The following is a 144179-nucleotide window of genomic DNA, read 5'->3' as shown; positions in this document are numbered from 1 at the left end:
AGGTAGATGGCTCCACCACCTGAGTTTATTCTTGCCTTATTTGTCATGATCTCCAGCTCAGAAAATCATTAGAGAGAGTTTCTTCTGCTCATCAAGGCTTTAGTTGATTAAAAATACAATAATATTGCGAAATATTATTACGGAGGCCCTAGAGGGACATGGTGGTGGAAAAAAATATTTAAATGCTTTTTCGTTATTCCGAGAAACTTTGCGTTCGCTCGAAAAAATTTTGCGTTCCCCCGAGAAACTTTGCACAAAGAACTCAAAACTTTTGTGAGAGAACACTACAGCATTAACATATTTTTAATCCTATCTCATATTTTTCCATCACCATATCCCTTTAGGGTCTTTGTAATATTACTGCATTTTAAAATAACGTATTTTTAACGTATTTAAAATATATTTTAGAATATATTTTCAAATGTGATGTATTCCTGTGTTGTCAAATTTTCAGCATCATTACTCCATTTGCTGCTCAAGAAATATTTGTTATTATTATGAATATTAAAAACAGTTGTGCTGCTTAATATTTTGGGGGAAACCAAGCTACATTTTATTTCAGGATTCTTTCAGGTCTGTCATTTTTGATCAATTTAAATCATCATTGCTGAATGAAAGTATTAATTTCTTTAAAAAAAAAAAAAAAAAAAAAACATAGCGCCCCATGTGGCTAAGAATGCAACATGTTCTAGTGTTGCATTATAAATTGCACGTTAACTTGTTTTCACACTTCATTAAAACATACTTGTATTGAGTCTGTTTTAGGCCCAACATTACCGCAAGATGCCCCCTACCAGATCACACCCTCCTTCCTTCTGCTTTTGTTTTTTCCATCCTGCACCCTTTCATTTTCCCCCATCAGTATCTTTCTCTCCCTCCCTCTCTTTCTCTCTCTAAGATAAAAGGTTGAGAGATGTGCTCCCCGCTGACTCTGAAATGGCCAAAACCTCATTTGAGTGTTTCATGGAATTTAGCTCCAGATGTTTCCCAAGAAACCCTCTTTACACACTAAACCCACAGCATCCCTCATGGATGAACCCCTGCCATAGATTTATTGACAGGCATTGTTCCAGTTTGTTCCTGAAAAGCAGCTGCTCTCTGAAAATAAGTTGGCAGTATTTTGTGTTACGCAAATGTCCAAACTTTAAAAGACTTTATAACGTTGTATTATCATGAATTACATTGAATTCTAGTAACAAAGTAGATTTGTAGGTCTACTTTTGGTCTCAAAATGTGTCTTATCTCTCTCCTTCATTATACATTTATTTTTTACATTTTATTTTGAAATTTAATTTATTTATTTATTTTTGGCATTTTATTGTCCACAACTGTTAACAATAAAAAGTAATAGTACACCACATGATTTGACAAATCATTCATGTCCGTAGAACAAGAATTTAGTTACAAGGCAAAGTTTAGTATGTAGGTTTAGGGGTTTTGAAAAAGCCATAACAAGAACCACTAATGACACTAGAGCACACAAATGGCCAAATTCACATTGCGTAAACTCAGATTTTTGGTTTTACAGTAGAGAGCGGTGATACACACTCATGGTGTGACTTTAACCATAAATGGGAAACCCTGGGAAAGGGTGAATGCCCTCCAAAGTGAAACACAATCATTCTTCTTCCAAGAAAACAGCAACAAAAATACCAGGCTCGGATGGTGACTTGGAAAAATATGTTTTATGGAGTGGCAAGAAGGAAAAATAAAATAAAAGCAAACAAAAGCTGGCGAGTAAAGGAGCAGAACGACCTGGTTCCCATTTATAGAGCTGCTGCAAAAAAGACAATCAAGGCTTTAAGAAATTAAGATGCCGGATTACCTCATATATAGGGCCTAGTAGAAAACCTGAAGAGCATCTCTCCCATATGTATATACTGTATCATAGACATACAATATTTCTTACTGTCAATCCAGCATGTCACTCCACCTTGATCCAATTGTAATCGTACTATTAGCACAGTCGGGATAAAAAAGTCATGCAGTTAAGAATTAAATGGCCAAATGAAATTTCATTTGGATTGTAAGGGTTCACTTAAACCTTTTCTACTCCATTCTATAGGACATATAACTCTTGATCGTACTGAAAACCGAAACTGGAACATTCTTTGCAAAGATGTAAACATGGCATAATGGCATGTAATGCACAGAACAAGCTGTTGTTGTTGTTGAATGCAAGCTGTGTCCCAACTCAGTGGCTGCATCTTCACAAAGCTTTGTGTGCTGGTCATCTCCTAATTAAGATGGCAAACACACAAAGGAGAAATGATGGAGAAAAAGTATTTTCTCCAATAATCTTCAATTATAAATAATAATAAATAAACTTCAAAAAATAATGGTCCTCTCTCATCCTTCACTGTCGTCACTCCTCCTTTTATCCTCCCGGAGCTGCTCCGTGGGAAACTTGTTCATTAGCACTCGCGTCACCGGCCTCGCTCCGTTCCCGCGGCTCTCAGCCCCACCCTGCTTGCCATATACCCACATCGCCCCTCGCAGGTTGGGGGTACCCTCGAGACTACCTTCTTCTCCCGGCCCGTCACGGCATCGGCAGCACCTGGAGGTAAGGACAGATGAGGCAAGAGAGAAGGAGAGGAAAGGATGAGGAGACATTGAGACAAGAAAAGTAAAGAAAAAAATTCTTAGTCCGGACTCGGTCCTCAATCAGTCGAGAGGCCCTCACTCGCGGTGCCATGCGATGGTACTGGATGCTCTTTGGTGGATGGCTCCTCCGGTTAGCAATGGCTCCTCCAGATTTGGGCAGCCGGCAGCAAGTCCCCCGTTCCCTGCACCTCCCCCATCATGGCAGACGGCAGCAGGCTCCAGCCTCAGCAAACGGCGGCCCCTCGACCCAGGAGCATGGCAGAGAGCTCTCCGTCCCACCTGTTGCTAAATCGCTCCAGCACCAGAGCCTCCTCAGCACCGCGACTCCCTTCAGCAGTGTGTTCCTCCTTCCTCCCGGGTTTCGGCACCAATGTAACAAGTTTTAATGTGAATGTTCAACAAACTTTAATCATAAGTAAACAAACAACCAAAACAGAAGTAAAGTGTCAGCCCCTCACGAACAACTGCCATATTAAAACATAATAGAACACAAATCACAAATCAACAAAATCCAGGCCTGGTCCTCTCTTGTCCTACACTGTCGTCGCTCCTCTGTGAGAAACTCACTCACTAACACTCGCGTCACTGGCCTCGCTCCGTTCCCATGGCTCTACCGGACGCTCTTCTCCCCCCCCCCCCCACCCCATTACGGACGGCAGCGGGCTCCGGCCTCCGCAAACAGTGGCAACTCCTCCATCCCCTTACGGAAGGCAGCCACCCCTCCTCAACCCAGGAGCATGGCTGGCAGCAAGCTCTCCGTCCCAACTGTTGCTCAATTATTCCAGCATCACCACCTCTGGCAGCCACTGCCGGGCACCGCTCCTTTGTGCGGTTACCTCAGCACCATGATTCCCCTCAGCAGCAAGGGCTCTCCGGCAGCTTGCCCCTCCTTCCTCCTGGGTTTCAGCACCAATGTAACAAGGTTTAACGTTGAGGGAAGGAGGCAGGAAACAGCAAACATTTAACAAACTTATAAAATATAAAAAAACACAACATAAAATCCAGGCCTGGTCCTCTCTAGTCCTTCACTGTCATTGCTCCACCTTTCATCCTCCCGGAGCTCCTCCATGAGAAACCCAAGGCTCATTAGCACTCATGTCACCGACCTCGCTCCGTTCTCACGGCTCTTGGCCTCGCCCTGCTTGCCACAGTATTATTTAATGGAATTTCTGACCTTGGTGAATATATCCTTCATCCCAGCCAGCAATGACATGTGGGGCCCAGATGAGGGCTTCATGGGCAGCAAATGTGGGCCCCATTATGGGCTTGCACCCGGGATCCACATTGGGGCAAGCCGTGGAAGCCAAGATGTACTAAAAGTGGGACCTGTAAGGGTACTGCATGGGTCTTAATTGGGCAATTCATGTCAGACCCATTTGGGCCCCACCTGCCCAAAGGGGTCCAAAGTGGGCTTTGCAACATGGCTACACAGATGGGCTTTAAATGGGATCTGTAAGAGTCTTATGTGGGTCCTAACTGGGCAATTTATGCCAAACCCATTTGGGCCCCACCTGCCCAAAGGGGTTTAAAGTGGGTTTGCAACCGGGATCCACATGGGGGCCAGCCGTGGATGCCCAGATGGGTTTTAAGTGGGATCTGTAAGGGTCTTATGTGGGTCCTAACTGGGCAATTCATGCCAAACCCATTTGGGGCCCACCAGTCTGAAGGGGTTTAAAGTGGGCTTGCACCCGGGATCCACATGGGGGCCAGCCGTGGATGCCCAGGTGGGTTTTAAGTGGGATCTGTAAGGGTCTTATGTGGGTCTTAACTGGGCAATTCATGACAGACCCATTTGGGTCCCACCTGCCCAAAGGGGTTTAAAGTGGGTTTGCACCCGGGATCCACATGGGGGCCAGCCATGGATGCCCAGGTGGGTTTTAAGTGGGATCTGTAAGGGTCTTATGTGGGTCTTAACCGGGCAATTTGTGTCAGACCCATTTGGGCCCCACCTGCCTAAAGGGGTTTAAAGTGGGCTTGCACCATGATTCAACCGTGAATGCCCATATGGGGTTAAAGTGGGCTCTGTAAGGATCTTATGTTGGTCCTAACTGGGCAATTCATGCAAGGTAAGCCCAACCATTTATTTAATGAAACAATCTAAGAAAAATTAAAAACGAAGAATGAATGTAAGTACAAGATAAATACAAGACACTTGATGCTTTGAACTGCAAGAAATATATTAAATTGAACAACAAAAATTATCTTTAAAAAACAATGTCACAACATACGGTAAACTAAAAAATATATTTTAAAAAAATCTCTGAAAAAAACCCTCCAAAAATACAATACAAAATACACTCATTATATAATACATTGAACAACAAACATCATCTTTAACAATTTAAATTTTACAACGTACCGGTAAATAAATAAAAAATACATATTTTTTAAAAATGTCTGAAAAAAAAGAAAACAAAACATTTCTCCAAAAAATACATTCAAAACAGTCATAGCGTTTATGTTGTCGATGTTCTTTTTTTACCCATAGATATATGTGCAATAACAAACGCTGTGATTCGTCCGTAGGCACAAGGCCGCAGGCCGAGTGCCGTAGGTAATTACAGCGTGCTGATATACAGCCATATCGCACGGCTACGAGTGTGATATTGCGTTTATACAACAGTTCGACGGCACGAGTGTGTAAATAAATAAGAACAACAACGGAGTGTCTTTAAAACCCTCTTTTGTGCAGCACTACTTCCTTCCGCCACGGATTCAAATCTCAAGTTGTCAGTTGGACAAAGCCTCCGTTACTAATTCTAAAACGTCACTTTAGAACTAGTAACGAAGGAACGTTTAAAATCTCAAGTTGACAGTTGGTCCAAGCCTCCGTTACTAACTCTAAAACGTCACTTCAGAACTAGTAACGAAGGAACGTCGAGTCGCTTCATTGAAACACATTGAATTTTATACAGTATTAGAGAGAGAGAGAGTAGGCTATTACCTGTGTCTGATATATTGCATTACATTCATTCTTCAAGTCGATGTCCATAATATTATATCCATTATAAAAGTCCGTTTGAATGTCTTCTGAGGAAAGTGATCTTTGTATTAACACCACAGCGCTAAAAACAACTTCCTTTGCAAAAGTTCCTTTCAATTTAAAAGTCTCTTGTGCATCACTGACTCATTCTCCTGTAAAGTGTTGCTGTCATCTAATGGCGTATTAATGTAACTTTCACTCAATCCATATTACTTACTAATGGACATATTTATATAAAATAATATTTATTGAACAACAAATAAGCACAATTGTACAGTTCAGTCAAACAAAGCACTAGTTATTTACAAAAAACAAAAACAAAAAAAAAACATTTACGCTTGTATGTGGGTTTTACAAATATTTAACAAATGAAAAGGATTTTAAAGAGCTTGTGACAAAACCTCTCAACTCCATTGGATCCTCAAACTGTCAATCAAACCTCATTACATTAATCCGCCTCCCCTCGTGAATGAAGTGCGCACGCAGTTTGGACATCTCCTCTATGCAATGCCAAGGTAAATAAAGATCTGATGTTTGAAAAAAAAAAATTGTAAAGCGTTTTCTTTACTCAAAAAACCCTATGTTTATAAAGTTTAATGTTTTACGTATTTGAAAAGCGGAGAAGAGTCTTCGTCTGATATGTCCCGTCTAGTTGAAGCCAATATGCTATATATAATGATGTAACATAACGTTGTTTATTATTATCAAATTTAACATAGCACAATTCGACTTGCTCTGGAACAAATAATAGATTAATAAAGACCAAAGATTGCCTGTTCTATGTACTCAAATTGAATAATGTCTCATGTTTAACCACTATAAGAGCCAGCGGCAAATCCACGAAGCACTGGCCGAGATTAAGCTGTTCTCGGCGGTTACAGAAGCACTGAACGGCCGCTGACGCCCTGGAGCTCACATCTCCGAAAACGTCAAAACAAGTTGTAAAATAGGCGCTGTTATTAAATATGAGTCACATATTTCAGGTCTAAACAACAACATTCTCGCCTAAAAAAACTATTAAAACTACAGTTTGTGGTACAACAAGTAGTATTTGTAAAAATTACGGTTGATTTGGTCGGCCGCCATGACGGTCACTTCAAGCGGAGTGAACGGTGAAAAGGTAGGAGGAGTGCTGTTATCGCTGAAATATCGCATGGCTATCAGCCAATCAGATTCGAGAACCAGACAGAACTGTTGTATAAATATATATAAGACCCATATATGTGTTCCCAGTTCAAACCCATGCCAACTTGGCCCATAAATATATCATGCAAGACCCATATATGTTTTCCCAGTTCAAACCCATGCCCACTTGAACCATAAAAATTCTATGCAGGACCCATATGTGCATTCCCAGTTCAAACCCATGTCCACTTGGCCCATAAATATGCCATTCAAAAACCCATATATGTGTTCCCAGATCAAACCCATGCCCACTTGGCCCATAAATATGCCATTCAAGACCCATATATGTATTCCCAGTTCAAACCCATGCCCACTTGGCCCATAAAAATTCTATGCAGGACCCATATGTGCATTCCCAGTTCAAACCCATGCCCACTTGGCCCATAAATATGCCATTCAAGACCCATATATGTGTTCCCAGATCAAACCCATGCCCACTTGGCCCATAAAAATTCTATGCAGGACCCATATGTGCATTCCCAGTTCAAACCCATGCCCACTTGGCCCATAAATATGCCATTCAAGACCCATATATGTGTTCCCAGTTCAAACCCATGCCCACTTGGCCCATAAATATGCCATGCAAGACCCATATATGTGTTCCCAGATCAAACCCATGCCCACTTGGCCCATGCCTGTCCCTTATGGGGCCCATGTAATCAGCTCATATGGGCTTCCTATGTGGGACTCGTACTACAAAACCTACATGGGACCCGCTGATTTCACCCAGCCAAAGCCCATGCCCACACAGTACCCATGGAACCCGTAGTTAACCCATCTGGGTCCTACGTGTCATTGCTGGCTGGGATGTTCATCATAAGTTTTCGTGTTCACATCCGTCAACTGTCATTCTGACTGTCATCAGACAAATGGAGTTCCGGTCCGGTGACATTTGTACATAGATACTTTTTTGGGGATTTCTAGGCAATGTATTTCAGTTTTTGTTAATCTTGATTTCTGACACCTTGTCTGCTTTTTCTGGGCGACACGGACCTAATAGAGTCTCACGAACAGTCATGTGGCCATGCAGAGAAGACCAACGGCCAAGGTCAGGAATTCCGTTAAATAATAAATTAAATTTCAGTTTGTTTTTCACCAAACCCTATCATATACTCCCAGAACACTTGGTATATACGGCATGTGTTGCATGGAATCATTCTGTGATACTTTTGCATCTTTTTAAAAAGCTTGATGCTGGTTGCTATTCACTACCATCATACGGACAAGCGCGAGCGCGACATTTTTAAAAAATGCTCCTTTTGCGGTCCATAAATGAAAGACGGGCATACTACATTAGAACAATACCAGGGTGAGTAAATGATAACTTAATTTTTATTTTAGTATGAACTATCCCTTTAAGCAGTTCATATTCCTCTTATGCTCCCACTGCGTGCATCTACAAGCGAAATATGGGGAAGAATTTGCAGTTCTTGCTGAGGTAGCTTTTTTTGCTCACCACCCCAGCATCCTGGAGACTGCATTGGCACGCTTATTCTCAAGTGCATTTGCAGATTCCAGTGTCCCATAGCTAATGTGCGACCCCAAACCCATCCCTTCCCGTCCTCCCTTCACATTCCTGTCATGATTTGCTGGCTGTCAGCCTGTAAGTGATAGAGACTGTCGGTTCTGTCATCGCGGACAGTGAGTTAGGGGATAAAAGTGACTGGCGTAGGAGTGTTATTTACACTGTTCCAGCATAACAACACTGCCAAACAATACTTAAACACACACACTCACAAATTTACAGATACCCTCCACACCAGCCACGTCATTGGGGAAAACCAGGACATGTTCTGAGAATAAACATTTCAGAAGGCAAGAGGTATCATCACATGTAACTTCTGTGAAAAGGCAATCCCAGAAGACCGTTTCGGTAAACATCAATCTTAGATGGCTGAAGAAAAGAGAGAAATGGTGACTATAGGAAATGCTTCATGCCTAATATTTGAGTGTGCTATCTGTTTTATGCTTGCAACATGCTAAGGTCAAACTAGTCTCCTGTGCACTTTGTGTTGCTGCCCATGTACAGTGTTCCAAATTGCTTCTGTGATCGTGTGAATAAATGAAAAAAGAATGGTGCATAGGGTGAGGCATATCATATATTTGTTCTGCCCTCTAAATAGCCCGAAGTTGGGTAAGATGCGTAATTTCCTGACTTTTTTCCCCCTGACTTCCGGTGTTATGACCCTGAAGAGCCATTCTGAGGGACGTAACTCCTTGGTCCAAGAGTGCGAGTGTCTGAGCTGTTGTGGTTAATTTCGGGGTTGAGGATGTCGTGTTCACCCCTTGGTGTGTGCTCTTTTGTGGTCCAGTGACTCTTTGCTTCTTTCTCTTCCCACAGGCCAGATATAACCTGTACTATTTTAAGTGGTGGGTTGTGATTTTAATATTTTGGCATACGGATCCAGATCTCCAAAATGGGATTCTAACATTTAAATTAAAGTTAAATTGTCTATTCATCACAATCTATTATTGATGGTTGGTTTTTTTAATAAAAGTATTTGTACTTGAAGTTCACATCATGTTCTCTTTTGCTACTGGCTGTTGAACTTGTGTTGCTGCAAGGTGTGAAACAAAATTATTTTTGTGGGCATAAGTCCCCAGTGGCTTAGTCGGGAGTTAAGTGTGACCTTTTGATACAGATCGGTTACAGTTCCATGACCTTTCTTAGAAGGGAACAGCCTATGTAGGCAGTAGGTAGCAATCATCTAGGTTTTGGAGCTGAGCTATAGTGATCTTATAGTGAAAGGTGTGTGTGAGCAAGTGGTGAATGTAGACAGCATTGGGCTAAACCTTTACTGGGTTTCAGTGGAAAAAAATAAATCCACAAGGCAAGAAAGATAGTATTTGTTGTTCACAATGTTGAGGGTAACCCATAACAAGTAACCTGAGTTATGTAATCAGATTACTTTTTTCAAGTAACTAGTAAAGTAATGCATTACTTTTAAATTTACAACAAAATATCTGAGTTACTGTTTCAAATATGTAATGCAAGTTACTTTGATTTCCCATTTATTGACTGACAGCTCTCCTGACCCCATGTTGAGAGAAATCAAGAGTAATGTGCAGAGGTGTTGTGTGCGCCTGTGTAAATATGATGGTTTTGTAGTTCTAGACTAAATGTGAGCAGGCGTTTACTCATTTCACTTGAAGAAAAACAGAGTCAGTATTCCTCAAAATTAATAAAAACAGTGAAATGCAATCTTTCTCTCTCTGCAGTCTCCCTGCAATGATTAAATATGTTAAATTAAAGCAGAACTCAGTAAGATTGGCGAAGCTCCCCCTACAGGTTCCTTCAGAGAATCACACTGTCGTAAATACTCCAAGCGCAGCTCTGGTCTACAACGACTACGACGCTCACCAGCGCAGTAGTTGTGCAAATACAGTACAAGAAATCTCGATGGAGGTGGGTAATTTTCTAAATTGTCTTATAAAGTCATAATATATACATTGTTTTTGAATTACTGTAAAGCATTTTGTCACTCTCGCGTGAACGTGAACATGAGGCGAGATTGTGTCGGGTCGGCGCAGGTCAACTTGCAAGTGCTGTTTTCTGGCGTAGACGTGCCAGAGGGGGTTAGTGCTCGCCTCAAACACACCACAAGTCAATTAACCATCGTAAGGACTTAGAAAACTATTTATGAAGGTAAAAAAGTTACTTCGTTCTGCTTTAAACAAATAGACTTTATGTATTTAATCTCACTTCATTAACCAATGTCTTTTACTGCTGACCTTCATTGATTCAATTTAACTATTCTAATAAGACTTTCAGATAAACATCACATTTGTGTTTTATTTTAAAAAAAAAAATGTATTGCTTAAAGCTGCTGTCCGCAACTTTTCCTCTTTGTCGCCATCTCTTGTTTGAAACATGCGATTGCAGTCATATGCGGAACAGTTATCTGTACGTGCGTTGTGCATCGGCACAGCTCGTCAGCGCGGATTAATCTAATGCTTGCTGTCAGTCACCGCACCGTTGTGGATACTGAACTTCAGAATCACAGATTCTACGTCTTGAAAGTATGACCAATATAAGAATTTTCACTGGAAAATATCATCTGAACAAGTAAGTAACATGTCTGCCACTTTTGTTCTGACCAACTGAGGGAAAAAAGCATTAGGCCTACAATAAATCACGCTGCCAATGATGATTAAATCTAACGATCTCTTAGCTCGGATCATGCCAAACCGTGCAAATTATTATTACTGTTATATTGTCCTCAAATTGTTATTGTTAACAACATCAGCATTGCGTGACTGTGTATTTAGTGTGTATTAGCGTTACCTGTAGATTTCAATTTCTGTATCCACTCCACAGTCCAAGTCTTTTGCTTTTTGACTACGAGTGAATCTCCTGCTGTCACTGATTGTCATTTGGATCTTTCTGGATTACAATCCGCCATCACAATTATTAGTTTAATTATTTCAGCTGCTGTGAGAAAAGGCTATAAATGTGCCGCTACCGGCAGCTTCCTCCCGATATAACTGACTCGACGGGACTCCTTCCTTTGTTTACGGCTGTGACTTAATGACGCACAGACGAACTGCTGCATGCTTGAATTTCCCGCGGAAATCCGCCATGTCGCTCTTATTATAAAACATTATTACAAGCTTACTGTTGTGAATCTAGACAAGATAATGAGATAGTTTTGAACACTGGCTGGTTATGTACTTGTTCAAAAGTTGATTTTGGATAATTTTTAACCAAAAAAAGTTGCGGACTGCAGCTTTAAGTAAAGGTTTGTTTTAGCTGCGCCCTCTACTGTACAGGCGTGAATATGCATTTCCGCTTTAGGCTTATTCATTTCACTTTTGGTGTGAAAGGGCCTTTACATTTGCCAAAAATATTAATCTTTTTGTTGTTATTAAAAAACAAATAAGCAAGACCAGCCCAGGTGAAAAAAAGTAACGCAAAAGTAATGTAACATTACTTTTCATAAAAAATAAGTAACGCAATTAGTTAATTTTTAGAGAGTAACGTAATATTGTAAAGCATTACTTTTAAAAGGAACTTTCAACACTGGAAAAATCAAGAAAAAATTATTGGCGCAAGTAAAATGTATTATTTTACACAATATTTGTGAGTGCTATGCATCTGTATGCATGAGTAGTGCCCTGTTAACTGGTCCCATGGCCTTTTTGATGCTGCCTAAAGTCACAATGAAACGCAAGTAGTGACAGATGTTTTTTTTTTTCATATTATGAAGTAAATCCGAGTGTACCGGAAATGTAGGGTGTGGACTTGGATCTATTCATTGGTTGTGATGCGAATAAATGCAAATTGTGGAGGGGCGCGTTTAAGCGGACTAATGATTGGAGAAATTCGGCATACATCACCAGACAGAAGTCAAACATCATTAGATCAAAAAAAAAATTAAAATAATGTGAAACGTATGGATGAATCATTCACAATAATGTATAATCTATACCATGTATTTACAAAATACATGGGGTGAATTTTCATTTCATGCTGGCTTTAAATAAATCCAAATGAATCGAAGATCGATCAGGTGAGGGAAATGTTGATTATTTAAAAAAAATAGTTAATAGTTGACGTTCAGGTAAAAATGTATTGTTTACCCAATATTTGTTTGTAAAGTTTATTCCAAGGGACACCATACTTGACTACACGTCACGTCAATTTTTTTATTACGGTAGTATCACGGTAGTGTGTCGTTAGCTTAGTAACATGCTAATGTCAAGCTCTCAAATTAATTGTGAGTCTCCTGTGCCCTTTTTGTGATGCACTGCCCAGGTAGAGTAGTCCAAATCTGTTCCCTGAAAAAGGTCATTATGTAAAATCCAGCATAAACCAGTATGAATTTCATGCTGTTCCAGACTGATTTATGCTGGTTAGACGTAGTATAGTGCTAGCTGGTTCATCAGCACTCCTGCTTCCCATGCTGGGGACCAGCAAACCAGCATCCTATGCTGGTCACAGCATGCAAAATATACTGTACCATATGCTGGTGACCAGCAAAGCTGGATTTTGAAGCAGGGTTCGTAACATACTAGATCGAATCTCTTGTGTGAAGCGTAATTTATGTGCCGCTGCCTTGGTAGAGAGTTCCAAATCGGTCACTTATGTGGTTCCGTGATTGTTTAGAAGCTGCCTTAGAAGGCAACTGCCTATGTAGGCAGTAGGCAACAAGGCCGCTGGAGCTATAGCGAACTTAGTACTTGCAAGGTGTGTGTGTGCGAGAGCATGTGGTGAATGGGGACAGTGTTGGACTCTAAACCTTTATTGGGTTTGTTCCATCTGTTTTGGCTCATACTCAAACCATGCAGTGCGAAGTCATGCTCGGATCTCACACATTCCTTCAGCTTTATACGCTCTACTGTGCGCTCACTATTTCCATCTTCAGAATTGCTCTCACAGAAAAGCTTTTCCAAAAATAGAGCGAAACACAGAGAGCTTATCGCAAAAACACAAAATGATTATGTTCAGCCTGCTTCACTTCTAGGATATTTCTCACAGTGACAAACCACCTGTGCGTCACGCCTGCTTTCTCTAAATCGGTCTGAGCTCCCTCGATTTCCATTCTGATCTTGCTCTGTAACCTAGCAAAAGCAAATCTTTTCTACTGCCCCCCCCCACCACCCATTAGCTTCACTCTCTTTTTTGCTGCTGCAATAGCCGAACAGCAAGTGATTATAACACGGTGGAATTTGATCTCTGCGCTGTTAAATCACATGCTGTGACTGTAATTATTCGTTCCTGAAGAGAGAGAGAGAGAGAGAGAGAGAGTTGGGCACAACAGAAGAACAGGGCACAGAAACATTCAGGACATATTCAGCTCTGGCCTTTGAGCGCAGTGCGCATTTGGTTTCCTTCCTGGTTGAAATACAGTTGCTATCGAATTCTGGAGAGGCTTTGGGAAATGTGCCATGGAAAGATGATGTTGTTCTTCACAGGCAATGAGTTTGTTTGAGTCACATCTGAAAAATAATGTCTTCGTGAGTTTAGATTCAATGAGGCCATTTATCTGATAATGTTGTTTACATTTTTTTAGCCTGCAAATGGGCACAGAGACCTCACATTCAACGGTTTCTTGGCTCAGAGTGTGTGAGAGGCATGGTCATAGATTTGGCCATGTTTAATGTAAAACAACTATTCAATGTACAGTATAAGTATTGTGTGTTTCTATGCGGTATTTATGTTTTATATCCCTTTCAGTTTCTTTGACGCTGACTAGAACGAGTTGTTTATTCTTGGCACATTGGATCTGGCTTGAACAACTGCAGATCTAGACCAGCAGTGTCACTGGCTCTAAGCTGTGTTTTTACGGTTTACATTTTAAAGCCACATGATGTTTCATTTTGCATTTAAAATCATCTTATAAAATAAAATTTTAGAAACATTTTTTTTTTTTTTTACTGTACTCTGTGTATACTTTTTACTGTTTAAATGAAATCATGTAACTCTGTGGACAGTTTAAACACTTTCATTCATGTAAAATAAAATATTTTATATCAATAAAAATGTCTAAACAGCACACCTAAAAGTTGTAAAAAGTATTTAAATCTATAAATAAAATGTATTTTATAGAAAATATGTGTATAATAATTTCTACTGAGATTTTTCAGAATATTTAACCCAATTTTACCCCCCAATTCTCATTACTGTAACATGATAAAAAAATTAATGTAGTTAAAATATAAATTATTTACTAAACATATTTATATATTTATAAATAATTTGTAGTACTGCCATTTATTTATTTAAAATATAAGTAATTTACTAAATATATTTATGTATTTATACATCATTTGTAGTATTTAGATTTAAAAATGATTTTAAATTTAGAAAAATCACTTCAAAACAATATTTAAAGAATCGATAAGAACCAATAAAACAAAATGAGAAAGAATGTGCTTAATTGTCCGGAAAAAAATGATACAATAGCAAATTACATTTTCCTTATGCAAAATATACATTTTCTATCTTTTTTCTTTCGGTTTTGGGTTTAAATAACAGAAGCATTTTGTGAGATTATACTCAAATACTCTTCCTAAATAAGAACAATCGCTCACTTGCAGACACATTTTGTTCGGCTGTTCAATGAGAGAGTGTTGTGCATGTGTTTTAGGCAATTTTTTTGTAATTTCATTGTGTCACAATATCTTTTCACCAAATCAAAATCTTATTAGAATCACATGGTATCCTAAAATAAGTGAAATTCAGATACTTTCAGAAAAATTGTGTCCCAGCTGTTATACACAGTGAAAACATATGTCGAACAGAAACAGGCAAAGAAAATATGTGACCCTGGACCACAAAACCAGTCACGGGTATGTTTGTAGAAACAGCCACTAATACATCGTATGGGTCAAAATTATCGAAAATGCCAAAATTCATTACATATTAAGTAAAGATCATGTTCCAAGAAGATATTTAGTAAATTTCCTACCGATATTTCCTTCCTACCAAATATTGTCCTATCCTAACAAACCATACATCAATGGAAAGCTTATTTATTTGTTTATTTTTTTTAATTGACCCTTAAGATTGGTTTTGTGGTCCTGGTTCACATATATACATTTATGTGCATATGTTCCTATGTTAAAGGGATAGTTCACCCAAAATGAAAATTGCTATTACTTACCCACCCTCATGTGTTTCTTTGTTCTGTTGAACACAAAAGAAGATAGTATACAGAATGTTTTAAGGCAGACAGTCGATGGCACCCATTGACTTCCATAGTAGGAGAAAAATACTATGAAATTCAATATGTGCCGTCAACTGTCTGCTTAAAATCACTCTTAAAAAAATCTTCTTTTGTGTTCAACAGAACGAAGAAACTCACACAGGTTTGAAACAACATGAGGATGAGTAAATGATGACAGAATTTAAATTTTTGGGTGAACTATCCCTTTAAGAACAAATCTAATCTTGAGATGCACATGTGCTTGCAAGACACAGCCTGACACACAAACATGCGAGCCAATATGTTTAATGGGACAGAAAGCCTCCATACCAGTGATAAATCATGCTATGTGTGTGTGTTCAGTGCAGTAATGCATATTTGTGTGTGACCAGACAGATCCATAATATGGAATGGCTGTGCCATCAGGGATGTGCTGTTTTCTATAAAATTCCCTTGGAGGAACGAAACAAATAAATCAATTTCACCACCCCCTTCTCTCATTCCCTTCCGTCCCCCTCCAGAAACCACAGATGAAACCGGTATTAAATGAGAGTCACACTGACAGCTGTCATACGTAACACACAGCAGAGCAGGAAGGACAATTAATGATTTACCATCCAACTCCGAGATCAGCCAGAGGAATGTGAATGAGAGACAGTGTGTAGGAGACGTGCTGACACTCAAATAAAGAGTGTGAGATTCAGATAGATTATAGAGGATATTAAGACTAAGAGACGCTTAAAATGTAGGCCCGCAATTTGGCGTCCGTCCTTTTCAATAAACATTCAGCCAGCTGCAATAATATTCACAGAAATAAACACTCAGACTCACACACACACACACACACACACACACACACACACAGGCAAACAGGCGCTTCTAAATGCAATCGAATGAGTTTGTTACATGAGTTTACTTGCTTGCACTGATAAGGAATCAGCGATACGATCTAGGTCAATAACTCATTGTCATGGATGACACAATCAATCGCTATCTTATCAGATCGTACATTCAGGGCGCAGTTTGATTTTCCGTCTCTCTCCCATGCACACGCTGGGCAAGCGCTTTGTCCCTCTTGTGCAGGCGCTGTGCATTCCATTCCCAGAATGCTCCTGGAGACCAGAGGAGAGGCCTCACGTGCAGAATCCCAAAACGGGAGGAATTCCTGAGGTATACAGGCAGACAGACAATAAGAAATCAAGAGTGGGAGAGCGAGGGAGAAATATGCAGAGTCATAAGAAACTAATCTTAGTAGCAGAGGGTGCTGTTGGTGGGGTTGTGTGTGCTGGGGGGTATTTCCTTACTCCCTCTGCTTGTTTTCAGTGGGCCAGTCTCAACACCGGGTCTGCAGGCAGGCCTGTAGGCCTTTATTTTCCCAAAGCTGGAGCCACCGAGCTGTACAGCCTGTTCAGACTTTGTGTTATTACAGAGCAGAGGCAGGAGGGGTGTTCAGCGCTGAAGCAGCACAATCCAACATCCAACCCACACTCTAATCATCTCTTACCACCCAGTGAGAAGGAGAGATAGACAGAAAGAGAGAAAGAGGGATGGACGGATGCAGGCCCGTCGCGAAAATTCACAGGTCATCATTTTTCTCCCCCAGGCCCGATGACTAGGGACGGGGGTCGAGGTTCCTAGTTGTCCCCCCAGTGGCGGTCCTGAATGGATGGATGGATGGTGAAAAGTTGCAAATGATCAGTGAAGATTCTGTATGGATGAATGGACTGATCTGGGTACAGCAGGTGTCATGAGACCGCTAATTCCCGACCACCCAAAGTGCATTTTCCACATTATTCTGCAGTGTTCAGAAATATTCAGAGGTGAAAACTGGTCTAGACTGCTTTTAAAGGGTCAGTTCACCCAAAAATGAAAATTATCCCATGATTTTCTCACCCTCAAGCCTTCCGAGGTGTATATGACTATCTTCTTTCAGATGAACACAATCAGAGTTATATTAAAGAATATCCGGGCTCTTCCAAGCTTTATAATTGTAGTGAATGGCGCTCCTGATTTTGAAGCCCAGAAAAGTGCATCCGTCCATCATAAAAGTAATCCATACGGCTCCAGGGGGTTAATAAAGGCCTTCTGAAGCGAAGCGATGGGTTTTGTAAGAAAAATATCTATATTTACAACATTATAAACTATAATAACCAGCTTCCGACAAACATCCGTATTCAAGTCAACTTACAGCGGAAGCGTGACGTTTTGACGAACACGGAAACACAGAGGATAGAGCTAAAGAAGAAACACCGGTCATAAATTAGAAGTCTAAATCGAGAATTTTTAAATAGAAATGTCAGAGGATTTCGAGGTAAGAGTAGAGGAGCTTGAGTTTGTTGAACCGCGAGACGCGTCTACTCTCAACTACTCCTACATCCAAGTCATGCATCGCGTCAGAGGATACGCTTTTACCGTAAGTCGACTTGCTTACAGATGTTTGTTGGAAGCTGATTGGTCAATAGCTGTGTTTTATTCACAATAAAATACAGCTATGACCACTTCACCAAACGGTTCTGTGTATCATTACACAACACCCTTAGCAACCACTCTTAGCAACTGTTTGTTCTCAATTGATATTGTTTACTGAAGCTTACTGTATTATGTAGAAGAGTGTGAGAAAAAGATCGAGTGAGCGAATTTATTACCTGCATTCAGATTTAGCATTTTCCTTCAGGTCAGTCCTATGTTCATAATAAAAAATCTTTTTAAATGTCTGATGTATTATCTTGTCTTTTTAACAGTTAAGGGGTTTTCCCGTGACTGACAGCGCTAATCAAAGCATTTGTCAGTTGCGTCTTGTTCCATGTTCACAACAATTCAGTCTTTTCAATGTAGAAGTCTTCACTACTGACTCACACACTCATAAAGACAGTCTTTGCCGCCATCTAATGGTGTAATAATGTAACTTCTGTTGCTGTTCACGGTCAGGGACTAATTTTTTTTTTACGGTGGAAGGAAGGCTTTTAGTGACAGTTTACTTCATTAAAGTTGCATTGTTACATATTTTTGGCTTTAATATTGTATTGTGTGGTAACCATTTTATAAAAGCAATAAGGTACTCGAGGCTAGTGCTGTATCGTGAATAAGTCACGGCTGAAGGGGTTACTCCACTTTGCGTCGTGTCTAACAACACCCTTCCGCCGTGACTTATTCACGATACAGCACTAGCCTCGAGTACCTTATTGCTTACTTATAAAGTTATAAATATGGATATTTTTCTTACAAAAACCCATCACTTCACTTCAGAAGGCCTTTATTAAACCCCTGGAGTTGTCTGGATTACTTTTATGATGTACGGATGGACTTTTTTTGGGCTTCAAAATCAGGAGCGCCATTCACGCCCATTATAAAGCTTGGAAGAGCCAGGATATTTTTTAATATAACTCTCATTGTATTCATCTGAAAGAAGATAGTCATATACTCCTAGGACGGCTTGAGGGTGAGTAGAGCTTGGGATAATTTTCATTTTTGGATGAACTATCCCTTTAAGTGTTTTGGATTTGTAGTTGGGAACAAACATTACTATATGTCACTAACACTGTTTAAATATGTTTCTATGGTAATTTGTTTTAGTATCTCCCAGGCCATTTAATCCGCTTATTTTTTGAGGCAGGTCCAAAATTTACCAAGTATTTCTCAGAGCATAATTTTAAAATATGTTTTTAGTAATTTTGAACATATATTGTGTAATTAAGTGTTCATTTAAATTTAGATATTTTGCAAACATCTCATTTGCCTTCTTTTTTTTTTTTTTTAAATATTGAGTAGATATTTCTATTATTAACAATTTTCTCTTTGTCTGTAAAGAATATCCTAGCTGTGGCTCTACAGAGGACAAGTGGTTTGGAGAATGGATGGATGTTTCTAATGTCGTTTTCCCGAATTCACACTTCTAATATATCATAATATATTGAATTTTGTTACTTTATGTGTGCGATTTTAGACACTGTATTTTCACCAGATACAACCGGCCAGGAATAAAACGCACACATCATACCTTCCTACTTAACTTTTTTTTTCTTTATTATTATTATTATTATTATTGGGGCATTTAAGCAGTAGAATGTTCTCATTTGTAGCTGGTAAAAATGATTAAATAAGTTAATTGTCTTTTTGATGTATGATAGTTTAGTCTTATATTTAAGCTCTTTTTGAGCTTTCCAAATGCCCGTGAATCGCGAATGACAACAATAACGGGTCTAAACGCGCGCGCAAGATTCCCTGTAGCCTGTTTCACCAATGTCTCTTGTGTTAAAGGATTTCATTAAGGATGCGCGCGCGCGGTCCCTTAAGACCGAGACCGGTGACTACATAATTCATACCAGGGGGAGTGACTTAGTGCCCGTGCTTTTCCTGCCTGTATAAAACCTGAAGTTCCACTTAAACTCACTTACAGATGGAGAGACCCAGCCGCGTAGTTCACAGTCTAATCAAACCGACGTGACAGCAGCATTAACCCAAAGCGTCGCTACTTTCCTAAGGCATATGCTGAGAGCTCAGGCTTTAGCGTAATAATATATCCAGGTGAGGTGATCTGACGCACCGTTTTTCCCACACATCTACCCCCGTGCGCGTTCAGCCCTTCGGATCCATGACGGGACTGTGTGCGCTCTGCCTGACCGCGCTGCTCGCAGCATTCGCCCGGCTGGCTGAAAGCGTCAGCCCAGTGGTCCGCTGCGAGCCGTGTGACGACGGGGCGATGGTGCTGTGCAAACCGTTGCCTCGGGACTGCGCCGAGCCGGTAAAGGAGCCGGGCTGCGGGTGCTGCATGACTTGCCCGCTCACCGAGGGCCAGGCGTGCGGAGTGTACACGGGGCGCTGCGGTACCGGGCTGAGCTGTCAACATCGCCCCGGGGAGAGCAAACCTCTGCAGGCTCTGCTGGAGGGACGGGGCGTGTGTGCGAAGGCACCGGACAAAAAGCAAAGCGGCAGTCCAGCGCATGGACAGGGTAAGCGCACGGTTGGTCTGTGAATAATGTACAGCACTTACTCTCAGTGTGACACTGTAGTGTGAACTGTAGTGTGTGCGCAGAATGCTATTTATTCAACGATTTTAAGGGGGTTGGAATTTCTGTCAGTATAATTTGCTAAACAAAAACTTTTTATGATACTCTTACCATCTTATACGTTTAATAAGATGATAAATAATGACAGGACGCATGTTTCGTCTGTGTAGCGTCCGATAAGTGCTCGAGCAGCCTACTGTTGCTATGGTTACCTCTTCAGGGCAAGGCGATTTCTTAGCGAACATCTATATAAGTGCATTCTCACTTCTAACTTTTTTTGGTTTTTGGTTACGGAAATGTTGTCTATACACAAGTAAACACACACATATATATGTACTTGAAATATATATAAATATATATATGTATATATATACTTTGGCGGAGCGGCTTAAAGGGATAGTTCACCCAAAAATGAAAATTCTGTCATAATTTACTCACCCTCAAGTTGTTCCAAACCTGCATGAGTTTCTTTCTTCTGTTGGACACAAAAGAAGATATTTTAAAGAATGATGGTCATCATACAGTTGACAGTAGCCATTGATTTCCATGGTGTTTTTTTTTTTTTTTTTTTTTTTTCCTACTATGGAAATCAATGGCTACTGTCAACTGTTTGATTACCAAAATATCTTCTTTTGTGTCCAACAGAAGAAAGAAACTCATACAGGCTTGGAACAATGTGAGGGTGAGTAAATGATGACAGAATTTTCATTTTTGGGTGAACTATCCCTTTAAACCAGCCGCTCATCAATGTTAGTTCCAAAACAGTGGACCAATCAGAACAACTTGGAGGCGGAGCAAACGTTGCTAACTTCTGTTTACAGTAGCAAGTTGGCATGGCAACTGTTTTCTTTGACAGCAACATGGCAGAGGAGGCCACAGCCAGTGTGATTATTTTATTTTTTTCCCATGTCAAAAATAGCATTGATCTATTCTGCTGTTTGCCCATTTCTCATATTTCCGTTATTGTCGTTATTTCAACGGTTGGCGCTCATGTGCGAGGCGCTGCAAAAGACGTGAGCGTAACGGTCATACACGTCCGTCTAGTATAGAAAAACAATCTAAAAGTAGCACATTGGAATAGAAAAATGCATTCTGTGTGAATGGCCCCTAAGATAATTTTGGATAAACCCATGCCTAGCCAGACTGGGAGACCAGGTAAGACTAGCAAACCATCTTAAGATATTTTGTTTTCAGAAAGACACCCAAATCCCCATAATTCACAGCCTGTGTATGTGTGGTGTCTTATACATCCCAACAAGCATTGTCTGCACTTTGGAGGCAAATGGCTTCTGTGCTCAGTGTGAGTTTACTCTGCTGTGCGTAACATGGTTAATATGTTCACAGGTCGGGACTGCTGCACTGTAGGGGGTGGGGAACTTTCTCCTTTGACAGCCCATAAGATGTAGCACAGCTTCACTGCACTCATGCCACTATATGCCCATTCTTTAGACATTTGCATCTAAAAATCCAAGGTACCTCTCAGAAAACAATAAGGGTTAATGGTTGTGGGTTACTCCAGACAAACAAGATAAGCTATACCCTTGTTGACAATCCCGATATGTGTTTTCTGCGATGTTTTTAACACATTACGCCGGTACTACATCCCAACAGGTTATTTTCTGCCTGACGAGATATTGTAATTTTAAACATGACAGTTTTAACTACTGCTAGGTCATCCCGAGAAGATAGGTCAGAGTTTCAGAACACCGGCATGACGCAGCGACCTCCTGCAACAGGCAGTCGTCGTGAAGTCCAGCCACCGTGAGCCGGCCCCACACTACCGCCGTTGTTCTCGAGGTTCAGCGCTACAGCAGCTTCTCTATGCCGTTTTATGTGTGTGGTGTGTATGTGTGTGTGTGAGAGAGAGAGAGCCAGAGATGGAGAGAGAAACAGCTCTGTGTATCTTTGTGTGTGCACTAAAATTTGGCTTCGCCAACCCAATCGTTAAGAATGCCACATTGGTTTATATATAGTTCCTGCAGAAGAGCGGAGATCACCGTTTTGTGAATGATGCTCTCTAGCTGTTTACTGGCTCAGGGACTCCTGAGCTCTCCATTGAGAGCTTCGAGTCAAATGATTGGCATATTTCTAGCAAATTCATTTCTTAGCGAGCGAGATGACTAGCTCGAGAGATGTCGAAGCTTTTATTGTGCATTTCTTAGAATGCATTTTTCAGCTTACGCCTAGCCTAGTTCATCCAAGTGAATTCCTTGAGAGAGGGACAACCAAAATAAGTGGCGTTCTTGGTCATAACTGACGTCAAGCTACCCGACTGAATTTGTTTTTACCCTCTCTAGTTATTTGTCAGAGCCGCAGTGGTGTGTTGAAGCAATCAGCCATGACATTGTCACACACACAAAGGCTATTGTTAGGACCCAGAGTCACTTTTAAAAAGCAGTTTGGGGGCGCCAACTGTTTTACAGTAGTGCCTTACCTCATGTTTTCTCCCTCCACTGCCCTTTCATTTGAGCCCATGCTGCTTTTCAGTGCTCTTTTCCCATCATACCACACTTTATGGTAATTACACACTTTGGCCAACCAGAGAGCAGGGCTCCATTGCCATGGTGTGCGTGGCTCCACCCCATGGCTCTGCCACACATGAATTATGATATTTTTGCAGGGCTTGATTGGTCTGGTAGCAGTGTGGCCCAGCGTGATTCTGGGTGGGAACAGTCAGTGGCGGAGCAAGAGGAATGACAGATTATGAGGTTATGAGTTATGACGTTGTTTGTGCGTGTGCACTTATATACTTAACATGCAGATTTCTCAGAAGAGGCGGATTCGTTTTCGTCTCGAGCCTCGGCGGTGAAATGTACCTGCCGCGTGCCTGTCTTTTTTACTCTCTCTAATTCGCGCTCTGCTCATTTCGCCAGAATGATAAATTGTTTGCTCGTTTGGGATTGAACAAATAGATGAGGTTGAGTGACTCAAAATGGGCCACTAGGTGCTGGGAAAAGTCATAAAAAGTTCTAAAAGTTTACATTGGGGTTAAATATTGATGTTTTCCCAAGTTCCTGAATTAGATGGCCCTCCATTCTCTTCATCTGTCCTGGATTTGTTTATGTGAGAGGTATGGTGGGTCATGCAAGGGAAGCAGGCTGCAACTTGTTGCACATGCTGTCATTATATGTGGTCATTACAATTACTTACCTTGTTCGAGTTATGCTGCAGAAGTTGTTGTTGTTGTTGTTGTTGTTGTTGTGTCATCGTCAATGAAGGCATAGCTCAATTCTGGTTTGGAGCGCAGCTTCCATGGCTACAGAGGAGTGTTTGGTGTGCCACAAGTGCGCACTTACTCACATACACCCAGAGAAAATCTGTTTTCACTTAACTCTTCCTCTCTGCTGAACTATCTCTACAGTTCTTCACGACATTCAGATCTTTCTGGCTTGTGCAGTGTACCCGATGCCAGTCCTGTCCCACCACCCTCTCTCCCACTTTCCACATTTAATGGTCCATTTTGTCTCTCTTTCTCTTCTGCTCCAGCTGTTTATTAGTCTCTCGTTCCTGCGAGAGCTCTGCTTTGTTTTGTACGGCCAGAGACTGAATATTTATTCAACAGACAAGAGCTGTAAAACCCCAAGAGGACAGCATGTTTAAACATTGCCATAATTCATCTTCGCCCAGCACTCTCGCCAGGCATTTGTTGAAGCTGACCAATGCACTCCTCGCTGGACCCTTTACTGGTCACCCTTTACTTTTGCTCGCATTTGCGAAATGACCATGCAGTTAGTGAAAACAGAGATTAGAGTGCAATTTGGGACATCGTGTCTCAAGTGCTCGCATTTTGTCCACTATAAATGGCTGCTCAAAGGCACATATGAAAGAATGATGAAGTTGTCCTGCAAAGTCAGTTTGCAGCGCTAGCTTTGTACATTTAACTTATTGGCAGATGTTTTCTTATCAAAGTGACATACAAGTGCAAATATTTTGTCTGGGAGAATTCAAGTCATGCTTTAAAAAGGCACAATAAAAGTAGTCTATATGACTTGTGTACATAAAAAGACATACAAAAGTTTTCTGGGAGGAGCAGAACCACATTTAAAGGGACAGTTCACCAAAAAATGAAAATTATCCCATGATTTACTCACCCTCAAGCCATGCTAGGTGTGTATTTTCTTTCAGATGAACACAATCAGAATTATACTAAAAATATCCTGGCTCTTCCAAGCTTTATAATGGGAGTGAATGGCGCTCATGATTTTGAAGTCCAAAAAAGTGCATCCATCCATCCATCATAAATGTAATCCACACAGCTCCAGGCCTTCTGAAGCGTAGCAATGCATTTTTGTAGGAAAAATATCCATATTTATAACTTTATAAATGAAAATAACTAGCTTCCGGCAGACGTCCTACACATTTCGACTGTGCTTTGCTCTATTCTCTGCGCTTCTGCGTTTGTCAATACATCATGCGTTGGGTCAGAGATTACTCTTTTGGCATAGGTCGACTTGCGTAGGCCATCTGCTGGAAGCTGGTTATTATAGTTTATAAATATTTAAATATGGATATTTTTCTTACAAAAACCCATCACTTCACCCCAGAAGGCCTTTATTTTAAGGCCCTAGAGCCGTGTGGATATCTTTTATGATGGATGGATGCAGTTTATTTGGACTTTAAAATCAGGAGTGCCATTCACTAACATTATAAAGCTTGGAAGAGCCTGGAAATTTTATAATATAACTCTGATTGTCTTCATCTGAAAGAAGATAGGATGGCATTTTTAGTTTGACAGTCACTGGTCACCGTCCACTTTCATTGTATGGAAAAGAGAAGCCTGAACATTATCCTCAATATTTCCTTTTGTGTTGCATGGAAAAAAAACACACACTTGTTTTAAATGACATGAGGATGAGTAGATGATGACAGAGCTTGAGTGAACTTTTCTTGTAATGGATCTTGTAGTTAAGAGTAAATAATAATTAAGTGAAATTGGGATGTTTATACAAATGCACTAATAATACATCTCTAATGTTATTTAGTAGGTTAAGTATAGGGTTCACATATTGTGGAATGGTGTGGGATTAGAGAAAAGGACATTTAAACCACAATGAAACCATGTTTGCATTGAATAGATTTTGTGAGCACCCACAGTAAAGCTTCAGCTGGGCACAGAGAGGAAAGCATGTGATGTTTGTTGGTTAGACCATCCTACCAGACCATGTTAGTGAAGGCAGGCAATCGTTCCGTCCTGTAGCCGTATTTGGTTTCTGGGTTTCGGGTCAGGTGGTCTGTCCTCCGCCTATAACGATTGTAACTTAGGGCACTATAAATACTCTCACTCCTTTGCTTCCCCATCCCCCCTTTCTATCTCTTTCTCTTCTGCTGCTTTTTTTTCTCTGGCTCTCTGTTCTCTGTGTATATGAGCTTTTACACTTTTAGTTGGTGAGGCGTCATCTTATATCTCATGTTTGCTTGTAAAAGCAAAAGTTGAAAGTCTATTCTGAAAGGAAGAACCTTAGAATAGAGCTGTTCAGTCTGTAGGCCTAAAACCTGGAAGAGAATTGGTGTTTTCTGGCCATGGGTTCCCTCTGGAATTTCCACTGGATTTTTAGAATAGCGGTTTTTCGATTTATGACTGAAATAAGGTCTGTGGTAAACGCACTTGAAGAAACGTTCAAAAAAATTATAGCTCAAATATGAATTTTGAAGCTTCTGTGCTTTTTTTTTTTTTTTTTTTTTAAATAAGGACTACATTTGACAAATCAGATAATTGATGTAGCCTATGTGTCACAAAAAAACACAACAGCTTCACAATTCTAGTTTTAGGTATGACTCAAGAAGTTTCGTCAAGTAGTATTAGTCACATTAAATCAAAAACCACTATACTAAAAACCCAACCTATAGGAAATTCCGAATTAGCCATCTGGTCTGGCCTACAAATTGACATCTTGTTTGAACGACTCTATATGGATGTTTAGGTTCATGCTATTCCAAGATAGGGCTGGGACAATAAATCGACGCATCACAAATTGAGAAACGATTCTGGATCGATTCTGAGATTTCCCGAATGCATCACGATTCTCTCTTGAATTGATTTTGAGCTTAGTTTTTAACAGCAGATGGCACTGCGTGCTTTAGAAACAGCCGTACTCTGCTTGCTTCCAATTCCTTACTCACACCACTTGAACCTTCTATAAAATAATCATTCATAAAGTTCGAAAAGGTTAGAAGTGAATTACAAGGGTGTTTGCATTGGCTGTTTACATTAATCTAGCATCATAAAAGCATCCTGGGGTGCAAGTACATTCTCAGACTCAGCCGAACGCACGAGTGCTCTTCAGCACTCTTCTGAGAGAATTTGAGAGTGCGGTTAAAAACTAGCCTAGAGTACCATCTGCTGTTAAAAACTAAGCTCAGAACCGATTCGAGAGAGAATCGTGAATTCGAGTGATGCATCGATTTATTGTCCCAGCCCTATTCCAAAGGTGTCAAATCCTGTTCTGGAGGGCAGAGTTTAGAGCCAATCCTATTTAAAAACACCTCTGAATCAGCTAATCTTCAGGATTACTAGAGACTTCCAGGTAAGTGTGTTGGGGCAGGTTGGAGCTAAACTAGTAGCGGGATTGGACCCCCCTGTGCTATTCCGTTTCATGTGAAAAGATGCAGTTGTATGAATGCTTCTTTTGATAATGGTCAGATCTTACGTGCATATTAATACACTTCTCTTTTGATTCAGATAACCCTGAGGAGGAAGGAGAGGAACAAATCTCCAATGGTACCGGGGCAACAGGCGTCAGGGGGGCTGAGACGATCCAGCTCACAACAGTTGTTTCCGGGGACACGCAGGGAGGTCTAAGGACGCCGTTAGAGCCCAAAGATCCTATGCTACAGTCCAATAAACTGGAGGTGCTCCAAAAAGGTCAAACCAAGAAAACCCAGAGCTATAAAGTACCAGTTTCCAGCGGGGTCCATACAGATAATCACAACTTCAGTCAGGAGTTGAAGAGAGAATCTGAATATGTAAGCACTGGCTGTACTTCCATCCAGACAACGCATGTGTTGGAGTAGAGTACATTCTATTTCCATTCTCCTTGTTTGTATCTCCAGTCTCCTGACGTGTTTGTAAGTAGGATATTTCCTGTAATTCCGTGTTCTCTGTGTGTGTTTGTACAGGGTCCGTGTCGTCGGGAAATGGAGAGTATTATAAAGATTTTTAAGATCTCAAGTGTGCTGAACGCAAGAGGCTTCCGCATTCCAAACTGTGACCAAAAGGGTTTCTACAAGAAAAAACAGGTAATTACCTTTTACCCAAGTGCCCTGACTTCTCTTTTGCAGATGCTTTTTATTTAAAGTCACTTACAATTACAGGGCCTATCCCAGATGTAGCTAAGTACCTTGCTCAAAGGGGAAGTAGGGATCCTATTTTATTTTTAGGCCATCCTTACCTGGGAACAAACATGCAACCTTTGTGTAATCAGCCCAGATTCTCAAACTATTATTCTACCACCATCCATGTACGCGACGATAAGTAACTGTCATGGCAACTGTCACAACAGTATTGGAAAAGTCTGAGAACTTGGGTGGGGGCCTATTTGTATGTGCATGCTGGTTCTTGAAAGTGTGTGTTGTTTTCTCAATTGACGGGGTGCACCAGTGAGTCTGAACAAGAGAAGGTAGTCGGTGGGGGCAAATGAAATTCTCGGAAATTTGTGAGTCACCCGCAACTCCCCTATTAAGAGCATGAGTCAAAGGGCCTTGTCTGAATGGCCCTAATGAGTTTGGGTGAAATTGGGGCAAACAGATTATTTGTTGGTTTTTCAAAATGGAAAACCACTCTGACGGATACCACAGTGACCATGACGGTCTAGTGACAACACTGTGGGCACTGTGAAAAGTATAGATAAATGAAGGAAAGGTTTTGAAAAGAGGATGAGATTTAGAATCAATGTAAAACACATGTTGCTAAGGAGCTGCTTCATGCTGAAACTGCAGCGTATGGAGTCTACCTCTGTAGGAGTGCAATGATACGCACACATACAGCAGCACATACTGTATGCTCAGTGGCAGGGGGTTCAATTGAACATGTGACCCATTGAAAGGACCCTGTTTTTTCGGGGTGGGAAAATAGCTGTGCTCTAGGGTTGGAATCTCAGAAGGGAGAGAAATTGATAACAGGTTCGGGTTGGATTTTTCAAGAAACATGCTCAGCAAACCCTCCAGGTGAGAGTCAAGGGTCTTGCAGATGGTTTGCATGAGTATCTAAGAGAGATTCATAGTGGCACCTGTAACAAATAAAGTTTTGGAGACCGTGTAAGTGCAAATCTGGCTTGTGACATTCCTGCCCCTGTACGTAGTCTTGCGTAGCCAGATCTTCAGACTGACGGCAGAAGGTCTGGACTCTATCGCAGCTTTCGTTGGCCAAGGACCACCCAAGAGGACGTTTGACTGACATGTAACGCAACCAATCACAGTTCATTTTGTTCTGCGTCATGTTTAGGGGCATGAAAATGTAAAGTCAACGTCCCTACAATAATAGACCGGCATGCATTGAATACATTTATTCATTCAAGAATGTTGGAGCCATATGTGGAGCCACGAACTTAACATACTTTTGAAAATCCAGCATTTAGATGATCCTGGTAAGCGCTCATTCTCACAGTAATAAACATAACAGCATTCTTCTTTCATGAGGGGGTTTGGCGACACAGCATTAGTTTCCAGGTGGACCGTTGAAGAACGCGACACACACGACTCCTGGGCATCCTGTAGAATTCAACCAACCAGATGACGTGTTTCCAGTTAAGTGTGCCATACGCATCAGACGTTCAGCCAATGGTCCGTGGGCGTGACGTCTGAGGCTGAGACTACCCTGTACGTGACTATCACTGACAGGTTAACAAAACAAATAATTGATGTCTATCAGTTGGTTTTCCAGGAGACATAACAAACCAGCTAAAGACAAACCGTATACTTGAGCACAAACAACATAAATCGAAACCATGCCACATCCTCTCCTGTATCTAGCATGCACAAATATATCCTAGTTTATTTCGTAAGATCAAACCCTTTCGCTTGGATCTCTGGTAATAATAGAGGAACATCTGCATGACAGGCTGTGTCCACACATGAGATCAAGCTGATCAGATTGCCCTCCTATTGACTCCAACTAAAACTGCTTTGGTTTGAGCCGAAGCCTGAGTCTCGGTCGACCCTGAGATCTCGGTCATTAATTTTTATTTCAGCATCAAAAGCAAACATGCACATACCCCTGTGCATACATACTCACACAAGTGAACTGTAGATGTCCTGGGTGCCTAGGGGTCCCTACACTCCCCGGAATAAGATCTGTAATGGGAGCGTTTGTGTGTGTATGTGGGGGTATGTGTGTCTGAAGGCCGTTCCCGTGGAGGGCAGAGTCCGATCCGTGCTAATTTTAGCCTTGATTATATGAATTGGCTCAGTGTGTTAGCGGAGGCCAGGCATGCCGGACCCAGTGCCGCCAACCTCACCCCCCTCCACCATTCCCAATCCAGACGCATCTCTCACCCATTTTACTGTACTGAAGCTTTGCTCGGCCCCCTGATCTGCTGGCTCTCCTGGCTCTCCCAGGGCCACGCAGTCCACTTAAGCTCTCACGCTGAATAGGATCTCAGTGATGCGGGGTGAGAGACTAGAAGAGAATGCCAGGCATGCTGGGAATGATCCAGAGCGCACACTCTCTCTCTGAAAAACCAGTACACAGATACGGTCACCCATACAACAAATACAAACACATATATTTATATTTCGCAAAGACATAGGCTTTTCCAAGATAGGCCTTCCCGGACTATCGATTCCCTCTCATTCTGACTTGAGGCTATGTCGATATATATTCATACTTGTTATTTGTCTAGTCTCTAAGCTTGTTGTTGCACCAAAATGACTATATAATGATCATGTACTGCAGGGGCAGCGTCTATACCAAACAGCATTCTACCTAACAGACACAAACACACATGCACATACTGCTCGTAGTCTGGCAAAGAAAACAACCACTGTTCTTATTCACATGCAGTTGTTGCATTCACATATTGTGTATGTGTGTGTGTGTGTTTGTGTGTGTTTTATGAGTCTGTGTTTACCCTGTGGCTGCTTTTAATGCCCTTCCGCCTTCCTGCTGCCCATAAGGGCATCATTATGGGCCAGCGCTGACTGAGGCTTGCTTTGTGACACACACACACACACACACACACACACACACACTTGCACATATATATATGCATACGCAGTCAGACAAACACACATACACATGCTCTCTTTCTCCCTCTCTCACTTACACATACACACTCACACAGGTCCGTTGTGTTGCAACCTCCAGAATTCGCCACGCTGACAGGGGTGTGCTCCACACCCTAAATATACCTCTGTCTTTCTCTGATACAAACACACACACAGTAATCAATCATAAGTAAAGCCACTGCGTGTTTTGAGGTCTATTGTAATGACTCTTGGGTCTTATGAGATGCCGGTTAGAGTATTACTTTATTAGGCGTTACGTTTCCATAATTAGTAAGTTCACATTGAAAGTGAAAATGTGACATGACGCAATCACAGCCAATCAGAATATATTTCGTTATTAATTATGTTTATGTAGAGTGAGATTTGGGACTAATGAGATTTCACTCGGCGTGGGGCTTGCAAATAAGTGTCCAACAAATTGTCTTGTTGCTCACTGCTTCTGGTTTGAACAAAACCTTTGATTTACATTGAAGATATCACTTGTATTGCCTGCTTCGGACACTGCGGTACAATGAAATACCTTGTCTGAGTCATTATTAGTCCCCCTTACATCAGACAGAAAGCATCTCATGTGCCTGTACAGTCTGAATGGAACATTCCCATAATACATAGCAGCTCGGCACCGAGTAGTTTCCTGCAGGGCTTAATTTGCGCCGGAACAAGCAGGATCCGGATCCACCTCCTCTGGAATTGGATCCAGCACCTATTTTAGTGAATCCCCCATCACATATGCCCCTGCAAAAAATTGATGTAATGACCATATGTTTAATGAATAATTAGGTAAAAAAAAAAAAAAGTAATACATTGGTTATCAGGAAATGTACTTTTATACCCAAAATACATTTATAAGCAAGCGTTATGATGCACTTTTTTAATTTGTATTCCGTGAGCACAGGCCCTCAAACTTGACAGATCCATCACCGGCCCTTGTTCCGGGACTTCATAATTTACACATTAAGCACTGGTTTCCTGTACACTCATTCTTCCTCTTTTGCTCAGACGCAGACATAAACTCATAACCAAACAATTAAAAAGTCTTTTGAAAGTGATATGTTACTTATTTAGGAATATACAAATATTTGTTATTGCAAAACCGTGGAGTGGGTGCAGAGACAATTGAAACTGAAAGGATGAGTGTAACATTTGAAACAGCCCCTTGTAGAGGCCAGGTTTCATTCCCAGACTGCTCTTGTTCTGCTTGAGGTATTTTAATTTGGTACTCTTTCAATAAAACCGCTTTTGATCTCTCTTTTACTCTCTTTCTCTCTCTCTGACTCATCCACTCCTTTCTTGCACAATGTCTTTTTATCTGTTTTTCCATAGTTCTTTCTTTCTTTCTTTCTTTCTTTCTTTCCTCATGTCCGAAAGAATAGATTTTTACTAATGAATGTACCACCCGAGGATGTGTGTGTGTGTGTGTGTATGCGCGTGTTTGTTTGTGTGTGTGTATTTGTTTTGCCTGTGTAGTATAATAAGCTCCAGATGACTTTGAGTCGATGCCAGTTTCCTAAAATAGTCCTAGCAGCTCTTTAACGGTCCTTGGCAAATATTTTAGCTCGGTCAAATTTACCTTCGCACTTTCAACTGTTTTTATGAACACAAAATCACAATTCCATCAGCAGCAGGCTTACAGAGGCATTTAAGCCTCCCATAAAAGCAAAACTGGGTCGTGTGTGTATGTGTATGTGTATGTTTATGAATTTCGATATTCACAAGTTGTCAAAACTTGCATGTAAATAATCAGCAAATGCAAACAAGGGAAGTTCAGTACATACTGCAGATCATTTTTCATTACCGTGTGTGTGTGTGTGTGTGTGTGTGTGTGTGTATACACCTCTCTGTATCAATTTAAATACCCCTGAACCACAGAAGACATTTTTTTATGCATTGATTTTTCTCTTTCTCATAAACACATAAACACACACTGTGAATGGCAGGCGTGCATTCTTCCAACTTAGATGTGATGTTTGACTTGCACATGTCTCCAACTCACTGCCAAAGGAGAGAAAGACAGCAAGAGAGAAACGGACAGAGACTTAACTATACTCTCTCATAGGATAAGCATGTTTTGATTTTCAACGCAATAAGCATTGTTAGTTATTGTAATGGTAAAACTTTCAGTGGTTATACCCTATTCATTTTATAATGACGTTACATTTAGTTAAATATTTTATTACATTTAGATTGATTACATTTACAAATTCTGTCATTAATTTTTCACCCTCATGTCGTTTCAAACCCGTAAGACTTTTGTCCATCTTCGGAGCACAAATAAAATTAATTTTTGATGAAATCTGAGAGCTTTCTGTCCAGAAAAGCTACGTGACTAGTTTGACTCTTCAAAAAGTTCTAAAAGCGATCTTAAAACTAATCCATATAAATTGAGCGGTTTAGTCCAAATTTTCTGAAGAGACTCGATCACTTTATATGATGAACAGATTTAATTTAGGCCTTTATTTACATATAAGCTCAACCGAACCTGCTTGACGAATGAACCTCATTGGTTCTTGCTGAAGCTCAAACGTGATGCGTAACACGACAATGAACCTCATTGGTTCTCGCACATCAAGCAAACGTGCTTGAGCTTCCGTTTACCACAACTGATGTCTGAGTTGATGAATGTTTATACGTGAATAAAAGCCTAAATTCAATCTGTTCATCATATAAAGCGATTATGTTTCTTCAGAAACTTTGGACTAAACCGCCCAGTTCATATGGATTAGTTTTACGGTCTCTTTTTGAAGTGTCAAAGTGGTAGTTACATAAATGTATGAGTCGTATACCTCTCGGATTTCATCAAAAAGATCTTAATTTGTGTTCCAAAGATGAACAAAAGACTTGCCGGTTTGGAACGACATGAGGGTGATTAATTAATGACAGAATTTTCATTTTTGGGTGAACTAAGCCTTGACGTAATTCGCAATACAAATTTAATGGGATTCATTGGTGCTGGATAAATGGCAACAAATAATAATCAGTGCACCTGATTATTACAGTAAATTACAAAAGAGAATGAAATATTTCAAAAAAAAAATTCACTTGCTCTCTCGCTCTACTCCTTATATATTTCCCCTCGAATCCCCTCTAGCATTCTTCTACCACAATCTCTCTCCCTCTTTCTCTCTCTGGCTCTAGTATTCGTGTTACTCTCTCTCACCTAAGTGCGATGCGATGAGAAATGTGTGTTTATGCCACTGTCTCTTCCATTTGGAGCATGTTGTCTGTTTTGCATATACCCGTCCAAATATCATATGGTTATGCATTTCTCTTCCTGTCTCACCCACTCTCTCCGCAGTGCCGTCCATCCAAAGGGCGCAAAAGAGGTCACTGCTGGTGCGTGGACAAGTACGGACAGTCTATACCCGGCTATGAAGAAAAGGAGAAAGTCCACTGCTATAACATGGAGACGAAGTGAAGGGGAGAGAGAGAGGCAGAGCGGTGGAAACAGGGAGACAAAGAGGGATATCTCCCCTTAAGAACTACATGAATACAGATTCAAAAGTGCTGTCCCAAAGCTGACCTCCCACTTGTATGCTGAGGCATGGACTCACGTGACCAGCAACTCACTTTACACTTCAGGAGAGTGGGGAGAACGAGAGGAGGAGACAGAGAGAGAGTGTCACATCTTCTTGTTTTGGACTGTATCCCTAGAGGGAAGTGTGAACATAATCAAAAGTACAAGCAAATTTCAGTAGCGCACGCTAAGTCTGAGCATATGTACTCTTGTGTATGCGAGGGACGTTGCGTACTTGTTCCGTGTGCATTGGTAGTCTCTCTCTTCCGCCGTAGCGTGTGTTGATCTCTGCCGTGACTATCGGCGACTCTCTCTTAGTCCCACTTCCTGTTTCTGCCCTCCTGGTGTAGGGTCGTTTAAACTGGGCACGCTCAGTGGCACTAGGCGGCTCTAGCCATAGACTCCATCTGAAGCACAAGCACTTCATGCACTTTGGCCCCTCCTGAACACATACTCCAGCCTGTTAGTGTTTGATTATACGATTCGACCAATTGTAAACGATTCTATACCAGGACATACTTAGATGAATGCCCTTTTGAAAAGTATATATTATCTTACATGGGACGCAGAGCTGTTAGCTCGTGTCGTCAGGACAGCATTGAAATGCCCCTCAAATATATCCACACGGGCATTATCTCACTTTCGAAACATCATGAAGCACTTTGAAAATACGATTGTTGCTCCAAACGCCGACTATCATTGTCCTTCACATTTATAGGCATTCGCTAAAAGCATGTATCTTGCGCGACGTCTTTTTTTTATGGGTTTGAATGTAACCGTAACGCTACAGTTCCCTGAATTACCGAATTCGGTGTAGCTATGGCAGTTTTCGAAATCGATGCCTTAACGAAACCCGTGCGTGGAAATGTGTTGCTTAATGGTTTCGCTCTCTGTCTCTCTAAATATATCGATATTCAACCCCAGTAGGGAAGCTACAGGCTAACATGGCGGCCTTGTGTTGTTGTCTCAAAACTGACCTCCTGAGAAAAGACTTGAAAGGTGGAGGGTGCCAGAGAGGTAGCCCACACGTTAGCTTATTAGCATAGCGTCGGAAGAAAGCTCACCCCACCCCTCCCAAACAGCTAAACAAAAGACAAACAAAAATGTTTGGTGCTACACCTCATCTGACTTGATTACGGGGAAAGAGCATACGAGTATGCTAAGCTATTAGCCCTTCCTTAACTTGTAATTGTGTCTTGTAATTTTTTTTATATGAATATATATTTTGTTTCAGGCCAGCTAAATGTCTAAAAAGGCATGTGAACTTTATGCTAAAAAGATTATTTATCCAAGAAAGAAATATAAGCTGATCCAAACTATGTCTTTGAGAACAATTCAGTGACCCGTTGATTGCACAGTAGTGAAAACATAGAACTCAGCATATTTTTGGGAATATAATCACTAAAGTCTTTTATTAGGTTTGTTGTTTATCTACAGTTCGGAGTACTAGGTGTCTTTTGTTAGCTAAGCAAAGATGCTGTCCTTCTGTAAAACTCGTTAGTTTAAATCTTCAGGTTATGTGTAGGCCTTCTATGGTATGAATTAAGCTAAATCTAAGCTTAACTTTAGCTAACCTAAGCTAAACTAAGCTAAAGTAAAGTGAACGCTAAGTAAAAAGCTGAGGCCAAGCTTGTTTCAAAGAACATCGAGGTCAATGTTCAAGCTATAGTTGATCTTCAAGAAAGCTTGCCACCCTCATTCTGTGCAATGCCAGGGTCATTCACCCGCAAGTCACTTTTAAAGATCCCTCCGTTCACGGGTATTTGCCTTTTGTTTGTTGTTTTTGTTTTTTTTTCCATTTAAAATAATTTTGATTCTTTAAAAAGCTTTTTATGTTACTAACTAGAAATTATACAGCTATCACTTTCTTTAAGAAAGGAAATGTTTTTTGTTCAAATATAATTTGTATTTAATGCCTTCTTTTTTGAATAAAAAAATGTAAACACCATTTTTATTTACACAATGATAGACTGTAATTTCACAGCTTCTACAAAATTAAAGGGATTGTTCACCCTAAAATGAAAATTCTGTCATATTCTTTCATTTCAGGTCCAAAGTTGTTCCTGGTATTTCATTCTATGGACAAAAGCAGTCCTTCAAAATATCTTCTTTTGCGTTCCACAGAATAAACAGATTTTGACCACGGACAGAATTTTCATTTTTAGTGTGAACTAAACCTTTTAAGGGGTCCTTGATTATGATTTCACTTTTTTTAGCTTTAGTTAGTGTGTAATGTTGCTGTTTAGGCATAAACAACATCTGCAAAGTTCTTTTACAGAAATCGCTTTTTAAGGACTACAACAAATGGCTGGTAGGGACTACAACAAGCTTCTTCCTGGGTTGGTGACATCACAAACCCCAAAATGTACACCCCCTTAAGGGGGCGAGGCCATGTTGGGCTGCTTTAGAGAAGAGGAAGAGTTGTTGTAGTAGAGTGTTGTTGCCATGCTGTCATTTTACACCGGACTGCTTCACAAACGAGGGTCAATTCAATGCTGGATTTGCAAAAAAGATGAACAAGACGACACATGCTAGTGGATGAGTTGAATCAACTCCACAGCAACTACATAAATTTATCCACTAACCATTCTAACTTCTTCCTGAGTCTCTCCATCAGTGTCGACTCCGGTTTGAACAATGTAAGACTTTACAACCGTCATTTTGGCTGTCTGAGATTCTCCAGCTTTGTTGTTGTTGAGCAAACAAAACACGAACTGTTAAAGCTCCGCCCACTTCTGGAAAGGGGGCCGGGATTAGCAGCTCATTTGCATTTAAAGGGACACACACAAAAACGGCGCGTTTTTACTCACACCCAAACGGGGGCAAATTTGACAAGCTATAATAAATGATCTGTTGAGCTGAAACTTCACAGACACATTCTTGTGAAAAGTTGCCCTTTAAGATTCCAACCAGGACAGAGCATATGTGGTTTATTATACTATTATTCATTCATTTAGATAAGGTGGCTAGTGTCACTGTTAAGAGTTTCAAAACAATGGTTCATTCACATCAGCTACAGCAATTTTGTCATTAGTATAACAGAGCGCCGGGGGCCATGGAGATTTAAAATCTCTTGTGTGTAACAGGGTCAACATCTTTGAAGCGCTTCATTTCATACTCTAGCTTGAGCCCCGCACAGGTCATTACTCCTCAAATCTACACACAGAGACCCCATTCACATTAGCATAGTTATTCGCTTGTCCGAGCCGTGTCAGCGCAGCCAATTCTCAAAAAAGAAGCTGCGATGCCACAATTCATGAAATGAAATTGCTCATATGGATGAGGTCAAATACTCTTTTTCCTAATTTAATTTTCGGTGTCCATAATGATTTCTAGAACATTCCGGATGCCGTGAAAATACTAACGAGCAAGGTGTTACAATGCAACATTGTGTTTGTTTGGTGCCAGTTGCACCCATAATGTCAAATGGGGTTGGGTATTTCCAATGAAGCAACTAAATTTTGTCTCCTGCGGTTTACAAAACTGAGATAAAGGTGTGAAGGGTGGTGCCGCAGAGGCTGGTCATCAGGCAAAAGGGGAGGGCGTACCGCTGGCCATCCAGCACAAACACAGCACAGGTCAAAGGCACCGTAGAGAGTGGAGCCCGGTTCCCCAAAATACCGAGCTAAAGTTAGTCCGCTTCATTTGAGATTACCACGATAAGGACACACATATGTGCACTGCCTCCAGGCAGTTTTAAATATAGACAAAACTGAACATAATCAAGCCTGGCAGGAGAAATCGAGAGAGAGAAATGCAATTTTTTGCACTTCGTGGTTTGTCTTAACAGGTTTCCCATTATGTTGAGGTGTTGTTGTTTTGTCCTGACATTACTAATTGAGTTTGACTGAGTCTTGCTTCCTTAGTTCACCGCAGCTCCTCATATGACCGAGGGAGAGTTTAAATGACTGACACTGTGTTGCTTGTAAAGATGATTTATTAAATAATTATTTTTTTTTACCCACAATGACATACAATTACAAACCATGAAAAATATGTTATACACACACGAACAAATGCTTTGGAGTGAAGCAACGTCTGAATCTCTTTTCCTCAGTGTAGACATTGCATCGCAAAAAAAAAAAAAATGGACCACAGTATGTAGACAACACAAATAGGATTGACAAATACAATAAGACTGCAATATCACTTTTGATCATACAGGAAAGTATTTTACAAACATAAAAATAGCCCATTTGATAAACTTAAAAGACAGAGGTAGGAACAGGCAGTTACCCGTTTCAAAAGCTGTAAAGATCAATACTTTTGAATGTAAAAAATAAACACAGAATCCTGGGAAAAAAGCTTCCCACTTTTATGTCCATCTAATCTCAATCATTATAAACAAAAACAATGAAATTCATTAGTAAAATATAATAAAAAAAACACATACAGTATAAAAATATGGCAAAGTACGGACAGTGACAAAGAGGTTTGGTCATGCAGTGCTTTTTTCCATTTCATTCCTTTCCAACAAAGCAAGCCTGGAGGAAGTTTAAGACAAAAGACACAGTAATCTATATACATCAAATATACAGATTTACACCATACAAAAATATGTATAAGGCATGAGGAATAAATATTCTTATCCAGATATCGAAATGAATACATTCAGTTTAAATAAATAAGTATGGGTACTTCATGTAAAATACATATTTTCTATACAGAAAAATAGATTTTCTTTTTTTTTTCTTTCTTTTTTTTTTGGAGAGTTCAGGGAATTTACCAATCAAAAACAGTGTACCTGAATTAAATATCACCACTAACAATAAATAAATACTAAGATATTTTTAAAAAATATAATGATAAAATTCAGTGGTATTACATGTGTGTGTGTGGCTCTTTAGGTCCCCCTATATGTGTGTGTGTGTGTGTGTGTGTGTGTGTGTGTGTGTGTGTGTGTGTGTGTGTGTATGTGTGTGAGACAGATCAGTGGTTGAGTTCCTCGGGACACTCGGCATCTGCTGGCAGGTCACTTGATCCAGGAATCTTCTTCCCATTCCAGGATGACACACACCAACACTTCCCCCTCTGACCATCCAGAGACGATTCACACTGCGGGGAAAACGAGACAGAGAGTGAGACGGGTTATTTCATTCTCTAGAAACACAAGCTTGCATGCACAGCCTAGTTCTCAGTGGAGTGTGGTTCTAACACTCGGCCATCACACGTATATCATCGTGTTGTTGAATATCACACATTAAGCTTCATATACCAACACACAAACTCTCAGTGTGAAATCAGGACTTGTTGGTTGGTTTCTGTAATACTTGCACACAAGACTCTGCTCACCTGTTTGACTTTGTATAGACCGTGTTTGTCGCAATTGGGAAGGTAGAATCTGGTCATTTTGTCTCCCAGTTTCTGCTGTGATTTAGTGATCTTGTCAAGGGCCGTCTGCAGTTCCATATGACAAGGACCCTAGAGAGAAAAAATATAGTTATTTAGAGACTTTTTCAAAAAAAACAAAAACAAATAAAAGTTTAGAAATATAAAATATATATATTATTTGGTGGTTATTAATATTTTACAACATTGTTTCACATATTTAAGAAATTATTATTACAACAACAGCAACTACTACTAGTATATTATTATTATTATATAAATTATTATATAATAATTATACAACAAAATATAATTTCAGCATTTTAATTATTTTTATTAGCTCTCATTATTTTAATTATTAGCTCTAAAAAATAGTTATTTAGAGACATTTTTAAATAAATAAATTATTATTTAGAGACATTTCAAATATGTATATATATATATATATATATATATATATATATATATATATATATATATATTCCTAAGGTTTTATTTGGTGGTTATTAATATTTTACTATTTAACAAAATTGTTTCACATATTTAAGAAATTATTATTATTATTATTATTATTATTATTATTATTATTAAAACAACTACTACTAATAATAATAATATATTGAACTTTTTTAATTAAATAATTTCAGCATTTTAATTATTTTTATTAGCTCTAAAAATGGTTATTTAGAGACATTTAAAAAAAAAAAAAAAAAAAAAAAAAAAAATATATATATATATATATATATATATATATATATATATATATATAATATGATTATTTATAGACATTTTAAATAAATTATATTTTATTATAATTTATTTTATTATAACACATATATAAAATATATTTTATTATAACACATTATAAGCTTTTATTTGGTGGTTATTAATATTTTACAACAACATTGTTTCATATATTTAAGAAATTATTATTACAACAACAACTACTACTACTATTACTAATAATAATAATATATTAAACTTTTTTAATTAAATAATTTCAGCATTTTAATTGTTTTTATTAGGTATTTTATTATTTTAATTATTAGCTCTAAAAAAATGCGCCATGCATACCAAATATACAGACTCGTTCTTGCCTTGTACTGCCCTCTTGTGGCCGCACATGGTACCGGAGTCTCTTTTTAAATCTAGCTAACTAAACCTTTACGGATTTCTTTGGGACATGTATAAAAGTGAGGTGCCAGAAGCTCACCTGCTCCACCAGTTTCTTGCGTATAGCGTTGACTTTGGCCTTCATGCTCTCTTTAGCAGTGATGACCCGCGGGTCGAAGGGCTTGCCGTGCCCGGGCACGAAGACCGCTGAGCTGCCTTCATTCACGGACATTGCCCCGTTGTTGGACTCAGGATGATCTGGAAGAAGAAGCATGGTGAGGATTATTGGTGACGGATTGCGTAATGAAAGTTATTCCTTCAGTTACGTTCAGGTTTTAACTGATGCAATCAGAGCGCATATTTTCACCTGTCGCCAAAATAGGCGTTAAAACAACAGAGGGGGGTAACCATAACAACGGAACGTCGCTCACGCGCTTTAGTCAGATTCGGGTGCCAAGTCTTGTCATTTGCAGCCCTATCATATTCTTTATAGATTTGCATTTCATAACAACTTTTTTTATAAAAAGTTTTTATAAGATAATTGAGGTTTTGCTCGACAGACCTTTAGGCTACATTTATTAGTCAGACATTTAAATTTGATTTTTTTTTTTTAAAGGTAAAATTCCTTTATAAGAGTCGACCTCTTATTTATTCGCTAAAATAATATTTAATGCATATCTAAATAGTGGTTTGTTAACGCTGATGAAATCTCGTCAGCGGTTGAATCATCGAGATGGCATGATGTGATCTACTATCTGCACTGACGGCTATTGTAGTCTTATGAGACGCTGCTGGTACCTGGCGTTGTGTCGCTTTGGCTCTGATCAGGCTCGGGGGTCTCAGTGCACACCGCCTGTCCTCGGGTGAGAGCGTGCAGGGGTCGGGCTTCTCCAGGTTTCGGCAAGCAGCGGAGCCCCGAGCCGCAGGGCGCAGTGTAGATCCCGCACGGGTCACCTCTCTTCAACGCGCAGGCGAGGCAGCAGCCGCAGCCCGGCTCTCGAAGCACCTCCTCACAGCCGGCATCCACCGCAGGACACTCGGCCAGCCGCTCCGGGGAGCACGGGGCGCAGCGGATAGGTTCCTGCCCAACCACTGGGGAAGCCCGGAGCCCCGGCGCTGAAAGGAGTGCGCTGAATGCTGCCACCCAGAAAAAGTTCAGAAGCAGTCTGTTCATCCCAAAGCAAGGCTCAGAATAAATAGATAAATAAATAAATATCAGCTGAAGTGAAATGAGGAGTTCCTCGCTGTCTTTGCGCTCTTCAAAATGACTAGCTCTCTCCGGGTCGCCTCGCGGTATTTATACGCGCACCGGGTCCCGCTGACACGCTCGTGTTTGACGCATTGGCAATATCAATGATTTCTTAAATGATCCCCCTGTGCTCCGATTGGCTGATGGAGATCCAGTCCGAGGTGTTTCCTTGAACACAGCGCGTAAAATGCGTCACTGTTTGTATCAGAACATAATGTTTATAAATATGTGGGGGAAAAAAAAAACAAAAAAACGTGTGCTTACTATCCCAGAAGAATCATATCCGATTTAACAATAATAAGGTGTGTTTCCCATAGATTCAGCAGGAATGCACAAATAGGCTAAATAAACTATATATGGAAACTGTGGGAAACTGGGAAAATGTTACTTCTTCTTGGCGTCACAAATTAGGCTCTCAAAAATGAAAAACAAAACAATAAGACTTATATATATATATATATATATATATATATATATATATATATATATATATATATATAGTAAAACAGCAATATAGTTCAAATGAGTTCAAAAGCTGGCCTACAAATTAATTTGAACTCATTTGAACTATATTCCGCAATTTCATTCTGGATCATGTGTCATTTATTCACTACAACAAAAAAGTGAAAGTAGGTCTATTTGTAGTTCTCTCTTCCAATCTAATTTTCCTTGCAGCTTCTTCAGTTTTTAATAGACTGAAGAACAAGCTATTCAGCTTCATGTTATGGGGTTGCAATTTGTGATTTATTTTAGGACAGGGCGAACAAAAGCTCCACATTCATTAAGTTCCCCCATGAAAACTCTTATACAACCAATTTAGGATGCCAAATTGTCGCGTCCCAGTCCTTTGACGCGTTTATTTGGCGCCCGTAATGAGGTGAGAGAGCGCGCGCCCCTCCAGCTCTTTGGCACCGCGTGCACTCGCACTGTGGTACGTGACCTCACTCAGGTCAGGACGGGACCCCGTTTTGGAAAGCTCGAGACTGCCGCTATTGTCACTGTCCTGAACAGCCGCGCGGGAAAACGACATGATCATCTACACGTCTCCTCCTCTCCTTGACGCGCGTCGCGAGCCCTTTTGTCGTGGCCTCGCCGCGGAGTTTATGAATGGGCTACAGGAAGTGACACTCAGCTGGGGAAGGGTGCTTAATAATGTGTCAACCGCTGAGCTCTCGAATGTCTCTGAGGGGAGTTTTGTGAGATCACATGATCCGCGCAATTGTCTTACGGTGTTGCATCATTTTTTTTTCTTCAGCACATGGAGAGGTTCTCTGCGTATCACGTGATAGTGTTGTCCGTTCACGCGCGTGTGGAAGCTCGAGTATCTGCTGACCGAGATAAAGCGGCACGCGCGTCATGCCGGTACCAGTACTCTGCTCCTCTATCAAAAAAAAAAAAAAAACTCAGACATGAATGCCAAGAGTGCATTGCATTTTAGGATTAATAATCATAAAGTCTAAATGTTGTCAGACTAAAAAGTAACACACAAACTACTTTTGTTATGTCAAGGTTAACAAAAAGATAACATTTGTTGAGCAAATTTTAATGCAACACCTCTTATACTTCCATTTAAGTTTAAACTATTGTTAAAGGATTAGTTCACATTCAAATTAAAATTTTCCTGATAATTTCCTCACCCCCATGTCATCCAAGATGTTCATGTCTTTCTTTCTTAAGTCGAAAAGAAATGAAGGTTTTTGATGAAAACATTCCAGGATTATTCTCCTTATAGTGGACTTCAATGGACTCCAAGTGGTTGAAGGTCAAAATTACAGTTTCAGTGCAGCTTCAAAGGGCTTTAAATGATCCCAGATGAGGAAGGAGGGTCTTATCTAGCGAAACGATTGGTCATTTTCTAAAAAAAAGTTTAAATTGTATACTTTTTAACCACAAACGCTCATCTCGAACGAGCTCTCTTCTTCTTCTTCTTCTCTCTTGTCATATACAATATTACAATCATGGGGTGTTCACACCAGACGCGACTTGCGCAAATGAATCGCGCAATTCGCGCGTAGTTGGATGCTTGAACATTTTGAGTTTACTTGCTTCATTAGCGCGTGACATTCGCTTTATTTGCGCGTGAAATTCACTTCGCATCATGAGAGAGGCTCTCCCGCTCCTTTATGTGTCCCAGACTCTTCCACTGCTTTCTGCATACTTCCTCTGAATAAACACAACTCGTCAGTGGGAAAGTATTTGTAAATTACAGCAAATAAGATCAATTTGCCGGCTTTAGCTAGCTTGTAGCCTCGATCAATATGTATATATATATATATATATATATATATATATATATATATATAGCTCAAATTGAGTGAGACCGTTTTTTTACAACTTACCAGATTGTCCGACCTCCTCACTCACTTCCTTTCAAGCAAGATCATTTTAATTCCTGTTTCTATAAAAGTATGACGATGTACAGCGTCGATGATTTTGTCCTCCATTGTTTTGGATTTCTGCCTCCGCTCGCTACATCACGTCACTACTAGAGCAAGCTACTGATTGGTTAACGCGGCAGAAACGCTCAATTCGTGCCGCGTCATACGCGCCGCAGGATGTTTATTCGCGTCTTTGCATTGGCCTAACATGTAAATCACTCGCACTTAGCGCTTCATTCGCGTCTGGTGTGAACACACCATTAGTTTAAACTTTGCCCTCTGGAGGGCAGTAATACACTTAGCAGCGTCTTGTCAAGACGAGTGTTTATAGTTAAAACGTATATAATTTAAAAAAAATTTTTTCGAAAATGAACGATCTTTTCGCTAGATAAGACCCTTATTCCTCGTCTGGTACCGTTTAAAGCCCTTTGAAGCTTCACTGAAACTGTAATTTTGACCTTCAACCGTCTGGAGTCCATTGAAGTCCACTATAAGGAGAATAATCCTGGAATGTTTTTATTAAAAACCTTCATTTCTTTTCGACTGAAGAAAGAAAGACATAAATATCTTGGATGACATGAGGGTGAGTAAATTATCAGGAAATTTTAATTTGAAAGTGAACTAATCCTTTAACCCACACAGTAAAACTCCCTATACCTATTTGATTTTTGTTTCTAAATTTCTAAGAAAAACACATTTCTAGCTATTGGATAGAGCTGGGGTTATGTTTACACTGCATGTGACTTAGACAAGCGTGCACTTGTGCATGTCACTAAATAACAAGTGCTGTTTCTGCTGTAGTATGACAGGTGGTAGTTTTATTGTCCAGCAGAAGCCATGTGCATCTATGTGTCCATTCACAGAGGGGCTTCTGCGTTTGTGATTTCAGCTCAACTTAGATGAAAACAAACCAGTTGGACATTTAACTTAAAAAAATGTAGCCCCCTTGAGGCAATAAAATGATGAAAACATCAAGCCCATGACCTTAAATAACATCTACTTGGAGTATCCCCACTCCACCCCCAACAAGCCCACCTTTATTAACAGCCTTACCAAATGACCTTGCTTTTCTGAATAAAGGAATGTGGAAGTGTGCTAAGCCTTGTGGGATTCAGCACTGGCTGGATGTCCTCAGACTCTTGAATATGTTTTCCCATACAAGCTTAATGAAGTAAATCCGATGTTAAGGAGAACCATTTAGACATCTTGTCTCGAGGATCTCAGGAGGCTGATATTACTGTCACATTCTCAACTTTGACATCAAAGAGACTGGAAAAAAAACAGAAAGAGAGTCATCGTAACAGTGTCATTTAGGGTCAGGGCCAGACCCACTTTGAGAGAAGCAGAAACAACATGCACACTCACAATGACATCAGCAGAACCAACATCAACAGCAGGACATAAAAGGTCATGTGCATTGCAAAACCTCTTATGTTAAACTCCAAAAAAGCCATCAAAGAAGAGGAAAAGTCACAGAAGACTTTCAGATTTAATAACAGAAGTGTGGATCACTCACATAGGCTAAACAAAAATAGACTAGCATCTGCGTTTAAGCATCTGTCTTTAATATTAATCCGGGTGCACACTGTGCGATTTATAATAGTCCTTTACGATGGTTGCTTGTCAGACTACATTCATGATCCTCATGTCACACTGTGGGATCTCAGCTGTCATTTATGTCAGACTGTACGACAGTCAAGACACGCTAAAAACGGATGCGCGCATGAAAACTTGTCCGGAGTTTTACATCACATTACATGCGGGACTGAAATGGTGGCTAACAAAGAAATCTCTCGTTAATTTTGATCACGTCTTGTCTTAAAAAACGAAGACAATTTGACATTCGTCGTAGGAGAAGTCACACTGCAGGACTGTGCGCCAAATCTTCTGACACTGCCAGAATTTCGTCGGAGGTACAATTTGTTCGCAACGGTCATTAATCGGCTGTCGGTGAACATGTCAAACTAGCGATCAAAGACTACAGATTTTAGGCTAGGATTATAAGAATCTTTTAGAATTTGCAAAATTTGTCTCAGACGACCAAATCGTGGCCAAAATCGCACAGTGTGAACCAGCCTTTACTCAGTATTTAAATGTATAATTACACTATAACAAGGACACCTTGAAATAAGGTGGAACCCTTCTTCTATTGGTTGCACGTCTTCATGTTGCTTCACAATTTGCTGGTCAGAATTCACCAAAACTAAACTCAGAGAAATTCGACTGAGTTTCAGTTTCCGGTCTACCTACGTTTCATGAGTTCACAGTTACAAATAATCGGATAGAGTGAAAGAGCGTGTGGCATAAGATATCATCAGAGTCTTCCAGGTGTGTTTCTGCATAGCGTAAACGAGACTGAGTGTGACACTTTTTCAGGAAAGGTTTCTTTCTTGTCACCCTGTCATACAGGCCAGCTTTGTGTTAAGCTTGTGAGATAGTTGTCACATGCACAGACCGACCAGTCCCAGCAATAAAGCCTTGCAAGTCATTCAATGTTGTCATTGGCCTCTTGGTAGCTTCTCTGATCAATGTCCTCCTGGCTCAGTTATGCAGTTTGGACGGACGGCCTGATCGAGGCATAGCGTTGGTGATGCCATACTTTTTAATGATGCTCTGAAGAGTACTCAGAGGGATAGCTAAAGTAGCCTTTTTGTAACCTTCTCCTAACAACTTTATCCCGGAGGCCTTTTGAAAGCACTTTCCCAACCATGGTGAATTCTTTTCACCAGTCACTACTAACAGTGAAATCTATGGAAGCCTGTTTCCGCCACTAAATAAAAAGAGAAAAACAGTTAAATTGCGACTTTTTCATGCAATTGCGAGTTTATATTTCAGAATTCTGACTTTTTATCTTGCAATTGCGAGTTTATATCTCACAATTCTTACTTTTTTTTCTCACAATTCGGACTATTTTTTCTCACAATTGCAAGTTATAAAGTCAGAATTCTGAGATATAAACTCGCAATTGTGTGATATAAAGTCAGAACTACAAGATATAAACTCGATATAAACTTGCAATTGAATGATATGAAGTCAGAATTGCGAGATATAAACTCGAAATTGCATGATATAAAGTCAGAATTGCGAGATATAAACTCGCAATTGCATGATATAAAGTCAGAATTGCGAGATATAAACTCGCAATTTATTGCGAGATATAAACTTGCGAGATATAAACTCAATTGTGTGATATAAAATCAGAATTGCGAGATATAAACTCGCAATTGCATGATATAAAGTCAGAATTGCGAGATATAAACTCGCAATTGCATGATATAAAGTCAGAATTGTGAGATGTAAACTCGCAATTGCATGATATAAAGTCAGAATTGCGAGATATAAACTCGCAATTGCATGATATAAAGTCAGAATTGCGAGATATAAACTCGCAATTGCATGATATAAAGTCAGAATTGCGAGATATAAACTCGCAATTGCATGATATAAAGTCAGAATTGCGAGATGTAAACTCGCAATTGCATGACATAAAGTCAGAATTGTGAGATGTAAACTCGCAATTGCATGATATAAAGTCAGAATTGCGAGATATAAACTCGCAATTGCATGATATAAAGTCAGAATTGCAAGATGTAAACTCGCAATTGCATGATATAAAGTCAGAATTGCGAGATATAAACTCGCAATTTATTGCGAGATATAAACTTGCGAGATATAAACTCAATTGCATGATATAAAGTCAGAATTGCGAGATATAAACTCGCAATTTATTGCGAGATATAAACTTGTGAGATATAAACTCAATTGTGTGATATAAAATCAGAATTGCGAGATATAAAGTCGCAATTGCGTGATATAAAGTCAGAATTGCGAGATATAAACTCGCAATTGCATGATATAAAGTCAGAATTGCGAGATGTAAACTCGCAATTGCATGATATAAAGTCAGAATTGCGAGATATAAACTCGCAATTGCATGATATAAAGTCAGAATTGCAAGATGTAAACTCGCAATTGCATGATATAAAGTCAGAATGGCGAGATATGAACTCGCAATTTATTGCGAGATATAAACTTGCGAGATATAAACTCAATTGTGTGATATAAAATCAGAATTGCGAGATATAGTCGCAATTGCGTGATATAAAGTCAGAATTGCTAGATGTAAACTCGCAATTGCATGATATAAAGTCAGAATTGCGAGATATAAACTCACAATTGCATGATATAAAGTCAGAATTGCAAGATATAAACTCGCAATTGCATGATATAAAATCAGAATTGCGAGATGTAAACTCGCAATTGCATGATATAAAGTCAGAATTGCGAGATATAAACTCGCAATTGCATGATATAAAGTCAGAATTGCAAGATGTAAACTCGCAATTGCATGATATAAAGTCAGAATTGCGAGATATAAACTTGCGAGATATAAACTCAATTGTGTGATATATAATCAGAATTGCGAGATATAAAGTCGCAATTGCGTGATATAAAGTCAGAATTGCGAGATATAAACTCGCAATTGCATTATATAAAGTCAGAATTGCGAGATATAAAGTCGCAATTGCGTGATATAAAGTCAGAATTGCGAGATATAAAGTCGCAATTGCGTGATATAAAGTCAGAATTGCGAGATGTAAACTCGCAATTGCGTTATATAAAGTCACAATTCTGAGATATAAACTCGCAATTGCGAGAAAAAAGTCAGAATTGCGAGAAAAAAAATAGAATTGTGAGAAAAAATGTCAGAATTGTGACTTTACATTACACAATTGCGAGTTTATATCTAGAATTCGGACTTAATAACTCGCAATTGTGAGGAAAAAAAAGTCTGAATTCTGAGATAAAAAGTCACAATTACTGTTTTTATTTTTTCATTTAGTGGCGGAAACGGGCTTCCATAGAAATCTTTAAGAATCAGCTGGCTTTATTCTGAAGTAATCAAAACCATTACAATTGATGTCAGGTGGGGCAATTAGCCTGGTGTTTGATCTGGAAGTTGATTGGTTGCACCTGAGCAAGTTTAAAATGGTATACACTAAGGAGCTGTTCACTTTACCAAACCACATATTTCACTAATTTATAATAATCCTCCAGAATGTTATTTTCACTTTGATGATGAGAGTTATAATGTGTACATACAGCTCAAAAAAGTTAGACTTAATTTATTTTATTCTCCAGGGTCTAATGTGACAAAAGGGTGAAATATTTTTTCCGACTTTCTATAGGTACTGTATATATAGGCCTCCTCTCGTGCTTGGATAGATCATTTGAACATGTTCTTTCCGAACTTTGTTAATGAAACATCACGTGAGTGAAGTAACAAAAATTGTAGTGTGACCACCGCTTTACTGTCCAAAATTTTAACATCTCAAAACCTTGATTTGACACAGAAAGTATTAGATGCAGTGCTTAGAGTTCTACATTTTTGTTAGCTTTTAGTCTTTGCCTTTGTATTTGCCATTATTGTCTCTTTTGTGAAAAAGGGATGAAGGTTTAGCTGGTTAGCATGGCAGGCTAGCCCCTAGTGGTGGATGTTTTAATTACAACACTCAAAAAGCATCTTCTCCATTGACAGCCATTTAAAATTAGCTGTGTATTCTAATGTACAAATATGCACTATATATTGCTAATATTTAATCAAAGTATTGCAGCTTTTTTTCTTTTATTAGTGAACAATTTGTTTTAAAGCTTCTTAAAAGCATGAATTTTTCCCATGTTTGTTGGCTTTCGCACCATAGCTTAGGACAGTCACCAGTGAAGGGTTTGTGTGCCTTCTTTTGGGGACATTGGTCAAATAGTGTTGTCATGACATCGAGTGATTAGTCACATGTAAGTTACATCTCGTGTGATTGGCTTAAAAAGTTCTATGCTCCTAAATCTCAAATCACATTCTTCCAGGGTGTCCTGCACGAGTGTAACTTCCACTGAGATGAATGGGAATTCTAACGCATAGCTTTCTCCAGGTATTATACTTGTTTGTCCAACTCAGGCTCATTGGAAAAATGCTTGTCGCGACATTACTGCAAAACATTACGTTGCTGCTTACAAGTTTTGGACACTTTCAAAGTGAAATGTCCAGTGAGTGACGCTAAAAATGCGTTCTGTTTTATCTAAAGCAGACGAACATTAATCTAGCAACATTTATTGAAGTGAAATGTTCTGTGAGTGGCGATAAAATGTTAATGCGCTATTGCATTTAAACAAATAACGGAACAACTACATAAACTCTACCCTAAACATAACCGATAGTGTTAATAAAAGCAAACGTGAGATAAAAACACATTTGCTGAAGCACAATCATTTTAGCTTGTTTCTAGAAGTCTTGTTTAATGTTAACTCATGTTTAATGGGACTGAAGCGTTCCACATCGTAATTGCAACACTGTACCAGGTGAGCTGCTAAGCAAGTTTACCGGTTATGTGATGCAAAGCTCTGATTGATCGGCTACCGGTTGCTGTCGGCTGATAATCGCTTCTAATGACTGGATCGGCGATCTCTCAATTTGCCCATCTCAGAAACTGATCTCATACTGACGACGCATACTTGCCGTGAGAGGTATGGCATGACATGCAGCGGCGCCATCACAATCTCTGTCCGGTGCGGATGAAATAATTATAATAATGAAGAAGGTGAGGTACAATCTATATTTCTTTATTAAATAACTTACAAAGTAATTTGAAAACTTACTGTGAGACTCTGTGGCTTCTAAAGTTTATAACTTGCATTTCTTTTTAAATCTTGCCAGTGTTTAAAGCACTCAGCACTTGCACAATCTCCTTTAGATGGTGCGCTCATGCACACTCAAAGCACACACACATAAAATCACCACTGTCTTGACGAGTATGCATGTAAACACAGTTGGTTTTGTATTAAAGGGGACTAGATGTAATATAAGTCTCTGGTGTCTCCAGAATGTGTTTGTGAAGTTTCAGCTCAAAATCCCCCACATTTATTATAGCTTGTCAAATTTGCCCCTATTTGGGTGTGAACAAAAACACGCCATTATTGTGTGTGTCCCTTTAAATGCAAATGAGCTGCTGCTGCCGGCCCCCTTTCCAGAAGAGGGCGGAGCTTTAACAGCTCGCGCTTCGGTTGCTCAACAACAACAAAGCTGGAGAATCTCACACAGCCAAAATGAGGATTGTCAGTAACGGTGTTCAGCCTTACATTGTTCAAACCGGAGTTGGACACTGATGGAGAGACTCAGGAAGAAGTTAGATAGTGTTAGAAGTTAGAAGGATGTTTCTGAATGGTTAGTGGATCAATTTATGTAGTTGCTGTGGAGTTGATTCAACTCATCAACTAGCTTGTGTTGTCAAGTTAACCTGTATGGATGGCCACTATACATAGCTTACCTGTTTGCCAAACAGAGCCATACACAGCAGGTTAATGTTTATGAGTGCTATCAAAAGCTGTGAATGGTCTAATATTTTTTCCAAAATATCTCTCGGACAGAAATGCTCCTTTTTTAGCAATCGAGCTTACCAGGTTCAATTTGCAGGCTATCCAAGCTAACGAGAATCTAAATCAGAGGTGTCCAACCCAGGAGCAGGCCCACACAGCAAAAGAACTCCATGGCGGATCGGCCGCATAGGTATCGCAGCTTCCGGACCGTATCCGCGAACGGACCCGTATCAGCATCTACTTGTGCGCAGTGACAGATCTGCAACGAAGGCGGATTGCGGACCCGCCGTGGCTCCGAGCTGCATCCGCGATTAAAACCTTACCTCCGCGGCGGGTCCTTTTGGGACCCGCAAATTGATACAACCGTTACAGTAAAGGCGCGTGCGCGTCCACGGATCTGACATGGGTCTGCTCAGGATCCGCTGATTGACAGTAGAATTTACGGCCAAAACGAATGTGACAGTCACGCGGGTTTGGCGACTTGAATGCGGATCCGCCTAGGACTCTCCTGCTGTGTGGGGGGTTTGACACCCCTGCTTTAAATAGTGTTCTGTGCTCACCTGTGCAGCCAGCGACAGAACAGTTAGCATGCTTTGCTCAAATGCAATGGCGTTAGAACTGGTACACTGTTGTCACTTGTGAAAACAAAATGGCGGCGCCATGGGTGGAAATGTGCAGATTAAGGGGCGGTAATATTATAATACGTTCTCCTTCCTGTGTCACTAGGGGAGCGAAATCTGAGCAACTTGTTTTTTCACATGCTTGCAGAGAACGGCTTACCAAAACAAAGTTACTGAGATTTTCATGATATGTCCCCTTTAAGTGAGCGTAAACAGTTGAGAAAGAAAATGAATGTGTATATTGGATCCATGCATTCAGTCTTAAAGTGACAGCAGCCTAAGAATTGTGCTGCTGTATCTGATTTTCTGTATCTTTGCTCTTGAATGAGTAACATTTGTAACTTTAATTGTAAGGATTAATCTCTATTTAATGTATTCAGGGAAGACTATCCAGTATTATTTTACATTTGATTCCTTATTCAATTTCTTTAGTATTTCTTACCTCTATACTACTGTTAGACCTACCTGAAAAACTTAAACTTAAAGCACTGTTGATTTCATTTCTATTTTTATTCTGTTTTATTTATTTGTGCTACTACTTGTAAATTGTTTATTTGTTCTTATTTTATTACTGACCATTTACTTGTCTTTTTTGTGAATTCGATTCAAAGTTTGAAATCACATCAAAGTTCATACCAAAAAAGACATCCTATTTAGAGTTAATTAAACCAATAGCCACCAAAACAAAAAACACTTAAAACCCTACCACCTGGCACTCTAAAACGACCCCCCAAAGGCAACAATTGAAATTCTTTATATAATGGATGATCTACATTTCTAAAAAAAAAAAATTGGATTGGCCTTATTCAGAACCTGTCTCTGATAGATATCAATAGGCTGAAATTGACTTACCCCTATGACTTTTCCTGCGACCCTAACAAGACTATTCAACCTATTCCTGTTTAAGCTCTTCTGCAACAAAATTGTCCCATTGTAAAAATGAAAATAATTTTTTTGGAAAAATGTCTAAAAAAAAAAAAAGACCCCCTCCCCCCTTCAAATTAAAAAATCCCCTCACAAGAGTCACCTAAATTGGGGATTCCCCCCATTTTCCAAAATGAAATTCAGGCCGTGAATTAATGTCTGTAAAAATCCTGATTTGGAGCATCCCTATAAATAATTCTACATGATAAAAGAAGGCTTCAAATAGATCAGTATCGCTGATCTATATTGGCAGATACTAGGGGTGTGACGAGATCTCGTGCCGCAAGATTAAAATGTAACGAGATTTCTCGTTGAGTCGAAAAGCTGCTGAGGCGAAAAGCTGTTTAATTCAGTTGGATAACGGTCACTTTCGACCTACCCAGCTCATCCAACATGAGCAGCAGAGTTGTACATAGTGCAGCAGGAATCAGAGTTCACTGATCACGTGACAAGATTAAGTGGCGAGGTGACTGACAAGACCATGGCGGAGAATTCGTTGCACAACAGAGCCGAGTCTAAGCGTCTGACAAATGTCTTATCTTGTAGAATGCACTCTCAGCACCACCACTGGCTGTTCACAGTGGATGCGTGATCGTGAAAGTAAAATGTGAGCGCGCATTCAACTGCGATTTCAGTGCCCTGATGCATGCAAATATTTCCCAGTATGAAAGCTGTCTTAGGCTGGGCTGTGTCGTTGTAACCATCTCTTATCTCTGTATCATGCTTGAAAAAAAATTTGGTCTCTATTTGCACTTTAATATTGAGAGAGTACTTTGATTATGGTTGCATTTATTGTTTGCACTTAATAAGACTAAGAGAAAACTTTTTATTATGCTGTTTTTATTTCTTCATTACATTCATTAAAAGATGATTAGTTAAAACATTTCAAATGCACCTGCAGACTATTTTTCTAGTTATGTACACTATATTGCCAAAAGTATTGGGACACCCCTCCAAATCATTGAATTCAGGTGTTCCAATCACTTCCATGGGCACAGGTGTATAAACTCAAACACCTAGACATGCAGACTGCTTCTACAAACATTTGTGAAAGAATGAGTCGCTCTCAGGAGCTCAGTGAATTCAAGCGTGGTACCGTGATAGGTTGCCACCTGTGCAATAAGTCCATTCGTGAAATTTCCTCACTACTAAATGTTCCACGGTCAACTGTTAGTGGTATCATAACAAAGTGGAAGCAATTGGGAACAACAGCAACTCAGCCACGAAGTGGGGCTGACAGAGCAGGGTCAGCACATGCTGAGGTGCACAGTGCACAGAAGTCTCCAATTTTCTGCAGAGTCAATAGCTACAGACCTCCAAACTTCATGTGTCCTTCAGATTAGCTCAAGAACATGCATAGAGAGCTTAATGGAATGAGTTTCCATGGCCGAGCAGCTGCATCCAAGCCTGGTGATGTATTACCAAGTGCAAAGTAAAGCGTTGGATGCAGTGGTGTAAAGCACGCCGCCACTGGACTCTAGAGCAGTGGAGATGTGTTCCCTGGAGTGACAAATCACGCATCTCTCTCTGGGAATCCAATGGATGAGTCTGGGTTTGGCGATTGCCAGGAGAACGGTACTTGCCTGACTGCATTGTGCCCAGTGTAAAGTTTGGTGGAGGGGTGATTATGGTGTGGGGTTGTTTTTCAGGGGTTGGGCTTGGCCCCTTATTTCCAGTGAAAGGAACTCTTAATGCTTCAGCATACCAAGACATTTTGGACAATTTCATGCCCCCAACTTTGTGGGAACAGTTTGGGGATGAACCCTTCCTGTTCCAACATGACTGCGCACCAGTGCACAAAGCAAGGTCCATAAAGACACGGATGAGCGAGTTTGGTGTGGAGGAACTTGACTGGCCTGCACAGAGTCCTGACCTCAACCAGACAGAACACCTTTGGGATGAATTAGAGCGGAGACTGTGAGCCGGGCCTTCTCCAACATCAGTGCCTGACCTCACAAATGCGCTTCTAGAAGAATGGTCAAAAATTCCCATAAACACACTCCTAAACCTTGTGGAAAGCCTTCCCAGAAGAGTTGAAGCTGTTATAGCTGCAAAGGGTGGGTCAACTCCATATTAAACCCTACGGATTAAGAATGGGATGTCATTAAAGTTCATGTGCACGTAAAGCAGGCGTCCCAAAACTTTTGGCAATATAGTGTATTTCGTCATTGAGGACTTCTTAAAAATACTGTGTAAAAATCTCATCTCGTCTCGTCTCGTGAACTGTCTCGTCACACCCCTAGCAGATACTGCTTCCTGTGATCAATGATCATTGATCAGCTCCAGAAATCCTGATTGGAGCACCCCTATGCAAAATGTATTGTGTTAGTTTATAAATCACGCACTAAAAAGTGTTTTGAGGTAACATACCTTGTGTAAGAAACTGCACAAAAATAAGTCTTTATTAATTGATAATCTGCCCATGTAATCATATTTTGTGTGATACAGAATAAAAGTTATTGACGCTTTACTGCCACTATTGTTCTTTCTAGCTGGAAACTGCAGTGAATTGTATATATTTGTACGTTTTTTGGAGAAGTAGTTTTAGGTAGAGCCACAATTATCCAGTGAGTCTGTTGTGTTTGTTGCAGTGCATCACAATGGCATAAAAAACCATCAGGATAATCGAGTATTAAAAATGATGTTTCATATTCTTAATAAACTGCACCTCCATCAATATGCCGTACTCATTCTACCAGAGGGGTTAAGTAAGGTAATATAAGTGAAAAAACTCAACATTTTTCCCATTCCTGCTGCTGGAATGTTCTCTAGAGTCAGTCATGGCTAAGGATGATAATCTAGTGATTAGTGCATCTTAAATCCTTTCATATGTCTGTGCAACACACACATATGAAGAGATCAATCAGTTTAGCCAGAGAGCTCTGAGCTTCCCGCTGTAAAGACCATTTAACCTGAAATGACACATACACAAGCTCACGTGTACACAAACACACACACACTTCGTCATATGCGCCACCTTTTACCCACATTGTCCACCAAGGGTTGAGTGAAATGTTTGCTAGTTATGAATACATGACTTTGGATCAGAAATATCATAGATGATTGTGGGTGTGACCACACATGTTTGTTGTTTAAAGAAGCAGCTGCTCCCGGTGCCAGAACTCCTGTCACAGCGTGCATTTCCATCAATTCTCATGCAAGCCTTTATTCCCGAGATGTACACACACATATAGGATGACTCTTACCTCGCTGGACCCGAGGAATTTCCTTCTTCCTAGGTCGCTGTAATGTACACTATGTACTTCTGGAGATTGTTGTGGTCTGTAAATGAACAGCAGTAGTTTGACCCCATTTTTGGTCTGGATGTAGTGTATACTTGTGGTTATGTGTGCATAATGCATAGAAATCAATGTGTCAAAATGATTTTTTGTGTGTGTGTGCGCAAGTGTGTCTGGGAAAACTTTCTTGTATGCGCTCTCATGCGCAGGCCTCCATTGTGTGTGGCTTCCTCTGGCTCGTCTCTCCAGCCAGCATGGGAATGGCCAAACGAAATGTGTTTATTTGGCCAACGGTAAAGTCCAGGCATATCTAACACTCATTTATATACATACACTGACACACACACACACACACACACACACATACAGAAAAATTCCTGCAAATGAGAGTGTGTATGTCAGTACACGCTGGACACCAGAGACGTTGAAATGCAGATGTTGTAATTTAAAAAAAAGCTTGACTTTTGACTTCTTTACCCTGTTACAGATCACTCATTAAACCTGACAGAATTTAAGTAACCTGCAATGCAATACAATTATGTAGACACGTCAGAGTCCTGCCACTCCTGCGGAATGCAAGTTTCATGACGCAGAACGAACTTAATCTGCAGATATTCAAAAGTTTAGGGTTGGTTTGTTTTTTGTTTTTTTGTTTTTTTTATGAAAGAAGTATCTTATGCTTATCAAGACTGTTGCTGTTTTAAATGTTAATATATTTTAAAGTGCCCCTGGATTTTTTAAAATTACCTTTCATGTAGTGTGTAACATAGCTCTAAGTGAATAACAACATCCTGCAAAGTTTTAAATCTGAAAGTGCACTGTATATAAAGTTATTGTCTCTCAAAAGTATTTGAGTCAATTAAACGAGTCCTTTGTAAAATGAATCCCAAGTTGTTTCGTTGTTGCCCGCCTACTTATTGTGCGTGCAGACGCCAGGGAAAATGTATTTTTTCAACAATAACACAGCAGTGCAATCTTCTAGCGATCGTTCAAAATTCGTAGTTTTGTATGTTATGTTGTGTAACGTACACCCTAGACTGTATGTCTCCTGCTAACCGGCTAACTCACGTTGCTGTAGTTCTGCTATTCAGATGTGGGTCCAATATTGTCTAAAAATGTGTCGATTAATGCAGCGTGTCTGTCTTGTTACTTGGAGTAATGATCAAGGATGGAGCACAACTTTTGTTTACAGAGTGTAATGCATTATCAGCGATTCACGTTTGTGCTCGGCTAACGTGGGAGTTTACATCATAGCTGTGGGCCCGGTTCGCTTACATAACTGTAACTCTATCTGTATTGTAATAGAAGTATTCTCTCTTTAAACATTATAATGTCAAACAATGATAGCCATTTTTCTTTGTTAAAGGTGCTAAAGAGGATCTTTTCGTCGACTGAGAAACCAAAGACTGTTAGTGAGTTTTTTAAATGAGCGCATGCGTAAGAACAACCCCCCTCATTTCGAGGGAACGCCTCCCTAAACTCGTGCACGAGTATTGGAACACGAGTGTTTACCACCGGCATTCTCTGGATTCATTATGTCGGATTCATTATGATCGCGTAAACGATTGGCTGATGTTTTTAAGGCCCTACCTCGTGCACAGATGATGTATATTAATATTATTCCTTTCAGTGCACCTAATAAAGTCTTTTATCAGTTAGTAAAGACAGTTTCAAGTAATATTGCAAAAATGTATAAAACAAAACATCCTCTTTAGCACCATTATTAGTTATGACGAAAAAGTCTGTGTACACATCTGGTCTAAATGTTTAGAGGTTTTCAGCTTCTCTTGGCATTCTGATACAGTTCCCACAGATGCACCTACATAAAGTATAACAGTGACGCTGCTATCACGTCTTATAAATAACACAAACTAAGGTGACACTTACCATAGAGAAACTTTGTACTCCAGTCTTGATTGCAAATCAATTTCTGGTTGATCGACTACTTCAGACGTTTCATCGTCAGACTCGGGCTCGAATTTATACGGTAAAATTGATGCTATCTTTTCTGTCCATACATTGTATACAATGTCTTGCGAACTGATAGCTGTCATTCAGTTATGGCAATGGGCGCAGTAGACCAATCACAAAGGATTGGGCCATCTGACCAATCAGAGCAGTGTAGGCTCACGGAAAGAAAATCTTTATGAATCGTTGAGAACTGAGGTGAAATTAAATGTATATTATGAGAAAACAGAAGTATTTTTTGACCTTGCATGCATGTAAACCTGTTGTAGGAGACTCCCAAAACAATATTAGGAACCTTAAAAAAGGCATAATAGGGGCAGTTTAAAATGTCATTTATTCCTGTCATGGCAAAGCTGAATTTTCAGCATCGTTATGCTGCGTTCATGCCACCTCGTATTTACCGGAATCTTGAGATGACAACACGTGACATTATATTCGGAGCTGCTCATGTCCTTTGACTGGGAATTATGTGTTTCTATGGCACCACTATCAATGCCAAAATGAATCTACAGTGGTCAGGTGGTACATGTGGGAGGTTTTAGAAAACTCCCAGCTTACAAGCTGTAATTACGAGCTCTACAAGGATGTGAACGCTTTTTATGAGCCAGAATCTCGTAGTTACAGGAATTACGATATGCATGAACGCAGCTATACTCCAGTCTTCAGTGTAACACGATCCTTCAGAAATCATTCTAATATGCTGATTTGCTGCTGAAGAAATATTTATTTTTATTATCAGTGAAAACAGTTGTGCTGCTTAATATTTTGGGGAAACTGAGACTTTTTGTCAGGATTCTTTGTAAAAAAAAAATACACTTAAAAACAGCATTTATTTAAAATATTGCTCAATAAAAGTATTAATTTCTCTTAAAAAAACTTACTGACTCCAAGTTTTTGAACTGCTGTGATTTTGACCACTTTCTATGGGTTTATTTATTAAAAAGCATAAAAAGCCATAGGGGAAGACTGGGGAGTGTTGTAACGGGGTCAGTTTGACAAGTCAGAAAAGAGCTGTGGTGATGTCATCAATATCACACACTTGCAATTAAAATGTCCTGATAATTTACTCACTCCCATGTCTTGCAGGAGGGTTATGTCTTTCTGTATTCAGTTGAAAAGAAATTAAGGTTTTTGAGGTTAAGCATTCCAGGATTTTTCTCCATATAGTGGACTTCACTGGGGTTCAACGGGTTGAAGGTCCAAATGTCCGTTTCAGTGCAGCTTCAAAGAGCTCTACATGATCCCAGACGAGGAATAAGAGTCTTATCTAGAGAAACAATTAGTCATTTTCTAAAAAAAAAAAAAAAAACTTTTATCCACAAATGCTTGTCTTGCACTGCGATGCGATGAGCCACGCATTACGTCATCATGTTGGAAAGCTCATGTGTGATGCAAGTACCGACCCAATGTCAAAGACTAAGTCAAACGGCCTTTACAAAAACATTTAAAACAGCGATGACGGATGATTTAGGAGGAATAAATGAGATGAAGTTTTTCACCCTTGCAATCATTGTATTGTAGATAGTTATTTGACTTACATAAGCCATCAAGAGATTTTTGTTTCCATCATAATCGAATAAAAACATTAACCACCTAAATTGAGCACATACGTATTTTTGTGCACATTTTTAGAATTTATGCGCATCTTGGCATTTCCATCCAGCATTTTTTTATGGGTTATCCCAAAATTCACATAAAAATAGGTGGATAGCTAGTGACTGAATCCTTATTTGACAGGAATACAGACACAGGAACACTCACAAACGGCAATTTTTTTTTTTTTTTGGTGCTAAATTTAGTCATAAAAAATTCAATATAATGTTTTTGTAACTTTAAATTGTTCACTTTATTTAAAACTGATTATTCTTTGTTCTTCAATAAAGTTCTTGCATAAATTAGATTGTTACATCTGTCCCCAGCTCTTACAACAATTTTTGAAATAATGCTAAAGAGTCAACAATTTACCCATCCATAAAAATACCCCCCTCATGTTAGTAAGCTCTGACTTCGGTATAAAGAATGACATTTCTTCATTTTACTGCAGCTGCATCCTCATGAAACATTCCATTTTGATGACAATGACCTCTTCTGCCACATAGTTCTCTGATTATTCCTGATCACCTGCTTCAGTAAAATCTTACAACTAAACGTCTTATAGTTAATACTTTAATTTAATTATTATACTGGTGAGTCATGCTTTTTTGTTGGTGGCAGTAAAGTGGATGATGATCTGCCAAAAGCCCATTACATTGCGACCTGCTGTGCCAAACTCATCGTATTGTGAAATGAATGGTGGAGTCTGTTTTGCTGCTATTTTGGTATCTTTCATGTTGCCAAGTTTGAGCTTGTTAATCCTTGCAACTGAGTTTCATTGTTTGAGAGTGTGATTGATGATGCAGATTGCAGATTCTAACAAGGAGACACCGACGAAAGGCTTCATTGTATTTTTGAGGGCAAACTGGAACGTGTGGCACATTTCACAAAGAGGAAACTCTTGAAAAATTAAAAGAAGTAAATGAAAATCCTTTTTCAGCAAATGGTCTGTGAAAGGAGGTGCTTCACTTTGAACAAAGTTGGATATGAGTTTATATAAGTTGCTTTATTTTTATCTTCATTTAAAGTGATTTTTTTTTCAACCCTGTTACCAAAATCTTTGTCCAAAACCTTGATTTGTGATTTTTTTTTTTTTTTTTTTTTTTTTTCAAAACAAAGTTATAGCAATAAACAAAAAATAACTATTAAATAAAAACTATATAAAAAGCAATTATAAATCAATTTTAAGAAATATGCTAGAATGAGTAACAGGGTTGCAAATTTAGGGTACATTTACGTTTGTTGGATCGGTGTGATACCCCTGTTGGCGTCTGTTGGCGTTGGTCGGAGTCGGTTTTCACCCGACTGAACATGTTTAATCGGCGTTTGTCGGGTCGTGGAATGTCTGCGCGGTGTGAACAGTTTTCCAACAGACTGCAACCAACTCTGACGTAATCTGACCTGTTCACGAACCGTTGCCATGACGATGAGGTAAGTCCCCTGCAAAGACAGCTGTTTGATCGCGTCCGCGCCTCACGCACACACAACAAAGCACTGGAAACGTGACATCGCAGCTTGTTCGTTATAAAAAATAAAATACAGTAAAAAAAAAAAAAAAAAAAAAAAAAAATATATATATATATATATATATATATATATATATATATATATATATATATATATTTACAAAAGGTACAATAGTCCACAGTGCAATCCGTGCCATTCAGCAAGAGCAGCTGCTCCACTTAACCGAAAGAGAGAGGCAACGTTATAACCACCATGAGAGCAACGCAGGCTTACCTTCAGTTTCGTTTTTTAACTTGTTTAGCTACATGGTTTTATATGCTTATGGGTCTCGTTAATAAAAAGGGTCGCGCTAAAAAAAAGTTTAAAAACCGGTATACCAACGGCAGCGCAATAGGTTACGATCAGATCGATGGCTACAGTACTTCGGATTTCAGGTTAGTATTTTTGTTTTGCCTCAATACTTTAATACAATGAAAATATATATGATGTATTATTAATTTAATAAACTTGCCTGACAATATTGTTAACATGGTTGTGGAATTTTCCCAGTCAGACGTCACTCGTTGGTCGGTGTTTGTTGGGGCGGTGTGAACATGACAGTTTTTTCTCATAGAATTCTAAATCCAACGGCCAACTTGTTCGTTGGCGTTTGTCGGTGCGGTGTGAATTGGCCTTTAAATGAACGGCCAAAACACAAAAGTTTTCAGTTTTTAGTTGAAAACGGTGTCGTGAATTCCCCTTAGTCTAAACAAAGCTGTTTCTCAGAAAAGACAATTTTGATATTATATGTTGTTTTTTGTTATTGACAAATGTTACATTTTCTGTAAATTGAACAAAAACATTTTATGTTAAAGAATTAGTTCACTTCAGAATTCAAATTTTCTGATAATTTACTCACCTCCATGTCATCCAGTATGTTTATGTCTTTCTTTCTTCAGTCAGAAAGAAATTCCAGGATTTTTCTCCATATAGTGGACTTCACTGGGGTTCAACGGGTTGAAGATCTAAATGTCAGTTTCAGTGCAACTTCAAAGAGCTCTACATGATCCCAGACCAGGAATAAGAGTCTTATCTAGCAAAGCGATCTGTCATTTTCTAAAAAAAATAAAATAAATTATATTCTTTTTAACCACAAATGCTCATCTTGCACTGCTCTGCGATGTGCCACGCATTACGTAATCACTATGGAAAGGTCACATAGATGGACATACAGAACGCGTGACATAGGCAGAAGTACCGATCCAGTGTTTACAAACTTGCAAAGATTAGCAGCCTTTCCAAAAAAAAGAAAAGTAAAACAATGGTATCGGACGATTTTGAAGTTGGAGGAGAAAATGAGATGGAGTTTTTCGCCTTACCGTGATACTCATGCCTATGTCACGCATGACCTTTCCAATGTAATTACGTAATGCATGGCACATCACAGAGCAGTGCAAGATGAGCATTTGTGGTTAAAAAGTATATTATTATTATTATTTTTTGAAAATGACTAATCGTTTCGCTAGATAAGACTCTTATTCCTCGTCTGGGATCATGTAAAGCTCTTTGAAGCTGCACTGAAACTGACATTTGGACCTTCAACCCGTTGAACCCCAGTGAAGTCCACTATATGGAGAAAAATCCTGGAATGTTTTCCACAAAAACCTTAATTTCTTTTCAACTGAAGAAAGACATAAACATCCGGGATGACATGGGGGTGAGTAAATTATCAGGACATTTTAATTCTGAAGTGAGTTCTGAATTAAAGTCAGTCTGGGTTTAAGTAAAAAGTCTATCAACATATCAAATAGCAACACATGAAACCAATGTATTTTGCATATTATGTGTTCAGCATTCAACAGCCATTAATCTGAACACTGATTAACACAATCAGTGCTATGACAGCTTTTATGATTTATTTGTGTGTTTTATGATCTTAAATAAGAGCACTCAAGAGTAAAATCACACTATGACACAATCAGTGCAAACAAACCATCACACATCCAGTCTTTGGCAGCTTTGGGTCCACCGTTGGATTCTCTTATCAGATATACTGAATCGCCTATACTGTACACCTGAAAGCTTTGTGTGTTTTGTCACGATTGTTCAGTTGGCTAACTTGAAGTGGAAATTGATCATTAGCCCCACGCTGATCTGAGGCCGTCTTGCCCAATCAAGTAGTTGCGTAGATCTAAACAGCGGCCGGGTTTGAAGTGTGCAAGCTGATGGCCTGTTAGCGCTGTTGTTTATCTTGGTATGTCAGCCATAAAAAAGTCATGAGTCATTTCCTCCCCTCAGGTAATAAACACTCCCACGCCTTACTCATCAGCATATACACAGTCTACACACACACATCTTCGTTTAGCAGGAACCATTTACAGTTTCCAGTAAAAGGGGACTGGCAGTTAAAAAGGGGGAAAAGACAAGTTCTGGCAAGTTGTTTGATGGGAGGAAAAATGGGAGTGCGAGAGAGCATCTTCATACGAAAGTCATTGTGAGCGCTGATGTGCTGGAGGGCAGAGATTATCATTTGAGAGATGAGGAAAGGAATGGGTTTGGTTAAGTGCTAGAAAGGCAAGCCCAGGCCTGATCTGCCACTGCTTCAGTATGTGAGCTACACGACAGGTACAGGGATAAAGACTGGAGATTTTCCATAAGCAAAGCTTGTTAACTCACAACAGGTTCGATAGGCAGGGCTGATTATTCCATTGCATTCATTCCTGCATAGTGGCAGCAGGGATGGTTCACATACACACACACAAAAGATATTCTGTCATCATTTTCTCACCCTCTTGCTTTGACTTTCTTTCTTCTGTTGAACACTCACAGAAACTCATTGAGAATTTGCCTGCTCTTCTATAGAATGAAAATTAATGGGGACAGGTGCTGTCGAGTTGGCGTCATCCACCAATTTATTATAAGCTCTGTTTACACCTGGTATTAAGATGTGTTTTGGTCGGTTACAGGTGTAAATGGGAACTTAAACGTTTTGAGCTTGTCCGCTTTCAATCACTTCCAGACCAGAGGTAGCCGTAAACACTCATGTGGTCGAATGCACTTGAACAGCCACAAAAGACCACCTATTCTCCACCTACTGACCTAATGCGTAAACGTTATGGGAAGCATGCTTGTCAGACGGGATTTAAACTTTGTGCTTGGTATGTTTTTCATCCTCAAACCAAACTTGGGTGTTCAGCAACAATGTTCTCTCACCATTCCTGATTTCTAACACACACTCACTCATTCTGCGTGATCTTATGGCTATCAGATCAGAAATGAAAGCTGCTGCTCTCTGTGTGTTTCCATCATCTCCATGCACCTCATATGTAATTTTTTTTTTTGTCCATTTCATGAGTTTACACTTACAAATAATTGGATAAAGTAGTATGCGTGTTTGGTGTGATGTCCGAGGAGATGGCTCTGAGCTCAGTATTTTGGCCCAAACCAAGAATATTTCCCCCGTATTTCTGGTTAGGAAAGTAACCAGGCAAGTGTGAGGAGATGCTGAAAACTGTCATATATATATATATATATATATATATATATATATATATATATATATATATATATATATATATATATATATATATATATATTCGTCTCCACTCATGCTGATTGGGTAGATGTGTTGATTGCTGACTGCTGGTTGGAAAGACGTGATGATTAGATAGATCATTTGTACGTGTTTCTCCTGAACTTTGTTAATAAAACATCATTAGATCAAAAGATTTGAAAAAGCTCATACATTTACCCGCCCATTAATCCTCTCCTTGAAAAAATCAGGACAGAAGTGATTGAAAGTGGACAAAAGAGACGGATATAAAATGCCAAGTGTAAATAGGTATGTGCCAGTCTAGTCCGATTGTGATCTGATCTTAATAACAGGTGTAAACAGGGCCTTAAGGCCAGAACACACCAAGCCGACGCCGACGAACTAGTGGCAACGAAAGCAGACTGCAGGGGTTGGCTCACGTCGGCAGCGTCTGTGTCCGAAGTTGCCCTGACACACCAAACCGACGCTAAACAGCCGACGGCCAAGTAGCACGTCAGTTCTGCGTCTGCGTGAGATGAAATGCCTTTCCAAACCAGCTGGCGGCAGTAGCTGAACAGCCAATCAGAATGATCAGATGGCCCGACGGACCGACGAGCTCCAACGCCGATTCAACACTTCGAATCGGCCGAAAAAAAACAACTTCAGCCGACTGTGCGGAACACTCTGAGAAAACTTAGTCGGCCGACAAAGAAAAACTGCCCAACGGCCGACCGTCGGCTTGGTGTGTTCCTGCCTTTAGTGAGAAAAGACATGACCAAAAATAGAACAAACACTTTTTAATATTACAATTATTTATTCAAGTGTAAAATGATTTAGTCTAGTTCCCTTTCAAAGTAGAAACTCAACACATTTTGGATTGATGCTATGGGGGAACGCCATCAGCGTGACCGGTGTCTGAAGCATGTGTGCCAAACACACCAATTTTTATTGACCAAGGACAGTCAATGATGTCACTAGCTGAGTGCCCGTGCATATAAGAGGGTTCCTGTAATACACATCATCAGCTCTTTTGTCTTCAAGACTGGCTTGTTTGTATGTGCGTAAGACAAACACTCTGGTGGAGTGCGTGGAGAAGCTAGATGTGCTCATCATGATGAATTCACGGTAAGGAGCTTTGTTCTTCGTTGATTTTCTCCCGAGGGATGGTAGTTTAGCCTTTGCATGAGCACATTCAGCTCTTGAGGGAGTTGGAGGCACTCATAGTGATGCAATCCTGATAGCAGTCATTGTGTCTCCTTGCCACGCCTTATACACACGGGCGCTTCGCTTGTGATGTCATGGACTGACGTAGGCCAATAAAATTGACACGTTTGACACGTGCTTCAGACACCGGTCATGCTGATGCCACTGCCCCATAGCGCCGATCCAAGACACAGTGACTACATTTACATTTGCACAAATAATTTACATGACACAAGCAGAACTCTTCACTCCAGTTTACATGCAATTGTCATTACTCTAATTATTTGCTAATAAGTACGGTTATAACACACTCAGATGCATGTTACCGGCTTAATTTACTCACATTAAATTCAAAATAAATTTTTATGGACATACTGGATATTATTTGGCGCCGTGATGAACAGCGCAATGCTGGGTTTGCCTACGCTGCCATCTTGTTCTTCGCGCCATCTGGATGAAGATATGAAGCAGAGACTGTGCAGTGAGTTGTGTTGACTGAGTTTAGTGATTTAGTGAAGAGAAAACTTCAGAATAATGTCACAGAGTTCATTCATGAAGTTGTGTGAACAGCACACGGCATCCATGTACGTCTGAGCACATGCGCACTTTCGTCAGAGTGGTAATAATGCAATTAAGGTGTTTACATGCCTGTTTATTGTGATTAAAATTGCCGTACAACACCTAGTTTACTGCGATTATGGTTATTACGAATAAGAGCTTAATCGTATTCGTTTGATCGAAGTATTGTGTTTACATGAGGTAAAGTTTAACCGCAATATTGCTAAAATCCCATTATGACTGCAGTATGAGGGTGCGTGTAAACACACTCAGTGTCTTGTTCCCCTTCTCAGGGAATCATGGTTATAGTCATAATCCTGAGACATTTTTAAAAGTGGATCAAATTGGGTTCAGTAAAATGTTTATCCAGCATGGATGCATTAAATCAAATGACCATAAAAATACATTTATAAATGTTACAAAAGTGTTTTTTTTTTTTAATTCAAATAAATGCTGTTTTTATTTTTTTCATCTGAGAAGCCTGAAAAAAATGTATAACAGTTTCCACAAAAATATTAAGCAGCACAACTGTTTTCAAAATTGTTAGTAGGAAATGTTTCTTGAGCATCAAATCAGCATATTAGAATGATTTCTGAAGGATCATGTGACACTGAAGACTGGAGTAATGATGCTGAAAATTCAGCTTTGTGAATGTGAAAATGTGACTTGAAACTTGACAGCCAGTGACCATCATACATTTTTTGTTGTATGAAAAAGAGTCTCTTCCATTGAATAAAATTGTTCAGCGTGACACAAGGCATAATGACAGAATTTTTAGTTTAAAGCAAACCCCTTCTCAGGGGTCACATATTTCTCAGTCTAAGCATGACAAAAACACCATAAGAGCAGCCAACACAAATTGTGTGCTATATTCCAAGTTATCTGATATAAGTGAAGAACAGACCAAAAAGTAATTTCTCACTGGAAATCTTCCTCTCAGCTGTAACTTTCAAATCGTATTCACGTTCATTCAAATAAAGCGTGTCAAGATTATTGCAACTTCTTTTTTGTTCCACAAACTCTCAGTGGGGTTCTATTTAGAACCCTAGTGTTCTTGACTCAATTTTAAAAAACCTTTTATTATGCCAAGAAGGAGAAATGTCTTAAATGAGTGGACAATACTTTTGTGTTTAACGGTTATTTAATTTTTTTTAGTGATAAAGTATGTTTACAAATAGTTTCATTCATAAAATTTTATTCAAATTAAAAATAAATTGAAACTAAATCCATAAAATGTTCTAAAAGGATCTATACTGTACAGTATAGGAAGTTCCTGACAGAACCAGAGTTTTTAAGAGTGCAGAAATGTCATGCGGGTTTAAAACAACATGAGGTTGAGTAAATAATTACTTTTTTTGGGGGGCAAAATTCCTTTAGCAGTCGTACGGCATTTATTTTTCCTCTGTTGTTGTGGAGGGTTGTTTTTACTAGGATCATGTCAGGTTGACACTATTGCAAGTTAAGAGTGATCATTTGACCTCAGAAGACCACAATAATCGGTAACTTTGGCAACGAGAGTGGTTCTCTCTGTGTCATGCTGAAAGGTCCATCCATCCTGACACCCTGGCCTGATGTGATTGTATATATGAGTTTTTTTTTCTCATACAGTTGTTTCCGGCAGTATGATATGCCACATCCTGTCTATTTGCTGCTTACACATGCCAGCTTGATAAGACTCTTTTGTTTTCCCCCGTTCCCCAAAATGCTTCGGAACGGGTACATCCTGTATGTGGGAAATCGCTTTCAGTCTGAAAACTGAGGAAATATGCAGAAAAGAGAAGTGGGACAATAGGCCGGATCTACGGCAGTTCCTAAAGCCTCAATGTTCTGAATCACTGATGTTTAGTTCGCACAAATATACAAGCACCTAATCTAATGCGAATACCCTGGCAGGAAGGCATGGGCTTTTGCAGGAGAGGAAACTGGTAAAATAAAATAATAATTATTACCAAATTGACTCAACTGACCAAACTGACTTCCTTGTTTGCCCCAGTTGTTTTTCCCGAGTTATGCAAGATCATAACTCGCCGGTCGTTCACTCTCACAATCAGTCCATAGATTGACGTCTCCTTATTCAAGGTCAAGGCCACGGCCACGGCCACGACAACACAGATCGTCGCAAACAACACGCAGAAGCCCAACGTCATCTCTCGTTGTTATTTTATTCCCGAACAGTGCAAACACAAGTATAAAAGATCTCAATATGAAATTTACATTCACATAGAACCATCTCAATAAATACATTGCAACCCCAAAAATAGCACAAATATTACAAATCATCAATAAAATACTCTTTTTGTTTACTCTACAATATATTTAATACGTACAATAATTTTGACCCGTATCAAATATGAAAATATCTAATCGACATGAAAATCTATTCTATGATTTTACTGTGCACACTTTATGCATTATTAAAGTTAATATATCATTAATGTTCATAACATCAGTAAGTTAGGCCACTGTAGTCAAAATAGATCATATTAAGCCATATCAAATAGAACCATTTAGCTGTTTGGCTACATTTGTTGGATCATAGAATCTGAAATATTCAGTGTTACAATAAGCATTTTGGCATTCATATTCATTAAATAAAAACCGAAAAACTACTCCTCGCTAAATATGCGGAATTCCGTATTGATGGTAAATGAAGCTAAATGTGGCCAAAAGTATAATCAGAGAGAGAGCATTCCTGAATACATGAAAGGAACATCGAAATAAAAAGGAATAGCCCATTCGCGAGTCAGTATTAAGCCCCACGTCCGTATGAGAGTACACAATGTCGCAAAGTTACGCTATAAAAGAACATGGTTTGATATGTTGGTAACCATGTGTGTTGGCACATATTCAAAAGAAATACACTTTTTCTTACAGACCCTGGATAAAAAGGCAGTCACGTCAAGAGCTCGACAAGGCGCCAATGCTACAAAACTCCCAGAAAGCTTTCCCCACAGCACCACGCATGGAACAGGTAAGCGGATACGCCGTCGGATAAAGATTGTGATTAAAATAAAAGATGGTTCGTTTCATCAAGGCCATTATTCTGGGCTCATGCAGTGCTACTAAAGCATGTTTCGCAACATATCTTCGACACTTTTCACCCTTGGTTTGTTTTTGCAGTAGGCATGCATTAGAGACACAAATCAGTCATCAAATAGAGCGACGTGACAGAATTACGGCATGCTGAGAGGGACATGCAGAACGGCATGCTTGAAGCCAAACTTCATTCCCTAGGCATCGTGGGAAATCTATCAAAGATACAGTAATAGCACATAAAGTAAACCAAAAGATACTTCTTAGCTCGTATGAAATGAGGCTCGTGAGGCTTTCGAAACCGAGAGCATGCTCTGAAACAGATGCACTAAAATCCAGATGTTTAACCTAAGACCTACAGAGCACATGACACATCCAGCACTAAAATATCATGCATGTTCAATCGTTCCGCGAGCACAGGGAGAGATGCTACCGTTGATCTAAGTGCCACTTTGAAAAACATACGTGGAATAGATGTACTTATATCACGCCAATTCGGTTGCTTTTAGTAGCCTATTATCAGCTTCGATTGTGCTGGCTTCTCAAGCAGTGAAGCGACTGTATCGATATTTTGTGTCCTCGATGCTTATCAAACACAAGATTATTTCACATTGGCTCTATTGTCATGTTATTACTGGAAAGGATATCCCAGAGGGCAAAGGGCAGCAGCAAATGCATACAGATGTTTTGTCCAAGCACCAAGTGCGTACTCACATCACATACAGGAAAACTGTGCTGATTCAACCCACGCAAAGTTAAACATTTACCCACGTCACAGACTCGACCGACTTTCTGTAAATGATTACAAAACAGCATAGCGTTAGTGTTTGCTAGTAAATCATTGCAGTCTCTGATTCACCGCGGTTGTTTAGTATTTCTGCCGATCTGTTTCTGTCTCTCTCTCTCGCTCGCTCCGCAACCGCAGACGAGTGCCTGTAAATTGAAGAGCTGGGAATAACTTTGCTATCAGGTCTGTAAACCCGTGACGTGTTCTTCGTGTAAACAATTTATTTAAAGCACATCTCAATATGAGGAGCCATTTTTTCCCTTTGTCTTTAAAAAAAAAACAAAAAAAACAACAACAACACGTGTTTCTCCCTTTCGTCGCCTGACTCAGTCATGTACAAAATACAGCGCTGTTTTGAATCGGAACGTTTGGTCCTCGCCGCTCACGTGTTCGAAGTATTCATCACCGTGGCATCTCTTGACATTTTCAGTTGCAAGATAAAACACACACACACACACACACACACACACACAGACACACACACGCTGGATACATGTCTCCTCGGCTGGTGTGAAGCTGCCTTTGCAGTAGATCGCATGCTCCCGTGTAGGAGACCCTGATATCCTGTTGGTCTGGGGAAGACTCAATAAAACACACGCATACGTGCAGACGTAAAGACATACATGCTTATTATGTAATTGCGTGAAGGGGCAGGGCCTTTCTCCGTTTGGCAAGTTTGAATGTTTCTCTCCTCAGTGCAAAACTGTCCCGTCTCTCCGCGTTCTTCATCCCACTTCCTACCTTGTATTCGGTTTCCCTCCCTGCCTCTGATTTACTAATGCATCGATTGATCACCGCCGAACCCGTCTACTTGCCGATCACACCTCCATCTCCATGTCGACGGATACGGAGGGCAGGTACAGAATGCTGTTATTTGGGGTGCCGATGTGCCCTACGGTGTGACTTTTCACACCGTAACTGCTGACGGCGGGCGCGGACCCCAGCTTGGTCCGGATGCATGGGCTCGACCCGCGTTCCAGACTCTTGGATTGCGTGTGGAGCGTGTCTTGCGGGGTTCGGCCCTCCAGAAAGTAGGTGAGCATTTCACCTTTGCCCTTCACGCTGACCTGGCCACGACACAGGAAGTGATAATAACCAGAGAGTAGGCGGAAGACATCCTCTGTCACCTGGGAATGTAGAAGCAAAGTAAATTCAGATGTGTTTGGAGTGACATGCTGGTACTTTATGTACTTAAAATTACACTTAACGGGTTAGTTCACCCAAAAATGAAACATTTTCAAGAGACTCTGTCGTTTATATGATGAACAGATTGAATTTAGGCTTTTATTCACATTCATCAACTCACACATCAGTTGTGGTAAACCAATGGAAGCTCAAGCATGTTTGCTTGACATTTGCGAAAACAATGAGGTTCATTCTCGTGTTACGCAGCACGTTTGAGCTTCTGTTTATGGTCACTGCTCAGTGTTTATATGTGAATAAAAGCCTAAATTAAATCTGTTCATCATATAAAGCAATCGTGTCTGTTCAGAAAATTTGGACTAAACCTCTCAATTCATATGGATTAGTTTTACGATCTCTTTATGAAGTTTTTAAAGCGTCAAAGTGGTAGTTGCGTAGCTGTCTATGGAGGGACAGAAATCTCTCAGATTTCATCAAAAATATCTTAATTTGTGTTCCGAAAATGAACGAAAGACTTACGGGTGTGGAATGACATGAGGGTGAGTAATTAAAGACAGAATTTTCATTTTCGGGTGAACTAACCCTTTAAGTATACTTGACTTATACTGACAGAAAAGTCTAAGTATATATTTGGCCTATACTTGTACTCAATCATTTGATTGAGATATACTTAAAAGCATAATGAAGTATTCTAAGTATACTTGGCTTGTGTTTACACTTTTGATTAAGTATCCTATTAAATACTTTTCCCCCACAGTTTTACATACTGTCTTATAAACTTACATTGCTTAAAAATATTGATTTATAAAGAAAACAGACATGTTCCTAATTCTGAGTATGTGAATTTTTGTGTAGTCCACTGGTAGTGTACGTAGGAATTTACTTCAAATCTACTTAACTCTTTCCCCGCCATTGACGGAATTTTCCGTCAATCCATGTTTTCACTGTTATACAGTAGGGGGCACTATTATGCATCTTCTGAAAGAGTACAGAATCTCTGGATCAAAACACAGGCGAAGAAGAAGCAGAGACAAACGATAGAAGCATTGCTTATGCACATATAAAATGACGCGGTCATCAAACATTAAACAGCATATAAATCAAAACTGTCAAACGTTACCGAATGAAATGTCGAACCCTTGAAGAGGTACAAGCTTTGGGGGTGTTGATGGACTCAATCTACTCCATCTATGTTTTGATCCGATCCGGATGAAGTTTTTGACAAAAATGCGATTTTCGTAACTTTTTGTTTAAAATGTTGCTTTTTTTATGATACTTATCGACATTCAAGTGTTGATAAAAAACAAATGCATGAAGCTAGATTTTTTTTTAAGCAGAAGCTCTGTTCCTTTTTTATATATATATATATATATATATTGCATGTTCAGATATTCATTCAACAAAATACTCTGGGGCCATGAAAGTTGTAGTTGCAGAGTGAAAATGATCAAAAATGCTGGTGCTGTCTGGCAACAAAAAATAAACACTGGCGGAGAAAGAGTTAAAGTACAGTTAAAGATATATATCGTGTATAAAAATACCTAAATAGGAACATAGTAGTATACTTAAAGTGCAAAAACAATATATAAAAACTATAAGTATGATGTTAAGTTCACTTAAAGAAAACTTACAAGTATACTTGCAGTATAAAACTACTAAACTAGAAGTTTACTGAGAGTATACTTCAAAGTGTACTTTTATAAACTAAAAATTATTCTACATGTATTTAACTAGCAAACTATACCTATAAGTTCACATGTAGCAGTTGCACTACAAAAGAAAAACGTAGTTGTAAACTAGTTGTGTACTCAAAGTTTACTACTGTTATACTTAAAAGTATACTTTTATACACTTAAAAAGTGGACCAATTTAGTCTCAAGTAGTATTGAAATAGTACACTTACAAGTAGTGCATTAATATTAGTACACTTACTACATAAAGTATACCCAAAAATATACTTGAACTTTACTTAAGTGTACTTAAAATTATTTTTGTAAGGGTTGTGTAAGTCACAGCGTGTTACCTGTATTTTGCCCTGAACTCCAGTGCTGTCCATTCTGCTGGCGACGTTGACTGTGTTTCCCCAGATGTCGTACTGAGGCCTGCGAGCCCCGATCACTCCAGCAACCACTGGACCCACGTTGATACCTGACCAATGAATCAAATCAGTCAGTAATCAGATTTAACTTCCCTTATCTCTAATTTTTCCATGAAAAACAGACTCATATTTCAACAGGATTTTTTAGCCTCCTATGTTCACATTTATTTGATCAAAAATACAGTAAAATTGTGAAATATTATTACAATAATAAAAAAATATTTTCTATTTGAACATATTTGAAAAATGCAATTTATTCCTGTGATCAAAGCTGAATTTTCAGCATCATCACTCCAGTCTTCAGTGTCACATGATCCTTCAGAAATCATTCTGACATGCTGATTTGATGATCAAGAAACATTTCTGATTATTATCAGCGTTGAAAACAGTTGTGCTGCTTAATATTTTTGTGGAAACTGTGATACATTTTTCATTCTGTGATGAACAGAAAGTTTAAAAGAACAGCATTTATTTGAAAGAGAAATATTTATTTTTTATAAATGTCTTTACTGCCACTTTTGATCAATTTAATGTGTCCTTGATTAATAATGAACCAAAAACTTTTGAGCTGTAATGTTTATAAAAATAGTATAATTTTATCTTATTATTTTTTACTGAAAAAAAAATGGCCTTGGTTACATCAGCAGAAAATATATTACTACATTACTAGTATATTTCAAGTAGTATAATTACTTCTCATAACTGCAAGTTTATATTTTGTCAAGAGACTTAAAAATGTAATTACAGATCACTCGTTTGGACCAGTTGTGCAGGATTGTGCCCGTTCTCCTTTCTTTCTGCCGTTCTCATTAAAAATTATTTGTAGCAAGTCCCTGACAAGAATGTTTTGCATTTTTTAATGACGTGTAGTGTAGATTATTCGTTATTGTGCATTAGTGCACTTAAGTGTTTGTTATATGTAATCTGTTCCCTACAAAATATGTTACACTCAGGACATCCTACTGGATGCGGGATGTCCGGCACAATGTGTCCACTTACTGACGTATTTCCTTTACTCGTACACAAGAACACACACTAATTTACGCACATTAACTCACACAAACACATGGCTGACGCCTCACTCAAACAAGGTCACTCACCAACTCGAAGCACAAAGTCATTGTAGGACTGGTAGTTGATTGCATCCAGAACGTCAAACATCTCGATGGCAAAATCAGCCACTGTGCACAGATGTGCAGAAATGGACTTCTTTACCTGTTCAGGGACAAGAGAGAGCAAACAGAAACACATTATACTGCCACTTCTATGCCTGTATAATAAACAGAGAGTGTGTCGGGTGATTTTCTAATCAGAATATGGGAATATTTGACCCAAAAAATGAAAGTTCTGTCATCATTTACTCATCTGTGTGACGTTTTCTTCTTTTGTCAACAAAGAAGAACATATTTAGCAGAATGATCATGCTGCTTTTTTCTTTTTCCAAAAAATGAAAGCATTAAGTGACCAGGAGCTGTCAAGATCCAAAATGGATACAAAAGCACTTTAAAAGTAATAATACTAGAATGTGAATTCCGGAAATGTTGGGAATAAAATGAATAAAATGAGCCAATATTTATTCACAGTAAAACATAGATAACATAACAAATGTTTAAAATGAGAAATTTTACAATTTTATGCACAAAATGAGCTCATTTCAAATTTGATGATTGCTACAGGTCTCAAAATAGTTGGGACAGGGGCATGTTTACCATCGTGTAGCATCTCCTCTTCTTTTCAAAACAGTGTGAAGACATCTGGGCATCAAGTTTATGAGTTTCTGCAGGTTTGGTTTTGAAATTTGGTCCCATTCTTGCCTGATATAGGCTTCCAGCTGCTGTTCGTGGTCGTCTTTGACGTATTTTTCTCTATAGGTGAAAGATCTGGACTGCAGGCAGGCCAATTCAGCACCTGGACTCTTCTATGACAAAGCTATGCTGTTGTAATAGCTGCAATATGTGGTTTTGCATTGTCCTGCTGAAATACACAAGGCCTTCCCTGAAATAGACGTCGCCTGGAGGGGAGCATATGTTGCTCTAAAACCTTTATATACCTTTCAGCATTCATAGTGCCTTCCAAAACATGCAAGCTGCCCATACCGTATGCACTTATGCACCCCCATACCATCAGAGATGCTGGCTTTTGAACTTAATGCTTATAACACGATCCCTCCTCTTTAGCCCGTGATTTCTAACAAGAATGTCAAATTTGAACTCGTCTGACCATAGAACACTTTTCCACTTTAGTCCATTTTAAATGAGCCTTGGCCCACAGGGCACAACAGCGCTTCTGGACCATGTTCATATATGGCTTTCTTTTTGCATGATAGAGCTTTAGTTGGCATCTGCAGATGGCACGGCGGATTGTGTTTACCGACAGTGGTTTCTGGAAGTATTCCTGGGCCCATTAACACAATCATGCCGATGAGTGATGCAGTGTCGTCTGAGGGCCCGAAGACCACGGGCATCCAATAAAGGTCTTCAGCCTTGTCCCTTACACAGAGATTTCTCCAGTTTCTCTGAAACTTTTGATGATGTTACGCACTGTAGATGATGAGATTTGCAAAGCCTTTGCAATTTGACGTTGAGGAACATTGTTTTTAAAGAATTCCACAATCTTTTTACACACCCTTTCACAGCTCTGCCCATCTTTACTTCTGAGAGACTCTGCCTCTCTAAGATATCCCTTTTATAACTAATCATGTTACAGACCTGATATCAATTAACTTAATTAGTTGCTAGATGTTCTCCCAGCTAAATCTTTTCCAAATGTCTTTTTTTTTTTTTTTTTTTTTTTTTGAAATGAGCTCATTGAAACTTCTCCCTTTAAACATTTGTTATGTTATTTATGTTGTATTGTGAATAAAATATTGACTCATGTGATTTGAAAGTCTTTTAGTTTACAGTTTATTCAAATTTAAAAAACGTCCCAACATTTCCGGAATTCGGGTTGTACTTCCTACCAATTTGTCTTAAGTCATATCATGATAACTTTGTGTTCAAAACAGACTGATATTTACATTGCTTCTCTCTCAGAATCCTGACTGCTGTTTTAAAAAGTTTAAATATGTGGAATTGCGAATGGGAATTCAGAGTAACTTGCTTTTAGTTTATGAAAAAGAGAAACTTGGACAATTTGAACATCTTCTTTTGTGCTCCGTGGAGGTTTGTGTTCCATCCTACAGGTTTAGAGTGATATGAGTGTGAATACATGATGACAGAACTTTACTTTTCATATCATATCATTTTGATCACGTCATATTATGTAACTGCAGTGAAACATTACATCAGCAATCTGAGATTTAAAGGGACAGTTCACCCAAAAATTCTGTCACAATTTACTCACCCTCATCTCGTTCCAAACCTGTATGACTTTCTTTTTTGGTCCAAACAGTGAAAGTCAATGGATACTAAAACTGTTAGGTTACAAGCATTATTCAAAATATCTTATTTAGTGCTCTACAGAAGAAAGGAAGTCATACAGGTTTGAGGGTTAGTAAATGATGACAGAATTTTCATTTTTGGGTGAACTGTCCCTTTAATTAATGTGAGCTGTGTGTTTATGTTAGCTTTAGGGTTTGGAGAAAATATCATTAGTTCTGTATAAAAATAGCTGTCAAAGTCAATTGAAAGCCTCCACTATGATAGAAAAACAAATGCATGTGTGTTCGCATTTAATCTTAGTTTTGCTTTCAAAAGCAATGGCAGGTTTGACTGGTAGCATGACGAGATATTCACCTTTTAAGTCCAAATGCAAATACGCCCAATCTGAGTTTAGGTCAAACACACACACACACACACACACACACACAAGTTCTCTCTTGATGCTCTCACTTTTCAAGATCTCACACGCACACTTAAACACACACACGTGTGTACACACACACTAGGGCCCACACTCATGATGCACACAGGCACATACACTGCAAGAAAGCATTGATTAATTTGTGTTTTTTTTCATGTAAAATATATATAACATCCTTAATCGAGCAAAGCAAAATTGTGTACAAAAAATAAGACTTGTTTTCATAAAATATATCTATTTTAATAAATAATTTTAAAAAGTTTTCTTCTTTTTAAGTGTAAACCTTACCTATTTTGTTACATTTATGCTTAAAACTAAACAAATAAATAATAGGGTAAGACAAATTCAAACTTTGAGTTTGGGGTCAGTAAGATTTTTAATAAATTAATGTTTTAGTCAGCAAGGCAAAGCAAATTGATCGAAGGTGACAGTAAATACATTATTTCAGTAATATATAGCATTTCTAATAAATGCTGTTCTTTTAAACTTTCTATTCATTAAAGAATCCTGAAAAAAAAAACTAAAATATATATAAATATATAAAATATATGTTAAGACATTCAAACAGAAAACAGTTATTTTAAATTATAGTCATTTTTCACAATATTACAGTTTTACTGTATTTTTAAATCAAATAATGCAGCCTTGGTGAGCATTACAGACTTCTTTTAAAAACATTACAAAATCTTACCGACAACAAACTTATATACTTATATAAAAAAAATTAAAATATATGTCTAAAAACATTTTTAAAAATCTTACCGACCTTTTGAATGGTAGTTTATATTTCCTAAAAACAAGTTTTTTTTTTTCTTTGCTTCAAGACCTGAAGTTCAAGTAATTGTATCTTGAAAATAAGGCAAAACTTCTGATTGATGTAATGATTTTTGCGGTGTATGCACACATACACACACGCACACACACACACTCAGTGTACCTTGGATCCCGCAGTGGGGACGAGTCCGACCGCAGCCATGTAAGTACTGCCAATAGTTTTGATCTTCTCAATGTCTCTGTAGCATTCCTTATCCATCAACTACAGACAGAGAAAGAGACAGAGAGATGGTGTGACGGAGAAATAAATAAAGCCTAGAGTGGGATTAAGGTAACTCACACACTGAGCCAAAACATACATTTCTCGGACTGGGAAACAAGAAATTCTCACCGCATCAAAGTCAGCAATGATCTCGTTTAGCAGCCGGAGGCATTCCACACCCATGTTGTTTCCATCCAGCTCAATGTAGAAGTCATTGAAGTTGGGGATGGAGGCGAACAGGACGCCCACCTGAGAGTAAGACTGATAATACAGGTCCTGGAACAGTGAAAGAGCAGGAAATAAAAAGACAATGAGACCCTCAGGGGACGATACCACTGATCCACTCTGAGCTGGGAATATAACAGCGCTTAGAGAAGGTAAGACTACAGTAATTACAACACGCATGAATTGACTGTGGTCAAAGCAAATCTTAATGTCGATATTGAAGAGTAGAGTACATTAGATTGACTGTCCATCTAAAATGGGATTTTTCTTGGTCTTCTGAAAGAGAAGTCTTTAATTTACTATGTAGACATGTACACACTGCAAGGTTTTGGGAGTGACAACCACATTTAAATGCAGAAGTGACTCCCTTTATTTATCATTGTGAATGTATGGAGTACAGGAGTCACTCCCAAAGTTATGATTTGGTCATAACCATAGCAACAATTTGCTATCTTGTGGATGTATTCTCGTCGCTTTATAATATTAATATTGAACCACTGTACTCACATGAACTGATTTAAATATGTTTTTAGTACATTAATGGATCTTGAGAGAGGAAATGTCATTGCTGGCTATGCAGGCCTCACTTAGCCATCGGATTTCAACAAAAACATCTTAATTTGCGTTCTGAAGATGAACGAAGGTCTTACGGGTGTGGAACAGCATGAGGGTGAGTAATGAATTACATTATTTTCATTTTTAAGGGAACTAGCCCTTTAAGTGTCACGTAAATGCTTTAGTCTGAAATCATACGCAGATGTTAGCCATTTTACACTACTCTTTAAAATTTGTACTAAGTCTCTCAGTAATATTGTGAAATATTTTTGCTATTAAAAAATGATTCTGGTGATGGTAAAACTTTTAGCATCATTACTTGAGACTTCAGTGTTTTTTGATCCTTCTGCTGAAGAAACATTTCTGATTATTATCAATGCTGAAAACAGTCGTGCTGCTTAAGGGGACAGTTCACCCAAAAATGAAAATTCTGTCATTAAAGGTGCAGTAAGCAATTTCTGAGAAACACTGTTGAAAGTGGATCGGGCCGATCACCAAAACACAGTTGTAGCTAATCAGCAGTAAGGGGCGTGTCCATTCATTAGGGGGGGAGGTGCCTGTGTTACATAGCATGTTTATGAATTTGTGGGTGGAGCTATCAAGATTTGGAGTTTTGGTTTTGGTTTGTTTTGGTGATTTCAAATACCAACAGCGTTTCTCAGAAATTGCGTACTGCACCTTTAATTACTCACCCTCATGTTGTTCCAAACCTGCAACTTCTGAACACAAACAAATATCTTTTTGATGAAATCTGAGAGATTTCTGTCCCTCCATTAACAGCTACGCAACTGACACTTTGATGCTTCAAAAAGTTCATAAAGAGAACGTAAAACAAATCCATATGGATTGAGTGGTTTAAGTCCAAATTTTCTGAAGAGACATGATCGCTTTGTATGATGAACAGATTGAATTTTGGCTTTTATTCACATAAAAACCTTCATCAACTCACATCAGTTGTGGTAAACAGAAGCTCAAGCATGTTTGCTTGACACGTGCGAGAACCGATGAGGTTCATTCTCGTGTTAAGGTCCCGGTATACTTTTTAGGGGTAAAACGTAGTTCGAAATGCGTGAGCTGCGATATACTGTAAACGAACGTTTGATGCCGCCCACACTGCTGAGAGCGACGGTTAGATGAATATGTGAATACGTGCTGTACACTTTCTTCTCAGTAACAAAATAAACACAACAAAAATGAGAAAACAGCAAGCATTTATTACAGAAAGCATCAGAAAAACGTCTGATCATAACATGGGTATGTTAGCACGAGCTCTGCAAATTAGCACTCCAGTCACGTCACGTCTTCATATAGCACTTTATTCAACAGATTGCTTAAAATCAAGCAGCTTTACAGTATCAAGCATGAAAAACGGTGTTAGTGCCTCATTTTTTTACAAGCACAACTTCATTTTGTACTATAAAGCGGCTATCCAGTGTGTTCATGTTTTCACCTGCAAAGCTCTTACCTCGACGAACTCAAACACTCAAAATTCCACGCGAGTGAAGGCGGAGCCTCAGCGCACACCTCCTATTACGTTATCATCACTGACTAATGGTAGTATGAAGGTGTTTTGCAGCTGAAGCGAACTTTTCCTGAAAGTTCGCTTTGGCAAGCCGTTTCGAACTTCCAAAAAGAACACAAAACGAACTTCGTTTTGGCCTGATTTTGTTCGAAATGACGTCACATCAGTTCGTTCTTCGATTTCGTTTGAAGTATACCGGGGCCCTTACGCAGCACGTTTGAGCTTCCACAGGAACCAATGAGGTTCATTCTCGTGTGTCGTGCTTCTGCAAGAGGTTTGTTCTCGCTCGTCAATCTTCTGTTTATGTTCGCTGATCAATGCTTATATGTGAGTAAAAGCCTAAATTCAGTCTGTTCATCATATAAAGTCATCATGTCTCTTCAGAAAATTTGGACTAAACCTCTCAATTCATATGGATTAGTTTTACGATCTCTTTATGAACTTTTTGAATCATCAAAGTGTCAGTTGCATAGCTGTCAATGGAGGGACAGAAAGCTCTCAGATTTCATCAAAAAGATCTTTGTGTTGTGAAGATGAACGAAAGTCTTACGTGTTTGGAATGACATGAGGGTGAGTAATTAATGACAGAATTTTCCATTTTTGGGTGAACTAACCCTTTAATACCATGATGCATGATGCAAAGCTCAAAAGAACAGCATTTATTTGAAAAAGAAATCTTTTGTAAAATTATAAACAACTTTACTATTACTTTTGATCAATTTAAAGCATCTTTGCTGAATAAAAGAATTAATTAAAAACTTACTGACCCCAAACATTTGATTGGATAAAATGTAAAAGTTTTAAGAAAAAGTGTTTTCATCATAACAGTCGAAGAAAAACGTTAAAAAATCATGCAAAACTAATTTAGAGTGTTTTCGAAGTAAGAAAACAAGTGAACCTCTGCAACAGTTGTACACTCTTTCCAAGCCTTCATTGTAGTAAAAGAACATAGTGTTTAAAATTGAGGTTAATTGAAATTTAAATAAAAGGAAATGGAAAAGAATCCAAAGAAATAATTCCAGTGATGGTTACATCTTGTGCGTACTTTTGTGTTTACTGTATGTCCAAGATTTTCACTTCTCTGTGCCACTGTTTACAATACAATTCCACGCTCAGCAGAGGATGCTTGCTTCAGAGCAACCGTAACAGATTTCAGGATGTCTGATTGCATCAATTCCTTGGAAATGATCTTGGACAGGAAAAGAGGCGAGTGGCATGTGTCGAGCATGCAGCAAACATAAAATAACATAACAAACGGCATAACGGGAGTGTCATCACACATTCATTGTGTTCATAAGACCTCACAACAAAGCCTGGCAGTGAGATCACAAAGCATTTACACTACACACAATCATAATGTTATCTTATTTACATCATCAAAACACAAGCTATCATCAAAACATCTGCGCTGACCTCTCACCTAATTAGCAGCTGGATCACAACAACATTGCCATGAAGTGGTGACTTCGGGAATTACAACAACCGAGATGTACATTATTAGACAGCATGAATTCAAAATGGATCTAGTTTAGCCTACATAAATGGAAATGGTCTTATTGTGCGTATCGGTGCACATCATTCTGAAGAAAAAAAATGTGTTTTTCTGCCTATGAAACGACTAACTCAGGGGTAGGCAAGTTCGGTCCTAGAGAGCCACTGTCCTGCTGAGTTTAGCTCCAACCTTAATCAAACACACCTGAACAAGCTAATTAAGCTCTTCAGGATTACTAAGGCTATAAGTTTTTTTTCAGGGTTGCAGCTAAACTCTGCAGGACAGCGGCTCTCTAGGACCGAACTTGCCTACCCCTGGACTACCTTAAAGGGTTAGTTCACCCAGAAATTAATTCATGTCATACCAAACCTACATGGCTTTCTTCCTTCTGTGAAACAAAAGATATTTTAAAGGTGCCCTAGATTATGTTTTTAAAAGATGTAATATAAGTCTAAGGTGTCCCCTGAATGTGTCTGTGAAGTTGCAGCTCAAAATACCCCATAGATTTTTTTTTATTAATTTTTTTAACTGCCTATTTTGGGGCATCATTAACTATGCACCGATTCAGGCTGCGGCCCCTTTAAATCCCGTGCTCTCCGCCCACAGAGCTCGCGCTTGCCTTAAACAGTCCCTTAACAAAGTTTACACAGCTAATATAACCCTCAAAATGGATCTTTACAAAGTGTTCGTCATGCATGCGGCATGCATGCGTTGGATTATGTGAGTATTGTATACTGTTATATTGTTTACATTGATTCTGAATGAGTTTGATAGTGCTCCGTGGCTAACGGGTAATGCTACACTGTTGGAGAGATTTATAAAGAATGAAGTTGTGTTTATGCATTATACAGACTGCAAGTGTTTAAAAATGAAAATAGCGACGGCTCTCTTGTCTCCGTGAATACAGTAATAACCGATGGTAACTTTAACCACATTTAACAGTACATTAGCAACATGCTAATGAAACATTTAGAAAGACAAATATCACTAAAAATATCATGTTATCATGGATCATGTCAGTTATTATTGCTCCATCTGCCATTTTTCGCTATTGTTCTTGCTTGCTTACCTAGTCTGATGATTCAGCTGTGCACAGATCCATACGTTAATACTGGCTGCCCTTGTCTAATGCCTTGAACATGGGCTGGCATATGCAAATATTGGGGACGTACATATTAATGATCCCGACTGTTACGTAACAGTCAGTGTTATGTTGAGATTCGCCTGTTCTTCGGAGGTCTTTTAAACAAATGAGATTTATATAAGAAGGAAGAAACAATGGAGTTTGAGACTCACTGTATGTCATTTCCATGTACTGAACTCTTGTTATTCAACTATGCCAAGATAAATTCAATTTTTCATTCAAGGGCACCTTTAAGATTTTTTTTTTTCAACAGGTTCAAATGTTGTTTGGTTCCCAACATTCTTCAAAATATCCTCTGTGTTCCATGTAAGAAAGAATGTCATTCATGCTTGGGATGACATAAGGGTGAGTAAAGACCAATAATATTATTGAATCAGACCATAATGGATAAATCAAGGCCCACTTCCCACTTCACTCCAGCTGAATATGCTGGTTTTCTTATAAATATGTCACACTATAGGGTGACCATATGTGCCATTTTCCCAGGACGCGTCCTGTCCAGGATTTCTAAATTGCCTAAAATGGCTTGAGCCCTTACCTCTTTAATCGTGAAAGTGGTCATATTGATGTGCCCCCGGAACGCGATTTCTAAACGGAGGTCTGTGCAAGCCACTGTTCTTATTGACAGTCTTCATGCAATGCATTAAAGTGTTGTCGTATTTGCAATGCTTTGACCGTTCTCTGTAGATCCAGCCTTCTCGCAAGCCACCATTGGTCGATTATGTAGAATGCACGCTATTGGTAAAATAATTTTTTAGTCATTACCTTCTGCAAATATGAAAACAAAACCAAAACTACATTTTATGCAACTTAGAAATCCTGGACAGGACGCGTCCTGGGAAAATGGCACATAAGGTCACCCTATCACACTATGGAAGTTAAATGACAACTCGTGTTGTTTTTAACCCTTCAAGGTTATTCTCTGTGACCTGTAAATGAAATCTGACCATGTTTCGTGGGTTGGACAGCAGGAAGTGTTGAGCTACATGTGCAGGCAGCAGGTTGAACAGAATCCTCTTATTGTCCAACTTCACTCTCTCCATGTCATCTCTCTCCTCCTCAGCCTGAGGATGAAATAGACATATTAACAATTAACTGTATATTCATACTAGCTGTAATATCTGTACAGTCACTGGAGAGTTTAATAATAAAATATTTATAATTACAGTCTGAAAATAAGCATCCACCAGAGGGCACTGTTGCTGTTGAAGTAGCTTGTCTATCACTTTATATTTTAGTGTTCTCGGTTAAAGGTGTAGGTCATTCATTTTCGGTTTCACGATTTCCATATAAATATTAGGCAGCTGATAGTAATAAGAAATGTTTCCTAAGTACCAAATCAGCATATTGGAACAATTTCTGTAGGATCATGTGACACTGAAAATGTTGAAAATTCAGCCTTTTCCCCATCACAGGAATAAATTAAAAATATACAGTACAGTCCAAAAGTTTGGAACCACTAAGATTTTTAATGTTTTTAAAAGAAGTTTCGTCTGCTCACCAAGGCTACATTTATTTAATTAAAAATACAGTAAAAAACAGTAATATTGTGAAATATTATTACAATTTAAAATAACTGTCTACTATTTAAATATATTTGACAAAGTAATTTATTCCTGTGATGCAAAGCTGAATTTTCAGCATCATTACTCCAGTCTTCAGTGTCACATGATCCTTCAGAAATCATTCTAATATGCTGATTTGCTGCTCAATAAACATTTATGATTGTGTACTTTTTTTTTTTCAGGATTCCTTGATGAATAGAAAGTTCAAAAGAACAGCATTTATCTGAAATACAAAGCTTCTGTAGCATTATACACTACCGTTCAAAAGTTTGGGGTCAGTAAGAATTTTTATTTTTATTTTTTTGAAAAGAAATTAAAGAAATGAATACTTTTATTCAGCAAGGATGCATTAAATCAATCAAAAGTGGCAGTAAAGACATTTATAATGTTACAAAAGATTAGATTTCACATAAACACTGTTCTTTTGAACTTTCTATTCATCAAATAATCCTGAAAAAAATATTGTACACAAATATGTTGTACAATTGTACACATTAAATGTTTCTTGAGCAGCAGATCAGCATATTAGAATGATTTCTGAAGGATCATGTGACACTGAAGACTGGAGTAATGATGCTGAAAATTCAGCTTTGCATCACAGGAATAAATTACTTTGTCAAATATATTCAAATAGAAAACAGTTATTTTAAATTGTAATAATATTTCACAATATTACTGTTTTTACTGTATTTTTAATTAAATAAATGTAGCCTTGGTGAGCAGACGAAACTTCTTTTAAAAACATTAAAAATCTTAGTGGTTCCAAACTTTTGGACTGTACCGTACATATTTTTAAATTTTAAATTAATTTTACATTATAAATGAATAATGATTCTCAGTATGTTGTTTGATCAAATAAATGCAGCCTCGAGCATAAGATACTTAATTTAAAAACATTAAAACATCCCAAAACTTTTGAAGGGTCAATGTGCGCAAAGCTTTCACGCAGTTTTATGCATCATTTTGCTCCTTGTGAGCTTATTAAGTATTTTAGCTCTCTGTAACAAATGACAGACCCACACACACACACACACACACAGGTTTGTTTTGCTATCTTATTGAGGACATTCCATAGGCGTAATGGTTTTTATACTGTACAAACTGTATATTCTCTCCCCCTACACTACCCCTACTCCTAAACCTACCCATCACAGAAAACATTCTGCGTTTTACATTTTTAATAAAACATTGTTTAGTATGTTTTTAAAGCTATTTTAAATATGAGGACTCATGTCCTCTTGTTTCATGTTTACGTCATAATACCAGTGTAAAACCCATGTCATTATACAAATTTGTGTCCTCGTCATAAATCATGAAAACAAGCACACACACAGGTGCGCTCACCTGGGTGGCCCAGAGGTAGTCCAGTCTGAGTTTAAGATCCAGCTGTCTGCAGTGAAGCACCAGAGCTCCAGAAAACAACAGCATTGCCAGAACCGGGTCATAGCCATGTGTGTGAAAGAATCCACCTCTACACACACACAATGACACCCATCAGAATATCAGATAATTCAGCCTTTTGACCAAAAACATTGACTTCAACTTGCTGAGATTTTAAGTTAATATTGCAATAATTATTTTATGTTTATAATCTTTTCACCAACTCACAAACCTCAGTTTGGGAAATCTATTACTATAACCTTTGCATTTAGCTTGACTCACCCTATGGCCTTCCGATAGCCGCTGGTCTCCATGACGACAGTGTGGAGGATGTTGAGAAGGAGAAGCAGGAGGATCTTGGGTAGTGATGACACACGAAGGTACAGGGCCACAGATAGAGACGCCATCACACATGATAAAAATACATACGGAGTGTATTTGCACACCCCGGAGCCCACAGCGGTCCCATTCACTGTGACAACTGTCACCATGGAGACACTGGAATTCCCCTCCAGTGACCACGGTACACATCCCACCTGTGCAGGTACAGCAAGACATACGCATTCAAATGCACAAAGACAAGAAAATACAAAGAAACAACTGCATGATTGTGTGTGTGTGTGTATATATATATATATATATATATATATATATATATATACACACACACACTTTCATTTAATTAACCTGAGCAGAAGAATAATTACTTTCCCAGAAAGCTTTAATTTGGTTGCAACAAATTAATACCATGATAAAATGCATTACAAAGTGTATTTTCAAAGCTTAGTACATAATAAATATTATTATAATCTTTAAAATATTGTTTTTTTGACATTATAGCCTTTATACAGCTCAAGTAAAGTGCTATCACAAGGTCTAATGCATGACAAGAAATAAATGGGTCAACCTGTTAAAATCTTTTGCACTCATTTTTTTTTTTTTTTTTTTTTCAGTGTGATAAGCAACACCCTCATACTCTCTTCTACTGTACACACACACTCACCACACACCCCTGGGTCACGGAGTACATCAGCAGAACCAGAAACCCACACAGAACTGTTCTGATCTGCAGGGTCAGACAGTCAGGGGAGCACTGAGAAGACAGAGAGGAGAGAGGAGTCAGTAAACCTGCTGAGCAAAAGCACACAGAGACTAGAGTTTCACATTTGATGAAAAAAATCACAGTAGTGTCTGCCTGTGCAAAACTCACCTCCACGATGCTAGAGTGCTGTGGGTGCTTGCTAGGTGGTGCTAGGGTGTCTCTGATGGTTGTTTGGTGGAACTAGGGAGGTTGCTAAGGTGTTGCTATGTGGCTGCTAAGGTGTCCTAAAAGTAGTTGTTGTTTGCTAATGGCAGAGTGCTCTGGGTCGTTGCTAGTTGGTGTCAGGGAGTTCTGTGTGGTTGCCAAGATGTTCTAGATGGTTGCTATGTGGTAATAGGGTGTCTGTGATGGTTGTTAGGTGGTACTAGGGTGCTCTGGGAGGTTGCTATGTGGCTGCTTAGGTGTCCTGAGTAGTTGTTAGGTGATGGCATGGTGCTCTGGGTCATTGCTAGGTGGTGCCAGGGAGTTCTGAGTGGTTGCTAAGATGTTCTAAATGGTTGCTAGGCAGTGCTAGGGTGTCTCTGATGGTTGTTAGGTGGTAGTAGGGTGCTCTGGGAGGTTGCTAAGGTGTTGCTATATGGCTGCTAAGGCGTCCTGAGTTTTTGTTAGGTGATGGCAGGGTGCTGTGGGTGGTTGCTATGCTGTGCCAGGGATATTTGAGATAGTTACTAGGATGTTCTAGATGGCTGCTAGGTGGTGCTAGGCTGTCTCTGATGGTTGTTAGGTGGTAATAGGGTGCTCTGGGAGATTGATATGGTGTTGCTATGTAGCTGCTAAGGTGTCATGAGTAGTTGTTAGGTGATATGAGGGTGTTCTGGGTCATTGCTAGGTGGTGCCAGTGAGTTCTGAGTGGTTGCTAGGATGTTCTAGATGGTTGCTAGGCGGTGCTAGGTTGTCTCTGATAGTTGTTAGGTGGTACTAGGGTGCTCTGGGAGGTTGCTAAGGTAGTACTATGTAGCTGCTAAGGTGTCATGAGTAGTTGCTAAGTGATGGCAAGATGCTCTAAGTGGTTGCTAGGTGATGCCAGGGAGTTCTGAGTGGTTGCTAGGATGTTCTAGATGGTTGGTAGGCGGTGCTAGGGTGTCTCTGATAGTTGTTAGGCGGTACTAGGGTGCTCTGGGAGGTTGCTAAGGTGTTACTATGTAGCTGCTAAGGTGTCATGAGTAGTTGCTAAGTGATGGCAAGATGCTCTAAGTGGTTGCTAGGTGATGCCAGGGAGTTCTGAGTGGTTGCTAGGATGTTCTAGATGGTTGCTAGGCGGTGCTAGGGTGTCTCTGATAGTTGTTAGGTGGTACTAGGGTGCTCTGGGAGGTTGCTAAGGTGTTACTATGTAGCTGCTAAGGTGTCATGAGTAGTTGCTAAGTGATGGCAAGATGCTCTAAGTGGTTGCTAGGTGGTGCCAGGGAGTTCTGAATGGTTGCTAGGATGTTCTAGATGGTTGCTAGGTGGTGCTAGGGTGTCTCTGATAGTTGTTAGGTGGTACTAGGGTGCTCTGGGAGGTTGCTAAGGTGTTACTATGTAGCTGCTAAGGTGTCATGAGTAGTTGCTAAATGATGGCAAGATGCTCTAAGTGGTTGCTAGGTGATGCCAGGGAGTTCTGAGTGGTTGCTAGGATGTTCTAGATGGCTGCTAGGCGGTGCTAGGGTGTCTCTGATAGTTGTTAGGCGGTACTAGGGTGCTCTGGGAGGTTGCTAAGGTGTTACTATGTAGCTGCTAAGGTGTCATGAGTAGTTGCTAAGTCATGGCAAGATGCTCTAAGTGGTTGCTAGGTGGTGCCAGGGAGTTCTGAGTGGTTGCTAGGATGTTCTAGATGGTTGCTAGGCGGTGCTAGGGTGTCTCTGATAGGTGTTAGGTGGTACTAGGGTGCTCTGGGAGGTTGCTAAGGTGTTGCTATGTAGCTGTTAAGGTGTCATGAGTAGTTGTTATGTGATATGAGGGTGTTCTGGGTCATTGCTAGGTGGTGCCAGTGTGTTCTGGCCGGTTGCTAGAGTGTTTTAATGGTGCTCTGGATGGTTGTTAGGTGGTTTCAGGGTGTTATGGATGGTTGGGTAGGGCATTGTTAAGGTGTTCTGGGTGATTGCTAGGGTGTTGTTAGGATGGTTGCTAGGTGGTACTAGGGTGCTCCAGATGGTTGTTAGGGTGTTGCTCTGTGGTTGCTACAAAGTTGCTTCAATGTTGTTCTGCATGGTTGCTAAGTGGTACTAGGGTGTCTCTGACGGTTGTTAGGTGGTACTAGGATGTTATGGGTGGTTGCTAAGGTATTTGTAGGGTGTTCTGGGTGGTTGTTAGGTGGTGCTAGGGTGCGCTGGTTGGATGCAAGGGTATTTGTAGGATATGCGTAGGGTACGTGTGAGTGTGTGTGTGTGTGTGTGTGTGTGTGTGTTTTTACCTGCACATGAGTGATGTGAAGGTACATCACACTTGCCATGTGGAAACACAAACAGAGAACCAGAAGAATCACAACCAGAAGACCTCTGCAGCAAGAGAGAGAGAGAGAGAGAGAGGGAAATAGAGGGGTTTTCCACATGTTATATGGATGTGTGTTGTGTGATGCAGTGACCTGAGCAAGTAAAATATGTGCTCAATTTAGTGTGTCTGGCAAATAAAAAAAGGTGTGTTATGTTGTTGTGTCAGGTATTGTGTGCACGTGTGATTTACATACTGAGGAATGATGAGAAAATAGACCACTGCAAAAAATGAAGCGAGGACAAGCGAGATAACCACCGCACTGATGAAGGCTTCGTCATACACTTGCTGATACTGTGTGACAGAGAGAGACAGAGACAATTTGATAGATCGTAGCAGTTACATGTGTGTAAAGGTATTTTCATCCACTGTATTTGCACTTATAGCCCTGTGCACTTTTAGAAAATATAGTCTGAACCATCATGCACAATGTCATTAAAAAAAAAATCACCATTTATTTTGTTATGGAAATGATGAAAGAAATTACATTTTAAACATTTTTTGAAATAAAATGGTGACTCTTTTGTCTTGCTAAGCCTCATTTTTCGCATTTTATGTATCCCGAACACACACACAATTAAATAATTTTCTAAATATTTTGAGATTGAATGTCTGGGACATGAGAAAAATGAATAAATCTACAGCATATACAGAATAAAAGGCATTTTTAAGTAGCAAAAACAAACAAAGAAGACATGGTAATAAGTTTCTCAGACAATTTTAATTATGTATTATATTTATATAATTTCATATTGACAAAAATCTATACATAAAAGTGTTGAAAGTTGAAGAAACAGCCGTGTGTGTGTTCATGTAAACATATGTTTTGTTGTATCTGTTGTAGGTGTCATAAGCAACATGTATTTGTGTCATTCCAGCGCAGACTGCGAGAGATCAATGCAACACACTGCTTTGTGCGTCAGCTTCATTAGAGTATAAAGCCAGCATCCCCCTCTTCACAAGAGACAGATGCAATGTCATTATACTCCCAGAGAGAGCAGGGAAAGCCACCACGCTCCTGCATGCATGAGTGTGTGTGTGTGTATGTGTGTGTGTAAGAAAGAGAATACATATCGTGAGTCTGACAGATTTTCCATAATCATTACTGTTGCCCCCATTCTGTTAGGGTGGGCAGACGTCTCACATGAATCGAAGATGGGAGGGATTGTAGAGGAGTGAATACAGGCAAAGACAGAGAGAACAGAGCTATGGAGAGAGCTGGTGAGAAACGGGGGAGAGAGAGAGATGAGGGGGAGAGAGGATGTTGAAAGTGAGAGGAGACAGGGAGTCACGAAGCACAACGGAACAATGCGGGGGATGCGGCGTGTGTGTCTGAGGAAATTTTTCACTCCATCTCTCTCACATTTCGCTAAGTCACTACTGCCAAATGCCCTGGATCGCGTACTGCTGTGTTAGGGACACTGGGGCATGTTGTCACACTTGCCACTCCAGTGAATATTTCACAGGGTTTTTAAAGTCTATTTCTGCATAGACACACACTATACCGTTCAAAAGTTTGGGGTCAGTATGATATTTTTATAAATAAATGAATACTTTAATGCATTAAATTAAACAAAAAACATTTAAAGACATTTATAATGTTACAGAAGATTATGGTTTCAAATAAATGCAGTTCTTTTGAACTTTCTATTTATCAAAGAATCCTGAAAAACATTGATAATAATATGCAGGGACATGCAGAGAGTTCCTCAGGGGCAGGGGTTCAAATGTAAAAAAAAAAAAAAAAAAAAAATATCATCAAGCCTGCATTTATTTGATCAAAAATACAGAAAAAAACAACAGTAATATTGTGAAATACTGTTACGGTTTAAAATAATGCTTTTTTATTTAATATATTTCAAAGTATAATTTATTTCTGTGATGAAAATCTGAATTTTCAGCATCATTACTCCAGTCTTCAGTATCACATGATCCTTCAGAAATCATTCTATTATGCTGATTTATTATCAATGTTGGAAACAGTATTTTTATAACCTGTGATACTTTTTCAGGATTCTTTGATGAATAAAAAGATTTCTATTGTTAGGAAAGATTTCTATTTTGAATAAATGCTGTTATTTTTTACTTTTTTAAATCAAAGAATCCTGAAAAAAAGTATCACAGGAGGTTATAAAAAATATTAAGCATCACAACTGTTTCCACTTTCCAACACTGATAATAAATCATCATATTAGAATGATTTCTGAAGGGTCATGTGACACTGAAGACTCGAGTAATGATGCTGAAAATTCAGCTTTGATCACAGGAATAAATTTCATTTTAATATTAAAACAGAAAACAGCTATTTTAAATTGCAATAATATTTCACAAAATTGCTGTTTTTACTGTATTTTTGATCAAATTAATGCAGCTGTAGTGACCAGAAGAGAGCTTAAAAAATAAAATAAAATAAAAAATCATACCAAACTCCAAAATTTTGAATGGTAATTCACCTTAAAGTCTTGTATATAATAATAATAATAATAATAATAAAGCTTTTGATAAAGTTCATTGACCACATGGTTACCAATAGTGGGGTAAGTTGTCATAATGGAACTTGCCATTAAACATATTACATGATTTTTTTTTTTTCAGCTATATTTAAACAGTAATATACAAAAAATAAAGAAAAAAAAATAAAAACAAAATTGCAGCAAAACTGTAAAAGGTAAATTTGCTTTAACAATATCCAACAAATATTGTAATCAATACATTTAGATAAATTTATCAATTTTAAAATACAAAAATATATAAATTTTTTAATTTAAAAACTTTTAAATTAAAATTTTTAAAACTTTTTTCAGTGTGGTTTTAACGTGATTACTTATTTACCCAGCATCTATAGCAAAAATATGACAATATAATATGTTATTTTAGCTTGGACACATAATTTTAAAAAATCATTCCATTTTAAGAGGTTCAAAACAGTCTTTGTGACAACTTCTCCCATGTAAGATCTAGCCCCGCTCACACCATCATGCAGTTGTGTGTACTCACTCTCTGCTCTCTCTCTCTGCTCCTGTATGTTAGGGTAATGTAGTTGAGGTCTGCCGTCTCAGACTCCGTCTGTCGTGCTTCTATCATACGGCCGATGTAACGGTTCACTCTGGTCCCGGGAGAGTTCTGTACCATTCCCGCTGAAAATGACGTCCGATTGCGCAGTTTCTCAGAAGCTGTTCGCAACGCTCGTCTCTGGAAACCCAGGGAAAATTTCAGTTCAATTCCAGTAGAGCAGATTCCAAAATTTCAAGTTTATATACAAACCAGATTCCAAAAAAGTTGGGACACTATACAAATTGTGAATAAAAACAGAATGCAATGATGTGGAAGTTTCAAATTTCAATATTTTATTCAGAATACAACATAGATGACATATCAAATGTTTAAACTGAGAAAATGTATCATTTTAAGGGAACAATAAGTTGATTTTAAATTTCATGGCATCAACACATCTCAAAAAAGTTGGGACAAGGCCATGTTTACCACTGTGTGGCATCCCCTCTTCTTTTTATAACAGTCTGCAAACGTCTGGGGACTGAGGAGACAAGTTGCTCAAGTTTAGGAATAGGAATGTTGTCCCATTCTTGTCTAATACAGGCTTCTAGTTGCTCAACTGTCTTAGGTCTTCCTCTTTATGATGCGCCAAATGTTTTCTATGGGTGAAAGATCTGGACTGCAGGCTGGCCATTTCAGTACCCGGATCCTTCTTCTAATCGATGCAGTATGTGGTCTAGCATTGTCATGTTGGAAAATGCAAGGTCTTCCCTGAAAGAGACGACATCTGGATGGGAGCATATGTTGTTCTAGAACTTGGATATACCTTTCAGCATTGATGGTGCCTTTCCAGATGTGTAAGCTGCCCATGCCACACGCACTCATGCAACCCCATACCATCAGAGATGCAGGCTTCTGAACTGAGCGCTGATAACAACTTGGGTTGTCCTTGTCCTCTTTAGTCAAAGAGGACAAATAGAACTTCAAAATAGAACTTCAAATAGAACTTCAAATAGAACTTCAAATTTTGATTCGTCTGACCACAGAACAGTTTTCCACTTTGCCACAGTCCAATTTAAATGAGCCTTGGCCCAGAGAAAACACCTGCACTTCTGGATCATGTTTAGATATGGCTTCTTTTTTGACCTATAGAGTTTTAGCGGCAACGGCGAATGGAACGGTGGATTGTGTTCACCGACAATGTTTTCTGGAAGTATTCCTGAGCTCATGTTGTGATTTCCATTACAGTAGCATTCCTGTATGTGATGCAGTGCCGTCTAAGGGCCTGAAGATCACGGGCATCCAGTATGTTTTTCCGGCCTTGACCCTTACGCACAGAGATTGTTCCAGACTCTCTGAATCTTTGGATGATATTATGCACTGTAGATGATGATAACTTCAAACTCTTTGCAATTTTTCTCTGAGAAACTCCTTTCTGATATTGCTCCACTATTTTTCGCCGCAGCATTGGGGGAATTGGTGATCCTCTGCCCATCTTGACTTCTGAGAGACACTGCCACTCTGAGAGGCTCTTTTTATACCCAATCATGTTGCCAATTGACCTAATAAGTTGCAAATTGGTCCTCCAGCTGTTCCTTATATGTACACTTAACTTTTCTGGCCTCTTATTGCTACCTGTCCCAACTTTTTTGGAATGTGTAGCTCTCATGAAATCCAAAATGAGCCAATATTTGGCACGACATTTCAAAATGTCTCACTTTCAACATTTGATATGTTATCTATATTCTATTGTGAATAAAATATAAGTTTATGAGTTTTGTAAATTATTGCATTCCTTTTTTTTTCACAATTTGTACAGTGTCCCAACTTTTTTGGAATCGGGTTTGTACAAATAAATTTCAGTTCAGCAGCAGGAAAGATTTTCAATAAATAATGTCATAAATTTTGATCTGTTGCTTATGCAAAGCTGTCATATGACTTCAGAAGATTTAAAGAGTGACATATTTTTTGTGTATATTTGTTTTGGAATGACATGAGGGTGAGTAAATGATGACAAAAGTTTCATTCTTGGGTGAACTATCACTTTATGATTATTAGGTAAGGAAAGAACCTTTTAAACTCATCTAGACACAAATCTAGAGTACATGGTGACAGATGGGAATTCAACACATCTCAGCATATTTTCTCACACATGCAATGGTGATAAGATGTTTAATTATGCACTGATACAAGTCAAAACACACACACACACACACACACACACACACACACACACACACACACACACACACACACACACAGTCACACATGATGAGAACAGTAAATCTGCAGTGGTGATTGGATCTGTGTGCAATCATCCACTCATCTGAAGAAGTGGCATTAAAGAGTGGACTGGATTAAAACAGAGTGAATGTGATTTGTGTGGGTGTGAAAGGTGATTTGGGGATTTTGGGATTTTGGCTTTGCAAGTATTGGAAGACTGTCACTGTACATAAAGCAGCAATCACAATATATCTGCAGAACCAGAACCAGTTTTCGCTGACTGACTGGTTGTGATATCATTACACGGTGATGTCTTAGCTCATGATTAATTATTATGTTATCAATAATAATGAGCCAAACCTTCCTTTTTTTTAGTTCTTCTGTAGACCGGCAGGGCACACTACTCAGATTTTCCACTGCGATTCCATATCAGGTCCGACATGATTGAAATATTTTTCTATGATATTTTACTTAATAATTTAAACATTATAAACACTTATTTTAGGGTATGTTTACACAACAACAATGTACTAAAAACTGAAAAGTTTTTCGGACTAAAAATGCTGTATTCTGCTGCCAGGCCAGTAGTTGGCAATATCACTTTGCAAAGAAATGCGCCTATAGACTGAAAACATAATAAGCAAGTGAATTAAGTCACCATTTTCAGTTTACGTGGAGACGATAGCTTTCAAAAAATCTTCAGGCCCATAAAATGCTGTTGTTCTGTAAATGAACGGCCAAAATGCATAAAACATTTAGTTGAAAGCGGTGTTCTGTAAGTGCCCTCTTAAACTGCAACATCAGTGGTAGCTTTTTTGTGGCCATGTTTTATGCCCATATCGGTATTTTTTTGATATCAAGAGAACTAGAAAGAAATGGTTTTAAAACGTATTGATTTCAAAGTTTTCTTTCATTGTTGGTTTAAATATAGAGATTACTTTTGTAGTCATCAGCATTTTGTTTCACATGTAAATACACTCATCATCATAAATATCTGTATACATAGATAAATATGTTCAGTTAATCTCCATACCTGGTGTTAAACAGTTATGTTTAACTCTTTGAAGTAATGTCAGACTTCAGACTATTGGATGTTATAGCAGGGCTTGACTTATTGTCAACAGGGCTTATTGCACTTAAACAGTCAAATACACACAAAATAATGTTAAAGGGGCTTTATGTAAGATTTTTACTTTAATAAAGCATAAAAATATCCCGATATGTTTGCAGATATTTAGGAAACATGCTAAGTTCACCTACTTGTTTTTCAGAAAAACATTGCTACAGCCAGATATTCTACTTTGAAAATGTGCGTTCCGTGTCGGAATGTCTGTTTTTGTTTTGGTCTGTGTGAATCCGTGTGCTGCAGTTTATCCAATAGTATTTCGACATCACAGGTTGCCAGTTGGCGGAAAACACCGCGTATTGTAGCCATGGAAACCAGCAAACAAACTGGTCAGAGAATCGCAGATTCTACCTGACCTAAAAGCCTCTGCATCCATCTAAATATCTCTATGAACAACAGCATATTAAACAGATAAATCAACTCATCAGCTTACAGTGTTTAAGTCTCCTCAGCTTTCATTGTCAATTGCGCTCCCTATTGTTGCTGGCAACCGTGTCTTTGAACGAGGGGGCGGGCCAAACAATATTTTAAATTTGGACTGCGGTACCTATTTTGAACACTGGGTGTCATTTTACATAGAGGCCCTTTAAAATGCTGGTCTTGGCGAGTATTCAAATAAACACAGTCATTTGTATGACTAAGGATCATTTTTGTTCATTTCGCTGGTGTTAAATAGTTACTCTTTGAAGTAATATCAGATGTTAAAACTTCAGAATATTGAATGTTTTAGCAGGGCTTGACATTGTCAACAGGGCTTATTGTGCTTAGTCAAATACACACAAAATAATGTCAAAATGCTGGTCTTGGCGAATATTCAGTGATGTTTTAAGTGAACGTAAACAGTTGAGAAAGAAAACGCATGTGTAACAGTATAATGGATCCATGTGTCATGTCTTAAAGTGACAGCAGCCTAATATACCTGCTGCTGATTTATGAGATAATATTAAAAACATCTATATGGCAGTTTTTCCCCATGGTATTGATGTCAGAATTGTGGCCAGTGAAAAAGCTGAGTGACTAGTAACTTTGGAAAACCACTAGCCACAGTGACTGGTGAGCAAAAAAGTAAATGTCAAGCCCTGATTATAACTATAAAACTATTTAATATCAGTCTATTAAGTTTGGTTAATGCGAAAAAGTGGTCCTGGTTCCACAATATATAACATTAAGAAGGACGTATGCAGAAATCACGCACCTTGTCATCATCCTCACAGGTCATGACGTTGGAGAAAGGGATCTCAGCCTTGAACATCTTTCTGCAGTGCATGAGCTGCACCAGCAGGTAACAGACTGTCTTAAACTTCATCCTTTTCGCTGGTTTTATGTCTGATAGGATCAGCCCAGGAAAAATCTGCAGAGAGAGAGAGAGAGAGAGAGAGAGGGAGGATGGGGGTGGGAAGAAATGTGGAATGAGGAAAGAGAAAAGATTAACTGAATGTGTGAAAATGGCTGCAGTAACTGTTGTCTGAAAAAAGAAGAAGTGACTTAAAAATGTGATATGAATAAGATGCCTCTAATCCATTTGAACTCCAGATGGACTAGGATGTGTGTAAGGCTTTTAAATAAAATATATTAAATATATTAAAATAATTGTTTTCTATTTTAAAATGTATTCCTGTGTTGTCAAAGCTGAATTTTCAGCATCATTACTCCAGTCTTCAGTGTCACATGATCCTTCAGAAATCATTCTAATATGATGATAGAAGTATTAATAAGTAACATTTAATATATATATCAAAAAGTATTTCTTATTTTTATCAATGTTGAAAACAGTTGTGCTGCTTTTTGTGGAAACCATGATAAAAAAAATTCAAAGTTCAAAGTTTACAACAAATGTTTGTCCAATTATATCTTTCCTTTCCTCAAAATGTTCTTTATTGTTGAAAAATGTTCTTCACACTAAGACACAGAAAGGTTCTTTGGTGAACCAAAATGGCATCATCGCTGTGAAAACCCCCTTTCAGAACCTTTTATTTTAAGACTGTGGCTGACTGTAATGTAAATAAAGTCTATTGGCTATTTAAATGCTTCCTGTTTCAATAGGAAATCAGTCAACACAGGAAAGAAAACTGCTCATCATCTGTGGCTCATTAAAAACAGCATTAAAAACCCCCCAAATGGACACTGTTTCGTTCTCAATAACTGTTAATCAAATGCAATCATTTCCTGTACCACTAAAATTACTTTTTCTAATTCTTTACTGTCAATGTAACCAAAAAAAAATAAATAAAAATCTACCCAATAATAGAGGCTAAGATATGTCCACTTTTCACAATCTAGCCAAGTTTCCCTCTTACATTATTTACAGTATAGCTTGTATTATCGAGAAAAAGCCTCATTACAGATGCTTTACGAGAGTTTATTCATGTTGTGTACGATGTGATGATGATGTGTTTGTACTTTGCGTCTGTGTGAGGGTACGATGAAGAACGTCTCGATGGCGTGTTTGCTGAGGAAAGCGTGTCTCTCGTGGCCGAAGCCCGGCTCCACCTCGTAATCTCCATTCAGACATTCCAGCGTTGCCTTGGTGATATGAACCTTCCTGTTGGGGGAGGGGCAAACGATCACACTATCACCTTTCTGCTCATATAGTCCTCGCTACATGAAGGTTTAATATCTGATTATGTTGTTAAATGTGGTGTGGGACTGACCCAGGCAGTCCTCCTGCCTCCATCATGTTGGCCAGTGTGACGTCATTGGACCAGACGTCATACTGCCACTTTCGGAGCCCCAGAACCCCGCACAGCACGCGGCCCGTGTGCAAACCCACACGCATGTTCAGGTTCACCTCGGTCGCTTCCGCAACAGACCTGATTGCACACACATATTCACAAAAAGGTACATCTTGTTGAAGTTTTGCACATTAGTAGTCTTTATACTGACACCTACTGGTGTGGATGAAACATCACAAAAGAGCAAAAGTTTTTGGTTACAGATGCAACTGCAGAAATGGCTTCTCCGCAGGCACATTCGACACCCATTAATAATTTACGGTAAAATTTACTGTACGATAACAATATTAAAATAATAAAATATGATAAATAATAAAATACGATAATTTAAGGTAAAAAAAAAAAATATGTAGAAATATTAGGGAATTGTACAACTGGGATTTCCAGACCTATAAACTAGGAAAGTAAACTTTTAGTTATAATCTGATGTAAAATATCTTATTGGCTAAATAGTAAAATTTGCTTGTAAACCATAGTTATGTCTGAATTGTTTTGTTGTTTTGTTTTTTGGTTATTTTTAAAACTTCTTAAAAAAAAATTAAATGGAACAGAAGTAGCAAAAGATCTTTTCGGCGCAAGCAAGAAACGTTTACTAGACTGTGGACTAGCTTTGACTCTCCGCGCAGCCGAATTTTTATGACCAGGGACGGTGCACGTTTGCATGTGCCGAACGCGTCTTTCCGCGTTCAGGGGGTAAAGAAGTATCTTAGAAAGACCTGCACGCTCAACTGTGCGCGAGACGGAGGGGAACGTGGGAAATGAAGTATATCCGGGCCTTAACCGCTCCAAATTGTAGTATGCTGGAGCTGACGGATCACATCGGGAAAAATATGGGGGGCAGTTGCCCCCCCTTGCCCCCCCCTAATGTCACCCATGGCTGTAGTCTATTTAAAATGTTTAATCAATTTGAATTATTTATTTTTTTTAAATCGGTTTGAATGAATGATTCAATGACTCACTCATAAATACTTCACTTGTTTCATTACTGGATGAATCAGCATTTTTGAACGACACGACTGAATGAATGATTCAATGACATCCATTTTTGAAGTCGCTTGTCACCACCTACTGGTGTAACAATGTATTTGATACAATCTTTGCTTGAAGCGCCAAGTTACTTTCAAAAGGATTTTGATCGCTACCGTAGACATCAGTGATTATATCCAAGCTATAAACTTTTATCCCAGTACTTCTGTGATAATCTGAATATTTGTAACATGGAAATAACGACATTGTGTGGTTGAAAAGGCTGTTTGTGAAGCTGCTTCATACCTATACATGATAACTGCTCTCTCTGGCTCAGCGGCAGCACGAACACAGATGTGAATGTTTGTTGTTACCGTTACCGTTTTGTCAAAGGTTTAATAGACACAGGCTGTTTTTTTTTTTAATCTCACATAGAAAACAACGACTTTATTCAACTATTTCCTCTCTACCCTGTCAGTCTTCAACGCAGTTTACATTGAAGACAAATTGCAGAGTTTCCGTGTTTATGTCAGAACGGCGGCTCATTATTGGCCGGCTCCTGCATCAGCATCACACAAATGCGTCATGTTGCTCACATGTACAGCGCCAGTCAATACTGAGCGAGCGTCCGGACGTAAACACGGAAGCTCTGCACTGCATCAACTGCATAGGGGAATGACAGGGAGAGAAGAAATTGTTGAATAAACTCTTTATTTTTGTTTTGTTTTTTGCGCACAAAAAGTATTCTCGTCACTTCATAACATTAAGGTTGAACCACTGTAGTCATGTTGACTATTTTAACAATGTCTTTACTTTCTATGGGAGGTAAAAAAAAACTCTCGGATTTCATCAAAAATATCATAATTTGTGTTTCCGAAGATGATTGAAGGTCTTACAGGTGTGGAACGACATGAGGGTGAGTGATTAATGACAGAATTTTCAGGAACCCTTTAAATCGATTTTAAATCCTCATGTACTGTAATCACTATAACAAACAATATTGTAAACAACAGAAAAGGTCCTAAAAATTAATTGGTGAAATCATATAAATTAATTGGTGAAAAGTGTGGGAAACCTATATTGTCATCTAGAAAACTAGAGTTAGGTTTCCCCCCTTTTTTTTCTCAAAAGCTTCTTATTCTCACCTCATCCCTCACTATAATGCTGGATCTGATGATTGAAGAGAGAGAGGGGGCTTTGGCAGGAGGAATTTCTTTTCTGTTTGCTACCAGCACAAAGCAGGAGATCTACACTAATGTGAGACCAAAAGTGCGTGTGTGTGTGAAAGAGAGAAAGAGAGAGAGAGAGATATGTTTCTGTGCGAGTTTTTGTCCGTGCATTCCTATGTGTGTGTGTGTGTGTGTGTGTGTGTGTGTGTGCATATTCTAACACCTGTGTGAGGTGATAAGAGACTGCAGCAGTGAAAGCCGCCTTAGAATTCAGAGCAGAGAAGTGAATATAGTGGAGCAGGTCTCACACACACACACATTCCCACACAAATAAAATCACTATAGCTTTCAAATACAGTCTGTCAGTTGATGGTAGCTGCTGCTGGTCGGCTCAGTGACTGCTGTTAAAACAAAATGAGGTTTGGCCACAAACACTGACTCACGTGATGGTGTCGATCATGTCCAGACCCATCTCCACACAGCAGTGAGCGTGGTCTGCTTTGGGCTGGGTCAGGCCCGACACGCAATAATAACAGTCTCCCAAGATCTTAATCCTCCTGCAATGGTTTTCCTGCCAATCAGACACACAAAAGCACGATGGGAGTTTTTCCAGAGACACACAAAGCCAATAAAAGGGATATGCAGTTGAAAGCAAGTCAGTAATGCTGTTAATAAATATCACATATCTACTAGGTTATACAAAATCTGATTTCTGACATGTTTACACAATTTATAAGTGAAGAAAAGAATGATTATGGTACTTCTGGGACAAACCATTAGGATATGTCCTGCTTTGACAGTTAAGAAATGAGCAGATGAGAGTTTATTTGGCTATCAAAATACCACTTCTGTTATTTACATAGATTTATATACTTCTATATATATATATATATATATATATATATATAAGTATATAAATCTATGTAAATAACAGAAGTGGTATTTTGATAGCCAAATAAACTCTCATCTGCTCATATATATAAAGCTGTTTGTGTGCTTGTCATTTTATGTGGAACTTGCATTAAGTCTAAAGGCCTGTTCACACCAAGAATGATAACTACAAATTTTACTTTAATGATAACTATTTTAGAGTCCACACCTATGGAAGTTTGTTTCCACCACTGAATAAAAATAAAAAAAAGGTAATTGCGACTTTATCCCACAATTCGGACTTTCTTTTTTTTTTCTGAGAGTTATAACGTCAGAATTGTGAGTTATAATGTCAGAATTGCGAGATATAAACTCACAATTGCGAGTTTACATCTAGCAATTCAGTTCATTCATTTTTTCTCAGAATTGTGACAAAGTCAAAACTGCGAGTAATAAAGTCAATTGCGAGTTATAAAGTCAGGATTGTGAGATATAAAGTCAGAATTGTGAGATATAAAGTCAGAATTGTGAGTTATAAAGTCAGAATTGCGAGTTATAAAGTCAGAATTGTGAGATATAAAGTCAGAATTGTGAGTTATAAAGTCAGAATTGCGAGTTATAAAGTCAGAATTGTGAGTTAAAAAGTCAATTGCGAGTTATAAAGTCAGAATTGTGAGATATAAAGTCAGAATTGTGAGATATAAAGTCAGAATTGCGAGTTATAAAGTCAGAATTGTGAGATATAAAGTCAGAATTGTGAGATATAAAGTCAGAATTGCGAGATATAAAGTCAGAATTGTGTGATATAAAGTCAGAATTGCGAGTTATAAAGTCAGAATTGCGAGTCAGAATATAAAGTCAGAATTGCGAGTTATAAAGTCAGAATTGCGAGATATAAAGTCAGAATTGTGAGTTATAAAGTCAGAATTGCGAGTTATAAAGTCAGAATTGCGAGATATAAAGTCAGAATTGTGAGTTATAAAGTCAGAATTGTGAGATATAAAGTCAGAATTGTGAGTTATAAAGTCAGAATTGCGAGTTATAAAGTCAGAATTGTGAGATATAAAGTCAGAATTGTGAGTTATAAAGTCAATTGCGAGTTATAAAGTCAGAATTGTGAGATATAAAGTCAGAATTGTGAGATATAAAGTCAGAATTGCGAGATATAAAGTCAGAATTGCGTGATATAAAGTCAGAATTGTGAGAAATAAAGTCAGAATTGCGAGTTATAAAGTCAGAATTGCGAGTTATAAAGTCAGAATTGCGTGATATAAAGTCAGAATTGTGAGAAATAAAGTCAGAATTGCGAGATATAAAGTCAGAATTGCGAGATATAAAGTCAGAATTGCGTGATATAAAGTCAGAATTGTGAGAAATAAAGTCAGAATTGCGAGATATAAAGTCAGAATTGCGAGATATAAAGTCAGAATTGCGAGTTATAAAGTCAATTGTGAGATATAAAGTCAGAATTGTGAGATATAAAGTCAGAATTGTGAGATATAAAATCAGAATTGTGAGATATAAAGTCAGAATTGCGAGTTATAAAGTCAATTGTGAGATATAAAGTCAGAATTGCGAGATATAAAATCAGAATTGTGAGATATAAAGTCAGAATTGGGAGTTATAAAATCAGAATTGTGAGACAAAGTCAGAATTGCGAGTTATAAAGTCAATTGTGAGATATAAAGTCAGAATTGCGAGATATAAAGTCAGAATTGCGAGATATAAAGTCAGAATTGCGAGATATAAAGTCAGAATTGCGAGTTATAAAGTCAGAATTGCGAGTTATAAAGTCAGAATTGCGAGATATAAAATCAGAATTGTGAGATATAAAGTCAGAATTGGGAGTTATAAAATCAGAATTGTGAGACAAAGTCAGAATTGCGAGTTATAAAGTCAATTGTGAGATATAAAGTCAGAATTGCGAGTTATAAAGTCAGAATTGCGAGATATAAAGTTAATTGTGAGATATAAAGTCAGAATTGTGAGTTATAAAGTCAGAATTGCGAGATATAAAGTTAATTGTGAGATATAAAATCAGAATTGTGAGACAAAGTCAGAATTGCGAGTTATAAAGTCAATTGTGAGATATAAAGTCAGAATTGCGAGATATAAAGTCAGAATTGCGAGTTATAAAGTCAATTGTGAGTTATAAAGTCAGAATTGCGAGTTATAAAGTCAGAATTGTGAGTTATAAAGTCAGAATTGCAAGTTATAAAGTCAGGATTGCGAGATATAAAGTCAGAATTGCAAGTTATAAAGTCAGAATTGCGAGATATAAAGTTAATTGTGAGATATAAAGTCAGAATTGTGAGATATAAAATCAGAATTGTGAGACAAAGTCAGAATTGCGAGTTATAAAGTCAATTGTGAGATATAAAGTCAGAATTGTGAGATATAAAATCAGAATTGCGAGATATAAAGTCAGAATTGCGAGTTATAAAGTCAGAATTGCGAGTTATAAAGTCAGAATTGCGAGATATAAAGTTAATTGTGAGATATAAAGTCAGAATTGTGAGATATAAAGTCAGAATTGAGAGTTATAAAGTCAGAATTGTGAGTTATAAAGTCAGAATTGCGAGTTATAAAGTCAGAATTGCGAGATATAAAGTTAATTGTGAGATATAAAGTCAGAATTGCGAGATATAAAGTCAGAATTGAGAGTTATAAAGTCAGAATTGTGAGTTATAAAGTCAGAATTGCGAGTTATAAAGTCAGGATTGTGTGATATAAAGTCAGAATTGCGTGATATAAAGTCAGAATTGCGAGTTATAAAGTCAGAATTGCGAGTTATAAAGTCAGAATTGCGAGTTATAAAGTCAGAATTGCGAGTTATAAAGTCAGGATTGTGAGATATAAAGTCAGGATTGTGAGATATAAAGTCAGAATTGCGAGATATAAAGTCAGAATTGCGAGTTATAAAGTCAATTGTGAGATATAAAGTCAGAATTGGGAGTTATAAAGTCAGAATTGTGAGATATAAAATCAGAATTGTGAGACAAAGTCAGAATTGCGAGTTATAAAGTCAGAATTGCGAGTTATAAAGTCAGAATTGCGAGTTATAAAGTCAGAATTGTGAGATATAAAGTCAGAATTGCGAGTTATAAAGTCAGAATTGTGAGATATAAAGTCAGAATTGTGAGATATAAAGTCGAATTGCAAGTTAAAAGTCAGAATTGTGAGATATAAAGTCAGAATTGCGAGTTATAAAGTCAGAATTTCGAGTTATAAAGTCAGAATTGCGAGTTATAAAGTCAGAACTGTGAGTTATAAAGTCAGAATTGCGAGTTATAAAGTCAGAATTGCGAGTTATAAAGTCAGAATTGCGAGTTATAAAGTCAGAATTGCGAGTTAAAAAGTCAGAATCGCGAGATATAAAGTCAGAATTGCGAGATATAAACACAGTTGTGAGTTATAAAGTCAGAACTGCGAGTTATAAAGTCAGAATTGCGAGTTATAAAGTCAGAATTGTGAGATATAAAGTCAGAATTGCGAGTTATAAAGTCAGAATTGCGAGTTATAAAGTCAGAATTGCGAGTTATAAAGTCAGAATTGTGAGTTATAAAGTCAGAATTGTGAGATATAAAGTCAGAATTGTGAGATATAAAGTCGAGTTAAAAGTCAGAATTGCGAGTTATAAAGTCAGAATTGCGAGTTATAAAGTCAGAATTGTGAGTTATAAAGTCAGAATTGTGAGTTATAAAGTCAGAATTGCGAGTTAAAAAGTCAGAATCGCGAGATATAAAGTCAGAATTGCGAGATATAAACACAGTTGTGAGTTATAAAGTCAGAATTGTGAGATATTTTAGTTTTTTTAAATTCTCGCAATTCTCACTTTATATCATACAATTCTAAGAAAAAAAAATCAGAATTGTGAGATAAAAAGTCACAATTATCCTTTATTTTTTAATTCCATAGCGGAAACAAGCTTCCATACACACCAATGGATAATAAAGTTTTGTTTATTATAAGTGCGTTGCAGTTTTGTCGTCTGCTGCTTTAATAAATGCTTGAGCTCTTTAAAGTCGGCTGAATTTTGATTGGCAGTCAATGTTTTTTATCATTCATCAGCTCAAAAAAAGGTTATTCCAGCAATATTGTTCCTCTATGTTATCTTTATAGCTGTGATATGGAATTGCCTATTCTCATATTAGAATGAATATTAAAACGTTATAGTTATTGTTATAGTTATCATCCTTGGTGTGAATGGGCCTTAACAGATAAGCCTACTGCACAAGCTTGTATTTTAAAATGTAATAATATGTCACAATATTACTGTTTTACTGTATTTTTGATCAAATAATTGCAGCCTTATGGTGAGCATGAGACAACAGTAGTGTAGTTACTATTCATTTTTTTCCAATTGAGTTGTAATGAAAAGGAAGCGTTGTCAGATTTAGCTCACATCTGGAATTTTCACTTCACAAATTGGTCCTTGAACTATAGATACTGATTCAAATAGGCCCTTTTGCAAAGACATTATCAGGATAATACCACTCACATTGATTCAACAAAACAATGAGACACTTTAGACTAAAGAGAGTGAGACAAACAGAAAGACAGAAAAAAAGGAACTCTTCGCAGATCATTTGCTCTATTTCATTAGAGATGCACCATCTGGCACCACAGGGCAGGAGGAGACTGTGGGAAACCCCCTGTCACAGCACACACACACACACACACACACACACACACACACCATCTGTGCCAGTCAATTCCAACTGTTGCCTGAATTATAAACTAATGTCGAACTTGGAAAAAGTTTTGATTTTTGTGTTTTTGTGACAGAGCTGCATTTCACAGAAGCCTTACTTTTCTCTGGAACAGACTGTATTTAATAAAGTCTTACACTTGCTGACTTGGGGATACAGAAAGACAAACTGAGCCAAGAAAGGAAACTGATGAAAGTGAAAATTTGCAGCTAATCTACTTTTATCTCTTTCTAACACCAGCACACTAAACAGTTTTTACTTATTGGAGGAAAATAATTACAATCCACGAAGAGGATCCAAATAACACAAAAGCCTCTAGTAAAATTTGTAGGTGTAATTTACAGTACATCAAAGCTACTTCTCTATGATCTCAGACAGCACCTTTGAAAAGTGCAAACAGCTACAGCTGTCAGGATGGTAATTTAGCATTTACTGTGAGAGGCTGCTGAAATATTTACTGGTGTTCGCTAAGACAAGCATCTCTATTGCTATTGTCAGGGATCTGAACAAACCCTTAACATTCTATCAAACTTCCATGAGCAACCTGTCTATTGAACATGAAAGATACCAGATAACATCTCAAATTATGTGGTTTGTTCAGCACAAGTGGGCAAATACTTTCTGAGAGATCAGTCTTAGAGTTTTTATCTGGTGGACGGGCAAAAGACTTTTGAAAAAGAAGTACATTTTAGTGAACTTTTAAACTACTAATTACATAAATAATATACTTTAACAGAATATACTTAAAGGTGCTAAGTGATGTCATGCGTTTTTAGGCCAAAACATTTTTTGTCACATACAGCAAACATCTCCTCACTATCCGCAAGCTGTCTGTCCCCTGAACACACTGTAAAAAAACGCAGTCTCTGTAGTCGCCACAAGCTCCAAAAATGGCAACAAAAACAAACGTGTGCAGCCTGGACCACGAAACATAATAAACATGCTCCAGCCAATAACCGACAAGAATGATTTTAAATGCGCGTTCATGACTGTTTCAGGAAGCATGGAGGGGAGGGGAGGGGAGGGGAGGGGGAGGTTGAGGAGGGTCTAGCTAGCCTCTGTTTTGTTTGACAACACTTCGAACGTCAACAGGAAGTTACTCCACCCAGGATCGCTTAGAGCACCTTTAAGTGTGAACTGAATGTAATGTTTCGGACCCCTTAAAGGGGCTCTATGTAAGATTTTTACTTTAATAAAGCATAAAAATACCCTAATATGTTTGCAGATATTAAGGAAACATGCTAAGTTCACCTACTTGTTTCTCAGAAAAACAATGCTACAGCCAGATATTCTACTTTGAAAATGTGCGTTCCGTGTCGGAATGTCTGTCTTTGTTTTGGTCTGTGTGAAACCATGTGCTGTCAGTTTATCCAATAGTATTTCGACATCACAGGTTGCCAGTTGGTGGTATTGCAGCCATGGAAACCAGCAAACAAACTGGTCAGAGAATCAGGCAATAACGTCAGCTGCGCAATCCCGCTATCTTCTCTGTCACTGTGAAGTGACACACACCCGCGCGGGCGCCTCCTCTCTCTCTCTCGTCTCATTCGCTCCGGTTAAGTAGTGTTTGTATTGCGCATAAATTTTAGTCATTCCCGCAAGTTCCGCGGTCACACCAAAAGCATGCGCACTACTGATCTATATAAGTGAAGCAAACAAGCCACGCTCAGTCTCAAACAGAGAATTTCTGCTCTTGATTGAATATGTTTTATAACTTTAATGGTAAGAATTTTTGCAATAAAGACTACAGAAATTAAGGTAACCAATGCAAAATAACACAATGTGTTATTTTACATTTGATTACTTTAATTTCTGTAGTATTTCTTACTTGAATAAAAACCCAGTTAACCCGAAAAACTTAGTTTCATAGCTCTCTTTATTCTATTGCATTTATTTGCTGTTTATATTTTATTACTGACTTTTACTTGTTTTTTTTGTTTTTAATGAAAATAAAACTGCATTGAAGAAAAGAAGATTTTTGTTTGTATATGTTGTCATTTATAGTTCTTAGAAAGAAAATCAGAATCGGCAAAAAATATGTATCGGCCGATCACACTAACAAAAAAACGGAAATCGGAATCGGCCAAGAAAATTGCAATTGGTGCATCGCTACTAAAAAGCCTCTGAATCCATCTAAATATCTCTATGAACAACAGCATATCAAAACAGATAAATCAACTCATCAGCTTTGTTGAAGTCTCCTCAGCTTTCATTGTCAATTGCGCTCCCTATTGTTGCTGGCAACCATATGATGTATAAGCTGGCAACCCGCGTCTTTGAGGGCAGCGGGCCAAACAATATTTTGAATTTGGACTGCAGTACCTATTTTGAACACTGGGTGTCATTCCTACATAGAGCCCCTTTAAGTCATTATAATTGTATATGACTATCTTCTCTCAGACGAACACAATCAGAGTAATATTAAAAAATATCCTGGCTCTTCCAAGGTTTATAATGGTAGTGAATGGCGCTCCTGATTTTGAAGCCCAAAAAATGCATCCATCCATAATAAAAGTAATCCACCCAGGGGGTTAATAAAGGCCTTCTGAAGTGAAGCAATGGATTTTTGTAAGAAAAATAGCTATATTTAAATCTTTATAAACTAAATTAACTATAGCTTCCGGCTGACGGCCTACGCAAATCCACTTGCGCTAAAAGAGGGCTGGGCAACAAACTTCTAATAGACTTCTAATTTGTGACCTGTGTTTTGTTTTGCTCTATCCTCTGTGCTTCAGCGTTCGTCAGTGCGTCATGTCAGGGGTTACTCTGTTGGCGTAAGTCGATTTGCGTAGGCTGTCTGCCGATTAAAGATTTAAATATGGATATTTTTCTTACAAAATCCCATCGCTTCATTTCAGAAGGACTTTATTAACCCCCTGGAGCCGTATGGATTACTTTTATGATGGATGGATGCACTTTTGAACTTCAAAATCAGGAGCGCCATTCACTTCCATTATAAAGCTTGGAAGAGCCAGGATATTTTTTTAATATAACTCCAATTGTGTTCGTCTGAAAGAAGAGTCATATAGACCTAGGATGGCTTGAGGGTGAGTAAATCATGGGATATTTTTCATTTTTGTGTGAACTAACCCTTTAAGTTCATCTTTACATGTAATTTCATAATTCCTTCTGTTGTTTTTGAAATATGTATATGTAAAAGTGTATAGACGAATGTACTGACAATCATTTATGGCAAACTTTGGTTACACTTTATTTCAATGGTCCACTGTAGACATTCTACTAACTATAAGTAACTTTGCAACTACATGTCAATTAACTCTCATTAGAGTATTAGTGTTAGGTTAGGGTTAGATGTTAGGGTTTGGGTTAGCAGAATAAGTTGCCATGTAGTTGCAGTTACTTACAAAAATAAAGTGTTAGCAGATATTAAGCAGACATTCTACTAATACTCTAATGAGAGTTGACATGTAGTTGCAAAGTTACTTATAGTTAGTAGAATAACTAAAGTGTTACCAAAGACTAGAGAGTGGGCTGTGTTGTCACAGTCAAGTAAGCAACCATGTAGCAGCCGCCTAGCAACACCCTAGCAACAACCAGAACAGTTTATCAACAACATAGCAATGAGCTAAAAATCAGTGCACCCGAAATCACATAATGTCTGAGTAGGTATTAGATTAGAATTTGATCTTACTTTGCGACCATTAAAATAGTATGTTCTATATAGCATGAACATGGGTAGTATGAATGAAATACGGACATACTACATCCTCCATGTTGTTACTGACACATGACCAACCAGCATTCGTTGTGTCACTTCACTGCCATTCAGAAATCCTTTCCCGTGGTCTCATGGGATAGTAAAGTGTCCATCAAACGCACACTTCAAGTCAAGTCAAGTCACCTTTATTTATATAGCGCTTTTTACAATGCAGATTGTTTCAAAGCAGCTTTACAGTGATAACTGGTATATAATTTTGACTGCACAGCAGCTCTTAAAAAATAGTGTCAATGCAGGCAGATCAAAAGCACTGTTGAATAAATGTCAAGAATACTGTTGAATATCGAATGTCAAGTCAAATGTCAAGTGTCCCCAACTAAGCAAGCCAAAGGCGTCAGCGGCAAGGAATCTAAGTGGATGTAGTAGGTCATCTGGGTACTTTCCGCCTAATTTTTTTTTTAATACTATGTATTACATACTACTTTGCTGGTGTAGTATTTTTTGCAAACTATATAGTATTCGATTTCGGATGCAGCGTAAGAAAACTTTAGCAACCACACAGCAATGCTTTAGCAACCACCAACAGATACCTAGTATTCCTGTTTAGATTTTTATGCTATTTTACAGTTGGCAAGTTGTTTTAGAGGAAGTGGTATTTTTTCTACCAAATACTTTTCTACCAAAATGAATGTTGCATTTTTCTCAGTCAGAAGTCTTTTGTCCACTGTTGGATACTATAGGATAATAGCGTTTCTAACTCAAATGCTTCCTCTCTTCCGGAGTGCACAAAAAGGACTCTATGAGAAGCTGTGGCCACTAATGGGGATTATGATTATAATGCTGATTAGCATATTGCCGCCAGACTGTGAGCAATCATATGTTACCACATACGCCCATTGAATCAAGCTTTCTGATGTGATTTGCTCCCCCATTCCTTCCTCTCAACACATACATGCCAATAGTATTACTTACTGTAGCGAGCTCATCAAATTTCCCAAAGAGCTCGTTCAGTAGTTTGACCAGCTCTTGGGCCGTGCACTGGGAAGCTAGACTGGTAAACCCGACAATGTCTGCAAACAGGATGCTGCAGAGAATGAGAGGACAACAGGTTACGGTGATTCACAGCAGACCTTACACTGTTCTTTGTAATGGCTTGGGGACAAGCCAAAAACTGTTTTATCAGAAACATGCACAGGAGGACTGTAAAAGCAATATGAATCAACCAGCATCTGTTAGCCTTTATCCATTAAAACATTAGAGTCGGTAGATTAACCCAGGCCAGGGGTCCAGGGTGTACATGGCTCACCCAATCATTTGTTTGACGCACCTAAGGCACCTGTTTCAATCTGGTATTAAGATGTGTTTTGGTCGATTGGATCACAAGTAGATGAGGGAGACACATACCCATTTACACCTGGTGTTTTAATCCATCTCTTTTGTCCACTTTCAACCACTTCTGTCCTGATTTCTTTGAGGAGAGGGTCTATGGGTGGGTAAATGTATGTTTTTTTTCAGATCTTTCGATCTAATGGACAAAATAAGCTCACACAATTTACATATGAACATGCCGGAGATGACGGAAAAACACACAGAGAGCATCAGCTTCCATTTCTGCTCTGACAGCCGCAAGACCAGCCGAACACTGTTAAGTGTGTTATAAATCAGGAATTGTGAGAGAACATTGTGAACTTGGTGCATTTCTCGTCTTCAAACCAAACTTGCGTTTCCAGCCGGCAAAGTTTAAATCCCGTCTGGCAAGCGCACTTCCCATAATGTTTACGCATTAAAGGCACAGTATGTTAGATTTTTGGATACATTTTTCAAAAAAACACTTGAACAGTGTTATATACTTTGTTGACATGTGTACATACATTATCCCAGATGTTTCCAAGAATGTTAAAATCCAGAGAAATAAGCAATTTTAGTCTATCAATGATGTCATATCTGCATTATCCTCGATTTCCTGTTTTATTTTGTAGAAACCATGGAAACAAAGATGCTTTAATATATTATGGATTTTATTAGACAGGTGAACAACTGTTTGAATATATTTATGTACAGAAAATTAATCACTGTTATATAGCTCAACACATTAAAGGGATAGTTCACCCAAAAATGAAAATTTGATGTTTATCTGCTTACCCCCAGAGCATCCAAGATGTAGGTGTCTTTGTTTCTTCAGTAGAACACAAATGATGATTTTTAACTGCAACCGCTGCCGTCTGTCAGTGGTATAATGCAAGTCAGCGGGAACTTGGACTATAAGAGTAAATAAAACAAGACAGACAAATCCAAATTAAACCCTGCGGCTCGTGACGACACATTGATGTCCTAAGACACGAAACGATCGGTTTGTGCGAGAAACCGAACAGTATTTATATCATTTTTTACCTCTAATACACCACTATGTCCAACGGCATTCATCACTCGATTCGTTTGGTCTGATCGCGCTCTTACAATGGCAGTGATGTCTCGCTCTCATTGAAGTATATGCACGAGACATCACTGCCGCTGTCAGAGCGCGATCAGACCAAACGAATCGAGTGATGAATGCAGTTGGACATAGTGGTGTATTAGAGGTAAAAAATGAGAGGTAAATACTGTTCGGTTTCTCGCACAAACCGATCGTTTCGTGTCTTAGGACATCAATGTGTCGTCACGAGCCGCAGGGTTTAATTTGGATTTGTCTGTCGTGTTTTATTTACTCTTATAGTCCAAGTTCCCGCTGACTTGCATTATACCACTGACAGACGGCAGCGGTTGCAGTTAAAAATCATCATTTGTGTTTTACTGAAGAAACAAAGACACCTACATCTTGGATGCGCTGGGGGTAAGCAGATAAACATCAAATTTTCATTTTTGGGTGAACTATCCCTTTAAGTCTTATGCTGCGTTCACACCAAACGCGAATAGAGCGTCAAATTCGCGTCTACCGCGTCTAGTTTGCCGCTTGAACATTTTGAATGCATTCGCGCGTCTAGAGCGAAATAGACGCGCGTAAAAAACAAGCGTTTGAAGCGAAATTGACGCGCGTCCGAGGCGAAATCCGCTTCTTGTGGGAGGGGCAAGTGCTAGGCGGTTGTCTGTTTGCAAGATGGCTGATGTTGATCGTGCGTTCATCGAGAGAGCTACCGCTTTGTATTTGCTCTGGAGAGCAGAACAGCGGCGTAGGGGTCAGCGTCGCGGGAAGGCCGCGGGTCGATAAACGTGTACGTGACTCAAAAGTAAAATGTGTATTTACAACTTACCAGGTAGCCCAATCTCCTCACCGACACTCTTCCAAGCGAGGTCCTTTTTATTCCTGTCTGAAGTATGAACTTGTGTCATAAATCTCTGGGTGACTGCTCACTGATAATATCAGTCGTTCCTCCATTTTGAATGAGTGACTCCGGGCGGGCCTGCCGCCACAGCAGCAAGCAGGCTCCTGATTGGTTAACGCGGCGCGAATTTACGCCAAAGTTCAAATTTTTCAACTCGGGCGTCAGACGCGAATTCGCGTCAAACGCTAAATGCACAAAAGGCACCATTCGCGCGTATCGCGCGAAACGCTCAATTCGCGTCATTCGCGCGAACTAGACGCGCGAATGAGGCGAATTCGCGTCTTCCGCGCCGCGCTAAACGCCTCATTCGCGCCGCAAGACCTCCAGACGCGCGTAAACGCGTCTTTACATTGACTTAACATTGAAATCATTCGCGCCAGACGCTCTATTCGCGTTTGGTGTGAACACAGCATTATTGTTTGAATCTCGTTTTCTTGATTTTCCGCGCGTACCCTGTTTTTATGCCTCAGAGAAAAACACTATTTTGTCAAGTAGCTAACATAGCATAATCAGATGCAGCTTTATTTTTAGTAACAGTAATACAGCATTTTCTCCACCGTACAATACGTTTTAAAATGAATTGCATACCATTTAGCATCACAAGCCATCCAGCATTTAATATGATATTCTAAAATCGATCTAGCTTACTGCAGTGTGCAACAGTGTCTCATAGTAGCCGCCTGCGAACGCTCAGAGTAACGTTATAACATCATTTTCAACACACTCAAATGTAACTAATATGATAAACAGAGCTGTGTTACTCCACATACGCTTGACTAGAAGAAGCGGAAGTGGCGACTGTGGCATAATAAAAGTTCCGCTGCTCAAGGCGTGTGTCGTGCTCGTCTCTCATTAGCAATCGCTCCAGCGGCCTCATTCAGCTCCCACAGCTCTCAGCCCTGCTCTGCTTCATACTACAGTAATGTTAATAATCTCATCCATGAACATGATTTCTGCACGAGTCCTGTCGGATTCATTTCCACCGGCTATGAGGTAAAGACGACACCTCCCATGATTCTGCGCTCAATCTCAGCGTCATCAAGCTACGCCTTTGTTTTGAATGGGCGAACTCTAGTGGCAAAAAATTACATATTGCGCCTTTAGGTCAGTAGGCGGAGAGTAGGTGGTCTTCTGTGGCTGTTCAAACACATTCAACCACATGAGCCTTTACACTATGAAAGCAATCCGGTCAAATGAGTTTTCGACTACCTCTGGAAGTGGTCAAAAGTGGACAAGCTCAAAATGATTTAGACCCTGTTTACACCTGCATTTAGCGTCGTCTACTTGTGATCTGATCAACGAAAATGGATCTTAATGCCATGTGTAAACAGGGCCAAAGAGATGAATTAGAGTACTAACATATAGCTTTTATAGAGCTCATAGCTACAGCCCACCTTTCATCCTTGCTCTGGAGCTGGGCCTGGATTAACCTCATCTTTTAGTCAGTTAGTTGGTCATGGAAAAGTTACTTGTATGCATCATCTTTCACTCACAAATCGCTTGGCTGGAACAGGTCTTTAGGGATGGCATATGTGTGTATGTGCTATTGTGTGAATTTGCCCCCCAGCACTTGTTCCATCTCTCACTCTCCGTCTCTCCGCATGTGTGGGCAGCGTGGGTTAATTGAGCAGCTCTTGAGTTGATAGCGCTAGCGCTGTGGGCGCCGTGCACGCTGTGCGAGCTTTGGTTGGGAGCCATACTCAGGAACTTAGACGACTGTGTGTGAGTGGAGAGTTGTTGACTCTTATTGACTCACTGATTCAGTATTCGCAATCACAATTTAAGTACAATTGAATTGACACTGTCTGGGAAAAAAACCCTATAAATGTAGTGCTCTTCTCTCTCATTCATGGAATGGGTTTTCAACATGAATGGCTTGATTACTGAAACACTCTCTCTCTCTCTCTCTCTCTCTCTCTCTCTCTCTCTCTCTCTCTCTCTCTCTCTCTCTCTCGTTCTTTCTGTACCTGACGTTGTCGTGCCGTTGGATGTATATCTTGTGGAAGATTCTTTCTGGTGGCTTCAGGAAGTCCTCCTTCATCTCCATGGCAACATTCCTGGGCAGTAGGCTCATTAGGAGGCGTTCCTGTTGAAAATGTCCATTACATTTTAGGATAAATAGCAAGTTTTGTTTGTTTGTTTTTTTGTTTTTGTTTTTTTGAGTGTCATAAGTCAAGTTTAATATGAATTAAAGAATAAATTGTTGTTATAGTACTCATTAGACTTCATGTACTCATTTTTTTATCACCATCATCAAAACATTTTAAAATAATATAAAGCATTAAAACTACGAAATAACACAAATGGAATTGTAGAAATTTTGGAGTGACCAAATATGACCAACCATTCAAAACTCTCTAAATTATTCACAACTGCTGCCCTTTATTTGATTTTTATGTAAGCTTGTTTCCACCACAGAATCAAACATTTTAAAAGGTAATTGTGAATTTTTATCTCAGAATTTTTTTTCTCAGAATTTTGCGAGTTATAAAGTCAGATTTCCGACTTTATAACTCGCAATTCTGACTTCTTATCCCACAATTCTGACTTTATATATCGCAATTGCAAGTTTATATCTCACAGTTCTGACTTTTCTCAGAATTGTGAGATATAAAGTCACAATAGCGAGTTATAAAGTCCAATTCTGACTGGCAATTCTTTTTTATCAGAATTGCAAGATCTAAACTCACAATTGCAAGAAAAAAAAAAGTCAGAATTGTGAGAAAAAAGTCACAATTACCTTTTTTATTTTTTATTCAATGACAGAAACAAGCTTCCATGGATTTTTGAATTTAGAATTTAGGAAACAATTTAGAACAAATGTGAAAGTCTCTTCAAGTAATGTTCACCACAGACATGGAAATTTCCAAGGGAAGCCATGGCCTTGAGGGTGGCCTTTAAATTGACGTCATGATTGAACATCTCTATAAAAGAAAAACCATTAAAATGTTTGTGCTGGCCATTGTGTGATGGGTACTGTATAGTTTAAAACTGTCCACTTCTGTTATCTCTATGTGTTTTATCTAATGAACTAACTGATAGCTATAAAGTGGCCAATTTCTGTGAGAGATCACAGTTTTGAGCATTGGAGTTGGTTGGCATGGCAAAGGTAAGTTTCCGTGGAAACGCATACAGTTCATTGCCAAGCCATGCGTTACTAAAAGCAGGTGATAAATGCCTTCTCGATGAGCAAACCCCAGCGAGACATGCCACCTGTGTTAAAGCCCAATGGGTCGGTCAAACGTTTGAGCTGAGAGTTGGGTTGAGAGTTTTGTATAATTAGCAGTATGACTGTAAATGTCTAAGCCTCTTTCATTGACTGTGGAATTTAAAACCATTGGACATTAGCATCTGTAACACATAGATAACATGTTTTTCCTTGTTGACAAAATATAAAGTTAGCTGTTCCTGGATATCTATGTGCTTTAGTATCTATACTACCGTATATACTTATTTGGTCAAAAATAACGTAAAATAACTGTTAAAATAACTTTTTAAAAATGCTTTATTCCTGTGATGGTAAAGGTGAATTTTCAGCATCATTACTCTAGTCTTCAGTGTCACATGATCCTTCAGAAATCATTCTAATATGCTGATTAAAGAATAGTTAAAAGTGCACAATTATAAACGAAGGCCATATTGCACGTAAATGAAATAAAGTGCTTAATGATATTGCACATAAATGGCTCTTGAATAAATCCTTGACATGCAAGAACCATTTATGTGCAGTAACATGAGCACTTTATTTTGGTTACATGCAATATGGCCTTCGTTTGTAATTGTGCACTTTTAACTATTCTTTACTGTATATGTTGGCAAGTAGTGTATCCATAATTTCGTCGTATGTTTGTACAATGACAATAAAGTCTCTCTGGTCACCACTATCCCACTTAGTTTTTCCATTTAATCCAAAACATACATCTCAAATACTCTCCCCCTCGGGATTTATTTCATCTGCCCTGGAAACTCTCAAACTTTTGAAATCAATACATCAGCCACTCTTGCTGAATGTGAATTATAGATCATCTGAATGTGCGAATGGAAAGATTATAGACTGGTCCATATCTCTGCAGCGAGTGTGAGAGTTTGTGTATCAGATAGAGAGTTGTGTGGTACAGCCTGGTGTGATGTATAGAGTGGGTGGTGTTACCTTCTATTCAGGGAGTTTGTTGGGTAGGAGGTGGATGAGTCATGTGCAAACAATTATAACCAATTTCAGTCGCTAAGGAACAAGGGGAAAGTGTCCTCTCCGCTTTAGTTTGTATGAGTGTGTTTTGCATCTTTCCATCTTAGGCCCCTCTCCACTTCATTTATAAATCATTCAGTAATTATCCACTGCAATCTAACCAGAGCTCGGCAAGGGAGATAAGTTATGCTAATGTTGCTATTTGATTCACATTCTTTATCATTGATATAATCCACAATGACAGCTAAAGGAAGCAGTCTCACTAAGAAATAAAGTGGGATGGTGGATCTGCTTGGAAATGTTTAAACAAGTGCATCACAATCTGCTGTGTGTGCAGTTTTGTCCAAAAATGTCCATCCCACAAATATGCTAACAGATATAGCGAAGAATTTAAACTAAGTATAGAAAAGTCCCCTGTTTCTTTCAGGATTGGCCTTATAGAAGTGCTGTGTTTAAATATATTAATAATATTATTAATATATATTAAATATATTAATTGCGTTAATAAAAATAAAAATCATTTATTTACAGGTAACTTTTAATTTTACAACTTTTACATTTGTAACTTTAAAATCAACATGAATTTCATGTGCAACCCATTTTACTGTAAAAAAAAATCATGAAACATGATACTGTAACGTGTATGCTCTGTTTTACTGTCATTGAGTTTTGGTTTTTCCTCTGTGTCTGGCCATCTGTGTTCTTAGTTAGTCTCCTTTGTTGTTAATTAGCTCTACACCTGTGCTGTTTTAGCTTGATTTCGGTGTTCCGCGTCATTAACGTTTTGTTGTGAGTTATACCCTGGTTATCTCCAGCATATTCCATTTTTGGATTAAGATTAAAGACTGTTTTTATTCTATTCCTCATGATCGTGCGCTTCATTGCTGCAACACGTAACAGAACATAACAGATTTTCGCCGTGTTTTACTTTTTTCTCTTTCTCCCTGTCACCCATGATCCTGCTAGCAGTTCAAACCTAACCCCGCTTTGAGCAGAAGGACTGCTCACTGGAGGACCACACTCAGGACTTTTTAGATATGGCTAACAAACTATCCAGACCGTTCGCTCTGCAGAAGGCACGCCTTCCAGTTAACAGTCCCCAAAAGGATTTGTGGAGTGGATGCTGGTGAACAATGGATCGGTATTCACCATCTGCCCTGCTGAGGACGACATCACCAGCCCCACTCCGGACCCATAGCCTCCGGACTGCACGAAGCAAATGCCAGATGTCACCGCAGACAGAGACGTTGAGTATGCCGCGATGCACAAGCCATATAAGAGGACTGAGCCAACCATCACCCCGGAGCCCGAGCCGGGTGAGCTGCAGCTGGCTTCCACAAATAGTTATGATATATTTCCGATTCTACCATCCCCGCTTGTTCCTCCCAGCTCAAAGTCTGCTGTGCCCCTGCTGGTTCCTCCCAGCTCAAGGTCTCCTGTGCCCCCACTGGTTCCACCCAGCTCAAAGTCTGCTGTGCCCCCGCCGGTTCTGCCCAGCTCTAAGGGTTCTGTGGCCCCACTGGTTCCGCCCAGTTCTAAGGCTCCTGTGCCCCCGCTGGTTCCGCCCAGTTCTAAGGCTCCTGTGCCCCCGCTGGTTCTGCCCAGCTCTAAGGCTCCTGTGCCCCCACTGGTTCCGCCTAGCTCTAAGGCTCCTGTGTTCCCACTGGTTCATCCTAGCTCCAGGTCTCCTATGCCCCCGCAGGTTCCGCCCAGTTCAATGTCTCCTATGCCCCCGCAGGTTCTGCCCAGCTCAAGGTCTCCCATGCCCCCGCAGGTTCTGCCCAGCTCAAGGTCTCCCATGCCCCTGCAGGTTCCTCCCAGCTCAAGGTCTCCTATGCCCCCACAGGTTCCTCTCAGCTCAAGGTCTCCTGTGCCCCCGCAGGTTCCTCCCAGCTCAAGGTCTCCTATACCCCCACAGGTTCCTCCCAGCTCAAGGTCTCCTATGCCCCCACAGGTTCCTCCCAGCTCAAGGTCTCCTGTGCACCCGCAGGTTCCTCCCAGCTCAAGGTCTCCTATACCCCCGCAGGTTCCTCCCATCTCAAGGTCTTCTGTGCCCCCGCAGGTTCCGCCCAGTTCAAGGTCTCCTATACCCCCACAGGTTCCTCCCAGCTCAAGGTCTCCTGTGCCCCCGCAGGTTCCGCCCAGCTCAAGGTCTCCTATGCCCCCGCAGGTTCCGCCCAGCTCAAGGTCTCCCATGCCCCCGCAGGTTTCTCCAAGCTCAAGGTCTCCTATGCCCCCACAGGTTCCTCCCAGCTCAAGGTCTCCCGTGCCCCCGCTGGTTCGGCTCAGCTCTAAGGCTCCTGTGTCCCTGCTGGTTCCACCCAGCTCAAAGTCTCCTGTGTCTCCAGAGTTCCCACACAGCCTCCCTCTCCTGCCTTCACTGCCAGAATCAGCCAGGTCCTCTGCTCACCTCTGCTGAATCCCTTCAGCCCCTCGGCTCCTCCTCTGACACCACTCTATTGTGTGGATTAGCCTCGGGTCTTCAGGTCTCCATCTCTGCCCAGTAAAGAGGAATGCCCTGGCTCTGCCTCCAGACCTCGATCCCGTCACTCCACTTTGGCCCATTGACATGTCGGCCCCGCCCTCCCTCAACTCCACCTGGAAGCATCATCCTTATGGCTACACTGCGAACTGAAATCTTGACTGAAATTTTTTTGAAACCTTAATAAGGATCAATCTATGTTTATTTTATACAGTGAAGACTGACCAGTGTTAATTTACATTTAATTACTTTATTCAATGTCTCTGAAAGAAGTCTCTTCTGTTCACCAAGGCTACATTTATTTGATTAAAAATTCAGTAAAAACAGTATTGCAAAATATTATGTTTTCTATTTGAATATATTGTAAAATGACAATTATTCCTGTAATGGCAAGGCTGAATTTTCAGCATCAGTACTCCAGTCTTCAGTGTCACATGATTCTTCAGAAATCATTCTAACATGTTGATTTGCTGCTCAAGAAACATTTTTTATTATTATCAATGTTAAAATTAACAGTTGTGCTGTTTTTTTGTATAAATGTGAAAGTCTTTACTGTCACTTTTGATCAATTGACTGCAACCTTGCCGAATAAAAGTATTAATTTCTTTAAAATATTTACTGACCCCAATCTTTTGAACTGTCTTACAGACAGAGAGATTTATAACCAGACAGAATAACAATTAATTTCCCAGAAAGCCATACCTGTTCAATTCAGAAAATTCCATTTCAAATTCCAGTTTAACTTTCTGTGGGGCTGTTTTTTCTTTTCAGAAACATACACTGATAACACAATAAAGAATATAATCAGGGTCCATTTTGATGTCATGTTGGTTTAGAAGTTTACATTTGAAGCTAGTAAGCCAAATGAAAATGCTAATGCTCTGAGGTGCTTTTGGTAGGCTTATAGTTGTATACAGCCTGAATACCAACTAAGTCAACCACCTGACCTTAGACCCGATCTCACAACTGTTTTGTGTGTCTTAGAGTACATGCATCTGTGTGTGCGCATGTAACCGTATGTGTTTGCTAAGAAAGTTTGACCTTTAAGCTAGTCAGGGGGGGAATGAAAGCAATCTAGCAAGGTAATTACCTGTCAAAACTGCAACTTTAACTTGAGGTAGAAAATGAAACAGCTGATCATTTCATCTAAAACATGCAGCTGCTCGTTTGCGTGTATGCCAACGCACGTGTCGTGCGAGTCTGACCTGTTTCTCGTTCTCGTCCTCTAGTTGCAGGCGCTGTTGGATGCAGTTTCTGGCCTGTAGGAAGGCCTTCCTCTGGGCACGCTCAGTAAGGACTCTCACAAACACACCCGACAGATTCACACCGACCAGCAACACTGCGTTCGCTACCAGCTACAAACACACAGAGAGAGAAAAATTACAGGGTTTGTGTGACCATCGCTGTTTATTGGACCATGGAGAAAGATTCTGACAATTATGCAACATTCGGAGACTGAATACGAACTTTCAGTAATTAAGAGTGGCATACTGTGTGTGTGTTAACGAGAGAGAAAAACGGGGGCACAGAGCGAAAGTAGCTTGAAGAAGAGACGGACACAGATGCCAAGAGAGGGGGCAGGGAGTTCATTTTTTCAATCCATCCTGAGATGATGATAAACTTGAGTATGGAGACAGACGCAAACCCCCCACGCTAGATAGCCTGAGAATCTCAGCAGATTTGCTTCTGTGACTCGAAAGAATCAGCAATTGCCTGGCTTTTGAGACATGTCACTTCAAAGAGGCGCCCATTAAGGGCTTTGTATTGTTCATTCATAGAGCAACAGAAAATTAGATTACCCAGAATCCCTTCAACTGGTCTATGCATTCTTTTAACAGGCCTTTGTAATTGAAAGTGAAGGCCATTTGCTGAAAAGCACAAAGCCGTGGCATTATTACAAATCCTTAGCAAGGTTACGAGGCTTATAAATTAGGTAACAAGGCTAATAAACAAAGTGGCCAGCTTGGTTAAAGAGTATTGGCTATTGATTGGTAATCGCCGAAAGGCTTTGCACAATCAGAGCCATTGCGAGTGGCTTATACACGGCTGACCGTCCTGTATTATAATGTCTGATGTGCACCAAGGTTATGCTGTGACAGTCTGAGTGAGAGGTTGTGAAAAAAAAACTCATTAACTCAGCATGTGAACGGTGACACTTGTGTCTAGATGTGAAGTGTTCTTGAAGTTTGGAGTGCAATAATGAAATACTGTATATGCTGTGTTCTGTGAGATGCTGCTGTTTTAATGTGAAGTGGCACACTGATATTTTTAGATCAGGTGATTTTAATGAGTTTATGTCGATCCTCTTTGCTTAAGGTCTTTGGAGCATTTTGATTGGATTTTAGGCACTCTGTCGGTCTTTTCACACAAATCCAGGCTTAAGAGGTCAACAAATCCAGTCCCTGTTCTCACAGGTTTGGTTTTTGATGATGGAAGCTGCAATTCCTGTGTGAGTGTTTGTCACAAACATCACTTAGCATCCAGCGAGGATGTAGTGAGACATGTGAAACTGTCACGGCGTTTGGAAAATCAGAAGTGCAGAGGTTATGAGCTGAACTGACATGTGTGTCAATGTGTCCGTACGCCAGATTAAACGAAAGGTCAATGCATACAAATACATATTAATATCATGAGACTTGCTCTGTTTACCGCCTCACAGGTTTGGGTTTCATTTTAACTTTCATGTTCTGTTGAGATTTACCTATTTTGGGGCATAATTATAAATGCGCCAATTCAGCGTGCATCCCCTTTAAATGCTCACGCTCCCCACCGCCCAAGCTCGCAATTCTATAATACATTGCATAAACAAAGTTCACACAGCTAATATAACCCTCAAAATGGATCTTTACAAAGTGTTCGTCATGCAACATGTCTAATCGTGTAAGTATGGTATTTATTTGGATGTTTACATTTGATTCTGAATGAGTTTGAAGTTGTGTTTATGAATTATACAGACTGCAAGTGTTTAATAATGAAAATAGCGACGGCTCTCGTCTCTGTGAATACAGTAAGAAACAATGGTAACCACATTTAACAGTACATTAGCAACATGCTAACGAAACATTTAGAAAGACAATTTACAAATATCACTAAAAATATCATGATATCATGGATTATGTTCAGTTATTATTGCTCCATCTGCCATTTTTCGCTGTTGTCCTTGCTTGCTTACCTGCATAACGTCTGTTGATACGGCTGTGCGCAGCTCCAGACATTAATACTGGCTTGTCTAATGCTTTGAACATGGGCTGGTATATGCAAAAGTTGGGGGCGTACATATTAATGATCCCGACTGTTGCGTCACAGTCTGTGTTGAGATTTGCCTGTTCTTCTGAGGTCTTTTTTGCACAAATCAAATTTACATAAGAAGGAGGAAACAATGGTGTTTGAGACTCACTGTATGTCATTTCCATGTACTGAACTCTAATTATTTAACTATGTCGAAGTAAATTCAATTTTCAATTCTAGGGCACCTCTAAAAAAATGCTGGGTTAAAAACAACCCAAGTTGGGTTGAAAATGGACAAACCCAGTGGTTGGGTTAAATGTTTGTCCAACCTCCTGGGTAGTTTTATTTAACCCAACTATTGATTAAAAATTACTACATGACTTAAAATGAACCCAAAATAGGTTGGAAATTAAAAATCAGACACATAATTACTAGAGGCAACAATAATAATCAAAAGGTGAACATTTATTAGTAAGCAATTTAATAAATGTTTATTGTTTAATTATTAATCATTAAACTTATTCATAAATGTTCATTTCCAACATATTTTGGGTTCATTTTAAGCGAGCAATACAGTCATTTTTAAACAATAGTTGAGTTAAATAAAACTTACATTTAACCCAACTGCTGGGTTAAAATGACCCAATCACTGGATTTGTTCATTTTCAACCCAGCTTTTTTTTAGAGTGTGTGTTCCTCTGACCTAATTCAAAACCTACTGCTGTCATTTCAAGCTGTATCCCTCTGTTTTTTCCAGAAATGTGACTAGTATCTATTTCAGTAGTGTTGTTTCTGTTTCGAATGAATCTGACCACAGCAAAAACAATCACAAATTCTGTCATCATTTATTCACCCTCTTACCTGTATCACTTTCATTCTTCTGCAGAACAAAAAGGAAGATATAATGAAGAATGTTGGTAACCAAACAGTTTTGGTTACCATTGACTTTCACTATACGAATATAAAAACACATTTCTAAAAATATCTTAATTAAAGTATTAGTTCACTTCAGAATTAAAATTTCCTGATAATTTACTCACCCCCATGTCATCCAAGATGTTTATGTCTTTATTTTTTCAGTCGGAAAAGAAATTAAGGTTTTTGAGGAAAACCTTCCAGGATTTTTCTCCATATGTTCAACGGGTTGAAGGTCCCTACATGATCCCAGATGAGGAATAAGAGTCTTATCTAGAGAAACGATCGTTCATTTTCTAAAAATTTAAATTATATACTTTTTAACCACAAATGCTCATCTTGCACTGCTCTGCGATGCACCACGCATTACATAATCACGCTGGAAAGGTCACGCGTGATGTAGGCGGAAGTACTGTGGTCATTTTCTCCTCGAAGTTTAAAATCGTCCGATATTGTTGTTTTACCTTTTTTTGTAATGGGCATTTGACTTAGTCTTTCTAACGTGATTACGTAATGCATGGCGGAATGCAGAGCAGTGCAAGATGAGCATTTGTGGTTAAAAAGTATATAATTTTTAAATTTTTTAGAAAATGACCATTCGTTTCTTTAGATAAGACTCTTATTCCTCGTCTGGGATCGTGTAGAGCCAATTGAAGCTGCAATGAAACTGACATTTGGACATTCAACCCGTTGAACCCCAGTGAAGTCCACTATATGGAGAAAAATCCTGGACTGTTTTCCTCAAAAATCTTAATTTCTTTTTGACTGAAGAAAGAAAGACATGAACATCTTGGATGACATGGGGGTGAGTAAATTATCAGGAAAATTTTACTTCTGAACTAATCATTTCATGTTCCACAGAAAGTCATATAGTTTTGGAATGAGGGTAAATGATGACAGAATTTTCATTTTTTTCAACTCTTTATGTTTCAGTCTGATGCTTAAACGTGAAGCATATTTTTTGAGCTATGAAAATAACCTAGATGAGAACTAAAAAGAAAAGGTTTGGCAGGTCTGTAAGAAAGGTCTGTGTGCAAAGTTCCAACCCCAAACAACATTAGGTTTACCATGTTAAGTGTAAAATGATATTTAAAATGTACAATGGCATTTTTTAACTTTTGTGGTAAAAGTAAATCTCTATAGGTGCACGCAACTGTTTAAAACATTAATATTAGACTCACAATTGTAATACTGAAAATCAGTGTTCAAGCTGTGCTGATATTCCGCACAACAGCACTCGTACACAGGCGATATTGCTTAATTGTATCACTATCACGCTGGCTGGAGGAAAAGTCATTTGAAGAAGGGAAGGACTACAGTCCCAGTCAAAGAGAAACTTCAAATGAAAACAATTTCCAACTTCAACAAAATCAAACAGCACTTAAAACTTTTGTTCATGTCTTCATGAATCACCAAGCATGTATAATTATATTATTCAAACTCAAGGGTATTCTGCTATTGGGTATTCCAGTCATTTGTTGTGCAATGTCAGAAAATGACAGCCTGCAGTGGTTTCACAGTAAAACTCTAACTGCTAAATCTGATCAAATCAATTTTTAAACAGTTTCATAGTATTTTTATACTATGTTTGGCACAAGATCCTGCAAGCTGCAGAAACATCCAAATAACCTCAGTTCTGATATTCTTAATTCAATTAAATTCAGTGCAATTAAAATGTAAAATGTGCATTTAAAATGCACGCAATAGTTTGTTCAGATAGCTCCTTCATTTTATGTTTCCTAAGCTACAAATGATTAAGTTACACATCTCACATTTTTAAATTAAAGTTACCAGATTATTCCTGAATGATTCTGATGATTTCTGAATGATATTTTGGTTTATTTTTCCACAAAAGAAGTTCATTCTGACTGACTCCATCCGCTGTGCTTTCTTTAGGAGCTGTCCATCCTCATCGGTGCTGAAGTCAAACAGGCCCTCGCGCGCTCTTCACGCCACCTGTGTGCACGTGCAGTGCGTGCGCCCACCGCCCCCAATGCTCCAGCAGTGCTTTGCCATATATGACACGCCAAATAAAAAAAAAAAAAAAGAAATACGGAAAAGTTATGGACGGAATATTCAATGACACAACTTACCGGTGTCCACACTCGAGGTCTACGCGCCGTTAACGACGTCGCCGTCACGATGAAATGCGACGCAGCCACCAGGATGCCGAACAAAACCGCCAAGAGCGTCCTGACCGGTAGCAGAGAGTAGGCAACGAAAGTAACGAGCATCAGCTGCCAGACACCTTGCTCAGGTGTTGTGCTCGGTGCGTCAGGCCCCTGCGCGCCCTGCGTCCCGTGACCCAGCGCGAGAGGAAACGGGCAACAGAGCAGCGCGAACGTGAAGCTGAAGAGCAGCGCGAGTCGCGCGATCTGCTGCAGCTGCGTGACCTGCAGATATTTGACGTTGGTGACGATGAAGAGTGAGGTGAAGATGACGCAGTGGACCGGGTGCGAGCCCTTGGACACTGTGAAGCGCGAGCCGGCGGACAGCAGCTCCACGAGCGCCAGCGCGGACGCGGCGAGGATGAGGATGGCCAGCGCTTTGAGCGTGGCGTTCTGCTCGAGCTTCAGGTTGTACTTCTGAAAGAGAGTCTCGAGCTCCTTGCAGTCAAACTCGCGCTCGCACGCACCGGCCAAGCAGCGACTTTTCCTCCGCCGCGTGCGGACTCTGGGAAACGGAACTTCGTCCATAGCGGGGCCATTCATACAGCCAGAGCTCTTCTTCACAAGCACCGCATGTCCAGCACTTGTTGTCGCGGTCCTGGCGGCAACTGTCGCGCCTCGAGACGGGCTCGCGCACACTGACCCCAGCGCGAGACTGTATCTAATCCGCAGCACGCGCCGCCACCATCCACAGGTTGGTGACTGTTGTAACGAGCGCAGACAGCACCCGCCTCCTCTTTTCTCTCCCTCGCTCTCTCTCTCCTCCCTCCTCAAGGCGGTCTCCAGGGAACAGACCACCCGTAGCGTTTGTTCGGCCCCAGAAAGAGGTTAACATCGACCACGCAGAGCCGGGACTCCCCTCTCCGCATCCCACAACTGCATCTCAGCGCCGCGGCCGGATCACGCATGCGCAATGTCAGCCCGAGATTGAGAACCCAAGCACGTCTCCCAGTCCTCAAAAAAGATAAGACAAGACAGCAGCGCAGCTCTGACAGGGCTCGTCTTAAATGGAAAAACGGCGAGCAGTAGGGCAGGCTTCATGCATGACGCTCGGTGGTGTGTGTGAAACGAGCGAATGATGTTTTCCTTTCGACTCACCAAAACAGAAATAACCCAGGAGAGTCTCCCCGCCGTGCGCCTATAAATAGCACGCTGATCAGTGGCCTTTTAATTAAGCACTTTAATTCCAGCTAGAGCCTTTGTTTGGAGTGCCGTTACCGATCCGGCAGCGGAGCAGGTGTTGCGGATTACAGATCGCATTCATCTTTTATTCTCGCGCATCTGCGTCTAAATTGATTACCGCCGGGTGCCTAAGTGGATTTTTGCGTTGGGACAAAGGGGTTGAGGAGGTGTGCCCGCTCCTCCATTCATGACGAGACTCTTGCGCTCATTTGGCTGCTGTTAAATGGCCCGTCAAGAGAGCGCTCGAGTCCCACTCGGACCTTAAACCCAGAATAGAAATAGACAACGGGCGTCGTTAGGGCCCCTGACAACTTTCTACACGCGGCCCACGCGGGGCGAACTCTGACAACAGATAATTCTGTCATAAATAATCATTTTATTATTAATAAACATAAGCGTTATTGCTATTTAGTTACCATGACATCAAAACTGACAATTCTTATTACTTTTTTTAATGAAATACAGGCTATTTATTATTATTATTTATTTGTGCACTTCTTTTACATTTTTTTTTATTCACGTTTCCAAAATCTTTAATCAAAATAACTTCCCCTCCCTCTTCTTCTCTGATGACATTTTTACTGTCATGAGGTCGGGACAACCTGTCATTCACATGACATCAGCAACCAATCAATTTGCCATGGACAAATTCAAGTCCCACCCTACATTTTTTCTTGTTTGCGAAGCTGTTTCACTTCGATATACATCACAACAGGGAAGAAAAGACTATTGTAACTTCCGTTTCTATATATTATAAATTCTTTATATAAATTCAAACATCCAGTAGCTCACACTTAACAATTACAAACACTTAATTACAAACAATAAAACAAACAAACACCCAGCTAATAATAAAATTAATCACCACATCAGCTAAGATTAAATATATAATAATAAAGAACACACAGTCCTAAACATAAATTAACTCAAATTAAATAAAAACTAACAAATTACATGCCGACTTTAAAGACAGATTACACCAAGAACTGTAAGGATAAAGTTTTAAAAATAGAGTCCACACTACAACGATAACAAAAACAAAAACAATATTGTTGGAATCATTTTCAGAGTGATTTTTTTTTTTTTCAACTGATGAATGATAAAAACATTGAAAGCCAATCAAAATACATCTGGCTTTAAAGTGTGCACTGCGGTTACATTTAGAAACGTGCTGCATGCTCTTAAACATAATGCTGCTGTGGACGGGTCATTGACGTGACGGGTCATTTTTTTGTCCAAAGGCCTTAATAATAATAAAAAACATATGTATGTAAGGTAGTACAACTAGATCTCTTTTATTGAATCCAAAAGGTTTAAATTATATTTTGCTACGTATTTTAAAGATTTTGAAGTGTCAAAAGGTCATTCGGTTTAACCGTCCAAAGGCCAATACAGCCATTTCATTTGTGATTAAAATATATTAAAATGTAATAAATGTATATATTTTTTTATTCTGGCACTATTTTTTTAACATCATATATCAACATAGTGCAAAATGGTATTAAAATTATGTGTAGAAGGCATTGCTTTGTTATGAGAAAGAATGTCCGAAAAATGAATTTCATTGATGTCATTCGGAGTAACCAATATAAAGGGGCCTTTTTGGATCAAGTCATGCGTATATCATGTGAAGGATTAATCATTCAGTACCTGCAAAGGACCACATGGTCATGAAGCAAAGTAACTACTCTTTTTTAACTATTTGAAAAATGCATGTTTTCATCATACGCATTCCCGAAACATCAGGTCATCAAGTAACTAGTAATGCATTACTTTTAAATTTACAACAAAATATCTTTTACTTTTTCAATTAAGTAATGCAAGTTACTTTTTTTTTCTGTTAATTAATTATAAATAATCCATTTTAACACTTAATAAAACTTTATTAAAAATTACTCCATTATGTTGACTGACAGCTCTCCTGACCCTATGTCAAGAGAAATCATGAGTATGTGCAGAAGCATTGCGTGCACTGTGTAAACATGATGGTTATTGTTGTTTTAAACTAAACAAAACTGCATTTACTCATTTACTACCTCTGCATCCTATTCTTCTGTATTCCAAAATGGCAGCACAGCTGAAAGGTTTGTTTGAGCTTCACCCTCTACTGTACAGGTGTGAATTTAAATTTCCTTCTTGAGGCTTATTCATTTCACTTTTGGTGTGAAAGAGCCTTGACATTTACCAAAAAAAAGATCTTTTTTGTTGTTATAAAAACCAACCAACAAACAAACAAACAAACAGCCCAGCCCAGATGAGAAAAAGTAATGCAAAACTAATGTAACGCATTACTTTCCATAAAAAGTAACTAAGTATTACTTTTAAAAGTAACTTTCCCCAACACTGCCCCCTACACTCACATTCACCCTCTCGGTCATTAATTTTTGGTCTAAACCTTTGTCATTTTTACCATTTTCTTCGGATAACATTTAACATTTTTTCCCACGTTCATTCTGACTGCCAATATATAAACATACAAGCTCAAACATATTCAATCCGTGCAAAATTTCGACATCAAAACCAGAGAAAAGCTTGACGATTTCAAAATCTCACGTGAATGCGGTTTCCTTGTGTTATCAGGTTTTCAAATGGCCTTTTAAATCACAAAATCATGAAAAGTCAGTATAGTTCTGCTGTCTATTTAGGGCCCTTAAACGTTTCCCAAAGCATCCGAATCCGCTGAAGCGGACAACCCAGAACCATCTTGTTTTAGTAGCTTGGGATCAAAAAGACATCATTCAATCAAACCATGACACCAAAGAGGAGGTTAGACACGTCGAAAGACTAAATTGTGTGTGGGTTGTGGCAAGGGAGCATGCTTGTATTATTTATGAGCCCTTGATTAATCATGACTACGGCTTGTGCTGTAGTGAGTATGATCTGTAACTTTATATCCATCTGGCTGCTCCTCAGATTTATTGTGAAGAAGCTGTTTATATTCACTAAATACATTTCAGATAAGCCGAGCTGGCACTCAACAGAACGGTAGCTGTCAGAACTATCACAATACATAACCGTTAGCACCTCTGAAGGATCCATGAATCTCATAATTGCGATAATTAAAGGCTGACATAAAATCAGGCTTCTGAGAGACTTGTAAGTGATGTTCTCCTTCAGTGGCAATCACTCAAGCCTGCAGGGCAGTTAGAAGTTATTTTAGTCCATTCCTCAAAAACGGTTTCAGTTCATGTGTATTTTTGGGGCTTGCGTGGCCTGCTTTTGATGGCACAGCATGCAGTAGATGCCCTTGCTGGCTGGTAGAGCCGTCCCAGCACTTATCCTCACAAAAAGTCTGTCAACATTATGAATTAATGTCTAAACCCTACTGTGCCTTTTCAGCTTATCAGGTATGGCTGATTTGCTCGTCTAATCTATCTAGACTGCTTCCTTTTACTGTTAGAAACAGATTCTGTCACTTCATTTTCTCCTAACTACATTTCAATCAGTCTGTCTATAGATTGCGCTTTGATTGATTTATGTTGTTCACTGCACTTTTTTACACTGGTGTATTTGCTGTTTGCTAGAGGCGTTTGAGTGATTGATTTTTGAATGTTTTATTGATTCCTCTGTCAACATTTCACACAGATTCATCTGATGGAAAACATTTTGGTCAAATTTGAATAGTTCCATTAAGGTGAACCACCAGCAGGAACCTGCTTTTTAATTTTTACACAATGAAATTAACATAAAACATGCTTTTGAGAAATAGCTATTAATTGGGAGCAACAGGTCAGGCACATTTGTCTCTTTCGGTTTTCCTCCATTGATTTACTCATCAATCCATGTCTGTCAACATGGGGGGATAACCAGGAACATTGTCTCGAGGGGGGTCCAGAAAACATGTTTTTACATAAGGGGTCCTCGCTTATAACTGTAATTATTCTGGGGCCTGATAATTCAAGTGACTGAATGAGATATACTGCAAATTATTGCTGTAAAAATATTTTGCATGACACAAAACAATAACAATGATTTGAAGAGGACAAAATCTAGAAATAATATGATTGTTTCAAATAACCCAATCATAATTTCAAGTGAACTTGACATGGCATGGCTTAGCATAGCTTCACATGAACATGAACATGAACATGAACATGAACATGAACATGAACATGAACATGAACATGAACATGAACATGAACATGAACAAATCTTACCCACAGTGGTACAGAGAACAACGCATGACAAAGACTAAGGCAAACATGAGGATTTAAATACAAAAGGACTAATGACAAGACAAGACACACCTGTGTGCAATCAACCCAATGAACCAATGACAACATAGGACACACGAGACAGGGAAACACATGACAAGATCACATGAGGACAAGGGAATCACGTGACATGGGAGCACATGGCAGAACATAAACATGGCAGAGAAACAAGAAGCATGAACATAAAACATGAAACTTGAACATGAACACAAAACCAAAACTAAACATGACAGTACTACATTTGAATTTAAATTTACTTAATGATTGTTGAAAAAGTATGTTCTATATAGTACGAATGCATATAGTATGAATTAATTCAGATGCACTACATCCGCCATGTTGTTATTGTCACATGACCTACCAGTCTCAGTTACGTCCCTTCAACTTCATTCACAAATCCTCTCCTGTGGCCTCATGGGATAGCGAAGTGTCCATCGTATGCGCACTTCAGAATCTCACCGGAAGTAGTAAGTCATCCGGGTACTTTTTCGCCTACTGTTTTCCGAATATATGAATTTGGACATTCTACTCTGTTTGCATACTGTTTTCCTCATACTATATAGTAGAGAAGTATTCATTAGTTGCCATAGTTACTAATTAGAGCACACCTGTTTTGTATTGAGTTCCTTTGTCTGTGTATTTAAAGACCTTCAGTTTTCACATGTTGTTTTTGTTGATAGATGTTTTAAGTTAATATAAAATTATGATAACAGTTTGGTTTCATTTTACACCATTTCATCAAGTAATATGTTAATCTAAATAAAAAAGACATTTTAGACTGACTAAAATGAATGACTACGACAACACAAAATAAAGGGTATTCTTTCAAAAGACAAAAAATCTGAAGAAAAAACAAAGGCTGCGTCCAAAAACCTTGCTGCCTCGCTGTCTTATAAGAGAATGACTTGTACGGCAGCGTTTGTGCATGAAGGTACCTCACGAAATTGATTTCGGACAGACTTCTGAGGCAGCGTAAGAGTTTAATGATCTAAAGCAATATAGCGCGAAGCTTTGGTGAGAACTAAACAAATATTTAATTATTACAGTAGTAAAAAAATCAAAATTGAAATATGTTGGTCAAAATCGTACATTTATACACAAAATGAGCAGCAAACGCAACTTTCGGACGGCATCTTTATTTTTCTAGCTCAACTGTCACAGAATGGAAAGCACAGGATTGTGGGATATCAAAGGCAGCTAAGGATACATCCATGCTTCCTTCAAAAATCGATCTGAGGAAGGTATCTCACGAGACAGGAAGTGAAGCTAACATTGGATTCGGACGTGCCTTGATGCCTTACTACCTTGAAATGTGTCCTCAGAAGGCAGCATTTTCCAGTTTTCGGACGCAGCCAAAGTGTCAACACTGCTCTCAATGTGGCTTGACTGAATGGAAATTGCATTTAATTAAAGGGTTAGTTCACCCAAAAATATAAATTATCCCATTATTTTCTCAGCCTTAAGTTATCCTAGGTGTATATGGCTATCTCCTCTCAGATATGTATCATGTCATGTATCGCGTCAGAGATTACACTTGCGCCATAAGTCGACTTGCATACGGATGTTTGCCAGAAGCTGATTTTTATAGTTTATAAAGTTGTACATATTGATATTTTTCTTACAGAAAGGCATCACTTCACTTCAGAAGGCCTTTATTAACCTCCTGGAACTGGGTGGGTATGATGGATGGATGCACTTTTTTGGACTTCAAAACCATGAGCGCCATTCACTACCATTATAAAGCTTGGAAGAGCCAGGGTATTCTTTAATATAACTCCAATTGTGTTCTTCTGAGAGAAGCAGCCACCTAGGATGGCTTGAGGGTGAGTAAATCATGAGATAATTTTCATTTTTGTGTGAACTATCCCTTTAAGGATTTACCTTTTATTACATTTTAGATTAGGCCACAATTACCTGTTTTGCAGAACAGATGTTTCGGGGCCAACATTTCCATGACCAAATGAATTTTTCTACATCACATTTGTCATTTTTATTGTGCCTGACTAGACAAACGACATGGCATGTTCACGAGACCTTTGTCAGTGATGTTGCAACACTTTGCTGTCTCGTATGAGAGAGTAAGACTCAGCTAATGCTCGTATCACCGTGCCAGTCTTAGACGCAGCAGGAGCTAAAAATGGACAGATAAGCAAGGGGGTGGGAAAAGACGCAAAAAAAAAAAGCGCGAGAGAGAGAGGTCCCCTGCTTCTACACCATCCTGTTTTCACAGATTAGCTTTTTATTGATCTACCTCTCACCTGCTCCCTCTCTCAATTTCTCCCGTACACGCAGACACGCTCTCTTTGAGCGCAGCTACCTACTGGTGGCAGCAGCCCTGCATTTTTAACACCTACACGCACTCACACACACATATGCAAACACATTTTTCCTTTTCATCTGTGTGTATTCCTCTCTGCCAGGGCCTTTGTGAGTAGAGAGACTCTAAGAATAGCAGTCAGTCAGATGAACACCTCAGAACGTCTGCTTCCAAAGGAGTTCCGCTGTGCGTGTTTGTGTGCGCGTGTGTCTCAGGAGTAAGAGAGACAGCAGAGAAATGAGAACAGACAGCTTTACACGCACCAGTCTCCTTGCATTATATTTGGATAGTAACAACACACATGCATACACAGGCGTACAAAACAGATACACAGACACACAATGACAGCTTACAGTTTGGAACCTCCGTTCCACGTCCTGGTTGGTGGGCAGGGGTTGCGTTTCCATAGTAACAGAAAAAGGGAGCTCCCCAGGCCCCTCCTATGTGCACAAGTGCTGCAAGTTCACCATGTATGTAAATGTGCAAATATTTTCTCGTACTGCTGAGTGCGATAATAGGCGGGTAAGTCTTTTTTGTTAATAAGCCAAAAACAAACAAAAAAAAGTTTTAAATTCCAAAACTGCAATTACGATATGACATTTATGTTGGTATTGTGAAGTTGCGTATACATGAACGCTAAAGCGCACGAGTTACAATTTTCCAAAATGTCAAAAAGAACTTTAAACCACCTCAATAAAAGGGTCAGTTGATCCAGAAACTTCCAACTGATTTCCTGTGACCAGACACGGGTCACTTCCTGTTCTGAAGCTAGGTGAAAATGTCTGATTCTGGCATGAGTCACACAGTGCTTGCCCTTTATAGAACATACGCACATCAGCTCATAAACACACAGCTTATGAGTTACCTAGCGAAGATGTGCCATTTTGTGTTTATAACCCTGCCTAAGCTGATTTGCTAGTCTTAGCTGGTTTAAGCTGGTCTATAGATGTGATCACACACTGCCAATAAGAGCTGAGCAAACTAATTCATCTGTGGATTTTTATTTGCTAGGGGTTTGGTAGTATGTTTTGTGTAGTGGCTAGTGTTTAGTGGTTCTTAGGACATAGCTAAGAGTTGGGTAGTGTGTTTTGGGTAGTTGCTAGGGTGTTTCTAAGGTATTGGTAGTAGTTAGGGCATTGCTAGTGGTTTGCTGGTGTGTTTTGGGTGGTTGCTAGGGTGTTTCTGGGGTATTAGTAGTTGTTAGGGGCTTGCTAGTGCATTTTGGGTGGTTGCTAGGGTGTTACTAGGGTATTGGTATTTGTTATGGCATTGCTAGTGGTTTGCTAGTGTGTTTTGGGTGGCCGCTATGGTGTTTCTAGGGTATTGGTATTTGTTATGGCATTGCCAGTGGTTTGCTTGTGCATTTTGGGTGGTCGCTAGGGTGTTTCTAGGGTATTGGTATTTGTTATGGTATTACTAGGGGTTTGCTAGTGTGTTTTCGGTGGTTGCTAAGGTGTTTCTAATCTATTGTAGTTTTTAGCTCATTGCAAGGGGTTTGCTAGTGTAGTGCTAGTGTGCTAGTTATGCTAGTGTGTTTCTAAAGGCAGGAACACACCAAGCCAACGCTGATGAACTAGTGGTGACAAAAGCAGACTGCAGGGTTGGCTCATGTCTGCAACGTCTGGGTCCAAAGTTGCCCTGACACACCAAACCGACGCTCGACAGCCGATGGCCAAGTAGCACGTCTGTTCTGTGCCTGCGTAAGAAGAAATGCCTTTCTGTACCAGCAGGTAGCAGTATCTGAACAGCCAATCAGAATGATTAGAGGCCCGACGGACCAACAAGCTCCGACGCCGATTCAACATGTCAAATTGGCTGGAAAAAAAGCTGATGAGGACCAACTTCAGCCGACGGTGCGGAACACACTGAGAAAACGGCCGATGAACAAAAACTGCCCGTCAGCCGACCGTCGGCTTGGTGTGTTCCTGCCTTAAGGTATTGGTAGTTGTTAGGGCATTGCTAGGGGGGTGCTAGTGCGTTTTGTGTGGTCACTAGGGTGTTTCTAAGGTATTGTAGTTGTTAGGGCATTGCTAGGGGGGTGCTAGTGCGTTTTGTGTGGTCACTAGGGTGTTTCTAAGGTATTGTAGTTACTAGGGCATTGCTAGGGCGTTTGTGGTTATTAGGGTATTGTTGAGAGATTGCTAGTGTGTTTTGGGTGGTTGCTAGGGTGTTTCTAAGGTATTGTAGTTGTTAGGGCATTGCTAGGGGGTTGCTAGTGCGTTTTGTGTGGTCACTAGGGTGTTTCTAAGGTATTGTAGTTGTTAGGGCATTGCTAGGGGGTTGCTAGTGCGTTTTGGATGGTCACTAGGGTGTTTCTAAGGTATTGTAGTTACTAGGGCATTGCTAGGGCGTTTGTGGTTATTAGGGTATTGTTGAGAGATTGCTAGTGTGTTTTGGGTGGTTGCTAGGGTGTTTCTAAGGTATTGTAGTTGTTAGGACATTGCTAGGGGGTTGCTAGTGCGTTTTGGGTGGTCACTAGGGTGTTTCTAAGGTATTGTAGTTGCTAGGGCATTTCTAGGGCGTTTGTGGCTATTAGGGCATTGTTGAGAGATGGCTAGTGTGTTTTGGGTGGTTGCTAGGGTGTTTCTAAGTTATTGGTAGTTGTTAGGGGTTTGGTAGTGTGTTTTGAGTGGTTTCTAGGGCATTTTTGTGGTTATTAGGGCACTGTTGAGGGATTGCTAGTGTGCTAGGCAGTTGCTATGAATTACTAGGGTATTCCAATGGTTTCTGGGGCATTGCTATGGGTTTGGTAGTATGTTTTGAGTGGTTGCTAGGATGCTTCTAGAGTGTCCATGGTTATTAAGGCACTGTTAGGGGTTTGCTAGTTTGTTCAAATGGGTGTTATTAGGGCATTGTTGGGGGATTGCTAGTGTGCTAGTCAGTTGCTATGAATTACTATGGCGTTACTAGGGTTTCTATGGCATAACTAGGGTGTTGGTGGTTGTTAGGGCATTGCTATGTGTGTTCAAGTGGTTGCTAGGCTATTGAAAGGTGGTTGCTATGAATTAAGGCATTATGGTTTCTAGGGCAATGCTAGGGGTATGGTAGTGTTTCTGCTAGGGTATTTCAAGGGTGTTCATGGCTATTAGAGCATTCTTAGTGGTTTGCTACTGTTTACAGGGTTAAGCCATAGGCAGTTGCTATGAATTACTAGGGCGTTACTAGGGTTTCTTAGTGGTTTCTATGGCATTACTAAGATGTTGGTGGTTGTTAGGGCATTGATAGGGGTTTGGTAGTGTGTTCTGTGTAGTTGCTAGGGTGTTTCTAAGGTGTTGGTGGTTAGTAGGGTATCCCTACATAGCCAAGATGGGTAGCCGGCTGGTCCCCCAGCCTGACTTGCTGAAAAGTGAAATCCAAAAAAGTAAAATCCATGGATGAATTAGCTTCCTCAGCTCTCATTTGCTGTGTATATATAAGCACTTAGGAGCTGGTGGGTTTGTACTCTAGGGACACATTTCACTGTGAGTGTTGATTTGTGTTATAATGTGTTTGCAGCCCCACAAGAGACACCAGCTAATCCTAGCTGTGAACATTAGAAACACGACCCATAATCTTGCACTTTAGCCACCTACAAGCCACGGCTAAGGCAAACACTCCACCCACACAACAAGGACATTTATCACTCTACAACTTTTCCAAGGGGACGATGAATAGATTTAATCTTTGTGTATTCGATGTTTGCTAATTCCCTTGTTCTACAGTGAGTCAGTGTACACTCACAATAATGATTTTTCTTTATTAGCATCCAACTTGTACTCCACCTCCACTTTACATGAATCTCAAAAGGGTACTTTGAGACAAATTGCCAGACATCAAACAGCAATTAAAAGTTTTTAGTGGGTTCATCATTTTGTGTTGATGGGAAATGTAAGCCGTGTACACGTTTATCATTGCTGCTCTTCGTTCAGATGTGGAATATTCCTACTTGAGACGAATGGGACAACTTATAAGTATATAAAGGAACAAAATGGCTTTGCTAGCATTTGTTTTGCAGGTGTACAATTATCAGTAGAGGATCATATTTGTGTTTCACACACCTATCTCTGTAAACATTGGCTAAAAAGGTTTTATTATCTTGAAATACACGAACTTTGACTCATTGATGCATTTTATTTGTATAAAAGTTAATGATTATCAGTATCTATGTATATCTCCCAGCAGGTACCACTATCTTTGTGTAACATAATACATACATCTTCAGTGAAAGTGGAGGAGAGACTAGCACAACTCGCCAAGAGGAAATGTGACATTAAATGGCATTCTCTTGCAATTTGCAGTAGGAATTTGGAGATTTCCAATATTATTTTAATATTTTTATATATCATTTATATACTATAATATTATTGTTTATATACTATAAAAGTATTTATTTATATTTTGAATAAGCTTTTATTTTTATATTTTGAGTTTTAGTATTTTTATGTGCTTTTGTCATTTTTATTACTTTTATTTAAATTGAATTTATTCATACTTTCAGTTTCACTACTTTAATTTCAACTTTATTTTAAATTAAACTAAATTTTATGTTTTTTTTTTAAGTTTAATATTTTCATCTAATATTTATATTTTATTTTATTTCAACTTTAATTTAACTAATGAAATCTATTTCAGTTTTAGTTAAAGCTGCAGTCTGTAACTTTTTTTGGTTAAAAATTATCCAAAATCAATTTTTGAGCAAGTACATAACCAGCCAGTGTTCAAACTATCTCCTTACATTAACCCGATTCACAATAGTAAACTTGTAATAATGTTTTATAATTCCAGTGGTACTGGTGGGTTTCCACGGGAAATTCGAGCATGCCGCCGTTCATCTTTGCGTCACATCTGTTTACATAAAGAACAAGTCCCAGCTAGTAGACTATATCATGTGAGGATACTGCAGGTGACGGATCATTTATAGCCTTTTCTCACAGCAGCTGGAATAATTAAACATCATTTTGATAGTGGATTGTATACAGTTGTGGCCAGAATTATTAGACCCCTTCATAAATATGATCAAAGATGACTCTAAAAATAAATCTGCATGGTTTATCCTTTTGATCTTTAATTCATAAAATTAGCAAAAATCTAACCTTTCATTGAAGGAAAAGAATTGAAAGTGGGGGGGAAATAACATTATGAAATAAATTTTTTTCTCCAAAACACGTTGCCCACAATTATTAGCACCCTTTTATTCAATTCTTTTTGCAACCTCCTTTTGCCAAGATAACAGCTCTGAGTCTTCTTCTATAATGCCTGATGAGTTTGGAGAACACCTGAGAAGAGATCAGAGACAATTCCTCCATACAGAATCTCTCCAGAACCTTCAGATTCCCAGCTCCATGCTGGTGCTTCTTCTCTTCAGTTCACTCCACTCATTTCTTTAGGGTTCAGGTCAGGGAACTGGGAAGACCATGGCAGAAGCTTCATTTTGTGCTCAGTGACCCATTTTTGTGCTGGTTTTGATGTTTGTTTTGGATCATTGTCCCGACGGATGTTCCAACCACAGCCCATTATAAGATATCTAGCAGAAGCGGTCAGGTTTTGATTTTTTATCTGTTGGTATTTGATAGAATCCATGATACGATATATCTGAACAAGTTGTCCAGGACCTCCAGCACAAAAATAGGCCCACAACATTAAAGATCCAGCAGTATATTTAACTGTGGACATGGGGTACTTTTTATCCATGTGTGCACCAAACCCATCTGGTGGGTTTGCTGCCAAGAAGCTCTTGTTTTAGTTTCATCTGACCATAGAAGCTTGTCCCATTTGAAGTTCCAGTCTTGTCTGACAACTGAATATGCTGGAGATTGTTTCTGGATGAGAGCAGAGGATTTTTCTTGAAACCCTCCCGAACAACTTATGGGGATGTAGGTGCTTTTGATAAAAAATGTTTAGGCTTTCTGAGACTCAAGACTCAACTAATCTCTGCAATTCTCCAGCTGTGATCCTTGGAGAGTCTTTGGCCACTCAAACTTTCCTCCTCACCACACATTAGGACGATTTAGACACATGTCCTCTTTCAGTCAGATTTGTAACATCTTTAGTTGATTGGAACTTCTCAATTATTGCCCTGATGGTGGAAATGGGGATTTTCAATGCTTCAGCTATTTTCTTACAGCCACTTTCTATTTTGTGAAGCTCGACAATCATTTGCTACACATCAGAACTATATTCTTTGTCTTTTCTCATTGTGATGAATGATTAAGGGAATTTGGCCTTTGTGTTTCCTCATGTTTATACTCCTGTGGAACAGGAAGTCATGGCTGGCCAATTTCATGTTCATGATCACCCCGGTGAGCTAAAAAAATTTAAATATGAATGGGAATATACTTCAGAGATATTTTACTCATAAAAAATTCTAGGGGTGCTAATAATTGTGGGCAATGTGTTTTGGAGAAAAACATTTATTTCTTAATGTTATTTCCCCCCCCACTTTCAATTCTTTTCATTCAATGAAAGGTTAGATTTTTGCTAATTTTATGAATTAAAGATCAAAAGGATAAACAATGCAGATTTATTTTTAGAGTCATCTTTGATCATATTTATGAAGGGGTCTAATAATTCTGGCCACAACTGTAGTATGACAAATTAACATTAGAGATTAGACAGTACAGAAATTGAAATCTACAGGTAATGTTAATACACGCTAAATACACATAGTCAAGCAATGCTGATGTTGTTAACATTTACAATTTAAAAACAAAGTATAATAATAATAATTTGCACAGTTTGACATGATCCGAACTAAGCGATCGTTAGATTTATTCACCACTGGTAGCGAGATTTATTGTAAAGCTTTTTTTCCTCTGTTGGTCAGAACAAAAGTGGCAGATTACTTGTTCAGATGACATTTTCCGGTGAAAATTCTTATTTTGGTCATACTTCCAAGACTACAATTTGTGATTCCGAAGTACAGTATCCACCGGTGCGGTAACTGACAGCAAACATTCTTGGCCGTGCCAATGCACAACCCACGTAAAGATGATAATTTCACAAAAAACTGCAATTGCAGGTTTCAAACAGAGATGGCAACAAAGAGGCAAAATTTACGGGCTGCAGCTTTTACAATAACAATGTACGCTTTATTCAACTGAGTTGAATGAGAAAACAGCATGTTCTTATTCATGTATACCGGATAAAATCGACATATGCAGACACTTGCAGAAAGTTAAAACACAACTTTCTTCACTAAAGAATTGCGCTTTTGCATGTTTTTGTTCTCAAACTATGTAGTTTACCTACAGTGGGTACGGAAAGTATTCAGACCCCCTTAAATTTTTCACTTTTTGTTATATTGCAGCCATTTGCTAAAATCATATAAGTTCATTTTTTTTCCTCATTAATGTACACACAGCACCCCATATTGACAGAAAAACACAAAATTGTTGACATTTCTGCAGATTTATTAAAAAAGAAAAACTGAAATATCACATGGTCCTAAGTATTCAGACCCTTTGCTGTGACACTCATATATTTAACTCAGGTGCTGTCCATTTCTTCTGATCATCCTTGAGATGGTTCTACACCTTCATTTGAGTCCAGCTGTGTTTGATTATACCGATTCGGACTTGATTAGGAAAGCCATACACCTGTTTATATAAGACTTTACATAAGCTCACAGTGCATGTCAGAGCAAATGAGAATCATGAGGTCAAAGGAACTGCCTGAAGAGCTCAGAGACAGAATTGTGGCAAGGCACAGATCTGGCCAAGGTTACAAAAAAAATACTGCTGCACTTAAGGTTCCTAAGAGCACAGTGGCCTCCATAATCCTTAAATGGAAGACGTTTGGGACAACCAGAACCCTTCCAAGAGCTGGCTGTCCGGCCAAACTGAGCAATCGGGGGAGAAGAGCCTTGGTGAGAGAGAGGTAAAGAAGAACCCAAAGATCACTGTGGCTGAGCTCCAGAAATGCAGTCGGGAGATGGGAGAAAGTTGTAGAAAGTCAACCATCACTGCAGCCCTCCACCAGTCGGGGCTTTATGGCAGAGTGGCCTGACGGAAGCCTCTCCTCAGTGTAAGACACATGAAAGCCCACATGGAGTTTGCTAAAAAACACCTGAAGGACTCCAAGATGGTGAGAAATAAGATTCTCTGGTCTGATGAGACCAAGATAGAACTTTTTGGCCTTAATTCTAAGCGGTATGTGTGGAGAAAACCAGGCACTGCTCATCACCTGTCCAATACAGTCCCAACAGTGAAGCATGGTGGTGGCAGCATCATGCTGTGGGGGTGTTTTTCAGCTGCAGGGACAGGACGACTGGTTGCAATCGAGGGAAAGATGAATGCGGCCAAGTACAGGGATATCCTGGACGAAAACCTTCTCCAGAGTGCTCAGGACCTCAGACTGGGCCGAAGGTTTACCTTCCAACAAGACAATGACCCTAAGCACACAGCTAAAATAACGAAGGAGTGGCTTCACAACAACTCTGTGACTGTTCTTGAATGGCCCAGCAAGAGCCCTGACTTAAACCCAATTGAGCATCTCTGGAGAGACCTAAAAATGGCTGTCCACCAACGTTTACCATTCAACCTGACAGAACTGGAGAGGATCTGCAAGGAGGAATGGCAGAGGATCCCCAAATCCAAGTGTGAAAAAATTGTTGCATCTTTCCCAAAAAGACTCATGGCTGTATTAGATCAAAAGGGTGCTTCTACTAAATACTGAGCAAAGGGTCTGAATACTTAGGACCATGTGATATTTCAGTTTTTCTTTTTTAATAAATCTGCAAAAATGTCAACAATTCTGTGTTTTTCTGTCAATATGGGGTGCTGTGTGTACATTAATGAGGGAAAAAAATGAACTTAAATGATTTTAGCAAATGGCTGCAATATAACAAAGAGTGAAAAATTTAAGGGGGTCTGAATACTTTCCGTACCCACTGTATTTACATGAACACAGTTAATTTGCCTCAACTCAACACTCAAAACTAGACTGCAAGATGAGGAATTGTTGTGTTCATTCACAATTTTGTGAGCACATTTGCACCTATTTGCATAACATAAATGGCACTAACAGTGAGTGTAAAAAAATGAAAACATTACCTGCAGTGTTCATGCTGTGCAATTTCAGTAGCGTCTGGTAGAGCTGCTTGTGCTGTTGATCTTGACACATTTATTAGCATGCAATGCTAACAAGCCTGAAGCTTTTCACTGACCTATTCTCCATAACACTCGACGGTAGCCAGCAGCATCGGCGGCACAGATAAAAGGCATGGATAACTGCCTGTACCTTTAGTCCTGCAACTGAACTATTTATAAACTTTATACTAATACCTACTGGCAGCATTTTCTGTTCTTGTATCAACATTCGAGGGGAATCTTACAATAGTGCCGAGAGTAAATCGCTTAGTTTAAAAAGGACAGGAGATACATGTACAGTGGGCAATGGGCATTCACATTTAATTTTATATTCAGAATCAACTGCATGCCAGGGAGTAAATTAATTCAGACAGGAGAACAAATGCTGGAAAAGCATTCTCTTAAAGGCAAAAATAAAGAAAGTAAGAAAAAGAGGGAGAGGGAAAATGTAATCCCCAAAGAAATGGAAATTCATTTAATTCTTAGATCCTTTAGGTTTTCAGTACACAGATAAGTGAAAACCTGTCAGCAGTGGGATTTGGGATTAGAGACACTGTAATGGAGTGGTTGCTTCAAGCAGGGAGAAATCATTGGCTCCAGGT

At 39.1% G+C, this 144179-nt stretch overlaps 3 protein-coding genes and 1 long non-coding RNA gene across 7 annotated transcripts; 2 read left to right on the top strand and 2 right to left on the bottom strand.

Annotated features, from left to right (window-relative positions):
* The first annotated feature begins 19736 nt into the window (after positions 1-19736).
* On the top strand, positions 19737-36109 carry igfbp3 (insulin-like growth factor binding protein 3). Its single transcript, XM_048208657.1, has 4 exons — positions 19737-20369; positions 27106-27389; positions 27543-27662; positions 33943-36109. The coding sequence occupies exons 1-4, from the start codon at positions 20012-20014 to the stop codon at positions 34060-34062; spliced, it is 882 nt and encodes a 293-aa protein (XP_048064614.1). The 5' UTR covers positions 19737-20011; the 3' UTR covers positions 34063-36109.
* igfbp1a (insulin-like growth factor binding protein 1a) lies at positions 32444-41895 on the bottom strand. Of its 4 annotated transcripts, none has more exons than XR_007187317.1 (5): positions 41401-41894; positions 40703-40860; positions 39454-39582; positions 39021-39216; positions 32444-32473 (listed from the first exon to the last, which is right to left on the bottom strand). XR_007187317.1 is itself a non-coding variant. In XM_048208659.1 (5 exons), the coding sequence occupies exons 1-4, from the start codon at positions 41774-41776 to the stop codon at positions 39091-39093; spliced, it is 789 nt and encodes a 262-aa protein (XP_048064616.1). In that variant the 5' UTR covers positions 41777-41895; the 3' UTR covers positions 38081-39021; positions 39062-39090. The 4 variants fall into 4 exon arrangements, 2 of the variants coding, with proteins under 2 accessions (XP_048064616.1, XP_048064615.1); XR_007187318.1 differs by having other exon boundaries at positions 32444-32469; XM_048208659.1 differs by lacking the exon at positions 32444-32473 and having other exon boundaries at positions 38081-39021; positions 39062-39216; positions 41401-41895.
* A 25963-nt stretch (positions 41896-67858) lies between these two features.
* On the bottom strand, positions 67859-129278 carry adcy1a (adenylate cyclase 1a). Its single transcript, XM_048208637.1, has 20 exons — positions 126725-129278; positions 121694-121843; positions 115788-115906; positions 111473-111584; positions 101683-101810; positions 99024-99182; positions 98773-98914; positions 97568-97723; positions 93027-93221; positions 90226-90323; positions 89953-90037; positions 87465-87554; positions 86744-86997; positions 86426-86552; positions 84464-84580; positions 78708-78854; positions 78480-78578; positions 74842-74956; positions 73667-73791; positions 67859-71627 (listed from the first exon to the last, which is right to left on the bottom strand). The coding sequence occupies exons 1-20, from the start codon at positions 127340-127342 to the stop codon at positions 71319-71321; spliced, it is 3345 nt and encodes a 1114-aa protein (XP_048064594.1). The 5' UTR covers positions 127343-129278; the 3' UTR covers positions 67859-71318.
* Positions 86869-90198, top strand: LOC125279136. Its single transcript, XR_007187319.1, has 2 exons — positions 86869-87005; positions 87415-90198. It is a non-coding gene; the product is annotated as an uncharacterized LOC125279136 (long non-coding RNA).
* Positions 129279-144179: the final 14901 nt, after the last annotated feature.

Source organism: Megalobrama amblycephala, linkage group LG11, assembly GCF_018812025.1.
Source record: "Megalobrama amblycephala isolate DHTTF-2021 linkage group LG11, ASM1881202v1, whole genome shotgun sequence".
Lineage (NCBI taxonomy): Eukaryota > Metazoa > Chordata > Actinopteri > Cypriniformes > Xenocyprididae > Megalobrama > Megalobrama amblycephala.
This window is presented reverse-complemented; position numbering and strand designations above follow the sequence as displayed.

Bases quoted from the DNA above. Each gene is read 5' to 3' on its own strand.
- igfbp3 (XM_048208657.1), top strand. From the start codon at position 20,012: ATGACGGGACTGTGTGCGCTCTGCCTGACCGCGCTGCTCGCAGCATTC. The intron at 27,390-27,542 runs GTAAGCACTGGC...GTGTTTGTACAG, and splicing joins TGAAGAGAGAATCTGAATAT to GGTCCGTGTCGTCGGGAAAT. The intron at 27,663-33,942 runs GTAATTACCTTT...CTCTCTCCGCAG, and splicing joins GTTTCTACAAGAAAAAACAG to TGCCGTCCATCCAAAGGGCG.
- igfbp1a (XM_048208659.1), bottom strand. From the start codon at position 41,776: ATGAACAGACTGCTTCTGAACTTTTTCTGGGTGGCAGCATTCAGCGCA. The intron at 40,861-41,400 runs GTACCAGCAGCG...TTCTTCTTCCAG, and splicing joins CCAAAGCGACACAACGCCAG to ATCATCCTGAGTCCAACAAC. The intron at 39,217-39,453 runs GTGAGCAGAGTC...TTTTCCCCGCAG, and splicing joins GTCTATACAAAGTCAAACAG to TGTGAATCGTCTCTGGATGG.
- adcy1a (XM_048208637.1), bottom strand. From the start codon at position 127,342: ATGAATGGCCCCGCTATGGACGAAGTTCCGTTTCCCAGAGTCCGCACG. The intron at 90,324-93,026 runs GTGAGTACACAC...TCTGTCACACAG, and splicing joins GCAGAGAGAGAGAGCAGAGA to TATCAGCAAGTGTATGACGA. The intron at 78,855-84,463 runs GTCAGATTTCAT...TCACTGTTCCAG, and splicing joins TGTCCAACCCACGAAACATG to GACCTGTATTATCAGTCTTA.